At 37.0% G+C, this 123,221-nt stretch overlaps 2 protein-coding genes and 40 non-coding genes across 43 annotated transcripts; 1 reads left to right on the top strand and 41 right to left on the bottom strand.

The window, feature by feature from the left end:
- The first annotated feature begins 27,554 nt into the window (after nucleotides 1–27,554).
- Nucleotides 27,555–79,872, top strand: LOC133990016 (ATP-dependent 6-phosphofructokinase, platelet type-like). 2 transcript variants are annotated; one of them, XM_062428191.1, is made up of 23 exons: nucleotides 27,555–27,699; nucleotides 36,255–36,328; nucleotides 37,979–38,056; nucleotides 38,878–39,067; nucleotides 39,240–39,405; nucleotides 39,876–39,920; nucleotides 40,199–40,307; nucleotides 59,672–59,767; nucleotides 60,435–60,527; nucleotides 60,687–60,812; nucleotides 62,006–62,070; nucleotides 62,301–62,370; nucleotides 65,435–65,581; nucleotides 67,584–67,654; nucleotides 68,256–68,343; nucleotides 70,206–70,358; nucleotides 73,541–73,693; nucleotides 75,375–75,539; nucleotides 76,408–76,469; nucleotides 77,062–77,173; nucleotides 78,015–78,114; nucleotides 78,211–78,316; nucleotides 79,510–79,872. In XM_062428191.1, exons 1-23 carry the CDS (start codon nucleotides 27,591–27,593, stop codon nucleotides 79,664–79,666), a joined length of 2,535 nt encoding a protein of 844 aa, XP_062284175.1. In that variant the 5' UTR covers nucleotides 27,555–27,590; the 3' UTR covers nucleotides 79,667–79,872. The 2 variants fall into 2 exon arrangements, with proteins under 2 accessions (XP_062284175.1, XP_062284174.1); XM_062428190.1 differs by lacking the exon at nucleotides 70,206–70,358.
- Nucleotides 35,583–35,674, bottom strand: trnar-ucu (transfer RNA arginine (anticodon UCU)). The gene is given in 2 exon segments: nucleotides 35,583–35,618; nucleotides 35,638–35,674. It is a non-coding gene; the product is annotated as a tRNA-Arg (tRNA).
- On the bottom strand, nucleotides 35,820–35,911 carry trnar-ucu (transfer RNA arginine (anticodon UCU)). Its single transcript is given in 2 exon segments — nucleotides 35,820–35,855; nucleotides 35,875–35,911. It is a non-coding gene; the product is annotated as a tRNA-Arg (tRNA).
- Nucleotides 40,983–41,074, bottom strand: trnar-ucu (transfer RNA arginine (anticodon UCU)). Its single transcript is given in 2 exon segments — nucleotides 40,983–41,018; nucleotides 41,038–41,074. It is a non-coding gene; the product is annotated as a tRNA-Arg (tRNA).
- trnar-ucu (transfer RNA arginine (anticodon UCU)) lies at nucleotides 41,204–41,295 on the bottom strand. Its single transcript is given in 2 exon segments — nucleotides 41,204–41,239; nucleotides 41,259–41,295. It is a non-coding gene; the product is annotated as a tRNA-Arg (tRNA).
- On the bottom strand, nucleotides 41,876–41,967 carry trnar-ucu (transfer RNA arginine (anticodon UCU)). The gene is given in 2 exon segments: nucleotides 41,876–41,911; nucleotides 41,931–41,967. It is a non-coding gene; the product is annotated as a tRNA-Arg (tRNA).
- trnar-ucu (transfer RNA arginine (anticodon UCU)) lies at nucleotides 42,097–42,188 on the bottom strand. The gene is given in 2 exon segments: nucleotides 42,097–42,132; nucleotides 42,152–42,188. It is a non-coding gene; the product is annotated as a tRNA-Arg (tRNA).
- On the bottom strand, nucleotides 42,768–42,859 carry trnar-ucu (transfer RNA arginine (anticodon UCU)). The gene is given in 2 exon segments: nucleotides 42,768–42,803; nucleotides 42,823–42,859. It is a non-coding gene; the product is annotated as a tRNA-Arg (tRNA).
- trnar-ucu (transfer RNA arginine (anticodon UCU)) lies at nucleotides 42,989–43,080 on the bottom strand. Its single transcript is given in 2 exon segments — nucleotides 42,989–43,024; nucleotides 43,044–43,080. It is a non-coding gene; the product is annotated as a tRNA-Arg (tRNA).
- On the bottom strand, nucleotides 43,662–43,753 carry trnar-ucu (transfer RNA arginine (anticodon UCU)). Its single transcript is given in 2 exon segments — nucleotides 43,662–43,697; nucleotides 43,717–43,753. It is a non-coding gene; the product is annotated as a tRNA-Arg (tRNA).
- trnar-ucu (transfer RNA arginine (anticodon UCU)) lies at nucleotides 43,883–43,974 on the bottom strand. Its single transcript is given in 2 exon segments — nucleotides 43,883–43,918; nucleotides 43,938–43,974. It is a non-coding gene; the product is annotated as a tRNA-Arg (tRNA).
- On the bottom strand, nucleotides 44,547–44,638 carry trnar-ucu (transfer RNA arginine (anticodon UCU)). Its single transcript is given in 2 exon segments — nucleotides 44,547–44,582; nucleotides 44,602–44,638. It is a non-coding gene; the product is annotated as a tRNA-Arg (tRNA).
- On the bottom strand, nucleotides 44,768–44,859 carry trnar-ucu (transfer RNA arginine (anticodon UCU)). The gene is given in 2 exon segments: nucleotides 44,768–44,803; nucleotides 44,823–44,859. It is a non-coding gene; the product is annotated as a tRNA-Arg (tRNA).
- Nucleotides 45,423–45,514, bottom strand: trnar-ucu (transfer RNA arginine (anticodon UCU)). The gene is given in 2 exon segments: nucleotides 45,423–45,458; nucleotides 45,478–45,514. It is a non-coding gene; the product is annotated as a tRNA-Arg (tRNA).
- trnar-ucu (transfer RNA arginine (anticodon UCU)) lies at nucleotides 46,095–46,186 on the bottom strand. The gene is given in 2 exon segments: nucleotides 46,095–46,130; nucleotides 46,150–46,186. It is a non-coding gene; the product is annotated as a tRNA-Arg (tRNA).
- trnar-ucu (transfer RNA arginine (anticodon UCU)) lies at nucleotides 46,767–46,858 on the bottom strand. The gene is given in 2 exon segments: nucleotides 46,767–46,802; nucleotides 46,822–46,858. It is a non-coding gene; the product is annotated as a tRNA-Arg (tRNA).
- trnar-ucu (transfer RNA arginine (anticodon UCU)) lies at nucleotides 46,988–47,079 on the bottom strand. The gene is given in 2 exon segments: nucleotides 46,988–47,023; nucleotides 47,043–47,079. It is a non-coding gene; the product is annotated as a tRNA-Arg (tRNA).
- Nucleotides 47,660–47,751, bottom strand: trnar-ucu (transfer RNA arginine (anticodon UCU)). The gene is given in 2 exon segments: nucleotides 47,660–47,695; nucleotides 47,715–47,751. It is a non-coding gene; the product is annotated as a tRNA-Arg (tRNA).
- trnar-ucu (transfer RNA arginine (anticodon UCU)) lies at nucleotides 47,881–47,972 on the bottom strand. The gene is given in 2 exon segments: nucleotides 47,881–47,916; nucleotides 47,936–47,972. It is a non-coding gene; the product is annotated as a tRNA-Arg (tRNA).
- Nucleotides 48,553–48,644, bottom strand: trnar-ucu (transfer RNA arginine (anticodon UCU)). The gene is given in 2 exon segments: nucleotides 48,553–48,588; nucleotides 48,608–48,644. It is a non-coding gene; the product is annotated as a tRNA-Arg (tRNA).
- Nucleotides 48,774–48,865, bottom strand: trnar-ucu (transfer RNA arginine (anticodon UCU)). Its single transcript is given in 2 exon segments — nucleotides 48,774–48,809; nucleotides 48,829–48,865. It is a non-coding gene; the product is annotated as a tRNA-Arg (tRNA).
- Nucleotides 49,446–49,537, bottom strand: trnar-ucu (transfer RNA arginine (anticodon UCU)). Its single transcript is given in 2 exon segments — nucleotides 49,446–49,481; nucleotides 49,501–49,537. It is a non-coding gene; the product is annotated as a tRNA-Arg (tRNA).
- trnar-ucu (transfer RNA arginine (anticodon UCU)) lies at nucleotides 49,667–49,758 on the bottom strand. The gene is given in 2 exon segments: nucleotides 49,667–49,702; nucleotides 49,722–49,758. It is a non-coding gene; the product is annotated as a tRNA-Arg (tRNA).
- trnar-ucu (transfer RNA arginine (anticodon UCU)) lies at nucleotides 50,339–50,430 on the bottom strand. Its single transcript is given in 2 exon segments — nucleotides 50,339–50,374; nucleotides 50,394–50,430. It is a non-coding gene; the product is annotated as a tRNA-Arg (tRNA).
- trnar-ucu (transfer RNA arginine (anticodon UCU)) lies at nucleotides 50,560–50,651 on the bottom strand. The gene is given in 2 exon segments: nucleotides 50,560–50,595; nucleotides 50,615–50,651. It is a non-coding gene; the product is annotated as a tRNA-Arg (tRNA).
- trnar-ucu (transfer RNA arginine (anticodon UCU)) lies at nucleotides 51,232–51,323 on the bottom strand. The gene is given in 2 exon segments: nucleotides 51,232–51,267; nucleotides 51,287–51,323. It is a non-coding gene; the product is annotated as a tRNA-Arg (tRNA).
- Nucleotides 51,453–51,544, bottom strand: trnar-ucu (transfer RNA arginine (anticodon UCU)). Its single transcript is given in 2 exon segments — nucleotides 51,453–51,488; nucleotides 51,508–51,544. It is a non-coding gene; the product is annotated as a tRNA-Arg (tRNA).
- On the bottom strand, nucleotides 52,124–52,215 carry trnar-ucu (transfer RNA arginine (anticodon UCU)). The gene is given in 2 exon segments: nucleotides 52,124–52,159; nucleotides 52,179–52,215. It is a non-coding gene; the product is annotated as a tRNA-Arg (tRNA).
- Nucleotides 52,345–52,436, bottom strand: trnar-ucu (transfer RNA arginine (anticodon UCU)). The gene is given in 2 exon segments: nucleotides 52,345–52,380; nucleotides 52,400–52,436. It is a non-coding gene; the product is annotated as a tRNA-Arg (tRNA).
- Nucleotides 53,016–53,107, bottom strand: trnar-ucu (transfer RNA arginine (anticodon UCU)). The gene is given in 2 exon segments: nucleotides 53,016–53,051; nucleotides 53,071–53,107. It is a non-coding gene; the product is annotated as a tRNA-Arg (tRNA).
- trnar-ucu (transfer RNA arginine (anticodon UCU)) lies at nucleotides 53,688–53,779 on the bottom strand. The gene is given in 2 exon segments: nucleotides 53,688–53,723; nucleotides 53,743–53,779. It is a non-coding gene; the product is annotated as a tRNA-Arg (tRNA).
- trnar-ucu (transfer RNA arginine (anticodon UCU)) lies at nucleotides 53,909–54,000 on the bottom strand. The gene is given in 2 exon segments: nucleotides 53,909–53,944; nucleotides 53,964–54,000. It is a non-coding gene; the product is annotated as a tRNA-Arg (tRNA).
- On the bottom strand, nucleotides 54,580–54,671 carry trnar-ucu (transfer RNA arginine (anticodon UCU)). The gene is given in 2 exon segments: nucleotides 54,580–54,615; nucleotides 54,635–54,671. It is a non-coding gene; the product is annotated as a tRNA-Arg (tRNA).
- Nucleotides 54,801–54,892, bottom strand: trnar-ucu (transfer RNA arginine (anticodon UCU)). Its single transcript is given in 2 exon segments — nucleotides 54,801–54,836; nucleotides 54,856–54,892. It is a non-coding gene; the product is annotated as a tRNA-Arg (tRNA).
- Nucleotides 55,472–55,563, bottom strand: trnar-ucu (transfer RNA arginine (anticodon UCU)). Its single transcript is given in 2 exon segments — nucleotides 55,472–55,507; nucleotides 55,527–55,563. It is a non-coding gene; the product is annotated as a tRNA-Arg (tRNA).
- Nucleotides 56,144–56,235, bottom strand: trnar-ucu (transfer RNA arginine (anticodon UCU)). Its single transcript is given in 2 exon segments — nucleotides 56,144–56,179; nucleotides 56,199–56,235. It is a non-coding gene; the product is annotated as a tRNA-Arg (tRNA).
- On the bottom strand, nucleotides 56,365–56,456 carry trnar-ucu (transfer RNA arginine (anticodon UCU)). The gene is given in 2 exon segments: nucleotides 56,365–56,400; nucleotides 56,420–56,456. It is a non-coding gene; the product is annotated as a tRNA-Arg (tRNA).
- On the bottom strand, nucleotides 57,023–57,114 carry trnar-ucu (transfer RNA arginine (anticodon UCU)). The gene is given in 2 exon segments: nucleotides 57,023–57,058; nucleotides 57,078–57,114. It is a non-coding gene; the product is annotated as a tRNA-Arg (tRNA).
- trnar-ucu (transfer RNA arginine (anticodon UCU)) lies at nucleotides 57,694–57,785 on the bottom strand. Its single transcript is given in 2 exon segments — nucleotides 57,694–57,729; nucleotides 57,749–57,785. It is a non-coding gene; the product is annotated as a tRNA-Arg (tRNA).
- Nucleotides 57,915–58,006, bottom strand: trnar-ucu (transfer RNA arginine (anticodon UCU)). Its single transcript is given in 2 exon segments — nucleotides 57,915–57,950; nucleotides 57,970–58,006. It is a non-coding gene; the product is annotated as a tRNA-Arg (tRNA).
- On the bottom strand, nucleotides 58,573–58,664 carry trnar-ucu (transfer RNA arginine (anticodon UCU)). Its single transcript is given in 2 exon segments — nucleotides 58,573–58,608; nucleotides 58,628–58,664. It is a non-coding gene; the product is annotated as a tRNA-Arg (tRNA).
- A 2,979-nt stretch (nucleotides 79,873–82,851) lies between the features above and the next one.
- On the bottom strand, nucleotides 82,852–97,114 carry pitrm1 (pitrilysin metallopeptidase 1). Its single transcript, XM_062428557.1, has 27 exons — nucleotides 96,945–97,114; nucleotides 95,084–95,189; nucleotides 94,624–94,730; nucleotides 94,277–94,428; nucleotides 94,036–94,150; nucleotides 93,467–93,563; nucleotides 92,515–92,675; nucleotides 91,952–92,078; nucleotides 91,700–91,788; nucleotides 91,183–91,311; nucleotides 90,920–91,033; nucleotides 90,506–90,602; nucleotides 89,996–90,130; nucleotides 89,166–89,304; nucleotides 88,029–88,145; nucleotides 87,785–87,914; nucleotides 87,259–87,379; nucleotides 86,829–86,905; nucleotides 86,579–86,744; nucleotides 85,615–85,715; nucleotides 85,300–85,420; nucleotides 85,138–85,188; nucleotides 84,696–84,808; nucleotides 84,419–84,544; nucleotides 83,963–84,108; nucleotides 83,297–83,399; nucleotides 82,852–83,214 (listed from the first exon to the last, which is right to left on the bottom strand). The coding sequence occupies exons 1-27, from the start codon at nucleotides 96,989–96,991 to the stop codon at nucleotides 83,121–83,123; spliced, it is 3,081 nt and encodes a 1,026-aa protein (XP_062284541.1). The 5' UTR covers nucleotides 96,992–97,114; the 3' UTR covers nucleotides 82,852–83,120.
- Nucleotides 97,115–123,221: the final 26,107 nt, after the last annotated feature.

Genomic DNA, 123,221 nt, shown 5'->3' with positions numbered 1-123,221 from the left:
GTGACCCTTGTTGTGTATCATGATTTTGGTGAGTATACAGTGTAAAATATTAACGCTATTGACGATTTTTCACAATAATTTTTTTAATGAAATGACTGTTGTAGTATGATAAGCAGGTGACCATTGTTGTGTATCATGATTTTGGTGAGTATACAGTGTATAATATTAACGCTATTGACGATTTTTCACAATAAAATTCCCCAAAAATATGCAAAAAGATTTTTCTGAAATGACTGTTGTAGTATGATTATCAGGGGACCCTTGTTGTGTATCATGATTTTGGTGAGTATACAGTGTATAATATTAACGCTATTGACGATTTTTCACAATAAAATTCCCCAAAAATATGCAAAAAGATTTATTTTTTTTATGAAATGACTGTTGAAGTATGACTATCAGGTGACCATTGTTGTGAAGCATGATTTTGGTCATCCTACAGTGTATAATATTAACGCTATTGACGATATTTCAAAATAAAATTCCCCAAAAATATGCAATTTGTTTTTTCCTGAAATAACTATTGTAGTATGATTATCAAGTGACCATTGTTGTGTAGCATGATTTTGGTGAGTATACAGTGTATAATATTAACACTATTGACGATTTTTCAAAATAAAATTCCCCAAAAATATGCAAACATTTTTTTCCACTGAAATCACTGTTGTAGTATGATTATCAGGTGACCATTGTTGTGTAGCATGATTTTGGTGAGTATACAGTGTATAATATTAACGCTATTGATGATTTTTCACAATACAATTCCCCTAAAATATGCAAAAAGATCTTTTTTTTCTGAAATGACTGTTGTAGTATGATTATCAGATGACCCTTGTTGTGTATCATGATTTTGGTCATCCTGCAGTGTATAATATTAACGATATTGACGATTTTTCACAATAAAATTCCCCAAAAATATGCAAAAAGTTTTTTTTCTGAAATGACTGTTGTAGTATGATTATCAGATGACCCTTGTTGTGTATCATAATTTTGGTCATCCTACAGTGTATAATATTAACGCTATTGACGATTTTTCACAATAAAATTCCCCAAAAATATGCAAAGTCTTTTTTCTGAAATGACTATTGTAGTATGATTATCAGGTGACCCTTGTTGTGTATCATGATTTTGGTGAGTATACAGTGTAAAATATTAACGCTATTGACGATATTTCAAAATAAAATTCCCCAAAAATATGCAATTTGTTTTTCCTGAAATAACTGTTGTAGTATGATTAACAGGTGACCATTGTTGTGTAGCATGATTTTGGTGAGTATACAATGTATAATATTAACGCTATTGATGATTTTTCACAATAAAATTCCCCAAAAATATGCAAAAAGATATTTTTTTCTGAAATGACTGTTGTAGTATGATTATCAGGTGACCCTTGTTGTGTATCATGATTTTGGTGAGTATACAGTGTAAAATATTAACGCTATTGACGATATTTCAAAATAAAATTCCCCAAAAATATATAATTTTTTTCCCCCGAATTAACTGTTGTAGTATGATTATCAGGTGACCCTTGTTGTGTATCATGATTTTGGTGAGTATACAATGTATAATATTAACGCTATTGATGATTTTTCACAATAAAATTCCCCAAAAATATGCAAAAAGATATTTTTTTCTGAAATGACTGTTGTAGTATGATTATCAGGTGACCCTTGTTGTGTATCATGATTTTGGTGAGTATACAGTGTAAAATATTAACGCTATTGACGATTTTTCACAATAATTTTTTTAATGAAATGACTGTTGTAGTATGATAAGCAGGTGACCATTGTTGTGTATCATGATTTTGGTGAGTATACAGTGTATAATATTAACGCTATTGACGATTTTTCACAATAAAATTCCCCAAAAATATGCAAAAAGATTTTTCTGAAATGACTGTTGTAGTATGATTATCAGGGGACCCTTGTAGTGTATCATGATTTTGGTGAGTATACAGTGTATAATATTAACGCTATTGACGATTTTTCACAATAAAATTCCCCAAAAATATGCAAAAAGATTTATTTTTTTTATGAAATGACTGTTGAAGTATGACTATCAGGTGACCATTGTTGTGAAGCATGATTTTGGTCATCCTACAGTGTATAATATTAACGCTATTGACGATATTTCAAAATAAAATTCCCCAAAAATATGCAATTTTTTTTTTCCTGAAATAACTATTGTAGTATGATTATCAAGTGACCATTGTTGTGTAGCATGATTTTGGTGAGTATACAGTGTATAATATTAACACTATTGACGATTTTTCACAATAAAATTCCCAAAAAATATGCAAAACGTTTTTTTTTTCTGAAATGACTGTTGTAGTATGATTATCAGGTGACCCTTGTTGTGTATCATAATTTTGGTCATCCTACAATGTATAATATTAACGCTATTGACAATATTTCAAAATAAAATTACCCAAAAATATACAAACTTTTTTTCCCCCTGAAATGACTGTTGTAGTATGATTATCAGGTGACCCTTGTTGTGTATCATTATTTTGGTCATCCTACAGTGTATAATATTAACGCTATTGACGATATTTCAAAGTAAAATTCCCCAAACATATGCAATTTTGTTTTTCCTGAAATAACTGTTGTAGTATGATTACCAGGTGACCATTGTTGTGTAGCATGATTTTGGTGAGTATACAGTGTATAATATTAACGCTATTGACGATTTTTCACAATAAAATTCCCATACAATATGCAAAAAGATCTTTTTTTTCTGAAATGACTGTTGTAGTATGATTATCAGGTGACCCTTGTTGTTTATCATGATTTTGGTCATCCTACAGTCTATAATATTAACGTTATTTACGATTTTTCACAATAAAATTCCCCAAAAATATGCAAAAAGTTTTTTCTGAAATGACTGTTGTAGTATGATTATCAGGTGCCCCTTGTTGTGTAGCATGATTTTGGTGAGTATACAGTGTATAATATTAACGCTATTGACGATTTTTCACAATAAAATTCCCCAAAAATATGCAAAAAGTTTTTTTTCCGAAGTGACTGTTGTAGTATGATTATCAGATGACCCTTGTTGTGTATCATAATTTTGGTCATCCTACAGTGTATAATATTAACGCTATTGACGATTTTTCACAATAAAATTCCCCAAAAATATGCAATTTGTTTTTCCTGAAATAACTGTTGTAGTATGATTAACAGGTGACCCTTGTTGTGTATCATAATTTTGGTCATCCTACAGTGTATAATATTAACGCTATTAATGATTTTTCACAATAAAATTCCCCAAAAATATGCAAAAAGATTTTTTTTTCTGAAATGACTGTTGTAGTATGATTATCAGGTGACCCTTGTTGTGTATCATGATTTTGGTGAGTATACAGTGTAAAATATTAACGCTATTGACGATTTTTCACAATAATTTTTTTAATGAAATGACTGTTGTAGTATGATAAGCAGGTGACCATTGTTGTGTATCATGATTTTGGTGAGTATACAGTGTATAATATTAACGCTATTGACGATTTTTCACAATAAAATTCCCCAAAAATATGCAAAAAGATTTTTCTGAAATGACTGTTGTAGTATGATTATGTGTGTGACCCTTGTTGTGTATCATGATTTTGGTGAGTATACAGTGTATAATATTAACGCAATGGCCCATTTTTCACAATAAAATTCCCCAAAAATATGCAAAAAGTTTTTTTTTCTGAAATGACTGTTGTAGTATGATTATCAGGTGACCATTGTTGTGTAGCATGATTTTGGTGAGTATACAGTGTATAACATTAACGCTATTGACGATTTTTCACAATAATATTTCCCAAAAATATGAAAAAAGATTTATTTTTTTTATGAGATGACTGTTGTAGTATGATTATCAGGTGACCATTGTTGTGTAGCATGATTTTGGTGAGTATACAGTGTATAATATTAACGCTATTGACAATTTTTCACAATAAAATTCCCCAAAAATATGCAAAAAGTTTTTTTTCTGAAATGACTGTTGTAGTATGATTATCAGGTGACCCTTGTTGTGTATCATAATTTTGGTCATCCTACAGTGTATAATATTAACGCTATTGACGATATTTCAAAATAAAATTCCCCAAAAATATATAATTTTTCTTCCCCGAATTAACTGTTGTAGTATGATTATCAGGTGACCATTGTTGTGTATCATGATTTTGGTGAGTATACAGTGTATAATATTAACGCTATTGACGATTTTTCACAATAAAATTCCCCAAAAATATGCAAAAAGATTTTTCTGAAATGACTGTTGTAGTATGATTATGTGTGTGACCCTTGTTGTGTATCATGATTTTGGTGAGCATACAGTGTATAATATTAACGCTATTGACGATTTTTCACAATAAAATTCCCCAAAAATATGCAAAAAGTTTTTTTTTCTGAAATGACTGTTGTAGTATGACTATCAGGTGACCATTGTTGTGAAGCATGATTTTGGTCATCCTACAGTGTATAATATTAACGCTATTGACGATATTTCAAAATAAAATTCCCCAAAAATATGCAAAAAGATATTTTTTTCTGAAATGACTGTTGTAGTATGATTATCAGGTGACCTTTGTTGTGTATCATGATTTTGGTGAGTATACAATGTATAATATTAACGCTATTGATGATTTTTCACAATAAAATTCCCCAAAAATATGCAAAAAGATATTTTTTTCTGAAATGACTGTTGTAGTATGATTATCAGGTGACCATTGTTGTGTATCATGATTTTGGTGAGTATACAGTGTAAAATATTAACGCTATTGACGATTTTTCACAATAATTTTTTTAATGAAATGACTGTTGTAGTATGATTAGCAGGTGACCATTGTTGTGTATCATGATTTTGGTGAGTATACAGTGTATAATATTAACGCTATTGACGATTTTTCACAATAAAATTCCACAAAAATATGCAAAAAGATTTTTCTGAAATGACTGTTGTAGTATGATTATGTGTGTGACCCTTGTTGTGTATCATGATTTTGGTGAGTATACAGTGTATAATATTAACGCTATTGACGATTTTTCACAATAAAATTCCCCAAAAATATGCAAAAAGTTTTTTTTTTAAATGACTGTTGTAGTATGATTATCAGGTGACCGTTGTTGTGTATCATGATTTTGGTCATCCTACAGTGTATGATATTAACGCTATTGACGATATTTCACAACAAAATTCCCCAAAAATATGCAATTTGTTTTTCCTGAAATAACTGTTGTAGTATGATTAACAGGTTACCATTGTTGTGTAGCATGATTTTGGTGAGTATACAATGTATAATATTAACGCTATTGACGATTTTTCACAATAATTTTTTTAATGAAATGACTGTTGTAGTATGATTAGCAGGTGACCATTGTTGTGTATCATGATTTTGGTGAGTATACAGTGTATAATATTAACGCTATTGACGATTTTTCACAATAATTTTTTTAATGAAATGACTGTTGTAGTATGATTATCAGGTGACCATTGTTGTGTATCATGATTTTGGTGAGTATACAGTTTATAATATTAACGCTATTGACGATTTTTCACAATAAAATTCCCCAAAAATATGCAAAAAGATTTTTCTGAAATGACTGTTGTAGTATGATTATGTGTGTGACCCTTGTTGTGTATCATGATTTTGGTGAGTATACAGTGTATAATATTAACGCAATGGCCCATTTTTCACAATAAAATTCCCCAAAAATATGCAAAAAGTTTTTTTTTCTGAAATGACTGTTGTAGTATGATTATCAGGTGACCATTGTTGTGTAGCATGATTTTGGTGAGTATACAGTGTATAACATTAACGCTATTGACGATTTTTCACAATAGTATTTCCCAAAAATATGAAAAAAGATTTATTTTTTTTCTGAAATAACTGTTGTAGTATGATTATCAGGTGACCCTTGTTGTGTAGCATGATTTTGGTGAGTATACACTGTATAATATTAACGCTATTGACGATTTTTCACAATAAAATTCCCCAAAAATATGCAAAAAGTTTTTTTTCTGAAATGACTGTTGTAGTATGACTATCAGATGACCCTTGTTGTGTATCATAATTTTGGTCATCCTACAGTGTATAATATTAACGCTATTGACGATTTTTCACAATAAAATTCCCCAAAAATATGCAATTTGTTTTTCCTGAAATAACTGTTGTAGTATGATTAACAGGTGACCATTGTTGTGTAGCATGATTTTGGTGAGTATACAATGTATAATATTAACGCTATTAATGATTTTTCACAATAAAATTCCCCAAAAATATGCAAAAAGATATTTTTTTCTGAAATGACTGTTGTAGTATGATTATCAGGTGACCCTTGTTGTGTATCATGATTTTGGTGAGTATACAGTGTAAAATATTAACGCTATTGACGATTTTTCACAATAATTTTTTTAATGAAATGACTGTTGTAGTATGATAAGCAGGTGACCATTGTTGTGTATCATGATTTTGGTGAGTATACAGTGTATAATATTAACGCTATTGACGATTTTTCACAATAAAATTCCCCAAAAATATGCAAAAAGATTTTTCTGAAATGACTGTTGTAGTATGATTATCAGGGGACCCTTGTTGTGTATCATGATTTTGGTGAGTATACAGTGTATAATATTAACGCTATTGACGATTTTTCACAATAAAATTCCCCAAAAATATGCAAAAAGATTTATTTTTTTTATGAAATGACTGTTGAAGTATGACTATCAGGTGACCATTGTTGTGAAGCATGATTTTGGTCATCCTACAGTGTATAATATTAACGCTATTGACGATATTTCAAAATAAAATTCCCCAAAAATATGCAATTTTTTTTTTCCTGAAATAACTATTGTAGTATGATTATCAAGTGACCATTGTTGTGTAGCATGATTTTGGTGAGTATACAGTGTATAATATTAACACTATTGACGATTTTTCAAAATAAAATTCCCCAAAAATATGCAAACATTTTTTTCCACTGAAATCACTGTTGTAGTATGATTATCAGGTGACCATTGTTGTGTAGCATGATTTTGGTGAGTATACAGTGTATAATATTAACGCTATTGATGATTTTTCACAATACAATTCCCCTAAAATATGCAAAAAGATCTTTTTTTTCTGAAATGACTGTTGTAGTATGATTATCAGATGACCCTTGTTGTGTATCATGATTTTGGTCATCCTGCAGTGTATAATATTAACGATATTGACGATTTTTCACAATAAAATTCCCCAAAAATATGCAAAAAGTTTTTTTTCTGAAATGACTGTTGTAGTATGATTATCAGATGACCCTTGTTGTGTATCATAATTTTGGTCATCCTACAGTGTATAATATTAACGCTATTGACGATTTTTCACAATAATTTTTTTAATGAAATGACTGTTGTAGTATGATAAGCAGGTGACCATTGTTGTGTATCATGATTTTGGTGAGTATACAGTGTATAATATTAACGCTATTGACGATTTTTCACAATAAAATTCCCCAAAAATATGCAAAAAGATTTTTCTGAAATGACTGTTGTAGTATGATTATCAGGGGACCCTTGTTGTGTATCATGATTTTGGTGAGTATACAGTGTATAATATTAACGCTATTGACGATTTTTCACAATAAAATTCCCCAAAAATATGCAAAAAGATTTATTTTTTTTATGAAATGACTGTTGAAGTATGACTATCAGGTGACCATTGTTGTGAAGCATGATTTTGGTCATCCTACAGTGTATAATATTAACGCTATTGACGATATTTCAAAATAAAATTCCCCAAAAATATGCAATTTTTTTTTTCCTGAAATAACTATTGTAGTATGATTATCAAGTGACCATTGTTGTGTAGCATGATTTTGGTGAGTATACAGTGTATAATATTAACACTATTGACGATTTTTCAAAATAAAATTCCCCAAAAATATGCAAACATTTTTTTCCACTGAAATCACTGTTGTAGTATGATTATCAGGTGACCATTGTTGTGTAGCATGATTTTGGTGAGTATACAGTGTATAATATTAACGCTATTGATGATTTTTCACAATACAATTCCCCTAAAATATGCAAAAAGATCTTTTTTTTCTGAAATGACTGTTGTAGTATGATTATCAGATGACCCTTGTTGTGTATCATGATTTTGGTCATCCTGCAGTGTATAATATTAACGATATTGACGATTTTTCACAATAAAATTCCCCAAAAATATGCAAAAAGTTTTTTTTCTGAAATGACTGTTGTAGTATGATTATCAGATGACCCTTGTTGTGTATCATAATTTTGGTCATCCTACAGTGTATAATATTAACGCTATTGACGATTTTTCACAATAAAATTCCCCAAAAATATGCAAAGTCTTTTTTCTGAAATGACTATTGTAGTATGATTATCAGGTGACCCTTGTTGTGTATCATGATTTTGGTGAGTATACAGTGTAAAATATTAACGCTATTGACGATATTTCAAAATAAAATTCCCCAAAAATATGCAATTTGTTTTTCCTGAAATAACTGTTGTAGTATGATTAACAGGTGACCATTGTTGTGTAGCATGATTTTGGTGAGTATACAATGTATAATATTAACGCTATTGATGATTTTTCACAATAAAATTCCCCAAAAATATGCAAAAAGATATTTTTTTCTGAAATGACTGTTGTAGTATGATTATCAGGTGACCCTTGTTGTGTATCATGATTTTGGTGAGTATACAGTGTAAAATATTAACGCTATTGACGATATTTCAAAATAAAATTCCCCAAAAATATATAATTTTTTTCCCCCGAATTAACTGTTGTAGTATGATTATCAGGTGACCCTTGTTGTGTATCATGATTTTGGTGAGTATACAATGTATAATATTAACGCTATTGATGATTTTTCACAATAAAATTCCCCAAAAATATGCAAAAAGATATTTTTTTCTGAAATGACTGTTGTAGTATGATTATCAGGTGACCCTTGTTGTGTATCATGATTTTGGTGAGTATACAGTGTAAAATATTAACGCTATTGACGATTTTTCACAATAATTTTTTTAATGAAATGACTGTTGTAGTATGATAAGCAGGTGACCATTGTTGTGTATCATGATTTTGGTGAGTATACAGTGTATAATATTAACGCTATTGACGATTTTTCACAATAAAATTCCCCAAAAATATGCAAAAAGATTTTTCTGAAATGACTGTTGTAGTATGATTATCAGGGGACCCTTGTAGTGTATCATGATTTTGGTGAGTATACAGTGTATAATATTAACGCTATTGACGATTTTTCACAATAAAATTCCCCAAAAATATGCAAAAAGATTTATTTTTTTTATGAAATGACTGTTGAAGTATGACTATCAGGTGACCATTGTTGTGAAGCATGATTTTGGTCATCCTACAGTGTATAATATTAACGCTATTGACGATATTTCAAAATAAAATTCCCCAAAAATATGCAATTTTTTTTTTCCTGAAATAACTATTGTAGTATGATTATCAAGTGACCATTGTTGTGTAGCATGATTTTGGTGAGTATACAGTGTATAATATTAACACTATTGACGATTTTTCAAAATAAAATTCCCCAAAAATATGCAAACATTTTTTTCCACTGAAATCACTGTTGTAGTATGATTATCAGGTGACCATTGTTGTGTAGCATGATTTTGGTGAGTATACAGTGTATAATATTAACGCTATTGACGATTTTTCACAATAAAATTCCCAAAAAATATGCAAAACGTTTTTTTTTTCTGAAATGACTGTTGTAGTATGATTATCAGGTGACCCTTGTTGTGTATCATAATTTTGGTCATCCTACAATGTATAATATTAACGCTATTGACAATATTTCAAAATAAAATTACCCAAAAATATACAAACTTTTTTTCCCCCTGAAATGACTGTTGTAGTATGATTATCAGGTGACCCTTGTTGTGTATCATTATTTTGGTCATCCTACAGTGTATAATATTAACGCTATTGACGATATTTCAAAGTAAAATTCCCCAAACATATGCAATTTTGTTTTTCCTGAAATAACTGTTGTAGTATGATTACCAGGTGACCATTGTTGTGTAGCATGATTTTGGTGAGTATACAGTGTATAATATTAACGCTATTGACGATTTTTCACAATAAAATTCCCATACAATATGCAAAAAGATCTTTTTTTTCTGAAATGACTGTTGTAGTATGATTATCAGGTGACCCTTGTTGTTTATCATGATTTTGGTCATCCTACAGTCTATAATATTAACGTTATTTACGATTTTTCACAATAAAATTCCCCAAAAATATGCAAAAAGTTTTTTCTGAAATGACTGTTGTAGTATGATTATCAGGTGCCCCTTGTTGTGTAGCATGATTTTGGTGAGTATACAGTGTATAATATTAACGCTATTGACGATTTTTCACAATAAAATTCCCCAAAAATATGCAAAAAGTTTTTTTTCCGAAGTGACTGTTGTAGTATGATTATCAGATGACCCTTGTTGTGTATCATAATTTTGGTCATCCTACAGTGTATAATATTAACGCTATTGACGATTTTTCACAATAAAATTCCCCAAAAATATGCAATTTGTTTTTCCTGAAATAACTGTTGTAGTATGATTAACAGGTGACCATTGTTGTGTATCATGATTTTGGTGAGTATACAATGTATAATATTAACGCTATTGACGATTTTTCACAATAAAATTCCCCAAAAATATGCAAAAAGATTTTTCTGAAATGACTGTTGTAGTATGATTATGTGTGTGACCCTTGTTGTGTATCATGATTTTGGTGAGTATACAGTGTATAATATTAACGCAATTGCCCATTTTTCAAAATAAAATTCCCCAAAAATATGCTAAAAGTTTTTTTTTCTGAAATGACTGTTGTAGTATGATTATCAGGTGACCATTGTTGTGTAGCATGATTTTGGTGAGTATACAGTGTATAATATTAACGCTATTGACGATTTTTCACAATAATATTTCCCAAAAATATGAAAAAAGATTTTTTTTTTTTATGAGATGACTGTTGTAGTATGATTATCAGGTGACCCTTGTTGTGTATCATGATTTTGGTGAGTATACAGTGTATAATATTAACGCTATTGACAATTTTTCACAATAAAATTCCCCAAAAATATGCAAAAAGTTTTTTTTCTGAAATGACTGTTGTAGTATGATTATCAGGTGACCCTTGTTGTGTATCATAATTTTGGTCGTCCTACAGTGTATAATATTAACGCTATTGACGATATTTCAAAATAAAATTCCCTAAAAATATATAATTTTTTTTCCCCGAATTAACTGTTGTAGTATGATTATCAGGTGACCATTGTTGTGTAGCATGATTTTGGTGAGTATACAATGTATAATATTAACGCTATTGATGATTTTTCACAATAAAATTCCCCAAAAATATGCAAAAAGATTTATTTTTTTTATGAAATGACTGTTGTAGAATGATTATCAGGTGACCATTGTTGTGAAGCATGATTTTGGTGAGTATACAGTGTATAATATTAACGCTATTGACAATTTTTCACAATAAAATTCCCCAAAAATATGCAAAAAGTTTTTCTGAAATGACTGTTGTAGTATGATTATCAGGTGACCCTTGTTGTGTATCATGATTTTGGTCATCCTACAGTGTATAATATTAACGCTATTGACGATTTTTCACAATAAAATTCCCCAAAAATATGCAAACTTTTTTTCCCCCTGAAATCACTGTTGTAGTATGATTATCAGGTGACCATTGTTGTGTAGCATGATTTTGGTGAGTATACAGTGTATAATATTAACGCTATTGACGATTTTTCACAATAAAATTCCCCAAAAATATGCAAAAAGTTTTTTTTTTCTGAAATGACTGTTGTAGTATGATTATCAGGTGACCCTTGTTGTGTATCATGATTTTGGTGAGTATACAGTGTATAATATTAACGCTATTGACGATTTTTCACAATAATATTCCCCAAAAATATGAAAAAAGATTTTTTTTTTTTCTGAAATGACTGTTGTAGTATGATTATCAGGTGACCCTTGTTGTGTATCATGATTTTGGTCATCCTACAGTGTATAATATTAACGCTATTGATGATTTTTCACAATAAAATTCCCCTAAAATATGCAAAAAGTTTTTTTTCTGAAATGACTGTTGTAGTACGATTATCACGTGACCCTTGTTGTGTATCATGATTTTGGTCATCCTAAAGTGTATAATATTAACGCTATTGACGATATTTCACAATAAAATTCCCCAAAAATATGCAAAAAGATTTATTTTTTTTCCTGAAATAACTGTTGTAGTATGATTATCAGGTGACCATTGTTGTGTATCATGATTTTGGTCATCCTACAGTGTATAATATTAACGCTATTGACGATTTTTCAAAATAAAATTCCCCAAAAATATGCAAAAAGATCTTTTTTTTCTAAAATGACTGTTGTAGTATGATTTTCAGGTGACCCTTGTTGTGTAACATGATTTTGGTGAGTATACAGTGTATAACATTAACGCTGTTGACGATTTTTCACAATAATATTTCCCAAAAATATGAAAAAAGATTTATTTTTTTTATGAGATGACTGTTGTAGTATGATTATCAGGTGACCATTGTTGTGTAGCATGATTTTGGTGAGTATACAGTGTAAAATATTAACGCTATTGACGATTTTTCACAACAAAATTCCCCAAAAATATACAAAAAGTTTTTTTTCTGAAATGATTATTGTAGTATGATTATCAGGTGACCGTTGTTGTGTATCATGATTTTGGTCATCCTACAGTGTATAATATTAACGCTATTGACGATATTTCAAAATAAAATTCCCCAAAAATATGCAATTTTTTTTTTCCTGAAATAACTATTGTAGTATGATTATCAAGTGACCATTGTTGTGTAGCATGATTTTGGTCATCCTACAGTGTATAATATTAACGCTATTGACGATATTTCAAAATAAAATTCCCCAAAAATATGGAATTTTTTTTTTCCTGAAATAACTATTGTAGTATGATTATCAGGTGACCATTGTTGTGTAGCATGATTTTGGTGAGTATACAGTGTATAATATTAACGCTATTGACGATTTTTCACAATAAAATTCCCCAAAAATATGCAAAAAGTTTTTTTTCTGAAATGACTGTTGTAGTATGATTATCAGGTGACCCTTGTTGTGTATCATAATTTTGGTCATCCTACAATGTATAATATTAACGCTATTGACAATATTTCAAAATAAAATTCCCCAAAAATATACAAACTTTTTTCCCCCCTGAAATCACTGTTGTAGTATGATTATCAGGTGACCCTTGTTGTGTATCATTATTTTGGTGAGTATACAGTGAATAATATTAACGCTATTGACGATTTTTCACAATAAAATTCCCCTAAAATATGCAAAAAGTTTTTTTTCTGAAATGACTGTTGTAGTATGACTATCAGGTGACCCTTGTTGTGTATCATAATTTTGGTGAGTATACAATGTATAATATTAATGCTATTGACAATATTTCAAAATAAAATTCCCCAAAAATATACAAACTTTTTTTCCCCCTGAAATCACTGTTGTAGTATGATTATCAGGTGACCCTTGTTGTGTAGCATGATTTTGGTGAGTATACAGTGTATAATATTAACGCTATTGACAATTTTTCACAATAATATTCCCAAAAATATGAAAAAAGATTTATTTTTTTCCTGAAATGACTGTTGTAGTATGATTATCAGGTGACCCTTGTTGTGTATCATGATTTTGCTCATCCTACAGTGTATAATATTAACGCTATTGACGATTTTTCACAATAAAATTCCCCAAAAATATGCAAACTTTTTCCCCCCCTGAAATCACTGTTGTAGTATGATTATCAGATGACCCTTGTTGTGTAGCATGATTTTGGTGAGTATACAGTGTATAATATTAACGCTATTGACAATTTTTCACAATAATATTCCCAAAAATATGAAAAAAGATTTATTTTTTTCCTGAAATGACTGTTGTAGTATGATTATCAGGTGACCATTGTTGTGTAGCATGATTTTGGTGAGTATACAGTGTATAATATTAACGCTATTGACGATTTTTCACTATAATATTCCCCAAAAATATGAAAAAAGATTTATTTTTTTAATGAAATGACTGTTGTAGTATGATTATCAGGTGACCCTTGTTGTGTAGCATGATTTTGGTGAGTATACAGTGTATAATATTAACGCTATTGACAATTTTTCACAATAATATTCCCAAAAATATGAAAAAAGATTTATTTTTTTCCTGAAATGACTGTTGTAGTATGATTATCAGGTGACCATTGTTGTGTATCATGATTTTGGTCATCCTACAGTGTATAATATTAACGCTATTGACGATTTTTCAAAACAAAACTCCCCAAAAATATGCAAAAAGATCTTTTTTTTCTAAAATGACTGTTGTAGTATGATTATCAGGTGACCCTTGTTGTGTATCATGATTTTGGTGAGTATATAGTGTATAATATTAACGCTATTGACGATTCTTCACAATAAAATTCCCCAAAAATATGCAAACTGTTTATTTCCCCTGAAATCACTGTTGTAGTATGATTATCAGGTGACCATTGTTGTGTAGCATGATTTTGGTGAGTATACAGTGTAAAATATTAACGCTATTGACGACTTTTCACAATAAAATTCCCCAAAAAAATGCAAAAAGTTTTTTTTTCTGAAATGACTGTTGTAGTATGATTATCTGGTGACCATTGTTGTGTATCATGATTTTGGTCATCCTACAGTGCATAATATTAACGCTATTGACGATTTTTCACAATAAAATTCCCCAAAAATATGCAAACTTTTTTTCCCCCTGAAATCACTGTTGTAGTATGATTATCAGGTGACCATTGTTGTGTAGCATGATTTTGGTGAGTATACAGTGTATAATATTAACGCTATTGACGATTTTTCACAATAATATTCCCCAAAAATATGAAAAAAGATTTATTTTTTTTCCTGAAATAACTGTTGTAGTATGATTATCAGGTGACCATTGTTGTGTATCATGATTTTGGTCATCCTACAGTGTATAATATTAACGCTATTGACGATTTTTCAAAATAAAATTCCCCAAAAATATGCAAAAAGATCTTTTTTTTCTAAAATGACTGTTGTAGTATGATTATCAGGTGACCCTTGTTGTGTATCATGATTTTGGTGAGTATATAGTGTATAATATTAACGCTATTGACGATTCTTCACAATAAAATTCCCCAAAAATATGCAAACTGTTTATTTCCCCTGAAATCACTGTTGTAGTATGATTATCAGGTGACCATTGTTGTGTATCATGATTTTGGTGAGTATACAGTGTATAATATTAACGCTATTGACGATTTTTCACTATAATATTCCCCAAAAATATGAAAAAAGATTTATTTTTTTAATGAAATGACTGTTGTAGTATGATTATCAGGTGACCATTGTTGTGTAGCATGATTTTGGTGAGTATACAGTGTAAAATATTAACGCTATTGACGACTTTTCACAATAAAATTCCCCAAAAATATCCAAAAAGATTTTTCTGAAATAACTGTTGTAGTATGATTATCAGGTGACCCTTGTTGTGTATCATGATTTTGGTGAGTATACAGTGAATAATATTAACGCTATTGACGATTTTTCACAATAAAATTCCCCTAAAATATGCAAAAAGTTTTTTTTCTGAAATGACTGTTGTAGTATGACTATCAGGTGACCCTTGTTGTGTATCATGATTTTGGTGAGTATATAGTGTATAATATTAACGCTATTGACGATTCTTCACAATAAAATTCCCCAAAAATATGCAAACTGTTTATTTCCCCTGAAATCACTGTTGTAGTATGATTATCAGGTGACCATTGTTGTGTAGCATGATTTTGGTGAGTATACAGTGTAAAATATTAACGCTATTGACGACTTTTCACAATAAAATTCCCCAAAAAAATGCAAAAAGTTTTTTTTTCTGAAATGACTGTTGTAGTATGATTATCTGGTGACCATTGTTGTGTATCATGATTTTGGTCATCCTACAGTGCATAATATTAACGCTATTGACGATTTTTCACAATAAAATTCCCCAAAAATATGCAAACTTTTTTTCCCCCTGAAATCACTGTTGTAGTATGATTATCAGGTGACCATTGTTGTGTAGCATGATTTTGGTGAGTATACAGTGTATAATATTAACGCTATTGACGATTCTTCACAATAAAATTCCCCAAAAATATGCAAACTGTTTTTTTCCCCTGAAATCACTGCTGTAGTATGATTATCAGGTGACCATTGTTGTGTAGCATGATTTTGGTGAGTATACAGTGTATAATATTAACGCTATTGACGATTTTTCACTATAATATTCCCCAAAAATATGAAAAAAGATTTATTTTTTTTCTGAAATGACTGTTGTAGTATGATTATCAGGTGACCATTGTTGTGTAGCATGATTTTGGTGAGTATACAGTGTAAAATATTAACGCTATTGACGACTTTTCACAATAAAATTCCCCAAAAATATGCAAAAAGTTTTTTTTCTGAAATGACTGTTGTAGTATGATTATCAGGTGCCCCTTTTTGTGTATCATAATTTTGGTGAGTATACAGTGTATAATATTAACGCTATTGACGATTTTTCACAATAATATTCCCCAAAAATATGAAAAAAGATTTATTTTTTTTCCTGAAATAACTGTTGTAGTATGATTATCAGGTGACCATTGTTGTGTATCATGATTTTGGTCATCCTACAGTGTATAATATTAACGCTATTGACGATTTTTCAAAATAAAATTCCCCAAAAATATGCAAAAAGATCTTTTTTTTCTAAAATGACTGTTGTAGTATGATTTTCAGGTGACCCTTGTTGTGTAACATGATTTTGGTGAGTATACAGTGTATAACATTAACGCTGTTGACGATTTTTCACAATAATATTTCCCAAAAATATGAAAAAAGATTTATTTTTTTTATGAGATGACTGTTGTAGTATGATTATCAGGTGACCATTGTTGTGTAGCATGATTTTGGTGAGTATACAGTGTAAAATATTAACGCTATTGACGATTTTTCACAACAAAATTCCCCAAAAATATACAAAAAGTTTTTTTTCTGAAATGATTATTGTAGTATGATTATCAGGTGACCGTTGTTGTGTATCATGATTTTGGTCATCCTACAGTGTATAATATTAACGCTATTGACGATATTTCAAAATAAAATTCCCCAAAAATATGCAATTTTTTTTTTCCTGAAATAACTATTGTAGTATGATTATCAAGTGACCATTGTTGTGTAGCATGATTTTGGTCATCCTACAGTGTATAATATTAACGCTATTGACGATATTTCAAAATAAAATTCCCCAAAAATATGGAATTTTTTTTTTCCTGAAATAACTATTGTAGTATGATTATCAGGTGACCATTGTTGTGTAGCATGATTTTGGTGAGTATACAGTGTATAATATTAACGCTATTGACGATTTTTCACAATAAAATTCCCCAAAAATATGCAAAAAGTTTTTTTTCTGAAATGACTGTTGTAGTATGATTATCAGGTGACCCTTGTTGTGTATCATAATTTTGGTCATCCTACAATGTATAATATTAACGCTATTGACAATATTTCAAAATAAAATTCCCCAAAAATATACAAACTTTTTTCCCCCCTGAAATCACTGTTGTAGTATGATTATCAGGTGACCCTTGTTGTGTATCATTATTTTGGTGAGTATACAGTGAATAATATTAACGCTATTGACGATTTTTCACAATAAAATTCCCCTAAAATATGCAAAAAGTTTTTTTTCTGAAATGACTGTTGTAGTATGACTATCAGGTGACCCTTGTTGTGTATCATAATTTTGGTGAGTATACAATGTATAATATTAATGCTATTGACAATATTTCAAAATAAAATTCCCCAAAAATATACAAACTTTTTTTCCCCCTGAAATCACTGTTGTAGTATGATTATCAGGTGACCCTTGTTGTGTAGCATGATTTTGGTGAGTATACAGTGTATAATATTAACGCTATTGACAATTTTTCACAATAATATTCCCAAAAATATGAAAAAAGATTTATTTTTTTCCTGAAATGACTGTTGTAGTATGATTATCAGGTGACCATTGTTGTGTATCATGATTTTGGTCATCCTACAGTGTATAATATTAACGCTATTGACGATTTTTCAAAATAAAATTCCCCAAAAATATGCAAAAAGATCTTTTTTTTCTAAAATGACTGTTGTAGTATGATTATCAGGTGACCCTTGTTGTGTATCATGATTTTGGTGAGTATATAGTGTATAATATTAACGCTATTGACGATTCTTCACAATAAAATTCCCCAAAAATATGCAAACTGTTTATTTCCCCTGAAATCACTGTTGTAGTATGATTATCAGGTGACCATTGTTGTGTAGCATGATTTTGGTGAGTATACAGTGTATAATATTAACGCTATTGACGATTTTTCACTATAATATTCCCCAAAAATATGAAAAAAGATTTATTTTTTTAATGAAATGACTGTTGTAGTATGATTATCAGGTGACCCTTGTTGTGTAGCATGATTTTGGTGAGTATACAGTGTATAATATTAACGCTATTGACAATTTTTCACAATAATATTCCCAAAAATATGAAAAAAGATTTATTTTTTTCCTGAAATGACTGTTGTAGTATGATTATCAGGTGACCATTGTTGTGTATCATGATTTTGGTCATCCTACAGTGTATAATATTAACGCTATTGACGATTTTTCAAAACAAAATTCCCCAAAAATATGCAAAAAGATCTTTTTTTTCTAAAATGACTGTTGTAGTATGATTATCAGGTGACCCTTGTTGTGTATCATGATTTTGGTGAGTATATAGTGTATAATATTAACGCTATTGACGATTCTTCACAATAAAATTCCCCAAAAATATGCAAACTGTTTATTTCCCCTGAAATCACTGTTGTAGTATGATTATCAGGTGACCATTGTTGTGTAGCATGATTTTGGTGAGTATACAGTGTAAAATATTAACGCTATTGACGACTTTTCACAATAAAATTCCCCAAAAAAATGCAAAAAGTTTTTTTTTCTGAAATGACTGTTGTAGTATGATTATCTGGTGACCATTGTTGTGTATCATGATTTTGGTCATCCTACAGTGCATAATATTAACGCTATTGACGATTTTTCACAATAAAATTCCCCAAAAATATGCAAACTTTTTTTCCCCCTGAAATCACTGTTGTAGTATGATTATCAGGTGACCATTGTTGTGTAGCATGATTTTGGTGAGTATACAGTGTATAATATTAACGCTATTGACGATTCTTCACAATAAAATTCCCCAAAAATATGCAAACTGTTTTTTTCCCCTGAAATCACTGTTGTAGTATGATTATCAGGTGACCATTGTTGTGTAGCATGATTTTGGTGAGTATACAGTGTATAATATTAACGCTATTGACGATTTTTCACTATAATATTCCCCAAAAATATGAAAAAAGATTTATTTTTTTTCTGAAATGACTGTTGTAGTATGATTATCAGGTGACCATTGTTGTGTAGCATGATTTTGGTGAGTATACAGTGTAAAATATTAACGCTATTGACGACTTTTCACAATAAAATTCCCCAAAAATATGCAAAAAGTTTTTTTTCTGAAATGACTGTTGTAGTATGATTATCAGGTGCCCCTTTTTGTGTATCATAATTTTGGTGAGTATACAGTGTATAATATTAACGCTATTGACGATTTTTCACAATAATATTCCCCAAAAATATGAAAAAAGATTTATTTTTTTTCCTGAAATAACTGTTGTAGTATGATTATCAGGTGACCATTGTTGTGTATCATGATTTTGGTCATCCTACAGTGTATAATATTAACGCTATTGACGATTTTTCAAAATAAAATTCCCCAAAAATATGCAAAAAGATCTTTTTTTTCTAAAATGACTGTTGTAGTATGATTTTCAGGTGACCCTTGTTGTGTAACATGATTTTGGTGAGTATACAGTGTATAATATTAACGCTGTTGACGATTTTTCACAATAATATTTCCCAAAAATATGAAAAAAGATTTTTTTTTTTTATGAGATGACTGTTGTAGTATGATTATCAGGTGACCATTGTTGTGTAGCATGATTTTGGTGAGTATACAGTGTAAAATATTAACGCTATTGACGATTTTTCACAACAAAATTCCCCAAAAATATACAAAAAGTTTTTTTTCTGAAATGACTGTTGTAGTATGATTATCAGGTGACCCTTGTTGTGTATCATAATTTTGGTCATCCTACAATGTATAATATTAACGCTATTGACAATATTTCAAAATAAAATTCCCCAAAAATATACAAACTTTTTTCCCCCCTGAAATCACTGTTGTAGTATGATTATCAGGTGACCCTTGTTGTGTATCATTATTTTGGTGAGTATACAGTGTATAATATTAACGCTATTGACGATTTTTCACAATAAAATTCCCCAAAAATATGCAAACTTTTTTTCCCCCTGAAATCACTGTTGTAGTATGATTATCAGGTGACCATTGTTGTGTAACATGATTTTGGTGAGTATACAGTGTATAATATTAACGCTATTGACGATTCTTCACAATAAAATTCCCCAAAAATATGCAAACTGTTTTTTTCCCCTGAAATCACTGTTGTAGTATGATTATCAGGTGACCATTGTTGTGTAGCATGATTTTGGTGAGTATACAGTGTATAATATTAACGCTATTGACGATTTTTCACTATAATATTCCCCAAAAATATGAAAAAAGATTTATTTTTTTTCTGAAATGACTGTTGTAGTATGATTATCAGGTGACCATTGTTGTGTAGCATGATTTTGGTGAGTATACAGTGTAAAATATTAACGCTATTGACGACTTTTCACAATAAAATTCCCCAAAAATATGCAAAAAGTTTTTTTTCTGAAATGACTGTTGTAGTATGATTATCAGGTGCCCCTTTTTGTGTATCATAATTTTGGTGAGTATACAGTGTATAATATTAACGCTATTGACGATTTTTCACAATAATATTCCCCAAAAATATGAAAAAAGATTTATTTTTTTTCCTGAAATAACTGTTGTAGTATGATTATCAGGTGACCATTGTTGTGTATCATGATTTTGGTCATCCTACAGTGTATAATATTAACGCTATTGACGATTTTTCAAAATAAAATTCCCCAAAAATATGCAAAAAGATCTTTTTTTTCTAAAATGACTGTTGTAGTATGATTTTCAGGTGACCCTTGTTGTGTAACATGATTTTGGTGAGTATACAGTGTATAACATTAACGCTGTTGACGATTTTTCACAATAATATTTCCCAAAAATATGAAAAAAGATTTATTTTTTTTATGAGATGACTGTTGTAGTATGATTATCAGGTGACCATTGTTGTGTAGCATGATTTTGGTGAGTATACAGTGTAAAATATTAACGCTATTGACGATTTTTCACAACAAAATTCCCCAAAAATATACAAAAAGTTTTTTTTCTGAAATGACTATTGTAGTATGATTATCAGGTGACCGTTGTTGTGTATCATGATTTTGGTCATCCTACAGTGTATAATATTAACGCTATTGACGATATTTCACAATAAAATTCCCCAAAAATATGCAAAAAGATTTATTTTTTTTATGAAATGACTGTTGTAGTATGACTATCAGGTGACCATTGTTGTGAAGCATGATTTTGGTCATCCTACAGTGTATAATATTAACGCTATTGACGATATTTCAAAATAAAATTCCCCAAAAATATGGATTTTTTTTTTTCCTGAAATAACTATTGTAGTATGATTATCAGGTGACCATTGTTGTGTAGCATGATTTTGGTGAGTATACAGTGTATAATATTAACGCTATTGACGATTTTTCACAATAAAATTCCCCAAAAATATGCAAAAAGTTTTTTTTCTGAAATGACTGTTGTAGTATGATTATCAGGTGACCCTTGTTGTGTATCATAATTTTGGTCATCCTACAATGTATAATATTAACGCTATTGACAATATTTCAAAATAAAATTCCCCAAAAATATACAAACTTTTTTCCCCCCTGAAATCACTGTTGTAGTATGATTATCAGGTGACCCTTGTTGTGTATCATTATTTTGGTGAGTATACAGTGTATAATATTAACGCTATTGACGATTTTTCAAAATAAAATTCCCCAAAAATATGCAATTTTTTTTTTTCCTGAAATAACTGTTGTAGTATGATTACCAGGTGACCATTGTTGTGTATCATGATTTTGGTGAGTATACAGTGTATAATATTAACGCTATTGACGATTTTCACAATACAATTCCCCTAAAATATGCAAAAAGATCTTTTTTTCTGAAATGACTGTTGTAGTATGATTATCAGGTGACCATTGTTGTGTATCATAATGTTGGTCATCCTACAGTGTAAATAATTAACACTATTGACGATATTTCAAAATAAAATTCCCCAAAAATATGCAATTTTTTTTTCCTGAAGTAACTGTTGTAGTATGATTATCAGGTGACCATTGTTGTGTAGCATGATTTTGGTGAGTATACAGTGTATAACATTAACGCTATTGACGATTTTTCACAATACAATTCCCCTAAAATATGCAAAAAGATCTTTTTTTCTGAAATGACTGTTGTAGTATGATTATCAGGTGACCATTGTTGTGTATCATAATGTTGGTCATCCTACAGTGTAAATAATTAACACTATTGACGATATTTCAAAATAAAATTCCCCAAAAATATGCAATTTTTTTTTCCTGAAGTAACTGTTGTAGTATGATTATCAGGTGACCCTTGTTGTGTATCATGGTTTTGGTCATCCTACAGTGTATAATATTAACGCTATTGACGATTTTTCAAAAATAAAATTCCCCAAAAATATGAAAACTTTTTTTCCCCCTGAAATCACTGTTGTAGTATGATTATCAGGTGACCATTGTTGTGTAACATGATTTTGGTGAGTATACAGTGTATAATATTGACGATATTGAAGATTTTTCACAATAAAATTCCCCAAAAATATGCAAAAATACTTTTTATGAAATAACTGTTGTAGTGCGATTATCGGGTGACCGTTGATGTGTGGAGTGAATTTGGTGAGACTACAGTGAATAAAAGTGGAGATATTGAATATTTTTTGCTTTGGTACTGCAATTTGTAAACGGTCCCTAAGCGCTCGCCTCTCAGCCCGCAGTGCATAGAGAGCAATATATTTCCTGCAGCCTGGAGGACGACTCGTTTTGGCGAAAATGAGTTTGTAGTCAATAGTCTACCTTACTACGATAGGAAAGAGACATTTTTTTATGTTTTAACAATGTTTCGTTTGTGAGCTATTGATCGCTGAAGTTCGAATCTGCCAATCTCTTTCTAACTTTACCTAAGTTGCTGAAATTAAATGTCTGATCAGTCTCTGATCCATCCTGCTCAGACTCTCTGCGCGGGGCAGCTCTCCCGCATCACTCTCTCGGTCACCTGACTGTAGCTGGATCTCTCTCCTCTCTGACGGAGCTACCAAACTCAACTGTTTCTGTCAAAGATAACGTGTTGTGTGTCAGGCTTTTATACAAGCTAATGGACGTTAACATTAGAGCTGACCTGTTAGGTTACGTTACAAGGCTGCCGGTAAACGGTGGCTGCGCTGTTTCTTACCGTGCTCTACGTTTACTTTACTAGTTCCAGCTTCACCGTCACCACCTTTTTTAAAAATATTTGTTTAGAAAATCTCTAAGGCCTCTATTTTCCTCTTATCTTTTCTTTACTTTTCTGAGCACCGGACTTGGGCTGACCGGACATTTTTAGCATACTGAACTTCAAATGACAACATCAAATTTTGATCAGTGGCCAAACCTTTTTTGTGTTGGGGGTGGGGTGGTTCTTGACCACTATTTCAAGAGCGATTAGGAAGAAAACAATTAAAAGCTTTTATGTAACTCAAATATTACACATCTTTTCCACAGATAGGCCTATTTTGAAAAATTATTCCATAATTTAATGTGGGCCCAGTTCTGCCTCCCCCCCCCTACCCTGGGCCCGGGACAACAGACCCGTTTGTCCGTGCCGGCCCACAAAAGAGAATAAAAAGAGTACTATCCTTTTAATAAAGTAGTTTCTCATCATTGTAATGTGGTAAAATGCTCTCTACAGAGACTGAGCAGTGTTCGGTCTATGTGTAATTCTCTCTTTTCAGCAGCAGGAGGCGACATTTTCCAGCAATTTAAGATAAACACACATATGAACACTTTCCATCACTTCCCTTCTAAATATTCCCGAAATATGAATGTATTATCATATATATTGATCATCCTTAAGGGGGATTTTAGTGAAGGAATTACAACAAACTAAGCTACATTACTTCTGCTTGGAATACCCAACCCGTCAACATCAGACAGACTAAAAGTTGTAGTGAAGGCAATGTAAAAAAGATACTCTTAAATCAAAAATTGGGTGCCAGACAGGAGAATAATGCAGGATAATGGGGATCCTAAAAAATACCCTATACACAATGTATGTATAAATGCAGGATTATTGCAGATTTGGAGAGAGGTGGGGCAGTTACAAGGCATTATGGGAAGTGTGGGTTTTGAAGCTTTGCCAATTCATATGAACTAACAGTCAGGATTATCTCAGACTCTACTGCACTCATTCTGACCTTTCTTTTCTTTTCTTTTTTAAAAATATGTCTCCCATGAAAGTTCAACGTACTAAAAATCAGTGATCTAAATTTCAACAAACAGGTGAAGCTTCTTCTATCTCAGAACCATCTCCAAAATTAGGCATTTCCTCTCATCCTTTGACATATAAAGAAGATGAACTATAACTCCCTCTATTTAGGCATCTCTCAAGCTACAATCTCCCACTTACCACTGCTGTTATTAAAAAAGAAGAGAAGAAGAAACGAGACCACATCACCCTTGTTCTTGCATCCACTTCAATTTTAATAACTTCAAAGTTTAACAACAGAAATTGACACTTTATGACGATGTGACACAGGCTTTATTGACACTATATCACTTTAAATTCACACCCAATATGCCACAGTTGTACCATTTTTTTCCCTTTTATTGTAGCCTATGTAAAATAATAAAGCATTTGGCCAAGTGGCTGTTTTTTAACGACACACCCAGATTCATGTGGTGTTGAAAAAGTCCCTTTTTTCAGATTTAGGGAAGTGAGGAGTAGCACAATGTTTCCAGTCAGAAGGATTCACCACATATGAAACAAAGGCCACATTTAAGACACTTTGTCTCACTAAAACTCTTCTCTGTTTCTAGAGGAGAAGAGAGAGACTTGAACCTGCACCCGCTGCCCTCTGCATGGCCTTTTACAATCTAATCACAATGCAACGTCACTGTCTGCCAGCACAGATATGAAAACTGCTCCAGTGTTCTCTTAAATAAACGTTTTTTTGTCATGCATATAATGTTGAGAAATAGAAGTGCTGTAATATCATACAATGCTTGAAAAGATTGATATTAAGCTTGCAGCATGCAAACAATTGCTTAAGGTTGTGAACTTCATAAAAGGTCATGAATTCTTTTAGCTTATATAGTTAAAAAAAATACTGTATTAAGCACTAAATATGAAAACTTTTTATAAGAAAGTATGATCTATAAAATGGAGATTTAAAAAACAGATTCTATAAGTCACTATAGAAATATTTTAAGGACTATCTGATATTTTTGTGCCTGTATTTAATTGTGTTGCAGAAATGACACAATTTCATTTGAAACTTAAATATCTTTGTGTTGCTTTATGAACATATTTGCATTTAAAGCTCTCACTACAGAAACTTGTGTATTATTATTATTATTATTATTATTATTATTATTATTATTATTATTATTATTATTATTATTATTATTATTATTACTACCTGCCTGAACAACCATAGGCTCGGTCCTGATTGGTCAGGATTTATTTCCACACTACGTGATCTGTGCGCTGATTGGAGGATTCAGCTGTCTCCATGTTCAATCCCTGAGGGAAAAGTGAAGATGTCTCACTCTGCTGCTTTTTCTGGGCACTGAACAATATGAGCTAGTTAGAAAAATGACAAAATATAGCTCAATATAAAGAGTTATTAACTTTGATTTAGCAGTTTTGGTTAAACTGTTACAACCACAGTTCATATAAGAAGCACATTGGTGACTTTTATCATAGATATGTATTTTCTTTTACACAGCTAATTTCGTTTTCTGTATTCTTTAGAGTGTCCCTCCACTCAAAATTATGTTTCTCTTCATGTTCAGCTTCACTGTGCAGACTTTGCTCTGTTCCCCCCCCCCCCCCCCCCCCCCCCCCCCCCCCCCCATTAAAATCCAATTTTAAAGGGGCGAGCCTTAAAAAGAAAAGATGATTTGTGACATTTGGAAGGCAATTTTGGTCCAATATTCAATTTACACAAATGTGATGTGGAAACTTCAGTGTAGAAACACAGATAATAGACTTTAAAGTGAACTAGGAGACATCTTATGTCCAGCAGTCAAACTTCTGAAATTAAATATATTTGAGAGTGAAGAAGTAGATGCAATGTTATGGTTTTTAACAATATAATTATACTTTTTTGTGGAAAAGCTATATCAGACACACGATATTGTTCCAAGTACAGTATTTTTATACATCTTAATAGATCCTGTTTGGTAAAATGATCTCAGTTTTAAAATTACTAACCTAAATCTCTGCAATATTAATATTACTACCTGTGTATTTGTGAGTGCATTTGTATGTATGTGTACTTTTACATGTAATATTGCATGCTTCTATTTTTTCTTTTGTCATTTTTTATGACTTGTGAAGTGTACAGAGACTCTCTGGGTGATGTGCACTTTAAATAAATTGAAGTAGGTATTCTAACCACAAAACAGCTTGCACAGAATAAAATCATGACTACACTAAAAGTTTTTATCGGGGCAGTGCATGGAGCTGTAAAACACTTTAAATCACCTACTGCTGCAATTCTAGGATCAGACCTTTAGGGGGGCTCAGCTCCTAATGAGAAGTTGACATGCAATGCCCTGTAAGTGTTCAAACCCCCTTCTAAAATACTAATTTCACTGAATAACATAAATTAAAACAAGAAATATTAATACATAGTTGAGCGGTCTACTATAATAATAATAGAGAATAAACAATCACATATTTCTACAGATAGTTAATGAACCCTGAGGGAAAGACAAAATTAATGAGAGTACTATCCAAAATACATTAAACCTGTTGAGATAAAACCATTTGAACCTGCAGCATAAATGTTTGTCTTATCCCCATTTTAAAGGTGCTGAGAGCAAATGTAGGGGTGCTTGCTGTCTCTCCCATGCAGTCTCACATTGTGCATCCTCATTGGAGTGTGTCCTCTTGCTAAATCTACGATCTTTGCTCAGGTGGGTGTGTATGTTGGAGGATGGAGGGCGGTCACCACTGCTGCAGTCCCGTAGCGTAACTACAGCGCCTCTCCAGCTCCAGATACCGTCAGTGTGGCTGCGACCTGCTGCAGAAATAAAGCCCATCTTTATCCCCTTTCCACACACACTCACACACTGACACTTACACACAGGTGACACACACACCACTGGAGGACAGAGATGGCTGGAGCTGCCCCACCAAAGAGGCAGGACACTCGGAAGTTTTTCGAGAATCTGTCCGGAGAAGGAAAGTCCATCGCGGTGCTGACCAGCGGAGGAGATGCCCAAGGTAATGACTCAAGACTGGGAGTTCCATTATCGGACAGTGGGGCTTAGGCTACAAAAAATAAAAAAATATGCGCAAATATCACCTGCAAAGTGGTGCTAATACACAACAGAAACATTAACTTAAGTAATATCCAACTCGTGTTTACTGTCATTGCCTTTTTTAGCTGAAGTATAGCTTTAAATGCGTGTTTGTTTTTTACCCCTCGACGTTAATTTAAATCACTGTGCGTTACGTTAAGCTTGTTCAATTACGAGACATTTCCCTCCTCTGCTGCTGCTAAAGGAAGATGCTGTATAAATTACACTGCTACAATGTCGAGTTGATGTCAGTCGTCTAACAATTAGATTTAAAATGTAAAGATGTATAGAAAAGCTAGAGCTAGTAAATGAGTTGTCCGATAATGGATGTGCAGGCGCAGTATTGACAGTCACGCTCCTTTAGAGCAATTTAATTAACGTGCTGTTTTTAAAGCGAAGCGAGTTTCTGCAGAATAAAGACAAAAAGTTAAGTTTATTTTCCATTTTTCTTCATATTTTCTCCTTTATCTTTTTCAGACTCCAGCTTATAATTCATTGTAGGGGTTTTTAATATGGAGGTTACGCAACACTGAGGCTCCCATTCACACGCCTGTCACACATTTTACATGGATGGATGCTACAGATCTGACAACAGAGATACAACTGTATGCACTAATAGTAATAAACCAGCCCTGCTAAATAAACATTAAAACTATTTTATTAGGTGCTTTTGGATGATAAGGAAAGCTGCTCCAATATCAACAAGTGCACTATCATTCAGAAGACACCTCCCTTTATATATAAGGTGCTTCTTTCTTTAACATGCATCCTGCAGCACTGCAGACAGTATGGTGTGTGTGTGTGTGTTTCCTGCATAGGGGACCCAGGGTTGTTAGCATATATATATATATATATGTGTGTGTGTGTGCATACAAAGACTTTCAATTGTGCATAATTTAATAAACAACCTCATTGAATCATTGCTATAATATCTTTAGTACACAGTGGTTGAGTTAAATCAGTATGCAGGGACTCAGTTGTAGATCAATATTAGGGTTGGGCCGAGATTCTAGATCCAATATTTTGATATATTGAATTTGTGACAATATTGTACGGATGACTATTGGTGCTTTCACAAAATATACACAATTTATGCAAAACTTATGCACATATTTTTTTTATTAATAATCATCAGTAATGTAAATAAAATGAATAAGTGGGTAAAATCATATAATAAAGCAGCAAGAACAGAATTATATGTATGTTCAGAAAATTACATCAACTTTACACAATATGATATCTAAAATCTTAAGATGATATCTAGTCTTATATCACAATATCAATATAATATTAATATATCACCCAGCTCTACTCTATATTATGGATTATGTCTGTCTTACTTACTTATATGGCTGCTTATGTGTGCCCTCATAGTGTAGACTTAGTCCCTTAGTTAAAGCCAGCATCCTAAAATTCATAATCTGTTTGAATACAATCAAAAAACTTCTGAAACTGAGCACAGTAACAGTCATCAGCTTTACTTCCTTTTACTCACACAACGTCTTGCATCACGGGGAGGATGTGAGGAGGATCCCAAATCAAGCTGCGCAGCAAACAAGACGACACTTCCTTTCCAGACTCTCGCAGTAAAACCTCACGTAAAGCTTTTTCTTCTGCCTGTGCTTTAAATTTGAAAGGCGCGTTCCTCACTTCCAGTGCGCGCGTGTGTGTATGTCACTAACTTCACCGATCCTGCTGCTCTAGGGCTGAGTCGCCTACGTGAGGAGCAGCGTGTATGCAGTGATGTGGTAGTTGATGCAATGGAAAGGAATGTAATCCATAAAAAACACACACATTTAGATTATAGTATATTAATATAATGAAAAACACACATGGCCTGTCTCCATGGAGATGTATAATGTGTCCTCTGGGCTCAGATACTGATTTTATGCTATTTTTGTGTCACTTATAGGAGCTATTTAAAAGGTCATATAATGCTTCTGTCACATGCTGTTCACATACAGTCTTAATTACTGTATATTACTCTGCATTTATGACCTTTTTCTACCTTCACACATGTGCCATAGGAAGATTTACAATAGCTATTGTTAGCTTACAGGCTGTTACATAACACAGTCTTTCTATAGGCTGCTACTGATGTGCAGTGATACGTATTCCCCTGAGTCTCACTGCAGTATACAGCATCACATCACGTCGGCTCCCGTGTCTGACATTACGGCTCATTTGTGCCTTTTGGAGTAACGATGGATGCGTTTTTTTACTCCTGGCAGCATCTGAGATTAAATTAAGGCTACACCTTGAAGCGGTCGAGTCAGACATGCATTACCACTGCCCTCTTTTTACATTCATACCTACTGGCTGCTTGTTTGGGGTCAGGTTTCCTCATGTGCTCCTGAGATGCCACTAAATAAATCATTTTCCTTTATTTTTCTCATGAATGACTGTCTAGTTATTATCATTTTCTGGCATTTTAAGACAAAAAATGAGTCGATTAATTGCTCAAATAAATGAAAGATTAATCTATAACAGAAATAATTGTTAGCAGCAGCCCTAAAATACAGTATTTTACATCTTTCTTCCCAAGTTCTGTTATTATAACGTAATGTAATGTGATTTGATGAAAAATCCCCTTCAAATGTGTTTTAATCTATCAATCAATCAGACTTTATTTGCATAGCACTTTTTATACATGGCGATGTAACACAAAGTGCTTTACATATTCAGAACAAACAATCAAAAAAAGAGAAATCATTTAACATAGGAACTCATTTAAAACAGGAACTCATTAAAAATAGGAACTTAGGAAACTCAGGAAATGCTATCATAAAGAATAATAAAAAAATAATAATAATTTTAATGCCTAAAGAGAAATAAAAAATAAAACAAATTAGTTAAAAATTCCTGACTGAAGTTATCATAATTCATGCAGAAAGGGTTAATTAAAAAAAAAAAATAGCATTTGATGTTAGAATAAAAAGGAAAAATAATATAGAGTCAATTAAATACAAAAACATACAAATTAATAACGAGAACAACAAACTTATGTAAGAGACACTTTCACATTAGGGTCAAAGGTCACAGTGTTTTTGACAATCTCATTTTAAAGCCTTGAGTCAAATATATCAGGTTAAATGAAGAAAGCGTTGTGAAGTTACACACTTTAAAAAAACAAACTGTGAGTTGTGGAGGTTAGGAAGGAGAGAGAGAGCACAGATGACTAAGCATATCAGCCTGATGTGTTTAGTCACTGCAGCGGGCTCCAGGGGAAATAATGTTTCATGATTTGTGAATTATTGCAGGAGCTCAGCTGGAACATGAGACACACACACACACACACACACACACACACACACACACACACACACACACACACACACACACACACACACACACACAAACACACTTAGATCACCTTAGAGGACTCTGCATAGACTTACATTCATTTCCTGGAAACCTACCCTAACCCTAACCCATACTCACTGACCCAAAAATTACACGTTTGCCAATTCGGGACACTGCTTTCGCCCCCAATTGGACAAACTGTTCCAAATTAACCGGTCTTTAGTCTGAAATGTGTCCCGTAAAGTAGCGTATGACAGACATACACACTCTAACACACACACATATACATGAGGTAAGATATGAGATGCATCGCTGTATTATCTCCGTTATCCATCATCTCACCTCGTTACTATTTATTGCTTTTTGTTAACATGATTAAATCTAGCACTTTCTTTCTCGGTCTCTTAGCAACACTAGCTTAGCAACATCAGCTGGTGTTAGCATCCACATCCAGATGTGCTTACAGTGTATATCCTCAATGGTGAAAGAAGCCCCTCCTATCCCCTCAGTCTGTGCATCTATCCTGCGTTACAGTGTCGTTAACTACGTCACTGAGCTCAGTATTCATGGAAATGTGTGATTTCTTTAATTTTCTGAAGTAACAGAGTGCAGGATATACCCAAAACTAAACTAAATAAGATTGAAATGTAATACCTGGATCACATAATCCCCATTTAATCCCTCCAGAAAAAAGAGGTTTTATTCTCTAGACTGACAGTTTTAGGTGGAAAATCTCCATTTGGTAGCAGCTTCATTGTGTTACTCTCACATTTCTCTGACTGATTGATTCAATTCAGTTATTGTGTTTCTGATTCTGAGTAAAGACAGAAAACTATCCTTGTTTTGTTTTATAATGTGTTAAAAAATCTTAATAGAATCTGTTTAAAAAAAGACAGAAAGCTCCACATTGAAACTTTAAATAAAACACAAGACAATACAAGGATAGGACAGTATACAGAGTTAAAACATATACAGACATGCGTTCCAATACTTTCAAAAACAATTTTCATGACTTCATTTTTTAATTAATTTAACCAAACCGTGAATCTCTACATTAGCTTCCTTAACACAGCATACAAGGTGGGGACATTGTTAAAAACAAACATGTGACTAGTGCTTGTTCATCTGGGAAGCTTAAGCAGCTGTTGCTTTGCTGTAATTGGGCTTTTTTATATAGAGTGGAATACAATATGCTTTAACCCTTTGTAGGCCACCCCATGAAAGTGCTATTTAAAACAACATTTCTTTGCTTTTCCTACCTCTTTGAGGCCATGACAACATAAAACATGGATATTTTGTTCTCATTGACCCTAAATTTGATGTACAGACCTCTATAGACCTCATTTGTTCAAAACCAGGAATTGAGAAAATGCGAACATAATTCTCATGAAGCTACAAGGGGGAAGCACCAGAGGTAGAATAAAGATATCCAAATATAATAAAAGATTAATAAAATATAATAAATAAATAAATAATAAAGTAAATTCACTATAAAATAAAAGAACTGAGTTAAACCAGGAATGTGAGGTTTGGGGTATTTAAAGGAAAGCAAAGATAAGAAGAACATAAAATAATAAAACAAGGAAAAATGTGATAGTAAAACCAGACATGAATTATGATTATCCTCATTAAGAAAACATACAGACTTTTTAGTTTTCAGCTTTTTATGTGGTAAAAAAAAAAAAACCTAAAGTTGGTCAAATCCTCATTGTTGAATTTCTTGACTGGAGCACTCAGAGTATAATATTGTCATCAAAGAAAAAGTCACAACCGTTACACATTCTTCAGATGAGGGTCGATGAATGGGACGGGTTGTTAACAGGTTGTGGCGTGGGAGGAAATCTGGCGACAGAGAGAGAGGGAAAAAGAGAGAGAGAGAGAGTCGTGTTGGCAGTGATGGGCAGCGTGTGCGTGCTGCGCTGTGTTCGCTGCTTCACTGCACATTTTTTCCAGTTATATAATTGTATACAGTTGAAATGTGTGTGGTTGTAGGAAATTGGGATAATTCATATGGACGGAGATGTTTTTTTTACAATTTAGGATAATCAAAGGGATCATTTCTTCCTCACACTGTCTCCTATAACCTGGTTGTTGTTATTCTGAATGTGCTGAAACTAGGATATAATCAAAAGTTCCCACTTATATGTGAACACACTACATTAAAACTGACCAAAATTAAAGATGAAATACATTCGTTTTGATGTGTGCTCTAAATATCTCAATTTTTAAGTTTCTACAAGGTGAATCTTTAACAATACTGACATCACAATAACTACTTTTATTGGACAATATATTGTCCCAGAAATAATCGCGATAAACGATATTATTGTCTGAGAGGCGGGGGATGGGATTGGAGAGTTGGCGCTACTCTCCTGTAAAAACAAATTGTTTTAACCATTTCCTGATAATTTGCAGTTATATGACTGTTCATTTTTTAGGACATTGTACAGACAGTGTCATCTAATCATGTTTAAAAAATGGGACTTTGTTTAGTTGGTACATTTACATTAACATGTTTTTCTTAATTCTGAAACAACTCTTAATGAATTAGATCCTGAACGATTCTTTAACAGAAAGAAAAATGAATAAATCTTCAGTGTGTAGTGTTTAGGGTCAAACAATTTATTAGCTTAGTAGCATGGCTTCTTAAAAAAAAGCAACTGAACCACTTAAAGTACTTTTTTTCCTCCTTTTTCCCCCTCTAATTTGTACCAAATAGCACCACCCTTTCTGTAAATTGTCTAAAATTAACCTTTTAATACCTGCAAATGTGTATAAAATTAATTAAAGTTTTAAAGAACATCAACATTTTATAATATTTGGCTCTGTAAAATGTATTTTTCATGATTTCTTTGATCATTTATAGACTTAATTTATCACTAATTGAAAAACTAAATCCAGAGATGAACTGATTATAGTTGTTATTAGCAGCCAGTTTTTTTTGTTGCTGTGATTTCTAATTCATATATCATAGCTCCCATTTCTCATTTCTCGATGCACTTTAGCAAAATGTGAACAAGACAGCAGCAGGACGGAGCCTCTATCAGTCCGCTGTGCATCTAATATTAAGTGATGGTTTCCATCTTTGTCTCCTAATGTGAACCTGTTCAGTTTGTTCACCGCAGAGATTTGAGATTTGACAATCTTTTTTTCTAATTTCACTAAGTGCACCGACAGACAAACCCAAGAACCTCAAGGGGATTCCTGCTCTTCTCTCCTCCCCTCTCTCTCTCTCTCTCTCTCTCTCTCTCTCTCTCTCTCTCTCTCTCTCTCCCTCTCTCTCTCTCTATTTCGACCTTTCTACCTCTCCTGTCGTCTGCCAGACTGTCTGGCTTCTGTTTATGTGGTAATGTTCCTTATTTGTGTATATCTCTCTCTGTCGGTTAGTTTTTATTAAATGGTGCTACATTGAGAGTTGAATGGAAGCAGGAACACTGTTTTTTATGTTTATATTAGCTGAACCATCTGTGTCATGTACTGATGGTGAAGCGTGCCATAAAAACAATGATGTGAGCTTGTTTTCATTATTCTGAATTGAACAGCCTTTTCTTTATTTGCTATTTATATTTTACTGATGTGTAGGAAATGCACTTGATTTGCTTAGATAGCACAGTTAGATGCACACAGATATCAGAGTTATTTGTGCCATTGTGTAAAACATTCTCCTCACGTTGTCTTAAAGGTCAAAATCCTCAAAAGAGCAGTGAAATTACGTCATGCTTCCTGCTCAAACTGACTAAGACTGTAATTAACAATTATTTTGTATTACTAATTAATTATTACTAATTCATTTTCTCGGTTCATTGATTAGTGTGTAAGTGTCCATCACTCTTTCCCAAAGCCTGAGATGACAACCCAAAGATGTTCAGTTTACTGTCACAGAAGACTAAAGAAACCAGAGCTGCAATGATGCATCAGTTTAATTGATTAGTTGCCAAACTATTAACTTAATCACCAACTATTTTGATAGTAGATTAATCACTTTGAGTCATTTTTTAAAGTAAATAATACACACATTTTCAGATTCAAGCTTCTCAAATATGAATATTTTCTCTTTTCTTTAGTCTTGCTGTCACAGAAACTGAAAATCTTTGGGTTGTGTACTGTTCATCGAAGACAAAAGAAGATATTTAAAAACGTCAACTTGGGTTTTGGGAAACACTGATCACCATTTTCTGATATTTTATGGGCCAAACAAACAACTGATTAATCAAGAAAGTAATAAAAAAGATAGAATAGCATGCATAACATGTATGTAACAAAAGATCAGTGAGTTGTTCTATTGAACTTTTCCTGGAAACTGGAATGCACCATCAATCATGTTCATTATCATTAAAATGAGCACAACAAAGAGCTTCCTTGTAATAAACAATCACACATAACTTTATTTTTAACAAGATGCCCTCCATTCAGTATCACTGTGGTGGGACTCAAACCTTATCTTGAAGCATCAGCAGCTTCCCTTTGATAAAGACACAGCCATCACACACCTTAATGGTTTAACGACTCTGGTGGGACTCGAACCCACAACCTTTGAATCACATCTCAAGTGCTTGACTAGAAGTCCAATGCGCTATCCGTTGCGCCACAGAGCCGACTGCTTGGGTTATATGCTGTGAAACATAGGCAACTGGTTCATGCACACAACTGATCACATTTAAAGTAAGGGAAGGAACCACCAGCATTTAAAGGACACTCACACGTATATATGTTTTTAACAAGACACAACCTGCTAAATGTCGACTCTGGTGGGACTCGAACCCACAACCTTTGAATCACATCTCAAGTGCTTGACTAGAAGTCCAACGCGCTATCCGTTGTGCCACAGAGCCTGTTGCATAGGTTAGCGGGAGCCCTGAAAGAAACAATAAGATATTAATTTGTATTTTATTCATTTTTGAGGCTGGAACCAGACAATGTTTTTGTATTTGTTTCTTAAGAAATGACTAAAAATGATTAATTCATTTTCAGAACAGTTATTTAGTAATTTTCTATTCCTCCTCTAATCTATTACTGCATTGTTTAGTGGTGTTACATTCTTCAGGTTTCCACTTGTTTGCAACACATCACGATGGACTTGAGAACGCTTACTGAGATAGATTGCGGACATGAGAACGCTTAAACGATTGCTTGTTTCCACGACAACCACTAACCCTCCTCCCCTCTTTTTTCCAGGTATGAATGCAGCGGTCCGGGCGGTCGTCCGAATGGGCATCTACGTGGGAGCGAAGGTCTACTTCATCCACGAGGTGAGACGTGAGTCATGACTCAGACTCCAGTCGTAGCCTCAGGAGAGTCTGCAGTCGCTGCCACACTCTGGACAGTGAGCTAAACTAGTTCTGACGGCTCTTTCTTATAATGTTATGAATGTCTTTGAGCGAGCCAGCAGCACTCACAGACCAAACACTAAACTCTATTTAGTAGCAGACTCATAAATTCTTGCAAAATAATAAAAAGTCTAAAAAATAATCCAAATGAAAGGCATTAAAAACTGTTTTAAATCAACCTTTAAGATTAAATTCAAATAACTTTAATGCATTTAAACATACAATATGCATGAAAAGCTTATAAAATGTGTGCTTTTGTGTACAGGTTTGCAAAGATAGTTATTAAATTAAAACAATGAATCCCTCTTTCCTATATATCTGAGATGAGATATTGGATATTGAGCATCTGAGACTATATGTGCAGTTTGAATGGACATAATGTCGATGATGGCAGTGACGGAGGCGATAGAGACGATCTGGTCTGGCTGATATAATTGGATTACCAGAGGCAGCCTTCATCCTTCACTGACTGCACGGTCATCCCAATGAGCCTCGAACGAACACACAAACATGGAGTAATGACAGCTGAGTGCCGTGATGTTTTTGTTTTGTTCAGGGCTCCAGGTGATGGTTGGGATTAACATACACACACTCCAACTATAAAAGCCATAAAGAGGATAACTTGAGGGAAGGCTCAGTGAATAGAAGTGAAAAAATATTATCTTAGTTATCAAAAAGAGATCATATAGAATAGACTAAATGTATGTGATTTGGTTAAATTGTGAAAGATACATTAGTTTTTCCAAGGGTTTTGTTTTTATTGTTTGTCCCACTTTTCCCAGAGTCAATCAATCAATTTATCAATCAAACTTTATTTATAAAGCCGCTTTCATACAGGTTAATGTAGTTCAAAGTGCTTCATAGTTGATTGACAAGCTGATAATAAGACAAAAAGTACAAAAACAAAGAACAAAATACAAAGAAAAAGAAAAAGAAAAAAATTTGACAAGATTGATATTGAAAATAATGATACAAATATATATTTTTAATTATATAAAGTAAAATATATAAATAAATAGATACAAATAAGAGAGAATAAAGGAAAACAAAATTATTAAAATTTAAGAGCTAAAAAAACTAGGTTAAAATAGATTAAAAAGACAAAACAAAAGAAAAAATGAAATTAAAGTGATAAAGTTTAATAAAAGTGAGAATAAAACTAGGTTTAAAAAAAGAGAGATTAAACAAGCCAGAAACTAATACATTAACTGTTCAAGGTCTAATTTTACCAGACATGTCATTACGGATACATATTTTTGTTTAGTTTTTGACTTCATATTTATTCAAATAAAAATCATGATCTCATAGGCATCGAGGAATTGAGTTAAATTAAATAATACATTTTTCTGAGCTTCATCTGAATCCCTGCAACAAATATTAACTGACAGTGATCGTGATAGTTGATTGTCTTTTATGAAGAAAAAAAAAGCAATAAACCACTGACTGTAACTTTATAAATGAAGCTATTTTCAGCTTTCTTCTGCTAAGTATCACTCTAAAGTAATATTTGGATTTTTTATAAATGTCATGAATGACCCATTGAACTTCTGCCATGTGTGTTTCTCCTCTCAGGGCTACCAGGGGATGGTGGATGGTGGAGACAACATCAAGGAGGCGACGTGGGAAAGCGTATCCAGCATGCTGCAAGTGGTGAGCAGAGCTTTCTGTTGCTGTTACTGTTTCTGCTGCTGCACAATTAAATGATATGTGTGTCGATCTTCTGTATTTTTATTGTATTGTCAAAACAATTGCATGTGCAAAACCAAACCAACACTGTATTGATTTACTTCAAAGTATTTTATGTGTATCCTAAGCCTCATTTATCTTGTTACTCTGTGCTGTAGACCTAGTTATTTTAAATAAAACATCAATGAGCCACACTTGGCATGTTCCTTAGCCAAATAATTAAATTTTTATTAGTGTAAAATTACTTTACAGTTCATTCAGTGTGACTAGACTTAATTCTGTGTCAATGAAGTGATCATTACAGGACAGTTTAGCACCGTGGGATGCCCATTTTTGTAAATGCTTTGTGACAGAGGAGCTCAGCAGTGGCAGTGGTGGTGCCAGCGCAGTGGAATATCTGCTGTGTTGTGGAAATAAGTGGCAAGAGTGATGATCAATGCGAGTGACTCAGCAACAAAGCTTTTAGATGTGAGCCAAATCGAGTCTGTGATTGAATTAGACCTTTTATACTGTCGGTTATTATTAGTGTTTCATTGTTTTCATGTTTTTACATTTGAGATACTCTTTTAGAAAGTGGATTTTGTTCAGTGAAACAGTGGAAAATGTTTAATCTTGTAGATCAGTGACATTATAAATAACCAGTAATGTTAAGAGGCTTATTGCCCTAAAAAAATGAATGCAACATAATTGCCATGACATTGCCATGAATAAGAGATTAAAGTATGATAGTAGCTCAAGAAATTAGGAAGGATTTTGTTGTTAAAAGTCGTTTTTGTTTGCCGCAGGGTGGGACAGTCATTGGCAGCGCCCGCTGTAAAGAGTTTCGCACCCACGAGGGCCGTTTGAAGGCTGCACACAACCTGGTTCAGAGGGGCATCACCAACCTGTGTGTGATTGGTGGAGACGGCAGCTTGACCGGCGCCAACCTCTTCAGAGAGGAGTGGAGCGGCCTGTTGGATGAGCTTCTGCAGCAAGGTGATGGTTTACTACACGGCTTTCATTTGATTTAACATACTGTAACACTGTTTTGGTTTAAAGAGCTTGATAACAAGTTAATTATACTTCACAATGATGTAGATTGTTTGCTGTTGCCTCTTCTTTTTAATTCCAACGCAGAAAATCTTCCCCTCTCTCTTTTGTTCTCCAGGTCTGATTAATGAGGAGGCAGTCCGCAGTAACTCTGTGCTCCACATTGTCGGCATGGTCGGCTCCATCGACAACGATTTCTGCGGCACCGACATGACCATCGGCACCGACTCGGCCCTGCACCGCATCATCGAAGTGGTTGACGCCATCATGACCACCGCTCAGAGGTGAATGCAAAGCTGCGATTACAAGAAATGAGATGTACAAAGCAAGATATAACAAGAAAAAATCAAGGCGTGAAAAAACAAAAGTCGTAACGCTACAAGAAAATTGTGTTAGGACACAACAAGACAGAGTGTGACAGAAATATGAGAAAATTATGACTTGAGAAGACAGAATGTAGAAAAACAAGACTTGAAAAACATGTTACAAGGTATTTTTTTATGAGATGTAAGAAAAAAGTAGTTAAAGACAATTTGACAAAGATTTAATAACAGGAAAACAGATTAGATATGTTAAGATAAGATAACGTTACAGGTACATCTATCTGGTGGTACCAGGGTCTCTAACCCTTTAGATATGGTTGTATTTTGGTGAATTTCTCATGCACTGACTTGTTTCAACAGCTCAGTCTGCTGGGTTTTACTGATAAGTGCTTTCTCTTGTTTCCTTCTTTTCTTTTTTTTTCTATTTCCAGCCACCAGAGGACATTTGTGCTGGAGGTGATGGGCCGGCACTGTGGGTAAGAACTTCACTTTGAGTTTATCGTGAGATATAAACACAATACACCTACAGCTATAACAAAATGTGTATGAGCTTAAAATTAAATGTGCTATTCACATACTCAGTGGTGTTTCAATAGCCAAACAAACTATGCTTGTAAAAATAATACCAGTCAAAACCATTTCAAACATCTATTTTAAAATTGAAGCACCTGCAGCTTCTTTGTACTAGGCTCTTGCGAATAAATATAAATAATATACATGTGTTTAAAGTATATGCATGTATGTGTTTGGGCAGATACCTGGCTTTGGTCAGTGCTCTGGCATGTGGAGCAGACTGGGTGTTTATCCCTGAGATGCCTCCTGAAGATGGCTGGGAGGACAGCATGTGTCAGAAACTATCTGAGGTAACGCACACCACACAGTACTTTAACACTCACTCTTAAGGGTCTGTTTGATATAATATATATGCATAACATTTATGTAACAAAAGATCAGTGAGTTGTTCTATTTAACTTTTCCTGAAACTGGAATGCACCATCAATTAATGTTCATTATCATTAAAGTGAGCACAACAAAGAGCTTGCTTGTAATAAACAATCACACATAACTTGTCTTGAAGCATCCGAAGCTTCCCTTTGATAAAGACACAGCCTTAATGGTTTAACGACTCTGGTGGGACTCTAACCCACAACTGCTTGACTAGAAGTGCAACGACTTATGCTGCAAAACATAGGCAACTTTCTAACCCAAATTTCAAGTAGGAAATTGAAGCACCTGCAGCTTCTTTGTAATTGGCTCTCGCAAAGATCGTTTTTTTTTCTTTTTATGAGAAAGCACTCTGAACAACATCAACTTTGGTGGGACTCAAATACACGATCTTTAGAATTATGCCGGAATCACACCGAAGAGCGGCGAGTTGCCATGCAATCTCTATGTAAACTCATGGCGGCCGCACTTCTACGACGTAGAGAATTCCTGGCAACTCGCCGTATGCCGCTTTTCAGTGTGTTCCCGGTGTTACACCTGAAGTGTGAGACGAGATCTGCAATGCACTATTCAAGATAAACCCTCCTAAATATCGACTCTGGTGGGACTCGAACCCACAACCTTTGAATTGCATCTCGAGTGCTTGACTAGAAGTCCAACGCGCTATCCATTGCGCCACAGAGCCTGTTGTATGATTATGTTCTGTAAAACATAGGCAACTTGAATATAAACACAAGCTTGAGCACCAACAACTTAAGAAACGGCTTTGTAAAAAAGACTCACACAGATTTGTGGTTTGAACAATACAATACGTCGACTCTGGTGGGACTCGAACCCACAACCTTTGAATGGCATCTCGAGTGCTTGACTAGAAGTCCAACGCGCTATCCATTGCGCCACAGAGCCTGTTGCATAGGTTATATGCCTTAAAAGATAGGCAACTTGACTATTAACACCAGTGATTCAATTTAATGTTTTAAACTGAAGCCCCAACAACTTAAGAAAGACTCACACAGATTTGTGTTTTTAACAATACAAATCTTAGTAAACATCGACTCTGGTGGGACTCGAACTCACAACCTTTGGATCACGTCTCAAGTGCTTGACTAGAAGTGCAACGACTTATGCTGCAAAACATAGGCAACTTTCTAACCCAAATTTCAAGTAGGAAATTGAAGCACCTGCAGCTTCTTTGTAATTGGCTCTCGCAAAGATCGTTTATTTTTTATTTTTATGAGAAAGCACTCTGAACAACATCAACTTTGGTGGGACTCAAATACATGATCTTTGAATTACGCCGGGATCACACCGAAGAGCGGCGGATTGCCATGCAATCTCTATGTAAACTCATGGCGGCCGCACTTCTACGACGTAGAGAATGCATGGCAACTCGCCGCATGCCGCTTTTCAGTGTGTTCCCGGTGTTACACCTGAAGTGTGAGACGAGACCTGCAATGCACTATTCAAGATAAACCCTCCTAAATATCGACTCTGGTGGGACTCGAACCCACAACCTTTGAATTGCATCTCGAATACTTGACTAGAAGTCCAACGCGCTATCCATTGCGCCACAGAGCCTGTTGTATGATTATGTTCTGTAAAACATAGGCAACTTGACTATAAACACAAGCTTGAGCACCAACAACTTAAGAAACGGCTTTGTAAAAAAGACTCACACAGATTTGTGGTTTGAACAATACAATACGTCGACTCTGGTGGGACTCGAACCCACAACCTTTGAATGGCATCTCGAGTGCTTGACTAGAAGTCCAACGCGCTATCCATTGCGCCACAGAGCCTGTTGCATAGGTTATATGCCGTAAAAGATAGGCAACTTGACTATTAACACCAGTGATTCAATTTAATGTTTTAAACTGAATCCCAAACAACTTAAGAAAGACTCACACAGATTTGTGTTTTGAACAATACAAACCTTAGTAAACATCGACTCTGGTGGGACTCGAACTCACAACCTTTGGATCACGTCTCAAGTGCTTGACTAGAAGTGCAACGACTTATGCTGCAAAACATAGGCAACTTTCTAACCCAAATTTCAAGTAGGAAATTGAAGCACCTGCAGCTTCTTTGTAATTGGCTCTCGCAAAGATCGTTTTTTTTTCTTTTTATGAAAAAGCACTCTGAACAACATCAACTTTGGTGGGACTCAAATACACGATCTTTGAATTATGCCGGGATCACACCGAAGAGCGGCGAGTTGCCATGCAATCTCTATGTAAACTCATGGCGGCCGCACTTCTACGACGTAGAGAATGCATGGCAACTCGCCGCATGCCGCTTTTCAGTGTGTTCCCGGTGTTACACCTGAAGTGTGAGACGAGATCTGCAATGCACCATTCAAGATAAACCCTCCTAAATATCGACTCTGGTGGGACTCGAACCCACAACCTTTGAATTGCATCTCGAGTGCTTGACTAGAAGTCCAACGCGCTATCCATTGCGCCACAGAGCCTGTTGTATGATTATGTTCTGTAAAACATAGGCAACTTGACTATAAACACAAGCTTGAGCACCAACAACTTAAGAAACGGCTTTGTAAAAAAGACTCACACAGATTTGTGGTTTGAACAACACAATACGTCGACTCTGGTGGGACTCGAACCCACAACCTTTGAATGGCATCTCGAGTGCTTGACTAGAAGTCCAACGCGCTATCCATTGCGCCACAGAGCCTGTTGCATAGGTTATATGCCGTAAAAGATAGGCAACTTGACTATTAACACCAGTGATTCAATTTAATGTTTTAAACTGAAGCCCCAACAACTTAAGAAAGACTCACACAGATTTGTGTTTTGAACAATACAAACCTTAGTAAACATCGACTCTGGTGGGACTCGAACTCACAACCTTTGGATCACGTCTCAAGTGCTTGACTAGAAGTGCAACGACTTATGCTGCAAAACATAGGCAACTTTCTAACCCAAATTTCAAGTAGGAAATTGAAGCAACTGCAGCTTCTTTGTAATTGGCTCTCGCAAAGATCGTTTTTTTTTTTCTTTTTATGAGAAAGCACTCTGAACAACATCAACTTTGGTGGGACTCAAATACACGATCTTTGAATTATGCCGGGATCACACCGAAGAGCGGCGAGTTGCCATGCAATCTCTATGTAAACTCATGGCGGCCGCACTTCTACGACGTAGAGAATGCATGGCAACTCGCCGCATGCCGCTTTTCAGTGTGTTCCCGGTGTTACACCTGAAGTGTGAGACGAGATCTGCAATGCACCATTCAAGATAAACCCTCCTAAATATCGACTCTGGTGGGACTCGAACCCACAACCTTTGAATTGCATCTCGAGTGCTTGACTAGAAGTCCAACGCGCTATCCATTGCGCCACAGAGCCTGTTGTATGATTATGTTCTGTAAAACATAGGCAACTTGACTATAAACACAAGCTTGAGCACCAACAACTTAAGAAACGGCTTTGTAAAAAAGGCTCACACAGATTTCTGGTGTGAACAATACAATACTTCGACTCCGGTGGGACTCGAACCCACAACCTTTGAATGGCATCTCGAGTGCTTGACTAGAAGTCCAACGCGCTATCCATTGCGCCACAGAGCCTGTTGCATAGGTTATATGCCGTAAAAGATAGGCAACTTGACTATTAACACCAGTGATTCAATTTAATGTTTTAAACTGAAGCCCCAACAACTTAAGAAAGACTCACACAGATTTGTGTTTTTAATAATACAAACCTTAGTAAACATCGACTCTGGTGGGACTCGAACTCACAACCTTTGGATCACGTCTCAAGTGCTTGACTAGAAGTGCAACGACTTATGCTGCAAAACATAGGCAACTTTCTAACCCAAATTTCAAGTAGGAAATTGAAGCAACTGCAGCTTCTTTGTAATTGGCTCTCGCAAAGATCGTTTTTTTTTTCTTTTTATGAGAAAGCACTCTGAACAACATCAACTTTGGTGGGACTCAAATACACGATCTTTGAATTACGCCGGGATCACACCGAAGAGCGGCGGATTGCCATGCAATCTCTATGTAAACTCATGGCGGTCGCACTTCTACGACGTAGAGAATGCATGGCAACTCGCCGCATGCCGCTTTTCAGTGTGTTACACCTGAAGTGTGAAGACGAGATCTGCAATGCACTATTCAAGATAAACCCTCCTAAATATCGACTCTGGTGGGACTCGAACCCACAACCTTTGAATTGCATCTCGAGTGCTTGACTAGAAGTCCAACGCGCTATCCATTGCGCCACAGAGCCCGTTGTATGATTATGTTCTGTAAAAGATAGGCAACTTGACTATAAACACAAGCTTGAGCACCAACAACTTAAGAAACGGCTTTGTAAAAAAGACTCACACAGATTTGTGGTTTGAACAATACAATACGTCGACTCTGGTGGGACTCGAACCCACAACCTTTGAATGGCATCTCGAGTGCTTGACTAGAAGTCCAACGCGCTATCCATTGCGCCACAGAGCCTGTTGCATAGGTTATATGCCGTAAAAGGTAGGCAACTTGACTATTAACACCAGTGATTCAATTTAATGTTTTAAACTGAAGCCCCAACAACTTAAGAAAGACTCACACAGATTTGTATTTTGAACAATACAAACCTTAGTAAACATCGAACTCACAACCTTTGGATCACGTCTCAAGTGCTTGACTAGAAGTGCAACGACTTATGCTGCAAAACATAGGCAACTTTCTAACCCAAATTTCAAGTAGGAAATTGAAGCACCTGCAGCTTCTTTGTAATTGGCTCTCGCATAGATCGTTTTTTTTTCTTTTTATGAGAAAGCACTCTGAACAACATCAACTTTGGTGGGACTCAAATACACGATCTTTGAATTACGCCGGGATCACACCGAAGAGCGGCGGGTTGCCATGCAATCTCTATGTAAACTCATGGCGGCCGCACTTCTACGACATAGAGAATGCATGGCAACTCGCTGCATGCCGCTTTTCAGTGTGTTCCCGGTGTTACACCTGAAGTGTGAGACGAGATCTGCAATGCACTATTCAAGATAAACCCTCCTATATATCGACTCTGGTGGGACTCGAACCCACAACCTTTGAATTGCATCTCGAGTGCTTGACTAGAAGTCCAACGCGCTATCCATTGCGCCACAGAGCCTGTTGCATAGGTTATATGCCTTAAAAGATAGGCAACTTGACTATTAACACCAGTGATTCAATTTAATGTTTTAAACTGAAGCCCCAACAACTTAAGAAAGACTCACACAGATTTGTGTTTTTAACAATACAAACCTTAGTAAACATCGACTCTGGTGGGACTCGAACTCACAACCTTTGGACCACGTCTCAGGTGTTTGACTAGAAGTGCAACGACTTATGCTGCAAAACATAGGCAACTTTCTAACCCAAATTTCAAGTAGGAAATTGAAGCAACTGCAGCTTCTTTGTAATTGGCTCTCGCAAAGATCGTTTTTTTTTTCTTTTTATGAGAAAGCACTCTGAACAACATCAACTTTGGTGGGACTCAAATACATGATCTTTGAATTACGCCGGGATCACACCGAAGAGCGGCGGGTTGCCATGCAATCTCTATGTAAACTCATGGCGGCCGCACTTCTACGACATAGAGAATGCATGGCAACTCGCTGCATGCCGCTTTTCAGTGTGTTCCCGGTGTTACACCTGAAGTGTGAGACGAGATCTGCAATGCACTATTCAAGATAAACCCTCCTAAATATCGACTCTGGTGGGACTCGAACCCACAACCTTTGAATTGCATCTCGAGTGCTTGACTAGAAGTCCAACGCGCTATCCATTGCGCCACAGAGCCTGTTGCATAGGTTATATGCCTTAAAAGATAGGCAACTTGACTATTAACACCAGTGATTCAATTTAATGTTTTAAACTGAAGCCCCAACAACTTAAGAAAGACTCACACAGATTTGTGTTTTTAACAATACAAACCTTAGTAAACATCGACTCTGGTGGGACTCGAACTCACAACCTTTGGATCACGTCTCAGGTGTTTGACTAGAAGTGCAACGACTTATGCTGCAAAACATAGGCAACTTTCTAACCCAAATTTCAAGTAGGAAATTGAAGCAACTGCAGCTTCTTTGTAATTGGCTCTCGCAAAGATCGTTTTTTTTTTATTTTTATGAGAAAGCACTCTGAACAACATCAACTTTGGTGGGACTCAAATACATGATCTTTGAATTACGCCGGGATCACACCGAAGAGCGGCGGATTGCCATGCAATCTCTATGTAAACTCATGGCGGCCGCACTTCTACGACGTAGAGAATGCATGGCAACTCGCCGCATGCCGCTTTTCAGTGTGTTCCCGGTGTTACACCTGAAGTGTGAGACGAGACCTGCAATGCACTATTCAAGATAAACCCTCCTAAATATCGACTCTGGTGGGACTCGAACCCACAACCTTTGAATTGCATCTCGAATACTTGACTAGAAGTCCAACGCGCTATCCATTGCGCCACAGAGCCTGTTGTATGATTATGTTCTGTAAAACATAGGCAACTTGACTATAAACACAAGCTTGAGCACCAACAACTTAAGAAACGGCTTTGTAAAAAAGACTCACACAGATTTGTGGTTTGAACAATACAATACGTCGACTCTGGTGGGACTCGAACCCACAACCTTTGAATGGCATCTCGAGTGCTTGACTAGAAGTCCAACGCGCTATCCATTGCGCCACAGAGCCTGTTGCATAGGTTATATGCCGTAAAAGATAGGCAACTTGACTATTAACACCAGTGATTCAATTTAATGTTTTAAACTGAATCCCAAACAACTTAAGAAAGACTCACACAGATTTGTGTTTTTAACAATACAAACCTTAGTAAACATCGACTCTGGTGGGACTCGAACTCACAACCTTTGGATCACGTCTCAGGTGTTTGACTAGAAGTGCAACGACTTATGCTGCAAAACATAGGCAACTTTCTAACCCAAATTTCAAGTAGGAAATTGAAGCAACTGCAGCTTCTTTGTAATTGGCTCTCGCAAAGATCGTTTTTTTTTTATTTTTATGAGAAAGCACTCTGAACAACATCAACTTTGGTGGGACTCAAATACATGATCTTTGAATTACGCCGGGATCACACCGAAGAGCGGCGGATTGCCATGCAATCTCTATGTAAACTCATGGCGGCCGCACTTCTACGACGTAGAGAATGCATGGCAACTCGCCGCATGCCGCTTTTCAGTGTGTTCCCGGTGTTACACCTGAAGTGTGAGACGAGACCTGCAATGCACTATTCAAGATAAACCCTCCTAAATATCGACTCTGGTGGGACTCGAACCCACAACCTTTGAATTGCATCTCGAATACTTGACTAGAAGTCCAACGCGCTATCCATTGCGCCACAGAGCCTGTTGTATGATTATGTTCTGTAAAACATAGGCAACTTGACTATAAACACAAGCTTGAGCACCAACAACTTAAGAAACGGCTTTGTAAAAAAGACTCACACAGATTTGTGGTTTGAACAATACAATACGTCGACTCTGGTGGGACTCGAACCCACAACCTTTGAATGGCATCTCGAGTGCTTGACTAGAAGTCCAACGCGCTATCCATTGCGCCACAGAGCCTGTTGCATAGGTTATATGCCGTAAAAGATAGGCAACTTGACTATTAACACCAGTGATTCAATTTAATGTTTTAAACTGAATCCCAAACAACTTAAGAAAGACTCACACAGATTTGTGTTTTTAACAATACAAACCTTAGTAAACATCGACTCTGGTGGGACTCGAACTCACAACCTTTGGATCACGTCTCAGGTGTTTGACTAGAAGTGCAACGACTTATGCTGCAAAACATAGGCAACTTTCTAACCCAAATTTCAAGTAGGAAATTGAAGCAACTGCAGCTTCTTTGTAATTGGCTCTCGCAAAGATCGTTTTTTTTTTATTTTTATGAGAAAGCACTCTGAACAACATCAACTTTGGTGGGACTCAAATACATGATCTTTGAATTACGCCGGGATCACACCGAAGAGCGGCGGATTGCCATGCAATCTCTATGTAAACTCATGGCGGCCGCACTTCTACGACGTAGAGAATGCATGGCAACTCGCCGCATGCCGCTTTTCAGTGTGTTCCCGGTGTTACACCTGAAGTGTGAGACGAGACCTGCAATGCACTATTCAAGATAAACCCTCCTAAATATCGACTCTGGTGGGACTCGAACCCACAACCTTTGAATTGCATCTCGAATACTTGACTAGAAGTCCAACGCGCTATCCATTGCGCCACAGAGCCTGTTGTATGATTATGTTCTGTAAAACATAGGCAACTTGACTATAAACACAAGCTTGAGCACCAACAACTTAAGAAACGGCTTTGTAAAAAAGACTCACACAGATTTGTGGTTTGAACAATACAATACGTCGACTCTGGTGGGACTCGAACCCACAACCTTTGAATGGCATCTCGAGTGCTTGACTAGAAGTCCAACGCGCTATCCATTGCGCCACAGAGCCTGTTGCATAGGTTATATGCCGTAAAAGATAGGCAACTTGACTATTAACACCAGTGATTCAATTTAATGTTTTAAACTGAATCCCAAACAACTTAAGAAAGACTCACACAGATTTGTGTTTTTAACAATACAAACCTTAGTAAACATCGACTCTGGTGGGACTCGAACTCACAACCTTTGGATCACGTCTCAGGTGTTTGACTAGAAGTGCAACGACTTATGCTGCAAAACATAGGCAACTTTCTAACCCAAATTTCAAGTAGGAAATTGAAGCAACTGCAGCTTCTTTGTAATTGGCTCTCGCAAAGATCGTTTTTTTTTTATTTTTATGAGAAAGCACTCTGAACAACATCAACTTTGGTGGGACTCAAATACATGATCTTTGAATTACGCCGGGATCACACCGAAGAGCGGCGGATTGCCATGCAATCTCTATGTAAACTCATGGCGGCCGCACTTCTACGACGTAGAGAATGCATGGCAACTCGCCGCATGCCGCTTTTCAGTGTGTTCCCGGTGTTACACCTGAAGTGTGAGACGAGACCTGCAATGCACTATTCAAGATAAACCCTCCTAAATATCGACTCTGGTGGGACTCGAACCCACAACCTTTGAATTGCATCTCGAATACTTGACTAGAAGTCCAACGCGCTATCCATTGCGCCACAGAGCCTGTTGTATGATTATGTTCTGTAAAACATAGGCAACTTGACTATAAACACAAGCTTGAGCACCAACAACTTAAGAAACGGCTTTGTAAAAAAGACTCACACAGATTTGTGGTTTGAACAATACAATACGTCGACTCTGGTGGGACTCGAACCCACAACCTTTGAATGGCATCTCGAGTGCTTGACTAGAAGTCCAACGCGCTATCCATTGCGCCACAGAGCCTGTTGCATAGGTTATATGCCGTAAAAGATAGGCAACTTGACTATTAACACCAGTGATTCAATTTAATGTTTTAAACTGAATCCCAAACAACTTAAGAAAGACTCACACAGATTTGTGTTTTTAACAATACAAACCTTAGTAAACATCGACTCTGGTGGGACTCGAACTCACAACCTTTGGATCACGTCTCAGGTGTTTGACTAGAAGTGCAACGACTTATGCTGCAAAACATAGGCAACTTTCTAACCCAAATTTCAAGTAGGAAATTGAAGCAACTGCAGCTTCTTTGTAATTGGCTCTCGCAAAGATCGTTTTTTTTTTATTTTTATGAGAAAGCACTCTGAACAACATCAACTTTGGTGGGACTCAAATACATGATCTTTGAATTACGCCGGGATCACACCGAAGAGCGGCGGATTGCCATGCAATCTCTATGTAAACTCATGGCGGCCGCACTTCTACGACGTAGAGAATGCATGGCAACTCGCCGCATGCCGCTTTTCAGTGTGTTCCCGGTGTTACACCTGAAGTGTGAGACGAGACCTGCAATGCACTATTCAAGATAAACCCTCCTAAATATCGACTCTGGTGGGACTCGAACCCACAACCTTTGAATTGCATCTCGAATACTTGACTAGAAGTCCAACGCGCTATCCATTGCGCCACAGAGCCTGTTGTATGATTATGTTCTGTAAAACATAGGCAACTTGACTATAAACACAAGCTTGAGCACCAACAACTTAAGAAACGGCTTTGTAAAAAAGACTCACACAGATTTGTGGTTTGAACAATACAATACGTCGACTCTGGTGGGACTCGAACCCACAACCTTTGAATGGCATCTCGAGTGCTTGACTAGAAGTCCAACGCGCTATCCATTGCGCCACAGAGCCTGTTGCATAGGTTATATGCCGTAAAAGATAGGCAACTTGACTATTAACACCAGTGATTCAATTTAATGTTTTAAACTGAATCCCAAACAACTTAAGAAAGACTCACACAGATTTGTGTTTTTAACAATACAAACCTTAGTAAACATCGACTCTGGTGGGACTCGAACTCACAACCTTTGGATCACGTCTCAGGTGTTTGACTAGAAGTGCAACGACTTATGCTGCAAAACATAGGCAACTTTCTAACCCAAATTTCAAGTAGGAAATTGAAGCAACTGCAGCTTCTTTGTAATTGGCTCTCGCAAAGATCGTTTTTTTTTTATTTTTATGAGAAAGCACTCTGAACAACATCAACTTTGGTGGGACTCAAATACATGATCTTTGAATTACGCCGGGATCACACCGAAGAGCGGCGGATTGCCATGCAATCTCTATGTAAACTCATGGCGGCCGCACTTCTACGACGTAGAGAATGCATGGCAACTCGCCGCATGCCGCTTTTCAGTGTGTTCCCGGTGTTACACCTGAAGTGTGAGATGAGACCTGCAATGCACTATTCAAGATAAACCCTCCTAAATATCGACTCTGGTGGGACTCGAACCCACAACCTTTGAATTGCATCTCGAATACTTGACTAGAAGTCCAACGCGCTATCCATTGCGCCACAGAGCCTGTTGTATGATTATGTTCTGTAAAACATAGGCAACTTGACTATAAACACAAGCTTGAGCACCAACAACTTAAGAAACGGCTTTGTAAAAAAGACTCACACAGATTTGTGGTTTGAACAACACAATACGTCGACTCTGGTGGGACTCGAACCCACAACCTTTGAATGGCATCTCGAGTGCTTGACTAGAAGTCCAACGCGCTATCCATTGCGCCACAGAGCCTGTTGCATAGGTTATATGCCGTAAAAGATAGGCAACTTGACTATTAACACCAGTGATTCAATTTAATGTTTTAAACTGAAGCCCCAACAACTTAAGAAAGACTCACACAGATTTGTGTTTTGAACAATACAAACCTTAGTAAACATCGACTCTGGTGGGACTCGAACTCACAACCTTTGGATCACGTCTCAAGTGCTTGACTAGAAGTGCAACGACTTATGCTGCAAAACATAGGCAACTTTCTAACCCAAATTTCAAGTAGGAAATTGAAGCACCTGCAGCTTCTTTGTAATTGGCTCTCGCAAAGATCGTTTTTTTTTCTTTTTATGAAAAAGCACTCTGAACAACATCAACTTTGGTGGGACTCAAATACACGATCTTTGAATTATGCCGGGATCACACCGAAGAGCGGCGAGTTGCCATGCAATCTCTATGTAAACTCATGGCGGCCGCACTTCTACGACGTAGAGAATGCATGGCAACTCGCCGCATGCCGCTTTTCAGTGTGTTCCCGGTGTTACACCTGAAGTGTGAGACGAGATCTGCAATGCACCATTCAAGATAAACCCTCCTAAATATCGACTCTGGTGGGACTCGAACCCACAACCTTTGAATTGCATCTCGAGTGCTTGACTAGAAGTCCAACGCGCTATCCATTGCGCCACAGAGCCTGTTGTATGATTATGTTCTGTAAAACATAGGCAACTTGACTATAAACACAAGCTTGAGCACCAACAACTTAAGAAACGGCTTTGTAAAAAAGACTCACACAGATTTGTGGTTTGAACAACACAATACGTCGACTCTGGTGGGACTCGAACCCACAACCTTTGAATGGCATCTCGAGTGCTTGACTAGAAGTCCAACGCGCTATCCATTGCGCCACAGAGCCTGTTGCATAGGTTATATGCCGTAAAAGATAGGCAACTTGACTATTAACACCAGTGATTCAATTTAATGTTTTAAACTGAAGCCCCAACAACTTAAGAAAGACTCACACAGATTTGTGTTTTGAACAATACAAACCTTAGTAAACATCGACTCTGGTGGGACTCGAACTCACAACCTTTGGATCACGTCTCAAGTGCTTGACTAGAAGTGCAACGACTTATGCTGCAAAACATAGGCAACTTTCTAACCCAAATTTCAAGTAGGAAATTGAAGCACCTGCAGCTTCTTTGTAATTGGCTCTCGCATAGATCGTTTTTTTTTCTTTTTATGAGAAAGCACTCTGAACAACATCAACTTTGGTGGGACTCAAATACACGATCTTTGAATTACGCCGGGATCACACCGAAGAGCGGCGGGTTGCCATGCAATCTCTATGTAAACTCATGGCGGCCGCACTTCTACGACATAGAGAATGCATGGCAACTCGCTGCATGCCGCTTTTCAGTGTGTTCCCGGTGTTACACCTGAAGTGTGAGACGAGATCTGCAATGCACTATTCAAGATAAACCCTCCTAAATATCGACTCTGGTGGGACTCGAACCCACAACCTTTGAATTGCATCTCGAGTGCTTGACTAGAAGTCCAACGCGCTATCCATTGCGCCACAGAGCCTGTTGCATAGGTTATATGCCTTAAAAGATAGGCAACTTGACTATTAACACCAGTGATTCAATTTAATGTTTTAAACTGAAGCCCCAACAACTTAAGAAAGACTCACACAGATTTGTGTTTTTAACAATACAAACCATAGTAAACATCGACTCTGGTGGGACTCGAACTCACAACCTTTGGATCACGTCTCAGGTGTTTGACTAGAAGTGCAACGACTTATGCTGCAAAACATAGGCAACTTTCTAACCCAAATTTCAAGTAGGAAATTGAAGCAACTGCAGCTTCTTTGTAATTGGCTCTCGCAAAGATCGTTTTTTTTTTATTTTTATGAGAAAGCACTCTGAACAACATCAACTTTGGTGGGACTCAAATACATGATCTTTGAATTACGCCGGGATCACACCGAAGAGCGGCGGATTGCCATGCAATCTCTATGTAAACTCATGGCGGCCGCACTTCTACGACGTAGAGAATGCATGGCAACTCGCCGCATGCCGCTTTTCAGTGTGTTCCCGGTGTTACACCTGAAGTGTGAGATGAGACCTGCAATGCACTATTCAAGATAAACCCTCCTAAATATCGACTCTGGTGGGACTCGAACCCACAACCTTTGAATTGCATCTCGAATACTTGACTAGAAGTCCAACGCGCTATCCATTGCGCCACAGAGCCTGTTGTATGATTATGTTCTGTAAAACATAGGCAACTTGACTATAAACACAAGCTTGAGCACCAACAACTTAAGAAACGGCTTTGTAAAAAAGACTCACACAGATTTGTGGTTTGAACAATACAATACGTCGACTCTGGTGGGACTCGAACCCACAACCTTTGAATGGCATCTCGAGTGCTTGACTAGAAGTCCAACGCGCTATCCATTGCGCCACAGAGCCTGTTGCATAGGTTATATGCCGTAAAAGATAGGCAACTTGACTATTAACACCAGTGATTCAATTTAATGTTTTAAACTGAATCCCAAACAACTTAAGAAAGACTCACACAGATTTGTGTTTTTAACAATACAAACCTTAGTAAACATCGACTCTGGTGGGACTCGAACTCACAACCTTTGGATCACGTCTCAAGTGCTTGACTAGAAGTGCAACGACTTATGCTGCAAAACATAGGCAACTTTCTAACCCAAATTTCAAGTAGGAAATTGTAGCACCTGCAGCTTCTTTGTAATTGGCTCTCGCAAAGATCGTTTTTTTTTCTTTTTATGAAAAAGCACTCTGAACAACATCAACTTTGGTGGGACTCAAATACACGATCTTTGAATTATGCCGGGATCACACCGAAGAGCGGCGAGTTGCCATGCAATCTCTATGTAAACTCATGGCGGCCGCACTTCTACGACGTAGAGAATGCATGGCAACTCGCCGCATGCCGCTTTTCAGTGTGTTCCCGGTGTTACACCTGAAGTGTGAGACGAGATCTGCAATGCACCATTCAAGATAAACCCTCCTAAATATCGACTCTGGTGGGACTCGAACCCACAACCTTTGAATTGCATCTCGAGTGCTTGACTAGAAGTCCAACGCGCTATCCATTGCGCCACAGAGCCTGTTGTATGATTATGTTCTGTAAAACATAGGCAACTTGACTATAAACACAAGCTTGAGCACCAACAACTTAAGAAACGGCTTTGTAAAAAAGACTCACACAGATTTGTGGTTTGAACAACACAATACGTCGACTCTGGTGGGACTCGAACCCACAACCTTTGAATGGCATCTCGAGTGCTTGACTAGAAGTCCAACGCGCTATCCATTGCGCCACAGAGCCTGTTGCATAGGTTATATGCCGTAAAAGATAGGCAACTTGACTATTAACACCAGTGATTCAATTTAATGTTTTAAACTGAAGCCCCAACAACTTAAGAAAGACTCACACAGATTTGTGTTTTGAACAATACAAACCTTAGTAAACATCGACTCTGGTGGGACTCGAACTCACAACCTTTGGATCACGTCTCAAGTGCTTGACTAGAAGTGCAACGACTTATGCTGCAAAACATAGGCAACTTTCTAACCCAAATTTCAAGTAGGAAATTGAAGCACCTGCAGCTTCTTTGTAATTGGCTCTCGCATAGATCGTTTTTTTTTCTTTTTATGAGAAAGCACTCTGAACAACATCAACTTTGGTGGGACTCAAATACACGATCTTTGAATTACGCCGGGATCACACCGAAGAGCGGCGGGTTGCCATGCAATCTCTATGTAAACTCATGGCGGCCGCACTTCTACGACATAGAGAATGCATGGCAACTCGCTGCATGCCGCTTTTCAGTGTGTTCCCGGTGTTACACCTGAAGTGTGAGACGAGATCTGCAATGCACTATTCAAGATAAACCCTCCTAAATATCGACTCTGGTGGGACTCGAACCCACAACCTTTGAATTGCATCTCGAGTGCTTGACTAGAAGTCCAACGCGCTATCCATTGCGCCACAGAGCCTGTTGCATAGGTTATATGCCTTAAAAGATAGGCAACTTGACTATTAACACCAGTGATTCAATTTAATGTTTTAAACTGAAGCCCCAACAACTTAAGAAAGACTCACACAGATTTGTGTTTTTAACAATACAAACCTTAGTAAACATCGACTCTGGTGGGACTCGAACTCACAACCTTTGGATCACGTCTCAGGTGTTTGACTAGAAGTGCAACGACTTATGCTGCAAAACATAGGCAACTTTCTAACCCAAATTTCAAGTAGGAAATTGAAGCAACTGCAGCTTCTTTGTAATTGGCTCTCGCAAAGATCGTTTTTTTTTTATTTTTATGAGAAAGCACTCTGAACAACATCAACTTTGGTGGGACTCAAATACATGATCTTTGAATTACGCCGGGATCACACCGAAGAGCGGCGGATTGCCATGCAATCTCTATGTAAACTCATGGCGGCCGCACTTCTACGACGTAGAGAATGCATGGCAACTCGCCGCATGCCGCTTTTCAGTGTGTTCCCGGTGTTACACCTGAAGTGTGAGATGAGACCTGCAATGCACTATTCAAGATAAACCCTCCTAAATATCGACTCTGGTGGGACTCGAACCCACAACCTTTGAATTGCATCTCGAATACTTGACTAGAAGTCCAACGCGCTATCCATTGCGCCACAGAGCCTGTTGTATGATTATGTTCTGTAAAACATAGGCAACTTGACTATAAACACAAGCTTGAGCACCAACAACTTAAGAAACGGCTTTGTAAAAAAGACTCACACAGATTTGTGGTTTGAACAATACAATACGTCGACTCTGGTGGGACTCGAACCCACAACCTTTGAATGGCATCTCGAGTGCTTGACTAGAAGTCCAACGCGCTATCCATTGCGCCACAGAGCCTGTTGCATAGGTTATATGCCGTAAAAGATAGGCAACTTGACTATTAACACCAGTGATTCAATTTAATGTTTTAAACTGAATCCCAAACAACTTAAGAAAGACTCACACAGATTTGTGTTTTTAACAATACAAACCTTAGTAAACATCGACTCTGGTGGGACTCGAACTCACAACCTTTGGATCACGTCTCAAGTGCTTGACTAGAAGTGCAACGACTTATGCTGCAAAACATAGGCAACTTTCTAACCCAAATTTCAAGTAGGACATTGTAGCACCTGCAGCTTCTTTGTAATTGGCTCTCGCAAAGATCGTTTTTTTTTCTTTTTATGAAAAAGCACTCTGAACAACATCAACTTTGGTGGGACTCAAATACACGATCTTTGAATTATGCCGGGATCACACCGAAGAGCGGCGAGTTGCCATGCAATCTCTATGTAAACTCATGGCGGCCGCACTTCTACGACGTAGAGAATGCATGGCAACTCGCCGCATGCCGCTTTTCAGTGTGTTCCCGGTGTTACACCTGAAGTGTGAGACAGATTTGTGGTTTGAACAATACAATACGTCGACTCTGGTGGGACTCGAACCCACAACCTTTGAATGGCATCTCGAGTGCTTGACTAGAAGTCCAACGCGCTATCCATTGCGCCACAGAGCCTGTTGCATAGGTTATATGCCGTAAAAGATAGGCAACTTGACTATTAACACCAGTGATTCAATTTAATGTTTTAAACCGAAGCCCCAACAACTTAAGAAAGACTCACACAGATTTGTGTTTTTAACAATACAAACCTTAGTAAACATCGACTCTGGTGGGACTCGAACTCACAACCTTTGGATCACATCTCAAGTGCTTGACTAGAAGTGCAACGACTTATGCTGCAAAACATAGGCAACTTTCTAACCCAAATTTCAAGTAGGAAATTGAAGCACCTGCAGCTTCTTTGTAATTGGCTCTCGCAAAGATCGTTTTTTTTTCTTTTTATGAAAAAGCACTCTGAACAACATCAACTTTGGTGGGACTCAAATACACGATCTTTGAATTATGCCGGGATCACACCGAAGAGCGGCGAGTTGCCATGCAATCTCTATGTAAACTCATGGCGGCCGCACTTCTACGACGTAGAGAATGCATGGCAACTCGCCGCATGCCGCTTTTCAGTGTGTTCCCGGTGTTACACCTGAAGTGTGAGACGAGATCTGCAATGCACCATTCAAGATAAACCCTCCTAAATATCGACTCTGGTGGGACTCGAACCCACAACCTTTGAATTGCATCTCGAGTGCTTGACTAGAAGTCCAACGCGCTATCCATTGCGCCACAGAGCCTGTTGTATGATTATGTTCTGTAAAACATAGGCAACTTGACTATAAACACAAGCTTGAGCACCAACAACTTAAGAAACGGCTTTGTAAAAAAGACTCACACAGATTTGTGGTTTGAACAACACAATACGTCGACTCTGGTGGGACTCGAACCCACAACCTTTGAATGGCATCTCGAGTGCTTGACTAGAAGTCCAACGCGCTATCCATTGCGCCACAGAGCCTGTTGCATAGGTTATATGCCGTAAAAGATAGGCAACTTGACTATTAACACCAGTGATTCAATTTAATGTTTTAAACTGAAGCCCCAACAACTTAAGAAAGACTCACACAGATTTGTGTTTTGAACAATACAAACCTTAGTAAACATCGACTCTGGTGGGACTCGAACTCACAACCTTTGGATCACGTCTCAAGTGCTTGACTAGAAGTGCAACGACTTATGCTGCAAAACATAGGCAACTTTCTAACCCAAATTTCAAGTAGGAAATTGAAGCACCTGCAGCTTCTTTGTAATTGGCTCTCGCATAGATCGTTTTTTTTTCTTTTTATGAGAAAGCACTCTGAACAACATCAACTTTGGTGGGACTCAAATACACGATCTTTGAATTACGCCGGGATCACACCGAAGAGCGGCGGATTGCCATGCAATCTCTATGTAAACTCATGGCGGCCGCACTTCTACGACATAGAGAATGCATGGCAACTCGCTGCATGCCGCTTTTCAGTGTGTTCCCGGTGTTACACCTGAAGTGTGAGACAGATTTGTGGTTTGAACAATACAATACGTCGACTCTGGTGGGACTCGAACCCACAACCTTTGAATGGCATCTCGAGTGCTTGACTAGAAGTCCAACGCGCTATCCATTGCGCCACAGAGCCTGTTGCATAGGTTATATGCCGTAAAAGATAGGCAACTATCCATCGCTATCCATTGCGCCATAGAGCCTGTCCTCCATGGCTCACACTGGAATTTTTTAATTTTGAAAAATATTTTTTACACTTTTTCTACATTAGCTGTCATGGTAGGGTAAATGATAAACATTTTCATGACGATGTTGATGTGGAGAGTGTTTTTGTTATTGTCCAGAGCCGATCTCGAGGTTCCAGGTTGAATATTATCATAGTTGCTGAAGGAGCCATTGACAGACACGGACAACACATTACCTCTGATTTTGTCAAGGATGTGAGTAGAGCTCAGCTCAGACTGACGCAGAGGGGAAACCAGAAGCTGGACCAGCTGGTGGATATCAGCATGTGTGACCAACAGAAATCAATTATATAGCTGTAGCAACATCTCAGATTTTGTTTTTGTCTTATCTGGACGCTTGACACATTATAAGGACAAGTTTCTTCTTAAAATCTTTGTAGAAATATCTTCACCTGAAGTTATCATCATTATTTATAAATTAGAGATGATTTCATTGCAGTGAAGCATTTCTTCAAAGATTGGCCTTTTTAGGATTTTTTCTGAGTTTCATGCAGCTTCACTGATTAACAGTTGTTGGCAGTAAAATGCCAAGAAATGTAGCTGTGCACCAGAAAAGGTTGTCAAGAAGAAAAAGACCAATAGCTAGTAGGAGCAAAAATGGGTTTAAACAATGCAGGTTACAAAATATCCCAAAAAATCGGTTTTACAAATGTGTCATTAAAGGAATGCTTCTGAAGTCTTCACATACTCTGGTGAGAAACATGCAAAACTGTTTCCAAACACAGTGGCTCGGCTAGTTGTTAATATGAAACTTTTCCTATGATGTTGCAAGTGCTTACATTCCAAAATATCCTGTTGCTCGTAGATTATCCTCCATTACCGGATCCAGCTTTTGGGAATGCAAAATGTTTACTGTCATGTTTTTTAAAAATGCTTTTGCGTCTTTATATCCCTCTAGAACCGTGCTGAAAGGAAAAGGCTCAACATTATTATAGTAGCTGAAGGTGCCATAGATAGCCACAACAAGGCTATAACTCCTGATTATATCAAGGAAGTAAGTTTATTGGAGAAGACTGGTTAAGTCCTGGACCCACAACTTTTCCTTCAGAAGCATGGATTTCTTTTTCTCTTCACGGTTTGTTGGTGGTTTTTCCTCATGGTGGGAACACAGCACCACAGTTTCATTAGTCACCTCTAAATTGGCTATAAAATATCAATAATTGACTGAAAACTGAAACCAACAAACCTACATTAAAACACCATTAAGCTTTCATTTCAAACCATAATGGTATATTATATAGTATGTTGTAAATATTTGCATGACTTTTCACATGTTTTTGCATGTTAAATGCACTTTTTAAACCATTTTCTCGACCAAAAGACCTTTGTTTTTATAGTTAAGATTCCTTATTAGCCTTTTAGCGATTTAGAAATGTTTTAGCCCATCCCGTTCGTTTGCTTTTGCATGATCACCTCTGTATTCTTCCTATTTCACTCATGCTAACATGACAGGAGATGTTTTGCATGTTCTCCTTCTGTTGTCTATTTTATTTTCTATGCATGGCATTTGTTTGTTTCTTTATATTTTGTCTTAATAAACTGTGATGTGATATAATAATGTACAGTAGATTTTGCAGGACATTATTGCAGTAATTTCCTACATTAAGCACATTATCCTGACTATATGTTTTCAATCTCCCTTCGCTTAACATTATATAAAGCTGGTAGTCCGCTGCCTGGGTTTTGACACCAGGGTCACCATCTTAGGCCATGTGCAGAGAGGTGGGACCCCTTCTGCCTTTGACAGGATCCTGGTAAGTCACAGTAACTAATATTAGTCATAAGTTTTAATATGACAAGCCCAGAGAAACCCCAAAACATGACTATTTACTGACATTGCAGACATCTTGGTGTTCGACATTTACTTTTAACCTTCTATAGTGTGACTTTTGAATTACCTCTATCCCTCGCAGGCCAGTCGTATGGGCGTGGAGGCAGTGCTGGCCTTATTGGAAGCCTCTGCCAACACTCCGGCCTGTGTTGTGTCTCTGGTCGGCAACCAAGCTGTCCGACTACCACTTATGGAGTGTGTTCAGATGGTAAGTGTGTGTATTTGTGTGTGTGTTGTTGTATACGTGTAGGTATGTTGGAAAAGCAGAGGTCATGCAGAGACCAAAGTGTATGTTGTTGAGCACAGATGGGACTGGCTTCCTGCCCAGAAAATGAGATTATACATCTACACTTTAATCATAAGCTTTTCCTGCAAGGGGGCAGCTTCAAGTACATAATGTATTTTAGACATTCGCCTGAAATAGAGCTGCAACTAATATTGTAAATATTGATTAATCTGCTGATTACATAGTTGAAACAACAGTCCAAAACCCAAAAATATTTGATTAACTATAATGTAACACCAAGAAAAGCAGAAAATTCTCACATCTGACAAGCCAGAAACCACCAATTTCTTTCGTATTTTTGCTTGAAAATGATTAATCATTATCAAAATTGTTGCTGATTCATTTTCTTTTAATCTATCATCCAATTATTGTTGCGGCTCTAACCTAAAGCAGTAGTACCAGCTGAAATCAAACCCCTCAACACTGAGCACAAGTGTGTTTCCAAAACACGCTGAGACATTTACAGTAGGAGGATATAAGTCAGAGTGCAGGACATACAAGAGATACAGTACGAGTACACAAAGGCCATTCTGCAAAAGGAATGCACTGTAGTACCTTTTTGTATCATTATATAATGATATGAGATCATGTAAAAAAGTATAACTGATGTGCAGAGGACAGAAATACAACAGGTTTACAGGGAAATGAATTCCCTAGAGGATGCAGACACCAAAATAATGTAAATGCTGTGACATATTTAATAAAATAGATCAATCAAATTAAAAGAAAAATAATAAAATCCACATAAATAGTCAAGAAAATCTGTTTAGAACAAAAATAAGGAGAAAATTCACAGCCACAGAGTAGCAAGAGGGAAAAAAGGAGGTCTTAAAAGTTACCAACTCTAGTGAGATTGTTGCTGAGTCAGCATTATTTTATTTACAAAACATAAGTCATGCACAGAATAGATGGACGGATAAAGAAAACAAACATGAGGCAGTGTACTCTTGGGATCATTGGGTCCAGTTGCTCCCAGTTTGCTACAACCCCACCCATCAAATTACCAGCAAGGAAGTTACTGTAGATTAATCAGCACAGACACACTCACAACTGAAACAAATGCTCAAATGCAACAAATTGTGCAATATAAATGCTCTTTCATGCTTTGTCATCAGACCCAAGAAGTGCAGAAGGCCATGGATGAGAAGAAATTCGAAGAGGCGGTGAGACTGCGTGGCAGGTACTATTTTTAATTCTGTAATATTTCTGATATCTACAACTGAGATTCACTTGCCTACAAACAAGTTTAAAAGGGTTGAAAATGTGCCAATAGCTTGCCCTAGTTTAACTGTGTTTGCATTGATGTTTAATTGACTCTAAAAGCTGTCTGTGTGGCAGGAACAGAGCTGACATCCATTGTGGACTTTCATCATCTTTTAACTTTTGTTTTTTTACATCTGTCATCTGCAGGAGCTTTGAAAACAACCTGAGCACCTACAGACTCCTCTCCTACCGGAAACCAGACTCTGAACTTCCAAATGTAAATACTCTTAAAACTTAATAACAACAACATATTGAAATATCATCAAATCAATAAGATTGTCATAGTTGTAATTCTTCTAAATGTGTTTTTCCACCAGCGACTCTGACATTTGTACGTTAGCATATATACTAAGGTACTTCCTGGTCAGGTGTATTATGTGTGTGTGCTGCGGTCTTTTTGTGACACTAACAGAGTCTGTTTTTCTGTGACTGTCTCTGTTCTCTGAGGGAGAGGAGGAGGCGGGGGATGAAGAGCAGTTTGATGTATGTGATGAGTAAAAGAGGCTGCAGCTGATCAGCTTCTGAAGCTTCTGCAGACGTAGTTCACAGAACAGATGAGCTTTTTTGGCAAATAGTTTAGACCTTTGTCATCTGTTGATACCTTTACTTATCAACTTTAACTTTTAATTGTCTCACTATGAAGAAATACATCAAAATTAAGAGTTCAGAAGGGTTTTTTTGGCTTTATTTATGATATTTTGAACCCAAAATGCCACCAGTACCTTGCTTTAAGACTTTTCTAACATTCTTATTTTCCTTTTAGGACATATTTTAATTGATAGAGACATAATGTTAAACTCCAGTCTGTTTATATGGTAACACAGTGCCACAAAAGGACAGTGTCAGTGCTCTTTATGTGTCGCTCTGTCTATCATTGCTTACTTCTTCATGGCTCTGCTTAGAAGTAGAAGCGTAGATGCGCAAAAAACAAAAGCTGCATTATTAGTGCTGCAGTGAAAGTCTTCCACCAGCGCTGCTGTCAAGGAAAATCACGGCATCAGCTGTGATCTGCTTCAAATGGATGTGAAGTAGCTCTTCCTTACAGTTTAATGTCAAGTCTGTGGAGATTATGGCTGAAAGTGTCTTTGCTCATTCGTAACTCAAACTGGACAGGCACCGTGCTTCCTCTGTTAGAAACGATCAGCGGCTGCAGAACTGAAGATCTTGATGCAGGTTTAGTTCACACGTCACATTCAGTGAAGCTGTAAATACAAGAGAAACAGAAGCAGGTGTATCGTTAAGTAGTTTTGCACATACTGTACAAGGAATTTACAATTTAAAAGAAATGTGAGACGGGATGCTACAGGTTTAATTTTTAAATTGAAATGTTGACCAGGAGTAGGCAAGGCATTTCATACACGGGTGAACTCAATGTGCTTTCCATTAAAAAAAACATTGAGTACAGTAAGAATTGGAAGCATAAAAACATACAATTAAAAAAACAAAACAAAAGAAAAAAGAGGAGTAAATGGCATATGCATATGTTCTGCAAATATAAGATTATGAGGTGTTCCATCAATATCACGTGTAGTGTCCATGGGAGGGGATAGAGTCTATGTCAGTGGGGGTCCCGAGCCTTGTTGATGAGGCCGACTTTAGACAGGAAGAAGCTGTTCTTGTGGTGTGAGGTTTTGGTCTTGACAAACACAGTCTGGGTTGGGAGGGGTCGGCCAGGATCTGATCGAGCTGTAGAAGTGCACCATCATTGACTTCTGCAGGTTAAACTTCTTCAGTTACTGCAGGAAGTGCATCCTCTGCTAAATCTTCTTCTTGGTGAGGCTGCTGGTCTTGTGCTCCCACTTGAGATCCTTGTTGATGATGGTTCCCAGGAAGTGGAAGTCCAGAGTTATGGGGGCTGTTAGGACTGAGCTCCTTCTGAAATCCACAACCATCTCCATCGTCTTTAGAGCATGTTTGTTCCCCTCTAAGTCACCAGATGGACCCCCTCCCCCACATGTAGGTGGTCTGATCCCCATTAGAGATGAGCCCAAAGAGGGTGGTGTCATCTGCCAACTTAAAGAGTGTGACAGACTGCCTTAAAGGTAACTGTTGTTGATGGTCAGGGAGTTGGAGATGTGCTCCCTCAGCTTCATGTGCTGACTCCTGTCACCTCCAGTGAGGTGTTAAAGATGTCTCTGAACACTGGAAACAGCTGGTCAGCACAATCCTTCAGGGTGGAGGGAAAGACAGTCTGGTCTGGCTGCTTTGTGGGGATTCTGGCTCTTGAACTCTCTCATATTTAAGACACTTTTCAGTCTGTACTGAACAAGTACGGATCAAGATACCAGAATATAACACATCATATAAATCCAAAACCTTGAAATCTTCACAAGTGCGGTATTTTGAAATAAAAAATATATACAAACTCTTCGTTAAAATGGTTAAATCAGCAGCAGAGAATTAGACGCCTGTCCATTTTGAGTTTCTCCACTTCGTCTTCTTTATGCTCTTTAATAATAACTCAGTTAAAGGCTCATAAGTGCACAGCACACTTTCTGACCCTGCCTTCACATCATAGCAGAATACCAACGTAGCTTTTTGTGGTTGAGTGGATGAGGATTAAGCACACAAATACACAAGCTGCTGTAAATATGGATCATGCTGACTCTAAAGATGGGGTTGAAAGTTGCTGTACACCAGCAGTGCATCGTGTCAACAAACTCTGGAGGTCACAGCACACAGTTGACCGAATGATTCAAGTCCGAAAAGCACGAAAAACACTGGAAAGATTACATCCAACTGTGGAAATCTTCAGTGGAAGCTGCTGCTTCATTGCATCTTGTAGCAGCATGTAGCTTTTTGCATGCAAGGTAATCTTTGCCTGCCGCTGTTCTGCTCTGAGGCAAAGTCTTGCCCGGCTCCTCTATAGTTAAAGAGACATGGATGGTACTATGAGGCTGTGGAGATGATCAGCTGTCCTGACGGGCATGAAGAACAATTATTTCTCATTGTTTGTATAATACTGTTGTTAAAAAAAGGAAGGATACACAGCTGAAAGGAGTTTCTGTCCAATTTCTCTTCTTCATGCCTCAGGAAACACTGCTCCTCTTCATTGCTGATATACCATCTCATTCAAACCTCGCTTCATACATGCTCTGACTGTACGTTGAATTTTATGCCTGAAGTGTGAAGATGTTTTAAAATGTGACAAAGCTTGGGTATGTTGTAACATACAGCAATGTGTTTATTGTCAGAGTATAATAAGTGTGTGTGTGTGTGTGTGTGTGTGTGGGTGTGTGTGTGTGTGTGTGTTTGTGACTGCTGCTTTCTGTCATCCTCAGAGCACCTTCAACGTGGCAGTGTTGAACGTCGGCGCACCTGCAGCAGGTATGAACGCCGCCGTGCGTTCAGCCGTCAGAGTGGGAATCACTGAGGGCCACAAAATGTTTGCCGTCAGCGACGGCTTCGAGGGATTCTACAAGGGACAGGTAAAAGTGACACTGATGCACAGTAGATTTGACCATGAAAGCCTAGTTCTCTGCAGATTCTTAGTATGAGGAAAAGGCCTTGTCTTCTAAACCAGGCGGTAAATCAGTGAGTGGTTAGGAGTGAGGAGAGAGAGAAGACACCCTCTTGAATTCTACAAAATAAAGTTTCTTTTAACATTAAGGCTAACCCATTTCATAGAGATGTATAAAATGTTACAGAGAGGGATAAATAGGGGTCACTGGAGCAGCCTCCAAGATGAGCCAGGTGGAGTCAGAGTCATCTTTAAACCAGGGCCAGAAATAACTACACAGCATGCAATTTGGTAGCATTTAATGTACGGTACCCCCAAGACCCAACCTTTCAAAAACTGATTAGTAAAAATACCCATAAATAAGATTACACATCTTGCAGTTAATGTTCTTTTCCTGTCTGCAGAAATGCATTCCTAAATGAGGGACACAAATGACGAGTCTTAACTTGTAGGAAGGTCTGGAGAAATGTATTTGACTTAAATAAACATTACAGTCATGCTGAGTAAACTTTCAGTTCTCACATTACTCAATCATGAGCACGGTTATATTCACCTGAACTTGACACCGCAGAAGAGTAAACATTATCTTTAAAACGTGATTTGTTTTTCTTTTCCCTTACTGCAATATGTGTCACACTGCACCTCTCTATCATACCTGGCATTTACTACATCTGTTGTAAGCTGTAGACTTGTATTTTATTTGCAAAGCTGGTAGCGCTCACTGTTGAGAGCTAAAGTAAACCCAGAGGTGAATAACAATTCCTTGGAGGTCATAGTGACTTTCCTGAGCAGTGGCACGGAGCAGGAAGTGGTGGTTGCAGTCACACTCCTCCCCTCTCTGTGCTTCACTCGGCTGCAGCGATAAGAATAAGTGTGTCCAGATAAACAGCGCTGCTTACTGTAAGCCAATTACTCCGCTCCCAAACAAACTGCACCAACTCACACACGTGCTTTTGTCCAGGTCGTACTCTGCTGATTGCATGCAAGCCTTCCTCAGATGAACACACACACACACACACACACACACACACACACACACACACACATGTTCACAGCTGCAGAGAGGGTGGCAGTGGCCGCTCGGAAGTGATGAAGCTCAGAGGCGAGTTCTCATATAGACGGATTAGACGTGATTGAAAAGTGAAGCCGTGATCCCTGGATAAAACCCATAATAAGTGGGACAGTGATTATGATGAAGAGCTGTTATATGTAACACTGGTACAATAACAGTACAACAGCACGATGACAAGTATGGATACAAGATAAGAGAAAGAGGATGAGATGCTAACATGCTTTAAATGATCATACTGGTGGAGATTTCACTCTAATATTTAAGCCCTCATCCCAGTATAATGGAGTTTATTCGTAGTGCTCAAAGCATTGACTATTTATTTGGTAGAAAGTAGTTCCACAATACTGTTGACAGTTTGTTATTGACACAATAATTTTTCCATATAGTGAAATATCAGCTAAAAACTAAATATTAATATAATTGATGCAATACTTGCAAAGTAAAAACAGCATATAAAGTCTAAAAAAGAGGAAAATGTGAATAGTTACAACATCTTATATGTTTTGTTTTTTAAAATCATATCAAGCATTGCACTGAAACAGTAAACTTCATTGGCAATTTGATAATTATATATATAACACTAAATAAATAAAAGCAATAAAAAACACATGTACCTAAATGTCAAACTTGGATTAAGAAAAATGATCAAATATACATAAAATGCTGTCTTTATAACTTAAAAAAACATATATATATATATATATATTGGTGCATATCAGACAACATTTACACTGATACCGATATATCTCTGATAGGCCAATATTGGCTCATTATATCACCTAAAAATGAAATATTGAAGATTAGTACTTGCAAAATAAAGACAGCAAAGTAAAGTTCAAAAATGAAGGAAAAGGTGAATAGTTACAACATTTTATGTGTTTTGTTTTTTAAAAATCAGATCAAGGAGATCAAATGGGGAGATGTAGGCGGTTGGACCGGCCAGGGAGGATCCCTGCTAGGGACAAAAAGGTGAGTTACTGCAGTCACAAAAGTATAACACAGCGTGCATGAGGTGAATTTAGATGATTATACTGAAGATATTCTTAGTCACTTAAATCCTGGATGAATCATTTGTCTCTGCAATTAGTACTTGTTTGGTTTTAAACTTGAGATTTCTGTCATTCAAGCTTAAAAGTTCATCTTTAGAGAAAAATGTGGGATTTTGGAAATACTCATGCTGCTTTTCTTTGCTTAACCAATAAGTGTTGTATGTTGTTAAGCATTAAATAAGTTGTTCACAGATATTTTATTACCCGCCAACCTCTGGAATTATAATCTAGTCTACATTGCTTTGAATTCTTTATGACTTCCACTTTATCCTCAGCCAATCTAAGTCATCGGAAAAAAGAAAACTTGCATTAACTTTGCATTTCACTCATTGTCGCTGTGATTGTAACCTGCAGTATAATTTAGAAATTCAACATTGTGTGGTTGTTCATGGTCAGCTTGAGTAATTTAGGGGAAAATCAGAATAATTTTGTTAACTTTATATAATATTAAATGTAATATACGTGTGGATTTAACTATAATGTTATTTAACTATTCACTTATTCCCTCATTTGTGTGCTAGAACTCTTCCAGGCAAACATCTGGATAAAATTGCTGAGCAGATGAGGATCCATAACATTAACGCTCTGCTCGTCATCGGTGGATTTGAGGTACGCAACTTTGCCTTATTCTTGTGTATTTGGCAATACTTTATAATAATTTCACAATATTTTATCTCTCTGAACATGTTTTATCACTGACAGCTAACAATTCTTATTATTCTGACTTTTGTATCATTTCAATAAGCTACTGATAATTATATAAAAGAGTAATCAGAAAAGATAAATCTGAATTATTCTCATTGTTTAGCTTTATGGTAGCTGTTTCCTCATGTATTGTGTTGTTTAACATTGACTCCATTTCATTTTCACTGATTTTGTCCTGTATGACATTTCAATTTACAAAACATGTGCTGTCTAAAATACAATGAAGACACATTTAAATGTTATAGGCTCTCTCCTTGGTTATCATTTTATGGTCAAGCTGCACAGCCAAAATCTTGATTGACGATTTGTATGTTAAAAAAAAGTCATAAAATCAGAAAAATGACCTCAAAAGGTTAATTTAATATTTAGTTGCAGGGTGAACAAGAGCAAGTTTCTCATATTTGAAAACTCTCCCTAAAGTGTTTGCGTTATTCGATAGACTAAATAAAATGTAAAATTCTATAAATAACAACAACATAGAGCCGTGAAATAATAAATAGATTAAACTAGACATAATTTAAACACATTAGAAATGAAAAGTGATGTTAATTTTCAAAAGCTACAGCGTTTTTTGACTTTAGCAGCTTGACCAAGAAATGAACACGTCCCCATCCTCGTGTTTCTGTGTGAGGAGCGACACCGTCTACTTCCTGTGTTTCACACTGTCCGCTGTGACCAGCCTGCCCCCCCCCCCCCAGCTTCTCCTACCAGCAGACATTTCCCAAAACCTTTGTTTATCCTCCCCGCCATCGCTCTCCCTGCAGTACCCTGTGATCCAGGCTGAGTTAGGCTGAAGCCCCTCCTCTTCCCCTATGAGCCCCTCCTGTTCCTCTATGAGCCCCTCCTCTTCCCCTATGAGCCCCTCCTGTTCCTCTATGCCCATCCTACCGTTCCTTTATGTGTTGAACAACATAGCCGAGCTCTGTCCTGGTTTCATACCACAGTACATCCACACAGATCAAGAAGATAGCTAAGAGGATTTAGAGTCTGTGGTGTGTTCATACTGGAAAAACTAGAACTAATACTTAAAGATTTCAGTGTACTTATTAAATTAGCTCAACTTTTGATTGCGTTCATAATAAATGAATTATTATCACTCTATGAAAGGAAATGGAAGAGCTGATCTGCAGAAAAACAAACAAACCCAAAAACCAGATTGTGGGTGAAACAGCTCAGGAAACTCCAGAAAATGAGAACATTGGTGTTAAATTTCTTGACAATAAACTTGCTTTTTCTTTATGTTTAGTTATCATAACTTTCCAAATCTTAGCAGATAAATGTCTGTGCATATATTGCATTTTTTTTGCAAGTTTGTACAAAAATGGGTAAAGCTAAACAAATATATTTCCATTATTAATGTTGTCAAAGACACAAAAATTATAAGCACTTATCCACTCTAACTGTTGTAATTGTACTTAATAAATTGTCTTTTTAGGAGCATCTATTCAGTCTTTTCTCTTGAGATTGTACTAATTGCATTTAAGAGGTTACTTTGAAAGCAAGTTTAATACAATACAGAACATAATGTGCACTAATAGTATGTGGTATGGACTTTGGACAGAGCTCCACTCTTCCTCCTGCCCCCCCCGACCGAGCTGCTCTAAAAAACTTGCCTGTGTCCTCTGTGTCCACATTACCTGTGCAGACCTTGGCACTAGACCTCCTCCTCCTCTTCCTCCTCCTCCTCCACCTCCCACACATCACCCCCCTTTCTGTCTGAACCTCCTCTACATCCACCAATAAGACACTGGCTCTCACTGCTGCAGGCCTACTTGGGATTGGTGGAACTTTCTTCTGCGCGGGACAAATATAACGAGTTGTGTGTTCCCATGGTTATGGTCCCCGCCACCGTCTCCAACAACATACCTGGTTCAGACCTCAGCATTGGCTCAGACACCGCTCTGAATGCCATTACTGATGTAAGTGAGGGCCGGGTGAGAGTGTGTGCACGTGCTCACAAACGCACACACACACCTGTCTGAGTGTGGGGCTTCGCTGATCCTGACCGCTCGCTTCCTCACATTAACAAGCAGAAGGTTGAAGAAATTTAAGCACAGGGCCACATGATAGTAGCAAAAATCATTCTGTGATATATTTAACTACATTTTTGCAGTTGAAATATAGTGTACAGACACGTTTTTGCCAAATAAATGTGAAAATCTTGATAAAATAGTTAAGAAAATGATGATTTATAAATAGGAAGTAGCATTTTTTTTTGCTTTATTTGAAATATGAGCCCCTTATTTACATATGAAGGGTGTTCAAGGGTGCATTTTTTTTTATTAGGGCCATTATACAGTTAAATCTGTGTTATTGCTCTGATGCCAGCAAGGCTATCAAGATCCATTTCTTAATAATGTAGGAACAAAAACAGTGCTCTGACGCAAGTAGACCATCAAGAACCATTTATTCAGGGAAGAAAATAAAAATAAATATAACAAAGATTATCCTGACAGTGGAGTGTTTCAGCCTAATAACAATGGCTTTAATTTTTTTAGTAGTTTAATGGTTTATATAATTTAAAATAAGGCTGGAGCATTACTATCATCATCATTATTATTATTATTATTATTATTATTATTATTATTATTATTATTATTATTATTATTATTATTATTATTATTATTATTATTATTATTCTGTAGGCTTCCAAAGGGAGGCATGAGAGAAATGTTAGAGATGCTGCTGTAAAGTGTCAGTAGGCTGTTATATTATCAGTGTAAACACCGACAGCCTCACACTCAGCTCCCAACCCCCCTTAACCTAGGCTTCTCATAGACTGAAAGTATTGACGTAACCCTCCGCTGTCACATAAACAAAACTGTATCATAATGGCAGTAAATAGTGGTGGATAGTACACTTAGAATAAGAAAATAAAGAGTCAAACACAATAATTCAGACTTGGAACTCATCCTCAACCAAGAAACTTTCAAACTGGCCCTAAAAAGATAAGAAATTAAGAATAAACCTACAATAAAAAGCAAGATCAGACTAATATCAATGCACTAACAATTAAAAAAAAACCCTTGTTGCTGGTTGTTGTCGGAGGCGAGCTGCTCAGCAGAAGTCCCAGGTAAGTGTCGGGGCATGCAGTGACGTGTTGTTGCATGTTTTTTGGCGCGTGGCTCTTGCGTGTTCGTGCGGCCATCTTTTGTGTTTGTTTGGTAAACAGAAAAGCAGATGACAGGGGCCAGAAGGCCGCCGCTGCCACTGTTCTCATCCAAATGGCACAGAGTCGGTGCCTCTGCATGCTTATTACATGTAGGCAACGTACAAGTCCAGCGTCACTGAAATTCAGTCTATATTTTTAGTCTTGTTTTTTAAAACCAGGACGGACCCTCTGTCTGCATGCCTCACTTAAAAAAACACAACAAAAAAAAGGCCCTTTGCTTCTTGGACATAAAAGGAAACATCGCGCAGTGCTTCTGGAGTCCCACTTCCATCTTTATCTTGTCGCGTCAACACTCATACATGTCAGCCAGGGCGACCCCCCCCTCCCCCTCCTTCCTGCCCCTCTGACCTACTCAGCCCAACGCCCTCCCCATCCCGTCTCCCATCTCCTGTCAGCCAATGGGAAGCAGAAGCTACTGCCACTCGGAGAGAGCCAACAACACACACACACACACACACACACACACACTGCAGGCCATACATGTTGCAGAGCTGCATCTTTGATTAAAATGGCTCCCTTTGCTTGTGTCCTGATGGCTAACCCTCAAACTGAGCTGACTACACTGAATCATCAGTCCCTTCTGTTTGCTCAGCTGTTACATACAGTACAGTGTACTTTCCATTTAAAAGCTTACAGAGTGAACTTACTTAACCCTCACATACTGTTCATATTCTGACTCACAGTTAGTCTCTACTCTGATTCACATTCATAAATTCCCCCATCAGTCATTAATACATGTTTGATTAATCCTTAATTAGAGTTTAGAGTAATTAGAGAGTGAACAGAGTGTATAGACACTGTTTCAAGACATTCACAATCACTATTGTATCGTCCAGGAGAACTTTTAATAGAATATGAAGAATATAACAACATGTTTGATTTTTGAATTTCCATATATAAAAATGTGTATCATTTGTATTTTTGTATGCTGTGAAAAGTACATTAGAAAAGGTCCAGCTAAAAGAAATATAATATATATAAAAATGGGTCAAATTTGACTCTGAACAATATGTAAGGATTAAATAACTTAAACTGTAGAGATGAACACTGGTGTAAAATCAATGTGTTTCAAACTGTAAAGTGATTATTTGACAGTCGATAAACGATATAAATCAGAAAAGTGATTGATAATTGTCACCTGTAGTGATGACATGTGGAGGCAGTAACAGGTTTTACTTTTGAAATAAACCAATCGTCAGCAGATTGAATGTGTTAGTTAAACATAGATATATCTTATCTATCTAAGTATTTAGTGATCTTTTCAGGGCTGGAAAAGCTTCTGAAGCAGCATGTAGCAGTCACCGATTCTACATAGTGAAACATTATCTTGTATCTCGTATTAACCCGACAAAATCTGATCAATCAAATGTCCAAATACAATGAAAATAAAGTTCTCATTAGTTGTATAGATAAATATTTAAATGTGCTCCAAAATCAGAAACCAAGAAAATAAGTAATAAGTCTTTTGAAAAATAGCTATATTTATGTCTGTTGCAGCACATTTAGCATTTCCTGTTTGTACAAAATGCAAAAAGTGCTTTGATTTCCTGTTGACTAATTTTAAAAACTCTTTGCTTTGAATATTAATTAATAAATGAATACATAGCACAAATGCAAACAGTTGATTTGTTGTATGGAATAAAGGATACAGCTTTAGTTTCAACCTGAAATGTCAGTTGTCATGGTTACTATGGATACAAGCCAATGGGAGCCACCTCTGCACCATAAAGCAGCCTGTAAAACAGTGTAGTCTCACACAACAGGACACACACACACACACACACACACACACACACACACACACACACACACACACACACACACACACACACACACACACACACACACACACACACACATATGAAGTGATCTCAGATATGCAGTGTGCCCCCTGGTGGTCTAACCCTTTATTACGGCCACCACCATCAGGCCTTTGAGTCTCTGCTGGAGCTGTACGAGGCCCGGGCCGACTATGAGGAGTTTTGCATCCCGATGTGCATGCTGCCTGCTACCATTAGTAACAATGTGCCGGGCACAGACCTCAGTATCGGCGCTGACACGTCCCTCAACGCCATCGTGGAGGTAAGGGCCTCACTGGAGAGAGAACAGTGGAGAAACACATTTAGAGAAAGTACCTGTCTTGTAGTGATGAAGAACTGCTAGTGTTCAGGACACTAATGAGACTTATTATTGATTAAAAAAAAGGCCCAAAAACATGGAGAACCCTTGAGTTAACTTATCAAGATACCCAGAAAAACACTGAATCATGTTACATTATGATCTGAGTTCATCTACTGAAACTTTTGAAATGAGCAAACAAGAGTAAAGCCACCACCAGTCTGTGAGTACACACTTTCCTGTTTGCTGAAATGCTAAAAAAGTACAGATAACCAGCGACAATGATGCACTTGCATGTGATCGAATGCGGTTGTGTTTTTACTGATCATGTGCAGCACTGTTTTGAGGCAGTTTTGTGTCATATCGTTTATCTCGCTGCTGGTAAAGAGGCTGTGATGCTGTTTGTGTTTTGAAGCGTGCATCAATGTGACATGTTGTCAGGAATGAATATCAAACTGTCTGTTACCTGCTGTATGTGTAGTGCCAGGTGAGTGAAGTCTGCCACCAAAAAACAATACAAAACCTTACAAATATGATATATATGTGGGGTTTCTGGGAATATAAATGAGACCAGACACTGTAGACTTCACTCATCTGATTGGAACAAAGGATGCACAGGTCAACTCTGATGTTATATTCATATACTCTGCGTCGTCATCCATTCTGACTCTTTCTAATGTGGAAATCTGTGATCTACATCTCCAGAAAACAATTATTTCTGATAAAGCTCTTCACAGCTTTTAACAGGATTGTTTACTGTAGATCTAACATCAAGCTTACAGTAACAGTAACCTGTTGAATTAAAGAAAAAAGGTTTCATAACTTTTCAAAGGCAAGAAAAGATTAACTGAGATCAGGATCTTTTTTGTAGCTACCTAACCCAGCTCGCTAGAGGAAAGGGAAGTAACATAAAACCAGATGTTATGGGTTCAAGTTATTTATTAGCAGGAAGTTAGATCAAAATAATGAGAAAGAAAAGAATCAGTGGGTGCTGCTCAAAGCCAACAAGCAAATATAACCTATAACCTACTCCTGGTGTCTCTAACAATAGTGGAGCTTCGTGCATGAAAGCTGTTTTTGTAGCTTTATGCTGGTTAAAACTGCAAAGTATTATGTTTTATTGAAGCTCCTTAAGTATTCTTAGCACCCATGAAAAGACTGTACCAACAGCTTAGATATTGCTGTACATTGTGTTGATGTATTTTTACATTATTCTTTAAAACAACTGACACAGCTGTGAAAGAGTCGACCTGTGCATCACAATGATCTGCAGGTACTGTGTGATATTTTCTTGTAGCGTGGTCTGTAAAAGGTAAATATGGCTGCATGTTTACTCAGTATTTCATTATGCATTAAAGTACAGTTGATTATGAGCATTTTAATTTACTCTATTATAGACTTTTTGTATTAATTAACCACCCAAAATATGATTTTTTAATGACGTGATATTGAAAAAAGCTGCAAATTTATAAAACTGCATCCAGTAAATGTTCAGTAATATAATTTTCTGTAAACTGAAAAGTGTTTTCAGTGTTTCAGCTCTACTTTAATGACACTAAATAGATTTTTTCTGCAATTATGGAACCGTGTAGGAAGCAAACCTGCCTTTTCTGATTTAATAACAGTGCACTTGTGTGTGATTCAGACTTGTGACCGCATCAAGCAGTCAGCCAGTGGCACCAAGCGGCGGGTCTTCATCATTGAGACCATGGGGGGCTACTGCGGCTACCTGGCCACCGTGGGCGGTCTGGCTGCGGGCGCGGACACAGTCTACATCTACGAGGAGCCGTTTGACATCCGGGACCTGCAGGTTAGACATAAACATCTGCTTACAGTAAAGAAAATATGCGTTTATAGCCTTTATTTGAGCATCTCGCCTCAGATTTCAGCTGTTGAAGCGCTCTCTCATCACCATGAATCTCCTTGTTTTAAGTTTTTCCTGTTGATCACTCCCCTAGTTGTATATTTCATAGCTTTATTCTAACCACACTCCAGTATAAATTTCACCCTTAGCTCTTACAAATCACCACAGATCTCACATTATCATATCACACGAGCTTCCATGAGTCCATCACTGCCTCTGCCTGGATGTCAGAGGACTGTACAGGTGACCCAGATTATGTCGGTGCGCATGAAGCAACTTATTAATAACCTCGGAGCTGCTTCACTCATTCCAGATCAGGTCGGGCTGATTAGAGAAGTCGGGGTCGTCACAGTGTTTATGTTGTTGTGTCACAAAGTAGCGTGGCTCGTCTTGTTATTGATTCATTCATAAAACCTAATTTAATTAAGTTGTTTGTAAGAAAATAGCTTGATGAGTTTATGTCGAGTATTGTTTTAAAACCAGCACACCAGAAAGGTTTGATGATACTTTTCCTCTTTTATTATATTAAAAAAAATTGCAGCAGTGATGGGAATTTAAAAGAAAGAGCTCCTTAACACCCAAACTGACCTCTCTTGATTGATTTTAAATCCCCACTTGGTTAAAATGGCTCCCCCAGGTGGTGTAAATCTCACCTTGCATCTCTCCATCCTGGTTAACGAGGAGAGCAAAGCGAGTGAACTGCAGCTGGATCGGCTGCTTGTTTAGGTTGCTGGTTGCAGGTTACAGGACGTGAACGTCGACGTCGCTCCAGTTTAACGTGAGGCTACGATCTGTGTCTTTTTTTTTCCTCCAGGCCAACGTGGAGCATCTGACGCAGAAGATGAAGACGAGCATCCAGAGAGGTTTAGTGCTCAGGTGAGGGATCGACACTTGCATACTATTTCAATTTCAGCTTCTTTTTTTTTCTTTTCTTGTTATATTTCTAATTCCCTGTTGAGCCTGTAGGATATTAAAGTGTGTTTGTGACAGCGAGGGAGGAAAAAGGAGGAAAATACTTCCATATTCTCTATTAGTAATGTAAATAATTAACATTTTGCAACGCTGTGCATACTATAAATGAATTTGTTCTCAATTAAGGATACGAAATCAGTTGTTCTTGTTAGTATTCAACATCAAATCCACCTCACGCATGTTATTTCATGTCATCTATGGAGGCTATTTTAGTCCACTGCACCATCGTGCTGTTTAAATTACTCCCAGCAGGACGGAGGTCTGGTGGAAATAGGACAAATGTAGTGTTTTTTGGACAGTGTGTAGGTGACATTGTGTCTTGTGATGAGGTTCACACCTGCATGTTTTCATTATTAAAATATACACAGTGGTGCATTGCAAAGCTGCTCTGTTTCAGGTTATGGTGGATAGAAGAATTGATAGAAAGTAGGGTAACTTTTTTCTACTTAATTCTGGTGAACTGACCCTTTAACCTGTGTGGGTTTTTTTTTTATAGGAATGAGAACTGCAATGAGAACTACACCACTGACTTCATCTACCAGCTGTACACTGAGGAGGGACGAGGAGTGTTTGACTGTAGGAAGAATATCCTCGGTCATATGCAGCAGGTCGGCCTCACTCACACTCACACTCACACACACACACACACACACACACACACACACACACACACACACACACACACACACACACACACACACACACACACACACACACACACACACACACACACACACACACACACACACACACAAATACACACTTTCTTTGCATTTGGATGCCTTTCATTTGGCTGTAAGAAATTATGTTATCCTTAAATTGGCTCTATTGATAGTTTTAATGATGTATGAAATGCCAGGTTGTTGCTTTTATTGATGAATATACAGATAATTATCAGTAATTCTTCAGCTCCTCTGGGCTGTATGGAGCTTTATAATGAGTTTCAGCTCATTGTTTAGCTGTCTGACTGCAACTTTACTGTTTTGGTTCACTCTCAGCGCTCTCATAAGCTGTAAAAAGCCTCTGTACACTACCTGTTCACACACAGTTAGCTGTAGACTAGCTGGTGAACATAGTGGAGCATTTAGCAGCTTAAAGAGCCAGATATTTCCCTGAGGAGTTGGTACAGAGTAAAAACAGAGTTAAAAAAGAGTGAATATTGGACTTTACATTCAGCAGATGGACAGAAACATGACTCCAAATGAATGATAATGCTGCTCCGTAACTGCTGGATGTGGAAATAAGTTCAAGATATAAACTTAAAATGTTATGATGTGCAGTTCTGTGTTCACAAGCTGTTTGTTGCCCCAAAGTGGCCAAAAAACTCAGTTAATTGAAGTGAGATAAACCTACCCATGATATTTACCCTGCCCACGGAAACAGGGAGCTGTATTGTATCCCAGCATGCACCACATTTCATTAAAATGTATTTTCTTTTATCTTTTAAAGGGAGGAGCTCCGTCTCCATTTGATAGAAACTTTGGCACCAAAGTTGCTGCTAAAGCCATTCAGTGGGTCACACGGACGCTCAAGGAGTCTTACAAAGGAGGTGAAACAACAACATCTCCTGTTTACTACATCGTATTATGAGTGTGTGTCCATGACTGTGATTGGATCTAAACTGTGCTGCTTGTCTCATATGCAGGGAGAGTCTTTGCTAACTCAGAGGAAACTGCCTGTCTGTTGGGGATGAGACGTAGAGCGATGGTCTTCCAGCCCGTCTCACAGCTGCGGGACGAGACTGACTTTGTGTAAGAAAAACAAATTCCATTTGTCTGTTTAGAAATGCATCAATTTTCACAGTTACTAAATGCCAAATTGGGTTTATGTACAAATTCTTAATTGTTTGGCAGCAAGTGAAAACAATTACATCTGCCATTAGTTGATCATTGATTTGTTTATAGACAGAAAATTAATCAGCAACTACTTTCATAATTGAATACTTGTTTTTGTCATTTTTTAATGCAAAAATATTAACTCTGCAGTGGTTGCAGTTTCCTGAATTTGAAACTTTTCTTTGTCATACATGATTGTAAATTGAATATCTTTAATCTGGAGTACTGATAATAAAACCCTAATATTCTGACAAAATGAATGACCAATTAATCAATAAATAATTGGCAGTTTAAAAATGTTAGTTGTAGCCGTAAACAATCCTGACTACAAAGTTGAACAATGTGAAGTTAAATATATGTTTTCTAATGAATCTCACTTGCTACTAAATATTGCAATTAATAAAACACAGCAGGAATTAGACCAAATTAATCACTTTAGTTTTGATGGAACAATGAAAATACTGATCTGCAACAATGTCCCGTCAAGTTTTGATCTGTTATTGTTGATACAATGAAACTGACATTATTCTAATAATGTAGTTTTAATTATAGTAAATTATAAATTAATGATCACATTAAAGCTACTATTGTATGGGATTAAATTTGTGTCATTAATTGAACAAAACCTCTCAAAAATCGAATAAACACAATTTAATTAAGAGTGAATAAAAATAAATTGAAAGCAAAAAAATGACCTCAAAGGTTGAACTTATTATAAAATCATTCAAGGGTTTTACATTTGATTATATTATTGTCTTTCTATTCTCAATATTCTTCATTTTCCAATCTGAATTTTCACTTTCTGCCTTTGAGTTCTTTTTTGTTGTTCAATGTATAACTTTTTTAAATTTTATTTCATTTTTGACACACATTTAATTTCATGCTATTTGAATCTTGAACACTCCAGATAATTTTATAACTACTAACATTAATAATAACTGCATATCTGCCATGAAAAAGGTCGATAACCACTTACAAAATACTGTAACTCATCATCAGCATCATTTTCAGGTTTTTTAATTTCTTTTTTTAATTTCCTTCTTAGATTTAAAATGATCACTTCTGAGCAAAGAGGAAGTTAATTTAATCTCCATGTTGTGCGTTTTCAGCCACAGGATCCCTCAGGAGCAGTGGTGGCTGAAGCTCCGTCCTCTGATGAAAATCCTGGCCAAGTACAAGACGAGCTACGACGTGTCCGACTCCGGACAGCTGGAACACGTGACCCGGTTTCGAACCAAAGAGAGCAACACCTCATCGGCCATCTGAAAGCACCGCTGCACTCTACTGCCAGAGAAACTGCTTCACTCCAGCAAAATCATTAAAAAAAACAGTGACGGCTAATTCACAAAATGATTGACTGAGCACTGATTGACTGCACATAAATTAAAAAGGTAGATTAAAAAAAAAAAAAAAAGGTTATTATATACGGTAAAGTCATGGCACTTCTAAGAAGGAATCTTCTATATCTTAGATAATAATGAGATGATGAAGGTAGCAGGTTTGGATTAGAGCTCCTTTAAGAGTAAGTAGTTACAATAAGATAACTAACTTAGCATTTTCAATACACACTCCTAATTACGTACTGTATTTAAGTTTATGTCCTGGAAATGTAGCTATGCCTGTTTTTTCCTTTTTTTTTTTAAGCAACCCAGCTGAGCAAATGCATATTAAGGCTAAGGCAATCCATTTAAAAAAAAAAAAAAAGCAGAGCTATTGTTATTTTTTCTCTTATTTTCTACAGCACTTTTGAGCCCCGTCATTAATGTAAGCCCTAACCCACGAGCTGCTTTTATAAAGAGCGAATGTGTCCAGAGAGAGAAAGAGAGAGGTCACATACTGTCAGTCTAAAAGTTATTTATCATCTTTGATTGTAAAAAAAACCCAAAAAAAACAACAATGTGACCTAAAGAGATTTAGCGTGTCCTGTCACCTGCTACTTAAAAGTGTGTGTGTATGAGTGTGAGTATGTGTCGTGTTGTTATTGCCTTTTTTTTGCCGTTCGTTTCCAGCCGTTCGTTTCCAACCCCCCCCCCCAGGCTTTTTTTGTTTTTTTTGGTTGGTTTGTGGCGTCCTGTAGTGGTGATTCGTGAGTTATTAGTGGAGGGTCCTGCTGGTGCTGTAGTTTGGCAGTGAAGTGGAGAATGTGTCTGTACGCTACATTAACTCTACGTGCTGGCAGTGTGATGTGAGCGTCTTGTCACAGAGTAATAAAGCATCTATTGTGTGAAAAAGTTAACAAGTCTCTTTGTGTTAATGTGGCGTGACTTCTTTTTATGATTATATAATAATAAAAGCATCTTCTCACTGATAGTTTTAAGATTTCAATGAGTAACATCTCTTTCCAGCCTCAGTGTCATTGTTACATATTTTAGACTTTTGATGCTTAATCCTGATTAAACTCATCAATGGTTTCTATTAGGGCTGGGCGATATGGACAAAATCAAATATCACGATATTTTAGACCAAATACCTCGATATCGATATTGCAACAATATTGTAGAGATGACTGTCGATGCTTTCACAAAAAATGTACACAATTAAATTATGAAAAGTGGGTAAAAGGTACATAATAGAACAGCTAGAACAGTCTGGTAAGTTCAGAAAATTACATATTTTACTGTAATGCAGCTTTAACACCAGGAAAAGACAACTGTGATGACATATTGTGATATTACGATATCCAAAATCTAAGACGATATCTAGTCTCATATCACGATATCAATATAATTTCAATATATTGCCCATCCCTAGTTTCTATGGAGACACCCTCAAAGCATTTGGGGGGGCTCTTTCATACCATCAGCCATCAGACTGTACAATACCACAGCTTCCAGTATCTCCCACTCCCACTAAAAAACACTGAGGCTGTCCTTTACTATTTAATCCCAAGAACATTATACACTTGTATATAGTATAAGGAATTTATGTATATTGTAGATTATTGTACACAGATATTGTTTATCATATATATATTATTTTATTTCATTTATTTTTATCACTTTCACCATTAAGCGGCTACTGCTGTCTCAGTTTTTGAATTTCTCCCTAGGGGGGAATCAATAAAAGACACCTTACCTTTTCATTAAGCTAATGTGTTTCCTCACTTCTCTCACTTACCGCTGAGAGAGAAGGAGATGTGAGGAAGAGACACAAGGACAGAGGAATTCAATTTATTAAATTGGATTTCCTCGCTCACAAGACGGCAACTACTCATGACGCACATCATCTTAACTGTCAAGTATATAAAAGAAGTCTGCTATCAATATGTAAAAAATAATAAAAATGTTAAAAGGTTACTAAATTATACATGAATCTTAAGTTTAAACTATTAATTATTTCTTCATAGTGATAGCTGGAAGGAAAGCACCTGATAAATGCTTAAATGAACCATTTAAATCTAATTCTTCAGAACAGAGGAGACATAAAGGAGCAATAAAGCAGCAGTAACTTATAGAAAATGTTTAAATTAAATATTCTCATAATTTCCTGAAGGAGTTAAGACGTAGGCTACTTGAAAGAGAAAAGAAGAGAGAAGTATTTGGTTTAAAGTAAAGAATAGCAACTTCTTAACTGGCAGGACTGTTTAATTTCCTGTCAGATCATCTATGAACACATTCGATCATAGAGGTGTTGACACACACCTGTGGTTCCTCGCTCTAAGCTCCACAGGTCGCCTCCTCTCTCCTTCAGGGAGAATTTTAAGGGATTGAAAGATCCTCCATGATGACGGAGGGAGAAAGGTTTCTGGGTCACGACGAGAGGACGGAGGAGAGACGCTGGGAGGAAGCATAATTTAACCAAATGAAAAAGCACCTACTGTTTGTGGAAAGAGACGTTACTAGTTCATTAACTTTCATTGTATTGGAGACAACTACCCATCATTGTTAAATATAACTAGAGATAAGTGACCTAGTTTTTTTGTAATTTAAGTGAATTAATTGTCAATGTTGCCACAATGGCTAAAAATAGACAATATTATATCAGCAATTAGTAATAAGTGGAACACAATAAAAAAGTCTCACAGAATACTGATGAGGGATTTTTTGGTTTATATGATAGCAGTGATGACAGAAATGAACCTTATTTTAAGCAGTGAGAATTAGTGCTAATTTTTCTAGTATTAAATATGATATAATCCACTTTTTGAAGTATTTGTAAAGGAGAGATTTGTTACTTGAAACTTTGCGCTTCCTCATATACATGATTTTGATGGCGATCACTGTTGCTGCTTGAAGTCATATTAGATCATCCTATCCCTGTCTTAACGTACATAAGCCTGCTGGGAGTTAATTGAATTTATAAACCAGAAGAACTGAAATCCTTCTACAATAGAAAATACAACATCAGCTAAAATGAGATGCAGTTTTTCGTTACAAAAAGTTTCTAAAGTGCAACAACTCAATGGTAACAGAATGGTTGTTAAATAAAGAGCTGACTCAGGTAGTATATTTCAATATGATAATGTATTGTAATAGTCACATTTTCATAAATATGTACATGATGTTTTATGTAGAGAGAGGAAAGGTTATATTCTGAACAGTCAGGATTGGACGAAAACACTCATCAGGAAACATTCCCTCTCTCTTTGTAATGGACACTTTAGCTCCTTTGCCACCATTAAAAAATAATCCTAAAAATAAAAATTGCCTTCATGTTTTCCACTGGGTTACATCTGTAGTCCAGTTGAGTGTTCCCAATTAGAAAGTACCTACTGATAACATTATTTTACAATCCATGATGGATCTTTCTTTATCGTCTCGTTCTCTGGTCCCAAGATGGCAAAACCACACGTCCTCTGACCAACACCGAGGTACCTGCAGGAAAACAAGAACTCCATTACATTCAGACATGTTTATTTTCTCTCCATCTCTTTAAATTCACGTTAAAGATTTTTACCTTTCAGCCACATCCACCAGGTTTTTATGATTGACATCAAATAGTCTTTGTCTGTGATTCTGCTTCATCTCGTCTGTGATCCCACTGAGGAAGCGACCCATTCCTGCGACACGAAGACAAGGTGAGCAAACTAAAATCTGCTGCTCTAAAGCCTCAACGAAACAGAGACAGAGCCCCCAAATCAGGGCAGCAAAGGATTATTTTCCATTACTGACTATTTGTATTAAATCATTAATTGTTAAGTATAAATATTATAGAAAATCGTGGAAAATGCCCATTTCAATATCTTCAAATTGTCTCTTTTCTGGAAAAACAGTTCAGAACCCAAAATATATTAGATTTATGATGATATAAAAGAGGAGAGGTGCTAAATAAAAAATGCAAAAACATTTCAACAGAAAACTTTAAAAAAAGGTTATAGTTTAGTAACAAAGATTGAGCAAAAGAAAACGTCTAAAAATCTGAACTCATACTTTTTAGAGCACATCTAATGACTACATATCCCTTTGGAACCTTATAGAATTATATTAAACCTACATTTTAGTTTAATTACATTTGCACATTTCTGACCACCTTAAATTTTGACAGCTCCAAATATTTGATGGATTAAATCGCTGCAGCTGCTGCCAGGATGCATCTGTTCATTCACCACAGTGGGGGTCTCACCTTTGTCTGCGGGGGCCACAGGTGAGTCAACCGCTGAGAAGACGGACAGCTTGGCTTCGTCGATGTCCTGCTGCGTGAACTCGCCTGACTTCGCCCAGTCGACGCCTTTACGAAACGCAGACAGTGTCTGCACTGAGTTCGGGTCCCTTAGAGACAGAAGAGAAATAAAGTGAGACTGACACTCTTGGATTATTAATTATAAGTGTTTTAAACTTCATTTATTTAATATTTTGTATTGTAAACTTTTAAACCAGTCTGAGCACAAGTTCTACTGTATTGTTTTTCATTTCTCATCTAATTAAAGAGATTTTAACTATATGAAAAATCACTAAACTACAGATTATCAGCAGCAACTGCAGGTAATTGTGTTAAGAGTGTTTCATTTTTCTTTACATGATATTTATTGGTGAGCATTGTAAGTATTTGTATGAGAGTATGTACTGAAATGTTTCCCACCTGTATGAGTAAAAGGTGAACAGACCGCCTCCTCCCATCCTGGCCCCGCCTCCGTAGGCTCCACCCTTCTCTCTGATCTCTCCATGGAGAAATTTTGCCGTCATCATCCGTCCCAAGAGACACAGACTGACGGAGGAAAGAGGAGTTAGTATCAGACTAGGATGTAGATGTTAAGAATTTTACTGAAGACATTTAGAGTCAAATCTAGACTTTTATGAGAAAAGAAAGAGTCATACTACAGAAATAATGGATTAAATGATATTTAGTAAAGAATCACCTGGCGTAATCCTCGTGGCTGAACGGGACTGTACGAATAGACTCGCTGACAAAGTTGATGGGGAAGGGCATCTGGAAGAAGGTTTTCATCTGACATGGCTGGAAATTTGACTCCTGTGAAGGAAAGATAAGTTATTGTTAAGAAATACCTGCAGAGATTAGTCTTTGACACTATAATTAACAGGAGTAAACATTCAACACAACTAATGGTACTGATTTAACCCTTATCCTCACACAAGCACCCATGTAATTGTATATTAAGTCTTAAAATCCAGTTACAAAAACAACTTTCCATTTTTTGCTTCATCATAAGAGGGCCTATTCTTGTTTTGTGCTTGTTCTATTTAAGGTAATTAGAAAACTCAATGTGGTTAAGATTGATAGATGATAAAACAATTGTGTCACATTTTAAAAAAGGGACAAACAGCACAATATAAACTTACAGAGATTAATTTCCTGCTTGGCCCAGAATCATTATGAAGGTCTAGTGGTCTCTGTATCAAAGAAAGGAAAATAATACATAACATCATTTTTATTTGATTTATAGTCAGTATATCAAACATTTTGGTTTGTACATTTATTCAGCACGCCTGTTGAAAACTTACCTCAATAATATTCGATCGTACAGGTTTTCGCTCCTTTCGTGTTCCAGAAACTTCCTTCATGAAATTCTCCAGCTGTCCCGCTGAGTCAGACATTTTCTGTGGAGTTGCATTAATTGCACACCTGTAGAGATGAAAAGTAAAGTGTGCAATACATATTATATAGTTTATAATACTAAAATATTAAACTTAAAGACAGTCTGTGCAGGTTTTTAACAGACAAATTAAATTCCTTTTCCAGTCTTCATATAATCCACCTTAAATGGGAGTTGTGATTCAGTGTGCTGGTGCTTCATGTATCTAATCATATGAACCCACCTCATGTTGTCTGGATTGAGAATGTGTTTCTTGATCCTGGGTAGCGTTCGGATGACCTGGCTGAGGTCTGTCATCTCTGCTATCTTCTTCATAAACTTCACCTGATGTTCAAATAAGCAAAAACACAAAATACTTTCTCAGAAACTATTGATAGTCAAATAAAAAGGTACATGACAAAGACTGGAGAAACAAAAACTTAATTTAAAGAAGTCTCCAATAATGAAGAATCACATCTAGTGTCTGGGCTACAACTATTATCACAATATTAACCTTGGTAAGTCATTTAGTTGTTCTTAACCTCTTGTGCCTCACTTAAAAAAAATTTCCTTAGAGACAAAAATGTCCAGAGTAAAGAGACTGCCATAAAAAATATTATAAATTAATATTATTTTCCACTTTCAATTTTTTTTTTTTAACCAACATCAGTCCTGATTTTTTAGGATTTTAACCCTTTAAATTCCAGTTTGTTTACATATTTTTAAATGGAAAAAAAAACAAAACACAAAAATTGAATTATTTTCTAAATATTAAATGCAAAGTGAATTATTTGGGGGGATTATCACAGTCTGGGATATGTCAGTGATTAGCAAAAACATTGATTTTAATGCATTATTATAATGTGTGCAGTGTCAGATAAAAAAACAAACAAAAAAACTCCTTCTGGGATCCTTAGGGACAAAAATATCCACATTGAAACCCATTAAAACTACATTTTTCGACCCCCCCCTGCCAAAAAACGACACTTTAGTTGTAAAATGAAAAGCTAAAAATGTAGTTAGTGAGGCACAAGGGTTAAATTACTATTTGTTCAGAACTATTATCTTAGGTAATTATATATATTTTTTTAAAGATTATTATATCATTGCATTTCTGACATTATATAATCGCTTGATAGTTGACAATAGAAACTGAATTATAATAACAGGAGATTGGGACAGTCGTACATATATTTAATGTTTGGTACCTGTTCCATCCCACCAAACGTCTCCTGCAGGTCTCCCGCTGGAGTCAGGTGACGGCCCGACCGGGTCATAGCATACAAGTGACCAGAGTACGAGATCCCATTGGCCAATTCCTGCGCTGCCATCATCACCAGCACCCTCAGACGCGCCTCGTCATCAAAGTGAGGGCTGAAGGAAAGAAAGGTGTTTTATTTAATGGTAACAATGTGCAGCTTTCTTTTCAGCAGTGTAGTGTGTTGTTAGAGGACGCACCGGTTGAATGTGTCACTCCACAACTGAAACATGTGAGGAAGGTTCCTCTCCAAGCAGGAGGAGGACAGGAGGACGCCCTGAAACAGATGAGAGACGCTCTTCACATACTGAACATAGATTGGTGGATTGAGAGGCAGCGTTGTAATTTAAAATATCACTGCAGCAGTAAATCATTCTCAAACTAACTTCTCACTCATTTCATGTTTCTCTACACAACCATGTCTCATTTATTTGTTGTTTATTCATTTCCAGACAGGCAGAAGGCTGTAGCTTATCCCAGCATGAAGGTTTGCCAGGCTGATCTGCATGTTTTTGGATTGTGGCAACACATTTTTTGGTATGTCAGCCTCTTCTGGGTACATTTTTCTTTTTTTAAGCTTCAGGCTTCTATGTGATTTTTCAGACACAGATCCGTCGAGCTGGCACTGACCTGCTCGTACATGTCCAGCTGGGTAGAATCAGAGATGACTTGGGTGGAGACGGACATGCCCCCCGTCCTCAGCTCCATCTGCTGGGACTGTTGCCTGTAGTCCAGAGCTCCACAACCCATCCTAGTTAAACAAACACACATACACACTTTGTTTGATATGTGCTTAGCTAGCTGGGGTAACAGTTTAAAAAGGTACAGGCAGACAGACTCCAACAATTCAATGAACCTGAAAAAGGTAGACCAGTGAGTAATGGGAGATCCTGCTCAGCCTGTTATTGTTCTTATTTCACTTTATGTTTCTTGTTTTTGTTAATAGTCTGTTTTTGTTTTGTGGTCTCATTTTGTTCCAAATGTAATTGCTTTATTTCCTTATCTTGAATTAGTTATAAAAAATGTGTTCTGAATTGATAGATAGAGATAGATCTTTATCTGCATCTCCTTCATGTGAAGAATTTATAGAAAAATACACTATCTATAGACTCTAAGACTCCTGTTCTGGTCCTTCTACACAGACAGATTGACTCACTTGGTAATAACACTGCAGAAGAGCGGGACGTAAAGCCTGAGTTCCTCTGGCAGCGTGTTGAGACTACACATGGCTCTGAAGTAAACCAAACCGTTGGTGGGCTGCTCGCAGTACTGCACCGGCACGCCGCCTGCAGAGATCAGGAAAACACTTCATCAGAGACAGACAAAAGCAGAAACCTTCGACTGTGATTGTGTAAGTGTGATGTAAAATGTAATAAAGTGGAAAATCCAGTGTGATGTACCTGCAGTGCCGATTTGAACAGGAGTGACGGGTATTGTGGGCTCGATGTCGGACACTTTGACGGCAGGTAGACAGGAGGCGTCCTGGGTTTTACTCTGAACAGCCAGCAGCTCCAGACCTTTACAACAAGAGAAATATCACACTGTTAACATTGAGTGGATGGATACTTAGTCAAAAGTGCTGGATAGGAACTGCTCAGAAATTTGGGGCTGGTTTGGTTTAGACACAAAAAAGCTGTATCACCAGGAGAGTGAAGGCAACGGGTTACTGTGTGAATTTCAGTGTTTGTTTTTTTTTAATTATATGTTTTAATGTTTCCAATTCTTACTGTTAAATGTTTGTTTTTATGTAAAGCACATTGAGTTCCCCCTGTGTATGCAATGCACTTTATAAATAAAACTGCTTTGCCTTGCCTAGACCTGTTAAATGTGTAAAGATGACTTCTGTGTGATTTGACTTTTGTGATAAATAAACACTGATTGATTGATTGATTGATTGATTGATTGATTCTCTTAAGTGCACAGCAAGAACTAAAATTAAAAGGTAAAATTGTAATTTTTACTCTCTTTGGTGCTTGAATTAAGTCCAAAATACAGTAGATTCGTCCTGTCAACAGACAGGAAATCCTCCTCACACTCAAAAGGTGGATTGTTGAAACAGTGACAATCATAAAGGGTTTCTAAAAACTCATCCTAAATTTTAAGTATTTAAACCCATGCCTTGCTCACATAAATACTTAATGATACTGTATGTATCCCACTGTGTGACTAATAAAAGGAATATCTTATCTTTCACTTTTGTTTATGTTTATATCTGTTATGTATTTATGTAATTATCCCAATTAAACCTGTGAAAATGATGGCATATTCAAATTCCCTATTCTGTCAAAGTGTTTTTTAATTATTTCCTGTTTTCTGTTTCTCATTTAATCAACTAATTGCTTGAGTGCTACTTACTGTAAGAGTGTTAACCATCACTGCTTCCACTTTGTGTCGAGTGCTCCAATTAGCCAATTAAACTAGCAAGTTAAATGCCAAAACTGTTCAACAAGGATAAAACCTTCCAGTTTATTTTTGACAGGCTCCCTGCCAACAAAAAAACACAGAATCCCTGCACGGATCTGTGACGTCATCATTACCTTTCTCATAGATGTCCTTTCTGTCGCTGTCAGTCAGAGCCTGGATCTTTTTCTGGAGCTTTTCCTCTTCAGCTTTGGCTTGTTTCTCCAGGTAGGCCTCATCTGGGCTCATGGACAGGGTCAGTCTGTGTGTGTTCTCCTGCAGGGAGAGATGAGAGGAGAGGGGGGAACGGTGGAAGAGGTGAAGAACAACACAAATTAGCATTAAACCCTAAAATTCTAGTAGAGGGACTCAGGTGAAGCCAATTTTGTTATCATGATCTTGAGAACGACATAAAAACTAAGCTGACCCTGAATTCTGACTTCTCAGTAGAAGAGGGAAATAGGAATGAGAGACTCCCATCAGGAACTAAAATAATACTTCAAGGCTCTATTTAGACACACTGAAAAATACTAAAATGTAGATCTTGGTCTTTACATGTTTGTTTGTGGGACTTCTATGTTGTATGACTGATACTGGGGAAAATTTTCCTTCCTCGAGGATGTAGGAGAAAGGCCTTCTGATACATATTTAAACTGTGCTGAAGTGGAAAAACAAGTTAAACTGTACTGTTTTGCACTTTAATACAATTTGTATTGTTCTTTTTAAAATTACCCAACAATGGTGCATCAATGTAGGCCTTTGAATTTAAAAAAGAAAGAAAGAAATCTTTTAAAGAAACATGCTTTCTTTCATTTAGAGAGATCTGACTCTGACCAACCACTAGGAGTCACTAGTGCATCTAAGTCAAGGATCTGACTGCCAGACTTCTGTTTGTTGCCCTGTTTTTCTCTGATATCTGCTCACTTATAAACACATACATATTTCAGATTATACATATTTTATTCACCTTAAAATACAGTCTGACTTTGTCCTGGAGGAAGCGAGGGTTTTCTTTCAGTGACTGTCTGAACTTTTCAACGCTGTCACTGATCTGCAGCAGCTCCACAGGGTTACCGTCATGGTTCCACGACGATGCTATGTACTGATAACACAAACACACGCACACACGAAATGTTAACAGTAAGAATTAAAGGAACAGACAAAAACTGAAAACCTCAGACAAATGACTCAAACTATTTTTCTGGAATTAGAAAAAACTAATCCAAGAGAAAGAAGTCTGCAAACAAACTGCTTCATATTTAAGATATAATTGTTAGTTTTGAAAAACCCACTTTACGGGGAAAAGCAAAGAAAAACTAGAATTAATGCACAGAAAACACAAACCAAACATTCTTAGTATTGCTGAAACACTTCCCATGTAGAGGTTTATAAATGTGCCGATGACACAGATGAGAGTGTCCTTGTTGTTGTTGTGGAAACTAAATGAAGGTTAGAGATAAGACAGCGGTGAGCTCACCGAGGCCAGAGACAGGCCGAAGTTGGTGGACTGGTGTTTCATCTGGATCTCGATCTTGTGGAGGAGACCCTCGAGCCTCTCCTCCTCAAAGCCGTTCCTGTGACGGATGATGACGAGGAGAAATAAGTTGAGCTGATATCACACATCACAAACGTAGAAATGTTTGTTTTGTTTCTGCTTCATCCTGATGCAATACATGTGATCCAGTCTGGATTGAGAGCCGATAAAATGTCTGTTATGTGGCAGTTTTTAAACATTTAACATTAATCCATATTTTAAAAAAAACACCAGAATAGTAACTGAGGCTGGGTGACAAACAGATAAATCCACAACATTAACATCCAATTAGCAGATCCTGAACACTAATCTACCTGTTGTTGCCTTATGTTGGTGTCTACTGAGCTAAGTACTTACTCTATAATGTCATTGATGGTTTGGCTTATGATTTCTTTGACCCTCTCTGTGTCCTCCTCCGCCATTCCTTGCAGTCCAATGCTGAATGACGCCTCTTTGGTGCTGCCGTCATATCTGCAGAACACAAGTCAACACGATCTCAACAAACACTTTCATTACTGTAACACCAGGACACTACTGTAACATGTCACCGCTCAGATTAAATGCTAACTAAGATGTGCCATTACACTGTTATGATGTTAACGCCTGTTTACAGTACACACCCGACGACAGAGGAGAAGTCGGTTCCGATCTTGGGCTCGATGAGAGCTTTGTAGAAGGGAGAGTTTGGACCAGAGATCATCAGAGAGGACAGCAGGCTGAGAGTGAAGCCTTCAAATGTGTCAGTGATGCTGCACAGGGAAAAAAACAAAAGAGATTCACACAGATGTTACTGTATAATAAATAGAGAAGGGTAAAAGCATCATTGTTCAAAGAGAACATGGCCAATTGAGAGGTTGAACTTGTACTGTAAGTAAAGGAATTTGACTATGGTGTTTGATTTCTATTTCCCAGACTCTCTCTTATTCATCTTGAGGAAGACACCTCTTGAAACACTGTCACCACAACTATACAAGCAAACATAAAATAAATAACAAAGAAGAAGCTCGACAGCAACAGAGGATTCAGTATCTGTGGCTTAAGAATCAAACAAATGTGATCCTACTTCAAAAAAAGTGTTTGAGTACAAATATCTCTATAAAACCTTGTAGGAAATAGAAATAAATGGTGTGATCTTACTCTCCCAGCAGGTAGCTCACACACAGCGTGTTCTGCCTGGCTGGATCTGGAGCCAGAGCGTCAGGGCCGCAGGTCACATGGTCCTCTTTCTTATAAAACCAGAGAAAATCACAGTGTTATAAAAAAAGAAAAATGGAGCCATGCTTGCAAATAATAATCAAACTCAGGCTTAAACATGCACAGCACTGGTGTGATCTCATACAATCATCTCATGCCTTGATGCTACATGAAATGTGCCTGCTGTGAACTCACAGGGCTGCTCCAGTGCGGCTGGGTGGGGACCTGTGTGTTCGGGTCGATGCGTTCAAACTTGGACAGAGCTTCTTCTTCTATTTGCTTCAGATGCTGCTCCAAGGGTAAGTCTCCATATGTGAAGAACCTGAAGAACATGGTAAACAGACTTTCAAGGGGCTGTGTGTGTGTTTGTCCTATTCTTTAAAAAAAAAAAAAAGAAAAGTGTATATGGTAGAGGGAAAGAGGGGGATGTTCCTGGCCTGTAAACATAATAGCCCGAAGCCACCATGACACTCTTTTTTATTATTTATTTAACCTCAACATGCATCTTAAAGCCTACATGCACAGTTTAAATTTATTCTGGGATTAATAATAGTGGAGGGAGAGAAAAATTAAATGATTATAGACAGAAAACTGATTCATTCTAATATGATTTTCCCATTTCCAATTATTTTTTCCAGAATAGTTTAATAGTTGTAACTGTTTATTGAATCTTTCTTCATGAGTATAAGATGAATACTGTTTTTGTGTGTGTGTGTGTGTGTGTGTGTGTGTGTGTGTGTGTGTGTGTGTTACTCGACCTGGCATTGCTGGGGTGGTAGTGTGTAGCATGGAACTGTTTGAGTTGCTCCCAGGTGAGGTCAGGGATGGCCAGAGGCTCTCCACCTGACACCACAGAGTAGGTGTGATCTGGATACAGCTTGTTCTGCAGATGCTGGGCATACAGCCTCTCATTGTCCGACTGTGAGAAAAACACACACACACACACACACACACGCACGCACACACACACACACACACACACACACACACACACACACACACACACACACACACACACACACACACACACACACACACACACACACACACACACACACACACACACACACACACACACACACACACACACACACACATTATTATGATTTCCAACTTCTGGAAAATAGTTAAAGCATTAGTCATTTCAGCATTACTCATTTCATGAACACAATGAACACCTTGGATATCTGTGTTGTATTCAGCACAGTCACAACAACTTCAACACCTTCTTGGCAATACTGGAAAAGACTCCGTTGGATCACACATTTTATGTCTTCACCAAATGTGGGGGGAAAAAAGGGGAAAAAAGAGGAAGAATTGTTGTAGTGGGTAGTCAGAGTCACAGTCAAAGCTGTCCAGAGACTCCAGTCTACCTTAAATGGTTTTGTTGTGTTGACTCACTTTGTTTTTTTTCTTGATTGCAGGACATTTTTTACACTTTGGTATAAGGTAAACATTTGTAGAGCTTTATATACTTTCTCTGTTACAGTTTCATATTGTATCAGTGTATTATTCTAACATACATGTGCTGTTTACTTTGCATTAAAAACAAACAACTGTTGAGGGTTTGTACTTTGAAAACACCCTAAATGTGTGTCTGGACTCGGGGAAGCTATGTGTAACTGTGAAATAATGTTAAAGTGTGCTGACCACTGAACATGAACATTGGCAGTATTAATAATAACAGTGACAGGCAAACTGTTGACTTACAAAAGCTCCCTTCATTTCATTGAACACCACTCCTTTAAACATCAGTGGAGAGTTGGGATCTGTGGGGATTTCATTCTCCAGCCTCCAGCCTTCCTGCCTGGAAACATTCAAACATACAGAAACCAATCAGATATTACTCATTTCATCAATATGACCCAAATAATCAAATAATATTCATAACTACGTTTCATAATGTGTTTAGCCAACTTTTTTGGAAAATATTGTATATAGCAGGGCTAAAAAATAATGATTGTTTTCATTATCGATTAATCTGCTGATCATTTTCTCAATTACTTGATGGTCAATAAAATGTAAGAAAATCAGTGAAACACAACCGTTACATTTTCCAAAGATTCAAAGATTATGTCCATCTTGTTTTGACCATCCAACAGTCCAAAAACCCCAAAATATTTAATTTACTATTAAATAATGACAAAGAAAACAATTAAATAAAATTTGAGAAGTTGAAAACAGCTAAGCAATTCATCGATTATCTATATAGTTCCCGATATATAGTTGACTAAGTGACTGTAGTCTACAATAACTGTTCAGCAGCACTTTACACTCACCAGAAATCCTGCTCTCGTAAACAAGGGAAGAAAACTGCATCCAGATAGACTGACAGAAGATTTTGGAAGTCTTTTCCATTTTGGGTTGAGAACGGGTACATGGTGTAGTCACTGGCTGTTCATCAAGAAACAAACAAACAAAACCTGAGCAAAAAGCATCTTTAGCAGGTGGTCTGTTATTTTCTATTGTGGCTGCCTGGCAAAAATATTACAGAAGCTTATAAATGATGCTTTTACCCACCTGTGAAGGCGTTCATGAAGGTGGACAGGGACCTGTTGAGCATCTTGAAGAAGGGGTCTCTGCAGGGATACTTCTGGGATCCACAAAGGACTGTGTGCTCCAGGATGTGTGGGACCCCCGTGCTGTCCATGGGGGTCGTCCTGAACTGGACACTAAAACACAAAACCAAATATAAAAGGGAACAGTTTTTGCTTTTGAGTACAATGGTGTGCTGTGACTTGGCTGGAGGAAAATATGCTGCTGTTAAAAGTAAGTTTTCACATCTAAATCTGTTATAATCTGTTTTCCCACATAATATACGGGTATACTATGAATGGGGAATACTACTAAAACACATTTAAACCAACCTGAAGAGGTTATTGGAGTCATCTCTGGCTGCATGCAGGTACTGAGCTCCTGTTTTATCATGAGTCAACTTCACTGCTGTGAGAAACAAGTCAGGGACCACGACAACCTGTGAAAAGCAGAGTTACAGGTGAAATGAGCATCTGTTAATGAGGACTCCAGACAGTTTCATTCAGGGACAAGGTCAAGTCTCTGTCACTGAATTTATGTTAGTGTAGTAATAGGAAAGTCAAGGAAAGAAGTTAAAAGAGGTTCAACCTTAAATTCAAGTTGTTTTAGAGATTAATCAGAAAATGGCTCGAGCATTGTTCCATGCATGTATTTAGGGATTACAAACTTTTGCAGCGTTTAAAATAGATATCTTGTGACATTTTTCAAGCGTATCCATAGTAGTTAGCAGTATGTTAATGTGCTAATGACAGCTATCACAGATGAAAACTTAAAATCTAACTGCATCATTACCTCTCTGACTGTAAAGCCGTTGATTTTCTGTCCTGTTTGGTACTGACGAGCCCTCTCTACCGCTGTGGTGCTCTTCAGCCTCCATGTCTGCTGCTGTCCGTTGAAACTGGGAGGAAAAATTAGTTATTAGTATACAGAATTAATTCATTCATCTTTTCACAAACAATATGCATGTATGTACATTATTGTGTTAATGTTTTAGGCACTTTAGATGTTTAGATTCTTATTCATAATGCAACACAATCAGAGAGGCGTCTGATCGGTCCCAAATTAATTCTGCTGCATGAAAATGAGCTCAAACACACAGTCAGAGGCAAAAAAAAAGAAGAAGTATTTTCAGCTACAATAACAAGGAGTTCTGCAGCAGATGGTTTGGCCCCCACAGAGCCCTGATTTTAACATCATGGAGTCAGTCTGGGATTATATGAACAGACAGAAGCAGCTGAGAGAGAACTGAAGAAGAAGAACTGTGGCAACTTCTCCGAGATCAAGTTCAAGATCAAGTTCACGTTTATTTAATTGTCATTCCAACCAAACGATCTATTAAATACACACAGCAGAACTAAATTGCATTTCTCAGGACCAAAGTGCAAGAGAAATAGAAAAACTAATTCCCCAAATCTCTCTGTGACTGCACTGATCTCATCAAATTCAAATCTCTTCTCAAGACTCACCTTTTTAAATCCACTTTTATTGTTGGATTGTTTTGTTGTTTTCTTTTCCTATTTTTGTTTCTTCTTCTGTACATTGCTTTTATTGTGATTGTGTTTTCATTTATTCTGTATGGTTTTATTGTTTTACTTTGTCTTGACACTGTAAAGCATCTTTGATTATTGTTAAACGTGCTCTATAAAATAACTATCATTATTATTATTATTATACCTAAGAAACACATGAGAACACTTAAAAGGCAATAAGACAGCAGCAGTTAAAAAAGACCAGTGCTATACTAAAATTAAGTGCAATAAAGTGGCTGATAAAAATCATAATAAAACACTTTATTACATCATCTACAAGATGCAGGAACTTCTGACCTGGCACACCGTTTTACATTTTCAGGAACATTCAGTCTTTATAAAAAATGGTGCAAATGTCATTTCAATTGACATAAAACCAACAAAAATACAAAATGTACATTTTAACAAGCCTGATGCTGCTTTTAAACAATGTTTTAAGATATTTTTGAATTGCCCAACCCTTAAATGTCTTTTAATATCACCTTGTGTCTAATTTATATTTTGTCTTATTGTCTTCTATGTTTTGTGTAAATAAACCATGAGTTGACTTTTTTGCTCAAAAGTTGCTATACAAATAAACTTACCTTGTCCAAACAATATTTATTAACCAAAACACACATATATTTAACAGCTGAACTATCCACATTTCACTAATAAGGACTTTAACATGAAAATATAAGCAGTAATATTTAGTGTCTCTAAAAAGATGCTTCCCTATTGTCTTTTATGTGTTGTGTAAATCACCTTGAGATGCCTTTTTTGCTCAAAAGTTGCTATACAAATAAACTTGACCTGCCCTAACACATATATATCATCCAAAACACACATGTATTTAACAGCTGAACTATCCATATTTCACTAATAAGGACGTTAACATGAAAATATAAACAATAATATCTGCTGTATCATTTCTGGTTGCATCAGCTGTTACATCAGATTTTAATTGTAGAGTCAAAACACCTTTTTAAAAATAATGTCATATATAATATCTTATCACAGGTATTAAAAGGAAGCTGGTGTGTTATTATAAACTCAGCAGCCTTGTAAAAATGTTGTTTTATTACCCTTAACAGGACCAGATGTGTTTAGTTAGCTCCTCAGTGTCAACCATGCTGCTAACTTACCTCAGATATCGAAGTTTCTGAAGCGCCGCCTTCGTTTGTCGAAACATGATTTAGTCAATTATTAAATGACACACAACTATGATTATTCCTGCTATTTAAATTACACTATTTTACTCTTCTAATGTCATTTAATCCACATTATTACGGCTGTAGCATCCTGGGTCTGTGTCCTCTCTTTGACAGCGTGTGTGTGTGTGGAATAGTTGACATTTCCACCTCGAATCATGCTTGTGTCCGATTGGTCGAGTGATGAAGAAGAGCAGCTATGATTGGCTGGACGTCACATCTCCAAGGTTACCGATTTTTGAGTTATATTTGAGGTGATTTTGAAGGGCAATGGATTGATGATGGATATTAAAGCTTTAAATCACACTTAAATGTTGTTCTGACTTTATATTAAACTATATTAGAGTTTATTTAAATTTTTTCCTGATTTTAACTGTAATTTAATATTTTATCCAGCAGATGTCACTGTAAGATAATGTTTAAATAGACAAAAAAAGGATGTTGCAACTCATTTATTTTTTCTTAATGTTCTTCAAAGTTCAAATAACACCAACATCAGTACAAATAAACAATTTTAGTGTTCAAAAAGTGCAAACTAATTCCCCCCACACTTCTTTTTAACATACTGTATAATTTGACATGCTGCAATATTTACACACATCACTCCTTCTATAAGATATAAGACTGTGCTGCTGTGTTGCTAAGCAACTTTTACATAATGACATGACAATGCAAGTTTATTTTAATGTAGGACAGAGCATCAAGACTTAATGCATAACTATTCTTTAAAAAGAAGCTATTTTACGTAACATACAGTCACCGTCCACTTCATTAGCAGGGTTGGGAAGGTTACCCCTATTTAACAAGTAATAAGTAATGTAACTATTTCAATTACTTAATCAAACTAATGTAGCTTATTAAATTTGATTACTTTTCTAATCTTTCAACTGTTGAGTTAAGGTGAATTTGATCTAGTTACTCATCAGTGACTCAACCTCCAGCCAGCGTTCATAATCACTCAGTGTTTATAAATATGACTGTGCCTCAAATTTCCAGTAGATCATTACTTCCCAAGTAGCATTTATCTAATGGGAAACATGACATCATTTACTTTAATACTTTTGCTGTTAATACTTATGTACTTTTAGTTAAGTAGGGGTTTTCATGCAGGGCTTTTGCTTTTTATATTGCTGTATTGGTACTTTTATCAGGGAAGGTTACTTAAGAAATGTAATAGGTTACAGATTACTAGTAAATCATTTAAAAAGTAATAAGTAATGTAACTATTTCAATAACTTAATAAAAGTAATGTAACGTATTACATTTGATTACTTTTCTAATTTTCTAACCAATGTTTTCAGCTGTTAGGGTAAGTGTTCCCTTCATCTTTCCTTCCTTCTTTCCTTCCTTCCTTCCTTCCTTCCTTCCTTCCTTCCTTCCTTCCTTCCTTCCTTCCTTCCTTCCTTCATTCCTTCCTTCCTAAGATCTAAGATCAGCTGTTAGGGTAAGTGTACCAATTAAGCACCAAAATCTAAGTTCAGGTGTTTTTCATGGATACTGACATGATGTATAAGGGAGATCATTTCTTATAAAGCTAGATTTATTTCTCTTTTGAATTAAATGTATTAGTTCATGTAGATTTTGGAATATAACCCTAACCCTAACCCTATATTATATAGTGCACATTGATTAGCTGGTTAATTCAATTATAAGTATTAGTTGGTGTTTTATGTCCGCTATGATCCACGGGTTGATACTGTTACGTTCAAATAACCTTTATATCATTGACGCACAAAGGGTTTTTACATGATGTTAAGGCTTAGAAATCCTCCTTCTCTCCTATTCATCTTCATTACTTTCATTTTCATGACCTCTAAATGAATTGAGAGTATATACACTTGAGAATCTTAGTGAGGTTACAGCAACTATGTGATATGATTTCACTTGCATTTTCTGCATTTTCTAATTTCAATAAAACCTACACTGTATGGTCAGGGCCAGATTAGCCTATTGAGGGCCAAAAATGAGCTGCTAGTTCCTTTCCACCCACTCTATGTACAATTTAGACATTATTCCTCTGCTAGAATACAATGCAGCTTCACATTTGCTGTGTGGTTTTTATTGAATCTTCAATAATAGATGCACATATGTCGAAAAAAATTTTGTAGGCTCTCATAGATCTTGGATCCAGGAGTAGTTGCCCACTCTTCCCAGTTGGCAACGCAACCTTGTGCTTTTTTGTGTTCAAACCTAAAATACCAAATTCTACACCGCTGAATCAAACTGAGCATTTTAGGTTATTATACATAATACACATTTTGGTGGAATTCAGCCAGACATATTTGAAACCTCAGGATATCAACTTGAATTTACAGAATAACTCAGTGGTATAATGTGTGTTTATAAGGATGGTCCTGTTGGGTACAACTGAAATCAGCTGGTTTAACCCTTACATACTGTTCATATTCTCCACCCTCGCTGTATGTTCTGGGTCAATTTCTTACCTGGTCTAAGAATCCCCTCATAAAAACCAAATGTTGAACCACAGATCTGTTTAGAAAGCATCAATAGTCGATCTGACTGATCAATAAATGTGATTAAACCTTGATTAATCTTTCAGAGAGCAGAGAGAGTGTATGTTTTAGGTTTTACACCAAAAAACAGCCACCTCCTTTTCAGTCTGTGTTTCAACATCAATCACACACGTCTTAACAGGTGGACAACAAGACTGTTCCTTTTGAAATGCAACCATGAAATAAATTTCAGCAATCTTTAATCCCAAAATCCACTACATGCATGCAAGTCACTGGTATCAAAGAGGGAAGTCACTGCTGGCCGTTTTGAAGGAGGCATGGTAGATTCATTTTAAGGATACATCTGTGTAAATATCACAGTAGAAATAGAACCACAGAAAGGTTATAGAGGTGTTAAATAGTCACTCTGAATCTACCATGAAGTACTACAGACGAACAGTAAGCACCACATGAATCTTCTTTCTTCTCCGCAAACATCATTCTGTCCTTATTGACAGCAACAGTAGACTGCTATATATTTATTTATTTACTTATTTATTTAATATCTTTTTAAAGGCACCCACGGTCATCCCTTGTGTTTCCACTGACAGCATGTGGGAGATTTTCCAGCTGCATGAATAGGAGGCCTTGGTGAGGAGGTAGGAGGGTTTTTTTGTTGTTTTTTTTTTAACAGAGGAAGAGCGTCCTCCAACGTGGTGGCTGGCTCCAGTCTGTCACACTGCATGTTCATCATCAGCAAAAAAAAAACAACCTTGATGGTACAAATTGGTCTGAGACAGGCCCTGCAAAGAATATTAAAAATATCTTGATTACATGAAAATTCAAAAATGCTGTCATGAGTTGACATAACTGCTCTTTTTAAGGACTTTGGTATAGGCAAGGCAAGGCAAGGCAGTTTTATTTATATAGCGCATTTCATACACAGTGGCAACTCAATGTGCTTTACATAAAACAAACATTTAACAGAAAAAATTGAAAAAAACATGGAATTTGAGAAATAAAAATACAACCCAATCATAGTAAACACATACATACCCCCCCCCAAACACACACACACACACACACACTAATAATAAAAACAAAGTACAGAAACATAGAAAGAGAGAGAAATAAAATACTATAATAGAGCATTAAAAATAAGATTGCAACATAAAATAATGATTTGCTTTAAAATCATTAAAAGGACATAGAGTGCAAATGAAAGATTAAAATTTAAAGTGTTTTGAAAGAGCTCAATCATAAGCACAGGAGAAGAGAAGTGTTTTTAACCTGGATTTAAAAATATTCACAGTTGGGGCTGATTTCAGTTCTGCTGGTAGTTTGTTCCAGTTGTGTGCAGCATAACAGCTAAAAGCTGCTTCACCATGTTTAGTCTGAACTCTGGGCTCCACTATCTGACCTGAGTCAGTAGATCTCAGAGCCCTACTGGGTTTATATTCTACTAACATGTCATTCATGTATTCTGGACCTAAACCATTCAGTGATTTGTAGACCAGTAGCATAACTTTAAAATCTATTCTATAGCTGACTGGGAGCCAGTGTAAAGACTTTAGAACTGGAGTAATGTGCTCTGATCTCTTTGTTCTGGTCAAAACTCGGGCTGCAGCGTTCTGAATGAGCTGCAGTTGTTATAGAAGGTCACAGTAAAAAAGGGGAAGTAATTGGAATTTTATAACAATGCTGCTCGCACTTATTCCCTTTCCATTTTTTACTTGTGTCATTTCAATTGAAACACATAACTTTGTGTGTTTTGAAGTCAGAGTGAAAGAGCTTTTTGACAGCAGTAGCTGCTGTTGATGCAGGATGTTGAGTCAGGATGTAATGAAGCGAAGAAATCATTTCAAAAAGTATAAAATTATGTGATTATAGAGTTTTATCTAGAAATTTTCAACATCCATGTGACATTTTCTTGTGTTTCAGCATGTAAAAACAACAAGAAAATGAAAATATCTTTATACTTTGTCAGCTTTTTCTTACACAGGATTATATTATTATGTGAAAAATTAGCAAGAAAAAAGTTGAAAAAGTCATTTTTTCATTTCATGGTGACTTTAAGGTCAACTGAAAGATTATAAACGCCTCTATAGGTTTGAGCAAACTCTTACGCCTCTCTGCTCTTAAAGCCCTTATTTGAATACAGAAATAAATACGCAGTGGTCAAGTTATAAACAAAGTTGTTATGTCTTCTGAAAGGAGGATAATTTTTTTACTATGCCAAACATATGTCAGATAATAGAAAGTAAACGTTACCCTACATATACAGTAGGTATTGCTGTCAGGGATGTGAGCACTGTGTTGCAGTGTAAGTGCTCTTTCCTCCAGGTAATCCACAGGATTTTGTAAAGGTCTGGACTGTCCAGACGCCGGTTCATCCAGGCTTAAGCTATCCATCAGTGTCAAATGGAAAACAAAAAACCTCGGCTTCTCACGCTCTTCCTCACTTCTGTCTTTTTACAGCTTTGTTATCCTGTGTCAGTTTGCTGAGCACTGATGTTTCTTCCCCCAGCAACAACCTGCCACATCTTCTCACGAGGGAACATTTACTCAAGACGACGTGCTTTAAACTTTGTGGCAACAGTTTGGAGGAGGAGACACTTTCTTGTTTCAACTTGACAATGCTCCATGAAGAAATGGATTTCCTAGTTTGTTGTTAAAGAGCTTTAATGATCTGCACTTATAGCCTCGACCTCAGCAGCATCCCACACCTTTGGGATGAACTCAAATGCCTTCTGTGAGCCAGGCTTTATCATCTAATGTTGGTGGCCCACCTCATCAATGCTCCTGTGACTGAATGGGAGCAAATCCCTGCAGCTAGGAGCCAAAATCTGGTGGAGAGTCTGAAATTAGAAGAGCGGAGGCTGTTATAAGAGCAGATTAACGCCCATGTTGACACATTTTTAATAGATTTCCTATTGTCTTCTATTCATATTGCTTGTTTACTTACTTATTATTCATTGTTCTTCATTTCTTATTGGCAATCTCTGCTGTAATGCTGTGAATTCCCCTCATTGTGGGACTAATAAAGGATTATGTTATCTTATCTCGATAATCAAATATGTAAATGTCAAAGATTTTGCACGTAAAGTGTTGGACGAATTAAAAATTTGACCTGATAATGACGCTAGAGGACAAGTTAAGGGATCGCCAAAGTTATTATAATTCATCCAGAGGAAATTAATGTGTATAAAATGTAAATCCAGCCAATAGATGTTGAGATATTTCAGTCTGGACCAAAGTGGAGCACTAACCGACTGACCAACTGACTCGAGGGGTGAAAAACTGCTTGCTGATATAACAGTAAATCAACAATAGTCGTATCATTTCTATCATTGTCTGACATTGTGTGTTCTGCAGAAACCACATTTAAGTCACATGATGCAACTACATCACACACAGTGGCATTTTGGCTCACACTGGCCGTATCAGCGCTATACAGTTTATCACATAACGCCCTCTCCGTCCCTTTATCACTCTGCTCACAAAGGGCAAACAAAGGTTGGGTATTTGATAAAATAAATAATCACAAGGCTGTTTACTTTAAGCCTGAGTCCATGGGCGGGAGGAGCTGTGCTTTCTCTTTCAAATCACACATCCAAGCCTTCATTTGCAACGGGGTAATAGAAGTGAGTGAGTGTGAGTGGGGGGATGCTCGTATATGAAATAATGATATTTTTACTGAATGAAATGAGCTGTAATTTTTTGAGATACCTGAACAATATCCAGCAACGTTTTTGTCTCGCTTGGAAAACTTGGATTGATCTAGGAAATGTGTTTTGGAATGAAGCCGTTCCAGATTGTGTAACAACATGTATTAAAGCATGAAGTAATTTGATGCCAGCCATCAGTGCATATGCTGCTTTTTGTTAAAAAAGAAAAGAAAGGAAAGGAAAGGAAAGAAAAACAACATTGAGGAAAATGTTCTGATGCCTGTCGTCACTTGGGATCATTTTCTTCATCACAGTTGCTCATGCAGGTGGTTAGCCAGGATGAAAGAAGTCTTCTGCATGTGCAACATATTTTTTTGATGAAAAGGTGTGAAAGTCTGTTATGTAAAGTCAAATTAATACGTCTATGATATGAAATATTTAGTTCCTTTGAGAATACAAGTCCCACGGGGGCTCTTTGCTTGGCCACTAGGCGATCTGACACGGCTTTGCTCTTTTTTTGAACCGAAATGTCAATTTCTCCCCAGACCTTTTCATTAGTGCACATTTTAGATGGATAGCTGGCCCTGGGTCTGCACTCCCATCCCATCCACTTTTCTCCTCACCACTGGGGCCAATTAGGGTGCCGGAGCTGAAAATAAATGAAACACGGTGGCAAAACAGCGTTTACTTCAAAACCTTGCGCTTAATTTGAAGATCTCTCTCTGATCTGAAGTTGAATTAGCTGGGTGATATTCCTTTTGATCTTTCAGGTTTTGCATTTGTTGCCAACTTATTGAGTGGAGACTCCAGAGGAACAGACGTCAAAGCCCAATGTGTGGATATATGGGATGCACACACGCATACATAAACACACACACACACACACACACACACACACACACACACACACACACACACACACACACACACACACACACACACACACACACACACACACACACACACACACACACGCACGCACACACTCACAAAGAAAGTGCATGTAGTGCAAAGTGTTATCTTCTGCATTGCCTTTACTTCAAGACAGACACACAGATACAAACAAAACGTGCCCACAAAGACAATGCACCCATTTTCTAAACTTCTACACCTGACCGGGTATCATAGCCCCTGACCATCAAAACTACATGTCTAACCCCAAACCTCACCCTGACCTTAAAGGTTAATTCATCTTATTACAACTTTTGTCTAGTTTTGGACATCAAGAAGAAACTTTTGGAACGTCCACCAGTTCATTTTTAGCTTCTTGGTCCAAGTTTTAATGTTACTTATTGTTTGTGACTCAACATAAGATGAACAGATTATGAAAACCATTTCATTTAGATTTAAAATGAAATCAAGCATTAGCATAAGTAATAAAACATTATATAAAAAAGCTGTGTGTAGAACTACATTATTAGGTCGACGTTAAACCAGTCTGTGTTGGTTGAAGGTTGAACGAGGAGGAAAAGCTTTCACAGGAATCTGATGTAAAAAAGGATAAAACAAGTATTTATTCCACAGTTTATATTATCTTCTTACTGGAGCATTCAAAGCTAAGTTCTCCTAATCAGAAAACTGTATTAAACTGTAAGAAAACTGTGTTATTCAGGCATTATTTGAGCCTCAACTCCCTCAAATACGGGTTCACTCCAGTAAACTCTTAAAGCAACAGTAATCTATGTCACCGTTTTAATAGAAAGCTTAAATAATGTTGCCTTTTACAAAATATGATGCTTACATTAGCATGATTTAAATCAGCTGACCTCCAACAAATTACTATTAATTAACTTATTCAGTGAAATCACTTACATATCTCCGTGTACATAAACAAAATACAGACTACACTCACTGAATTAAACATACATTAACGTGACTTGGCTGCCAAATATTAGGTCTGTAAGCTAATGGCTGTTTTTAGAGTAGTGCAGTATGACAGTTTGGGTAATAATCTTAAATCCCCCCACTTGCTTTCAAAATAGGAAAACTGGCTAATAAGCAGGTTTGTTTAAAACGTGTCTGATCATTTGATTGCTTGTGCTTTCTCGCCCTGTCAGCATTTGCAGATTTCAGCAATTAGCAGCAATAAAAATGTTTCTGCAAACCATCAGAAATTATGACCAAGACTACGAACATAAGACCCAAGTTGAAATAAACCAGAATTGTCCTTTAAAGGAATACACCACTAAAAAAACCCTCATAACTTACTCAGCCTGCTGTAGATTTGAAAAAGTGGCTCTGAAACATATGCATCTTCTCCTTCATAGAGGATAGTGGATATAGTCTATTTGGATTCACAACAGTTGCAACAAATTCAATTGAAAAAAAAGTGTCAAAATGCACCAAAATATCCAAAGAAACTCATAATCTAATATCTACTGTTGATTTCTTTGCTCTAGATGTTCCAAATGTTGCTGAACACATGATTTCTGTTGCATCTACTGGCAACTGACAATTATTTGGAAGATAATAAACATACAAATCATCAGTGAGGTAGAGGACTTTCCTACAGGTGTGGTTTCTGTTGGTTTCTAGTGTCATTTTTATGTTTTTTCTGTGATGCTGAGTTGCCATTAAAATCCATTATACATGCTATGAATCAGCATTTAGCATTAAAGTGAACTCTTGACCTCGGAAACAGTAATATGGCAATCCCGTTTTTACCCCACAGTCCATTTACTAGCTTTTTTGGGGCATTCAACCACATCTCATGGCCTTCCTCAACAGATGGAGTGTGCTCACTTCTCGTGGGGATCAATCACTCGACTAGAGCTGTCAACCTTGGTGAAGGAGCATACTATAAACTTTTTAGAGCCACTTATTCAGCTGATTTGTATTCAATTTTGATCGCATAATCCTCTCATCTAAACTGAATTCTAAGCTCATCCTTAAAACTAAGACTTAACCCTCAAACTCTCAAAAGTTTTGGTCTGCACTCACAAGGTCCTCAACTCAAATCAGCCCTCGGTAAGGTTGAAGTAGAAGAGCACAGACATTCTTTCTGAGAGGAAGAAAACTGTATCTTGATGGACGCTGCCCCCATCACCTAGCACTCACTCTCTAGACAGACACACACACACACACACTCTCCCATCACAGACAGCAATCACCTATGTCTGCCTGGTTAAATCCGGAGTGTCGTTCATGTGTTTGACACTAATCTGGACGGATCGTCTGGACGGACGCTCGCTCGCCAGCCCTCGTACCTCAGCCTCGGATAGCTCTCCTGACACACAGCCCGAGGCTCTGCTGTTTTTATTTGGACTGTGGTAACAATTTAAAACATCACACACACACACACACACACACACACACACACACACACACACATATACAGTGTAGCTGTCTGAGCACCGGTGAACCACACATTGTGTCTACATGAGGAAATCGATAACGCGTGAGGTAGCCGGGTTCAAAACATGATTGGCTGTGAATTCTCTTGTTCATGTGTTGTGGGTTCAGTATTGAGCCGCTGCCTGGCTGCTGCCTGGCTGCTAATAGCCCCCTCAGTGGGTGTGGGTGTGTGTGTGTGTGTGTGTGCTGCCACCGTGCTGATTCTGAATGGGATTGATTCTCATTCTCATGCAAGAATATCTACTAAGTTACGAAAATAACACATCAAGTAATGTGAAAGGGTGAAATTTGACCTTTTCACGATCACAATTAACACCCATCAGAATGTATTTACCAAAGGCTGTATCGGCTATACTGCAGTTTTAGAAGTCAGGAGCTGTAAGAAAGAGTATTTTTTTTAAAAAGCTCTGAATCCTGCCTCTGTCAATGTTATACATCACGTTGAACAGCAAATGTATTGATGTCTGTTGTATATGAATTTATATTGATTCTGCATTGTTTGTGTAGAGTCAAAATAAAACCTGAGGGACACAAAGAGTGGATTGGATTTTGTTGTAACTGCAAGTAAAGCCATGTCGAGAAAAAGAAAAATACATGTTTTTATATTCTTTATGATATTGTGCATGTGTTGTCCGTCAAGACAACAACCATTTAATGCATTATATTTAATAAACTTATCTGAGCAGCACAGCCATTGCAGAATCCTCCTTTGTTGTTTTGTTGTGTAATAACATTTATTTTCCTTTAAAGCAGCAGCAGTGATCTTGGCTTATAGAGTTGTCAGGTGTGAGGAAGCCACTGGTTCCCATTTCCTATTTCAGTTTTTTCTTTTCACATTAATTTGGTGTGGCAAATAACTCAAAATACTATGATACCCACGAGCCTCAGCTTTTGCTGATATGGAGAAGAAACCTGTCAAAGCAGCAAATCAGAGCTGCAGCAAAAAAACTAAATGCTTCCTCATTACAACTGACAGCTTAAAAGTGTTGTAAAAAGAAGTGCACTGCAGTTGCTGAATGCATTTCACTATGCTCAGACCTGTGCTATTGACTTTTTCTCAATGAACCACATATCTTTGAACCTAGTTGTAGATGTGCTCCATTTGTCAGTCAGCAAATATTAGAACATAAATGTGACTTTAACATTTCAAACTCAATATTTGGCCAGATTGTACTTTGATGCTTTGGCAATATTGTTCTTGAAACTTTCATGTCAGTAAAGCTGCTTTGAATTGAATTGAAATTTTAAAAAAGCTACTCTACGACAGGCAAACATGCACTGCCATCTGAAATAACCATTAGCAAATGTAATCCCAATCATAACTAAACTTAACAAAGTGCCAGTTTTCCGGCAGTTCCGCGTGTGGTTTGTCCGAGTGGTGTTGCTGTACCTAGCTGTCCAGTAAACCCCTCCCTGCTTGTTAAATCACGACAATCATGTCTTATTTTATATTTCTACATGTGTTAAATACAAACAATGCAACATGTACATACGAAGGATTTTGAGTTTTTTATGCAACCTTGACAGAGCTGACAGTAACAAGAGTAAAGTAACAAGCAATGTAATGTATCATCCATGCTGCTGAGTAATGAGTAAAGTAATGTGATTACTTTTATAGTGAGTAATATTTAACATTAACATTTTGCATTAAAATGCCCCAACACTGCATATCCATTCATTCATTCAGTGTGGTTAAACTCATTTACAGTGTTGAATAATTACAATAATCAAAAATCACTGTATGGCAATATTTACACTCCATCACCTCAGATTTAACTCATGTGTAAGGAAAACAATGTTGGTTAGAAGTTTGCTTAAAATTAAGTAGAGACTATGAAAGTGGTTGTATGTATCTGAAAGTTAAGAAGTTATTTTTTCTGTGGTATGAGCTGGAAATCACATGGTTATCTATCTATCTATCTATCTATCTATCTATCTATCTATCTATCTATCTATCTATCTATCTATCTATCTATCTATCTATCTATCTATCTATCTATCTATCTATCTATCTATCTATCTATCTATCTATCTATCTATCTATCTATCTATCTATCTATCTATCTATCTATCTATCTATCTATCTATCTATCTATCCGAAGGACAATTTCGGGGAATAAGGAGAGACTCATATTGTGCTCTTATAAGTTCAGTTATGTGGGAGTTTTTTTTTTTTCTTCTTCCCTGTTTGAGGAGCCTTCCCAGCAGCCTTGGCTGTGACCTCTAGAGAGGACAGATAATAACTTTACTGCAATGAATGTTCAAAGTTAGTTTGCCCTCCACCCACAGATATATCTCCAATTAATGCATTCGCTTTCAAGCTGACTTTCTCTCTCTCTCACACATACACACAGTCTATCTCTACATCTGTGTTTGTGCACTCATTCTCCGTCTCATTCTCCATATCTGTGTATATAAGATTCCTACACTGGAGTATTTATATTTGTCCTTTCTGCATCTAGCTACTGTTATGGCAAAATAAAGTCTGGAAAGTAATTTTTATCTATTGTATTTCACCTTATTTCAGGTTATTTTCAGCTTATGTATCATTGAAAAAACAAGAGGTGTGATAAAATAATATGTATTTTACACTCTTATATTTGTATCTTAAGTCTTTATATTTCCATCTCTCTTAATAGTTACTTCTTTTAAAAGACCAGTGTGTAGAATATAGTGGCATCTAGTAGAATGGACTTGGCAGAAATTGAATATAATATTTATAAGTATGTTTTAATTAGTGTATAATCACCTGAAAATATGATTATCGGGCTTTCATTACCTTAAGAATGAGCCCTTTATATCTGGGTCAGTGACAAATAAGCGTTGGCAAGATGAGCAATTCAAAAGTATCTTAAAAAATAGTTTTAAAAGCAAAAGTAAGACTGAATGCTTCTGAAAATGTCAAATGGTGTAACCACAAAAGAATGATAAATAATCAATATTATTTTATCCACCTACAGTGGATAAAATATGCCAAACTAGATCATGCCAAACTAGTTGATATGGTGTTTTATTGAGAATTTAGCATTTTAAAGCAAGTTTAATTATTTGGTACAGAGTTTTTATGGTTACACCACTTAAACATTTTTGCTATAATCCTCTAATATATCCTCTCAAAATGGATTAAAAGCAGAAATGTTATGCTGGATCCACAAAAAAAGAATCTGTGCAAGTTATTTATACGTTTATTTTCATATTTTAACCCCTTTAAATTTGAATAAACTACATGGACACAAAAAACCCCATCACTGACCCATCTACAGAAAGAGCAGATCCTCTTACACAAAGGCTGCCAATGTTGAACAGTAGCCCAAAACAGACAAACCGAATGCTGACTCTAGATAGGACCTTTCAAGTTGTTCAGGAGGTTCAGGGCCATCGTAGATTCTCCTGCATGCATGGAAAGGGAGGATGAGAGAGGTATTCATTGCATGCAATCTGCAACCTCACCACTAGATGTCACTAAATCCTCCACACTGATCCTTTAAAAAAAACATTTTTTCTCTCTGCTCAGGTAGCAGGAAAATAGTGAAGATGTTTCCGATATCATGTTTGATAGAGAGGGACGTTATTTTATTAATGATCATCCTCTGTTACTGTCAGACTTCACATATGCACGACATTGAGTATGAGTGTTTGGTTTGAACCTGTGAATAGTTTTTTCTGTCTGTTCAAATGTTGTCTACATTCAGTTTTTGGCAGAATTGTTTCTGAACAACTGTCACGCTGATAAAGTCATTGACTTGAATTAAACCGTATAAAGCGCAGCCGCAGATTGACAGGTGTTTGCCAGCACATCAGTGTGTTTCCACCTGCTGCTGCATCGCTGTAACCTTGCTGAATATTTCATATCTGCCAATATGTTTGTATGTCACACTTTTGAAGTTGTGGTGTCGAATTTCACAGGGGTGAAATTTTTGGCGGATTGTTTTTTCTTTTATTGTTTTGCTTTGCCTTTTTTCCTCCGCAACGTCAATTTAGCATGCATCGTTCATCAAAAGCAACTTTGTCTGCCAGCTGCTGAACAGAAACTGTCTCTTTCAGAGCCTGGCTGTTGTCATACGTTTAAATTATTCATCCGAATTTTAATAGACAGGAATATGATTATATAGTTTGACAATGAAGAGGAGGGGGCAGAAGAGGGGGAGAAAAAAAAATCCTCCAAAATTCATTTCAAACATTCATGCATATTTAATAAGCTGGGTGCCAAGACTTCACACAGCAGTATAATCCCAATATGCGGAGAGTCGTTATCGCTGTCATAGGCAATAAGCAATAATTCTGCCACTGTGCACCTCTTTGGAAGACCAAACAGTGTGGTACTGGTGTTCAACAACCAACCCCTCCCCAAAAAAGAAAGTCAAAACCCACAGTTTTCCTCAACAACACACACACACACACACACACACACACACACACACACACACACACACACACACACACACACACACACACACACACACACACACACACACACACACACACACACACGCAGACACAAACATCCCCCCTCACAGATTCCTTCACTGCCTTACTTTGTACTCAACAGCACTCCTGCCCTCCTTGCTGCCACCCTCTTGCTTTCTGATGGGTGTAAATGGGCGATGCGTGGGTGAGAGTGTTCCATCCGGTAGCATCTCCAAAACACACTGTCGGGCGTGTTTCCACCTGTGTTTCAACCCCCAAACCTCTCAACAACCCCGGCACTTCACAGAGAGGTGATAAAACAAAGCACAAATGAGGTTTTCTTCTCTACTTTTTTCAACAGAAAAAACTCTTGAGACACACAATCTCAGAAGAGAAATATTCATCAAATGGTGAATGCAGAAACACTTCCTCTATCTCTTTTGTGTGTGCATGTGTGTGTATATGTGTCTCCCTTGTGGACATTTTTAATTGCAGGCTCCCCAGTGTCCCCACATTGTGGAAGTGTTGGAGACAGTGTTCAATAATGAAGCAGTGCTGGGAGAGCTGTTAAAATACAAACACATGAAGATAGGGTTGGTTGGAGAGGAGGAGGTGTAGATGGTGGTACTGAGGAGGTTTTTTGGGGGGAGGGATGATGTAAACCCCCTTAATGGGCTTTCCTCAATGGGGCCACTGAAAGACCGTGGCGATGGGGGAAGCAGCCAGACTGATTCACAATGCATTTGCACCTTAAAGAGGACAGTCTTTCATTCTGATCTTTAATAGCGTGTGTGAGAGTGTGTTTGAGAGTGTGTGTGTGTGTGTGTGTGTGTGTGTGTGTGTGTGTGTGTGTGTGTGTGTGTGAGGATGACAGATCATTTAATAGTCTGATTTAGTCAACAGGTAACACACAGGTTACTGAGTGCATGTGTAGGAGGAGAGAGAGATTTATACTTCACAAGGTGTCACTCCTGTATAATAAAGCATATACACTAAGCAATAAAAAAAAGACACTTTCATATAAACAAAAGGCCAGTTTCTATTCTCGGTGTCATTGATTAATGTAACACTATTGTCACTCAGTTTGACCTGTTTGTTTTATTTTATTAAATGCAGAAAGAAGAACTTAGCTTGTAGTCACCTTCAGACTTTTAAAAAGTGGGTGATTATAGAAATAGATTGCATCTCATTAACACTGGGACTGCTTTTGTCAATCATGAAGAAACATTTCAGCACTTCTCACAATATATTATATTATATATTATATATATATATTTTACAGTACATGCCTCATTCGCCCAAGACAACACAATGCATTCCTTATTTGGAAGGTCCTTGGCTCCAAACGGAAAAGATGGCGCCAACCATAAGCTGCAACTCTGGGCTTCAAACTGGATCCAATGCAAAACACATGTAGATAGTAATTGACCAATCAAACTCACCACAAAGTCCATTTAGGACTTGGTTTGCAGCTCAACAAGCATTGCAACTCAATCTGCTGAGGAAGAAGAAGTGATAGGATTGAAAGCACCAGAACAGAGCTACTAAATCAACCCTCAGGTGATACTTTTTACTTTTTCCAAGGTTAATATAAAGAACTTTTCAATCTTCATTTGTAATTAATCTGCATTTGCTCTCCTGGAGATAAACAAACAAAACAAAAAAAAGACTTTTAATGCCACGCGTCTGATTAAAAAGTCTCATGCACTGAATACAAATTGAGAATAATAACTTGTTCTCAGCGTTGCTTTATGAAGCACTGCACGGCAGCCTTGACATGAGTTGGGGAAAATATATCCGTATTATTATATTTGTTTCTCCCGTGCTGTGTTGTAACAATGTTGCTCGCCTATCAAACCACATTGTGATATTTTTGAAATAATTAAACTGCACAGTTAAACGCTTTGATTTACTGTTTGCGGGATGTTTTTTAAGTTGGACATTTTTTATGCATGTCGAATTAAACTACAAGGATTGGTTTGATAAAAGGAGCTGACACATATTACTGCGAAATGATTGATTCATTAACAAAGACAACGCCGACTAAGTTGTGGATTTGAAGTGATTTAATGGAAGATATAAAAGGAGGAAAGCTGAGACGGTATATGGAGAGATGGATTGAAGGGTCCAGAGGAAGGGATTAAGGGGTGAAGAGATGGGGTTGACGGATGAAAGGATAAGGGATGAAGGGATGAGGGAATGAATCAAGGTTGAAGATGGTTGAATGGAGGTGTGTGTCGAAGAACCGACGTCAGTGGCGGGAAGATGGGAAGATAGGGGAGTCGAGATGAGAGTGGGAGAGTCGTATCTTCAGGCAATCAGTTTAAATTTAACCCCTATAGTTCATATATTCTTGTAACAATGAAGAAGGTAAAAAAAGGGATTTGGGATTTGAAAACTGAGACGAAGAGGAAAGGTGTGAATAAATACTCTTTGTCTAGAAATATTTAAAAAAAACTGAAATTGAGCTGCAGATTTTACAATTTGACACCAATTAACCTTCACATTTACAACTCTGACATACTGTATCTGACTTTTTCCTCCCTTTATGGATTCTGTGGGTCAGATTAAGCTAGCAGGAGATCACACACACCATTTAAAAAAAATATCATGGCAGGAAATGACCCTTTTCTCACTCTACTGTGCAGAGTAATGGTGAAATAACAGGTGGTTACCAGCCAAAGTGGTTCATACAGAGAGATGTGCCGTTACCAGCTGTGGTTGTAATAAGAGAAAACTGCCTATTCAGAAAAAACACAGATGATTTCAAACTCCTTTTTACACGTTTACTTGTTTTGCCCTTCAAAAAGTAATAAAGCGCCCTTCTCGTTCGGAGTTCAGGTGTGTCCTTTGGAGATGAAACTCCCGGTCGTGGTAGCTGACCGTTCCAAAATGCCGCAAGAATCTGAACAAGCCCCCCGTCACCCGTTTGCAGAGCCGGCCTCCAGCAGCCACCTGCTTTCCATGAGCCTCTGGTGGGCTGTTGGCCTCCATTCATAAACGACCGGGAAATTACACATGTCGGCTCTGACCTGGACGGCCATGTAATGGGCAGCACGCATAATTAACCTGGAGAACATTTATTAGCCCCGACGGCTCTGTGGGCAGCGTGGGGAGGTGTGTGGTGAAATATGTGTGACAGAGAGATGTGTGTGTGTGTGTGCTCATGAAAGAGAAAGACATTTGAAGTGTGTGCACCTGTGTACACTTAAGAAAAGAAAGTAAGAGACATATGTGTATGTATTGTACTGCAAGATGTGTTGAGTGTTAGACCTTGAAAGTGAGGACATTTCGGAAAGGATTAACAAAGCAGGCCAATTTTCGGGAAGATGTGGATCATTTGGACAACAAAGACATTTTTGGAAAGTAAGGACATCTTCAGCACGTGAGGACATTTTCCAGAGAGGAAATGTTTTTTTTAATTTGGGGAGATTTTCAAAAAAGTGAAGGCAATTTGGAAAAGTTAACATATGTTTGGAAAGAAAAAAATCTAGGTCATTTTTTGGATTGTGAAGAGATTATTTTTATATTTGGAAAATCTGAACATTTTTTGGAAAATTAGGTCATTTTGGAAAGCGAGGACACATTTTGGAAAGCAAGGACATTTCATGAAATTGAAGATATTTTTGGAAAGTTAAAAGCGAGGACATTCTTTTAAAGTGACATGATGAAAAGGGCGTTTATAGAGAGTCAGTGAGGAGAGTTTTGGATATTTTGGAAAATTAAGATATTTAAATAAATGAAAAGTGTTGTTTGATGCTTCAGACTTGGTTTGTTATACATGCTTAGGGTTAATGCTGTTCATAAACCATACAGTCAAAATATCACAAGCTTTTTGCGTTTTTCCGCATATTTCTAACCAGATGTTGCAATCCCAAAAACAACTGAAGCAAGCTTAAGTATTTAAGCAAAACTGTCAAACAGTGCATAAAAGTCTGGATAATAGAAGAAGTGACACTTGTTTAATGTGGTGAGGAGAAACGTATGTGTACAATGTGTGTTTCCATGTTTTTAAGTCGTGTGTGGGGCCCAACAAACCCTTACGTAGCAAGTAAAAGTGTGTGCGAATACTGAATACGTGTGGTGAAACCTCTCATTCAAATTCACCATCACTCACTGCTTGGTTCCATTAGTCATCTGTTTTTTTTTAGGTTTTTTTTTTCTCCTCTGCACTGACAACAAAGTGAATCTCGTTTGGAAGCAAAACAATTACACCGGCTCTGTCACAGATAGGTCTGCTGAGTGCCTCAGTTCCTGTGAAAGTATGCCAGGTTTTTGATGCGTCTCTGCCTGCTACCACCCCCCCAACCCCCACCCCCACCGCCTGCACCGTCTCATGGAGACGTTGGCCGGCTATCGCTGTTGGCCAGTCGTCCCGCTGTTTGAGATGTGCTCCCTGTTCTTCAGTCTGGAGGGAAACAGTGACAGGCTTATCTCCCCTGACGCTCACTCACCTGGAAAAAAAAGAGGGAAAAAAAAACAGGCTGAAGGGCTCCGAGGCTTCACTGAGCACTTTCCTCCTGGGGGCTGAAACTCACACTGGAAAGAAAAAGTTCATTTCAAGAATATGTTTTATCGGGAATTAAGTCTGTACATTAAGAGATGTTAGGAGTGAGAGAAAGCAGCTGATAGATAAACTGAAGCGAATATACTGTACGTACTAAAAATGCTGTGTGTATTGGAGAGAAAATACCTTAAGGAAAAGATACAGGGACATTTTAATTTTGACAGCTGAGATGCAACATTTAAGTTCTTCATTTCAAAATACATCAGATGACTTTCTTACTGAATCTAAATGGCATTGCAACATCTGTCGAGCCGAATGGTCAGACCAGAGCTGTAGCAGTGGGGGGAAATGCATGTTAGAGAATTAGATATACGATCATAAAACATTAAATTACATGTTAATGAATAATATGAATGACATGAGTATCAGATTTTATCAATCTCTCAAGCATGTCACTATGGCAATGCTTATATTCTGTGTTTTGAATCAGCAGCAGCAATTTTGAAGCCATTTCTCTTCATTGATCTGTCTGTTCTCTGCCGGTGAAAAGGTGAATCAGTCCGTAAACTCAGCTGCTGTATTGTTGTTGTTGCCATGATCACATGGTGAGCTGTGGCAAGCAAGTTGAGAAAAAGTTGAACCATCACAAACTCTGAATACAGCAGCGGAGAGATGTGTACATTCACGAGAACGCTGAACTGCTGCTGATGCTGCTGCCGCTGACCTTTGCGGCACGGCTGCCATCGTGCTCATTATTGAACCCAACTGAAGGAGCAGCAAGGGCTCACTGTCTGAAAGCACATTAAGATTAAGAAGACAGGTCTATCTCCACTCTGAATGCTGGATTACATCAGTGGCATATTTGACTTTTTACTCATTCCTACAATATCTGCATCTGCACAGGTTGGTTAAAGTTAGACAAGGAACACACTTGCACAAGTTTGGGTAAAGGGTTTGCTTGCAGTGAAAAAACTAATAGTAGCACTGTGAGTAATTAATTTTAACATTCAGGAGGCCACTGCAACACCATCCTAAAAATATAATGAATGTTTACAACACATACATTTGGTATTCATTTTTATTTTGTCTTCCAAAAAAGTTTGTTAAAACTGAGGATTTGTGATTATATGAGATGCACAATGACGCTGCGGATGGCTGCCTCGGTTTATTCGCTCTGGTGCTTTCAAGGATATTTTATTTGTTCCGCCTCTACATATATTTTTTAATGGTGCTTATCTCTGTTAGCCTGCTGTACTTGTTTTTAGCTGTATGTCTTCTATCTTATGTTGTCTGGGAGTACACTGAGAGCCACTGGAAACTGGAGCCAAAGTCTTTGTGTGCTTGGCCAATAAAGCTGATTCTGAGACTACTCATGATCCTTGAGTTGCTGAGTAAAATGTTAGCATTAGTTGTTGGAATGATGTGCAAAGACACAAAAATAAGAGCCAGGTTGTCAAAAACAAATTACTTTGAAGCACCTCAACATCTGCTCTTAGAGCTCAGCTTCATCAGAATAAATCAACTTGTTTTGTCCCAACAGTTCTGCTGCTATAATATTGGTTTACATGTTACTGACTTGCCCAGAGTTGGCACATGAAGCACTCCTCATATTCATTTTATGTTCAACTATTTATCTGCTAAACATACACACACAACAGCTGATGCACTTAAAGAAAAATGTTCATGTTGGCCATACTGCACTGAATGCAGGTGAATATTTGGTGATGGTTGCACAATCACAAAGTCTTTCATTAACACCTTTCCCCTTGGGTTTCCATGGAAACAAGCTTGGCGACTGCACACATGTGAATGTGTCAGAGAGAGGAAAGTCTGTCTTCTCACTCTGTGTGAGTGTGTGTCTGTTTGTGTCTGCGTGTGTGTGTGTGTGAGGGACAGAGATAGCATATGGCAGCAGCAGCATGTGCATGAGTGTGTCACTGAGTAAACATGCTGTATCTGTGTGTGTGTGTGTGTGTGTGTGTGTGTTTGTGTGTGTGTGTGTTTGTGTGTGTCTATGTTCTGTATATAGATGTACATGCATTTTCAGTGATGCATGAGTGCTGCAAATGAGCATGTGTTCACTTCATGTATTTGACAGCGTTTGGATGACTGCTTGTCCAATTGCATGTGTGCATGTATTTGATAAATGCAAATGAAAATTATGTTTATGCAAGTGAGCGAATGTACAAACTGCAGGAGAGTGTTTGTGTTTGTCTTTATGTGTCCACCGTTGTTTATATAAGCAAGCGTTCACGTGGCTGGGCGCTCATGACATGCTATGGTGTGTGTGTGTGTGTGTGTGTGTGTGTGTGTAGTAATAAAAGAGTAACAACCGTGCAGAAAACAAGCGTGGACGTGTGGGTTTTGTGTGAAAAGTGTGTACCTCTGTCCTCCACTTTCTAATGAAATTTAACAAAGATGCACACGATCCTCTTCTGAAAAGCCACCGATCACCTTCCTCCTCACACACACACACACACACCCACACACACACACACACACACCACACACACACACACACACACACACACACACACACACACACACACACACACACACACACACACACACACACACACACACACACACACACACACACACACACACACACACTTCTTTCCCACTTCATCGCATCGAGTCCTCACCAGTCACAGCAGCCGGTGGCGGCTGTGGCAACATCCTGCACTATCTCAGCCAACAGATGCAAATTACTCTCCTGTGACATTTCAGTGCTTAAAAAGAGAAATTTCATTTGACTCCAATTTGACTCTGCCGGACTGCTGTTCGACTACTCCGCTAAAACACACACACACACACACACACATGCACGCATACACACTCATACACATACACACACTCACCACATTAATTCCAGTCAAGCACTGCCTCGAGGTAAAGAAAGAGAAACAAAAACCAGAGGCTAATGGGGACCTGAGGCAAGTTGGAAGATTTTTTACATACATGTCCATTTGTGCCAGCTTTGATGTCAGTGGTATTATTTATTAACGTCCACTCACGCACAAATACACACACACACATGCACGCACACACATCTCTTGCTGTCTATTGTTCTGTCTGAAGTTCTTTGTTTGATTTGCTCTCCGGATTTCTGACCCTCGTTGCCTTCCAGTTCTGCTCTTTCTTTTTTTTCTTTCCCTCTCATCTCATGTCTTTGTTTGACTTTCTTTCATTTTCAGTTTCTGTCTCTGTCTCGTAGCTGTGGGAAGTGGAAGGAATTATTTTGGCGTACCAGATCTAAAAGTTCTGTTCATTTTCCCGGCAAAGTGATGTGACTGGCAGTGAGAGCACTTTCGAAGTTTGGATGGTTAAAACATAGTAAAAAAATCTACTGTGATAGAATAAATCTGGGTCTTGGACAAAAAGTCAAAACCACACAGAACTACTACAGATCCCTAAGAAACATCCAATCACACATCTTAAAGGAATAGTTTGATATTTTGGGAACTATTCTAATTGGCTTTTGTATTTTTGTGCAAAAACTTGACGAGAAGATGCACACCACTCTCCTTTTTGTGTCGTCTTTTGGATGAACAGCACTTTATCTGTCTTTCCCACTACTTCTATACTGCATCAACAAGCAGAAACTACCACAGCTAGAGGCTAAAGCCAACATGGAAGTGCCTGAAGGTGCAATACCACTAATGACTGCTCGGTCCAAAAAAAAAAAGCCTGGCTACAGCTGACTCCCATTCAAAAAGCATCAACTCCTCTCTAGGAATACTAAAGCCCCTTTTCAGGATGAATGTATTTCTTTAGGACGAGGTGAGTTTGGGGTGATTTTACACTTACATGTGCACCTGATATATGTACAAGGGTAATTTTTCACTTCCAGCGCAGTAATAATTACAGCTGAAATCACCTGCGAACTTGCTGGTCTTTCTTTAATTTAAATCCTGTCAAGAGCAAGATCCTTCTAATTTAAAATGTATCTCTGAGCTTTTTCTGCACGAGGAGATGTTTTTCTTTTTAATGAAGCTTTGGTGAAAGTTCACGAAGGAAAATCTCTTTTCCTTTATTCCCTTTTTCTTTGTTTCCTTTCGATTTTTCTCCATCACATTACCACACTGTTAAAATCCATACAATTAAAATTCCAGTGTCACTATACAGTATACCTGACCAATAATCTTTTTTATCCCCACATTCCTCGAAACACTCAGTCTCTGAATGCCATTCTTTAAATATTGTTGCAATTCTGTCATTGCGTCTTTCAGACCTCCATTTGTGCAGCCCACCTTCTCCCTATTATCACCATGACCTCGGTGAGATACAGCGCTGCTTTTGTCCAAAGGTTTCCATCAACTACCTGCTGGCTCCATTTCACCACCACCAGCATCCTATCTCCCCTATCTTCATATGGGCTTATATATCAGAATCAGGATCAGTTTTCTAGTCACTTCCATAATATACGCTCAGCATACAAAGAAGCGAAATGCAGTTCTCGACAGATCAGTCGGGTTCTCATTTAAAAATAAGACATTTAACACCTTTAAAAACATAAAATCATAACAAGAGCAGCTTTTAACTCTTAGATACTGTTCATATTCTGACTCATAATTAGTCTCTACACCAATTCACATTCATAAATTCCCCAATCAGTCATAAATAAATGTTGTTAATCCTTCTGTTTGATGGAAACAAATCATCACAATCACTGTTTTATGATCCAGAAAAACATTTAGAATATAGAATATGATGAATACTACATGTTTTAATACTGATCACAGGTCAAATTTGTACATTTGCATATACAAATATGTATCAGCTGCACAAAAATTTAAAGACAAACAAACACTGTATTTCGAATTTTGTATAGTATAGGTCAAATTAGGAAAAGTCTGGCTAAAAATAAATGTTTTACAGTATTTTTACAGCTGTTAAATGCAAAAATGGGTCAAATTTGCAAGGGTTAAGGTACATTGTTGATGTATTTTACTTGTGCAATGAGGGATAGCTTATGCACTGGTCTATAAACCTTTATATAGGAGAGTGGAAAATTAGATGTTAATTATTCTTTTTATTTGCTTTTTATCATACTTTGATGTTACTAGGCATCTCATTTGCACCTAAGTATACATTTCCACAAATGATTTTAACAATATTTTGTATATTTGGATCTTTCTATCTTCTATTCTACTGTCTGTCAAAATATTAATAAAAAAAAGAATAAAATAAAGATATATGCTTTATGATGATGCTTCACATCTAAACTAACCTAAATATTGTTATAAATTTGAATTTATCTGAAATTTGACTTTTATGGGAAAACAAAGGAAGTTGAAAACATTTTTGTTAATCTGAAAGATGGAAACATGTTAACGCCATATAGGCCTATTTGGGAACCATTAAAGAAACCCTATAAGATCATAAAATAAGACTAACCTTTTATATAGGTATTTATGAGATGTATGATGTGTATTACTATTGAATTATTTGGTTATTTTCTGCAGCAGCATCGGTGGTTGTAATGTCTAATTTTGATGCATTTTTTCCCCACATGCCAATATGGTAATTGCTAAATTCTGTTCCTCTAATAAGTGTGCTCGTGGTCATCTTATAAATTAGGTCTCCGTTAATAAGATTTTAAGGTTTATTAAAAGGCTTTGATGTCTGCTTTGTGGGTGTTGATTGACAGGTTGAAAACTTGCTTTCTTGTTGCTTAATTATTCCACGAACAACACTGCTGCTCTCTTTCCTTGTCTGCGTTTTTAACACTCTGACTATTTGTCCCAAGATAGAGTCATTTTCATACTTTCTCCTTGCCTGTTTTTCTTTCACTTTTACGTCCTTACTCACTTTCTTGTAGTCTGATTGCTTATTTCTCCCTCTTTTCCCTGTTTTGTTTATCCTCTCAATGCTCTTTTGTCCTTGTCTTTTTCTCTCTCTTTTTCACGTTCTCCTGCTGTTTCACTCTTTCCCCTTGTGTTTCACTTTTTCTCTTTCCCTTTCTTTATCTTTGTGACTCACTCTTTCCTTCTCTCTTTCCACGTCTGACTCACTGACTCTCTATTTTAATCTCCCTCCGTGCCTACTCTCCCACTCTTTCTTTTTCTGTCGAAGTGTTCAAATCTTTCTGTCTGTGTCGGTCCTTTTTTAACTTTACTGTAAATCTCTCCTCCCATCTGTCTTCTGTGTCTTTCTTTTGTTGTCTCTTTTGTTCTGTACATAAAAGTTTGCCGCCCTTCTTCCTCTCTATCATCATTCCTTTGTATACTGTATATGTCTTTCTCCCCTTCTCTCTCTTACTCTCTCCGTACTCACTAGTCACACCAAATATGGTGGCGCAAATCCTCTCCAGCCTTTTCTGTCTATCATCCTTCTCCCTCTGTGTGCAACCTGATTGACTCAGTCCCCGCCCCCCACTTACACACACACACACACACACACACACACATATATACGCACACTCCTCCGAAAGCACTCACTCCACGCATATGTATCTGAATTAGCCTTGGTTGCCCGCGGCGACTTCCATCTTAATAAGTGCATTGTTTATGGGCCTATAAGCAAAATGTTGCCTGCACAGCTCATTACTGCTGAGTGGTGAGGGAAACTCCCAGGAGGCAGCGCACACACACACACACACACACACACACACACGCACACACACACATGCGCACACACACACATGCGCACACACACACACACACACACACACACACACACACACACACACACACACACACACACACACACACACACACACACACACACATATTCAGTGCTACTGACTGGCTCTGGCTCCTGTATCCTTCATGTCTTGCACACACAGAAGAAGAAGAAGAAGAAGAAGAAGAAGAAGAAGAAGAAGAAGAAGAAGAAGAAGAAGAAGAAGAAGAAGAAGAAGAAGAAGAAGAAGAAAAAGAAGAAGAAGAAGAAGAGTAAGCTTTAATAGTTATAACAATAGTAAATTTAGTTATTAAATTATTTACTAAAGCTTTAAAACAATAGTCAGTTGTCCATATGAACACTGAAACAGGTTTTGCTCACTTGAATCATTAAATATTGGCCATTTAAACATCCTTTCATAATGCACTTTCAATGACAAAATCCACAATCCTTCCTCTATGCAGAAATATACTGAAGCAGTCTTCTTAAGCAAGTATGAGAGGATATTTTTTTAGTGCAAATCTCTCTCATTTGTTACTATGACTCCACTGCAGCTCAACAAGGAAACACAAAGAGGAATTTTGTACTAATAAAACTGTAACCTTGGAAGATATCCACTTGACTTAACTAACTGCTGAAGGCTGAAGCCTCATATTTGCTTCAGATTAACTTTTGAAAATGTTTTTGTTAAAAACGATAACTGTATTTGTCCCAATCACTTACACTTAAAGGGGATTATGAAGACATCTTCTAATGGTCGGTATGAACAGGAGAATGATTGCACCCATCTAATAGATTATTAGATCAATAATAAAACAACTTTTTGGGTTGCCAGGTTTGACTTTTTAGGAAGCTTATAAATTAATCAGGAAAATATTGTCAATGGATCATAAATCACTCGACCTCTTTAACTTGACTGCAGAACATTTGGACAAAAAATTAACTTAAAAAAAATTATTTTTAGCAACTTAACAACAACATTCGCAGACTGCAGACGGATCACTTGAAAACTCTTCATTAATGAGTTGTCAACCGTCATAATTGCAGATGACAATCTCATTTTGCTGATGGCTGATTAGAGACAAACAAAGCCATGTGCATTTATTAATGACTCGCTATAACGACTGCAACTGCAGACTTAATGGCTTGTTAGGTAATGAGAAACATGGCAACCTGAAAGTTGATTTTGCTAAAC

The sequence above is a fragment of the Scomber scombrus genome, chromosome 11 (genome assembly GCF_963691925.1).
Source record: "Scomber scombrus chromosome 11, fScoSco1.1, whole genome shotgun sequence".
In the NCBI taxonomy this organism is placed as follows: domain Eukaryota; kingdom Metazoa; phylum Chordata; class Actinopteri; order Scombriformes; family Scombridae; genus Scomber; species Scomber scombrus.
The sequence above is the reverse complement of the archived record's forward strand: the minus strand, read 5'-3'. Positions and strand labels throughout refer to the sequence as shown.

What these genes read in the sequence shown, in the direction of transcription:
- LOC133990016 (XM_062428191.1), top strand. Translation starts at nt 27,591, where the DNA reads ATGGCTGGAGCTGCCCCACCAAAGAGGCAGGACACTCGGAAGTTTTTC. An exon ending in TATCCAGCATGCTGCAAGTG is followed by an intron (nt 38,057 to 38,877) that starts GTGAGCAGAGCT and finishes TGTTTGCCGCAG; the next exon opens with GGTGGGACAGTCATTGGCAG. An exon ending in CAGACTCTGAACTTCCAAAT is followed by an intron (nt 62,371 to 65,434) that starts GTAAATACTCTT and finishes TGTCATCCTCAG; the next exon opens with AGCACCTTCAACGTGGCAGT.
- pitrm1 (XM_062428557.1), bottom strand. Translation starts at nt 96,991, where the DNA reads ATGTTTCGACAAACGAAGGCGGCGCTTCAGAAACTTCGATATCTGAG. An exon ending in AAAGGACATCTATGAGAAAG is followed by an intron (nt 88,146 to 89,165) that starts GTAATGATGACG and finishes CTTGTTGTAAAG; the next exon opens with GTCTGGAGCTGCTGGCTGTT. An exon ending in TTCACCTTTTACTCATACAG is followed by an intron (nt 84,109 to 84,418) that starts GTGGGAAACATT and finishes TCTGTCTCTAAG; the next exon opens with GGACCCGAACTCAGTGCAGA.